The sequence below is a fragment of the Pithys albifrons genome, chromosome 4 (assembly GCF_047495875.1).
Source record: "Pithys albifrons albifrons isolate INPA30051 chromosome 4, PitAlb_v1, whole genome shotgun sequence".
In the NCBI taxonomy this organism is placed as follows: domain Eukaryota; kingdom Metazoa; phylum Chordata; class Aves; order Passeriformes; family Thamnophilidae; genus Pithys; species Pithys albifrons.
The window spans coordinates 53,756,672-53,900,850 of NC_092461.1; the positions used below are offsets into that span (position 1 = coordinate 53,756,672).

At 38.5% G+C, this 144,179-nt stretch overlaps 3 protein-coding genes across 3 annotated transcripts in view; 1 reads left to right on the forward strand and 2 right to left on the reverse strand.

Annotated features, from left to right (window-relative positions):
• Nucleotides 1-4,833: 4,833 nt before the first annotated feature.
• SLC26A7 (solute carrier family 26 member 7) lies at nucleotides 4,834-86,651 on the reverse strand. The gene is made up of 19 exons (XM_071554198.1): nucleotides 86,199-86,651; nucleotides 72,286-72,584; nucleotides 55,650-55,760; nucleotides 52,002-52,174; nucleotides 44,276-44,440; nucleotides 38,001-38,153; nucleotides 36,540-36,622; nucleotides 34,840-34,987; nucleotides 32,669-32,782; nucleotides 29,984-30,061; nucleotides 28,755-28,850; nucleotides 23,709-23,815; nucleotides 21,428-21,494; nucleotides 17,589-17,705; nucleotides 15,890-15,938; nucleotides 13,131-13,231; nucleotides 10,848-10,902; nucleotides 10,655-10,758; nucleotides 4,834-8,582 (listed from the first exon to the last, which is right to left on the reverse strand). Exons 2-19 carry the CDS (start codon nucleotides 72,476-72,478, stop codon nucleotides 8,547-8,549), a joined length of 1,950 nt encoding a protein of 649 aa, XP_071410299.1. The 5' UTR covers nucleotides 72,479-72,584; nucleotides 86,199-86,651; the 3' UTR covers nucleotides 4,834-8,546.
• Nucleotides 86,652-91,154: 4,503 nt separating this feature from the next.
• Nucleotides 91,155-109,947, reverse strand: OTUD6B (OTU deubiquitinase 6B). Its single transcript, XM_071554199.1, has 7 exons — nucleotides 109,658-109,947; nucleotides 107,133-107,287; nucleotides 104,789-104,884; nucleotides 95,969-96,281; nucleotides 94,498-94,559; nucleotides 93,754-93,860; nucleotides 91,155-93,236 (listed from the first exon to the last, which is right to left on the reverse strand). The coding sequence occupies exons 1-7, from the start codon at nucleotides 109,746-109,748 to the stop codon at nucleotides 93,152-93,154; spliced, it is 909 nt and encodes a 302-aa protein (XP_071410300.1). The 5' UTR covers nucleotides 109,749-109,947; the 3' UTR covers nucleotides 91,155-93,151.
• A 24,534-nt stretch (nucleotides 109,948-134,481) lies between these two features.
• The window catches only part of PIP4P2 (phosphatidylinositol-4,5-bisphosphate 4-phosphatase 2), a 23,517-nt gene continuing 13,819 nt past the window's right edge, over nucleotides 134,482-144,179 (forward strand). The window contains exons 1-4 of the mRNA XM_071554201.1: nucleotides 134,482-134,724; nucleotides 140,083-140,231; nucleotides 141,613-141,719; nucleotides 143,301-143,424. Coding sequence (XP_071410302.1) covers nucleotides 134,619-134,724; nucleotides 140,083-140,231; nucleotides 141,613-141,719; nucleotides 143,301-143,424 — 486 coding nt within the window. The 5' untranslated portion in view covers nucleotides 134,482-134,618. The remainder of the gene's footprint in view (nucleotides 134,725-140,082; nucleotides 140,232-141,612; nucleotides 141,720-143,300; nucleotides 143,425-144,179) is intronic.

The following is a 144,179-nucleotide window of genomic DNA, read 5'->3' on the forward strand; positions in this document are numbered from 1 at the left end:
GTTTCTATCAGGAAATATTTTTCATCAGATAGGAGTGTTCTGTACCATGGGGAAAGAAAACATTTTTGCTCTTAAAAAAAAAATATCCAAAGGTTTCACTGCAGAATGAGAAAGGGTCTGATGACATTTTCTAGCAGCCAGCAAATCATGCTGTCATGCATAGGGAAAAAGCCACTAAAATATCCCCAACTAAAATATCGCAAATTATGTAGAGCTCAATCCTAGGGAGCCATCTGCCATGTGAAAGCTCCACTGATTTCTAAAGGCGTTCATTGCAGGCAGGTTTGCAGGACTGGACGCATAATTTTTCCCACTTAGAAACCATAGCTGTTGAAAAGAAACTTTTGTCAAAAACACTTGAGTGGCAGGGCCTGCCTGAAAAAAAATCTGTACATTTGGGTAAAAAAAGCCTCCCACATACCTTCAAAAGGAGATTGTGTGTTGGTTGAAAACGGACCACACCTACAGGTACTGAAATGAGCCACCAGTGAAAGGTTCGATACTTCCATTATGTGTGCATGAAAATCTGACTGCTGTCAGAGTATTTTCTCTTCTGAAAGTGTTCAGATAAGAATCACCCTCAGTAACTGCCCTTTCCTGAATTATCAGCTCTGTAAAAACTAAAGCTAAGTAGTGCCAGCCAATAAGGAAGAATTTTTTACACATACTACATGTATATGAAGGGATGTGTATATGTATAAATGTATAATATTTTAGTATTGACTTCTATCTTGTTAAGAAATACCTTTTGGAAATTATTTGTGGGTCCTGCCTTGGGACAAGAAGATAGTGAAACAGCCTCTCAGGTATTTCTTCCAATTCTGTGTTTCTGGAAGCACTGAACCTTAAAGTGGAGGTAACAACATGCAGAGAGGCAGAAGGAGACGTGTTTTACAAATTGCAGCCTGATAAGCTCTTCAAAAACATTAAACACCCATGGACAATTACTTTAACACAAATAGTAGATGAAAAAGCTTTTATGGCAGTGATGAAAGTGTAGCCTTTGATATGTGTGTATATATATATATATATATATATATATATATATATATATATATATATACATATATATATAAAATAGATTAAATTCCATTAATTCTTAACTTGGGACAGATGTTATATTTGAATTTACAGACATGCCAAATGGTAATTTTGGCTTCCAGTCTTTGAGATGTGGCTGATCTATTATGGGTGATAACATCATATGCTACTTTCTGAGTCAATTTCTATTATGTCATGAGAAGCAAACCCAGCAGCAATGTAAGGCATTTTTACATTATCTAACATACTAAATGAGGTTCATAACATAGCAAATAGGTGGGTTCCAAGGGTAAATTTAATATTTGAGATGATTGTCAAATTCAATACTGACTAAATAAGTCAAGAAAAACAAATCTCACTTGAAAAATCAACATGGCATGTAGCTTGTTCAGGCTTTTTTTTTTCCCCACAATGTCAAAGGGTTGTGTATCTTGACAGCTTTCTTTAGCTGGTTATGCCTGGGAGAGTTGATGGAGACATTTGGCCTTTGTGAGTCTATGTCCAAATGTGTATGCCCCGGGAAGGTAAGTAGTTGCTTGAGATGCTGTGGAACAGTGGCGAACAGCCGAGAAATCAGAGCATCTGAGTGCAATTTGATGGAGCAGATGTTTCATCCTGGCACTCCATAGCTGCCCCAAGGCTTTGTATGGTGTCAGCCCTTTCTTAAATGAGTTTTCATAATGAATTTATCTGTTAATTGACACATAAAAATCTATGTTAATATAACATTAAGGACCTATCTTAAATTTACAGATGCCAGGAAATGGAAGGGAAAAAAAAAAGCCTAAACTTGACTGCCACCAAAACTTACCAGCTGTTTTTCATGGAGAAGAAACCACTGATGCAGATACACTTTTCATGCCACAGAGTTAAATATCACCTTTTTTTTCTTTCTTTTTTTTTTTTCTGGTATTAGCTAAATGAAATAGTATTTCTGTAGAATGTGCCTTTTTCACAACTGTATGGACAGAGGAAATACCTCCAACACCTCGTAAGAGGTTTTGGCGGTTGCTCAGGACATTAAGGGGGGCTTGCTATCTTTTATCCAGTGCCCAGACTTGTGGCTCTGGTGGCACCAGAGTTATGCCACAGCTGACCAGACCAAGCAATGAGGCATTTCCCTCACTCCCTGCAGAAATAGAAGGGTTCTTCTCATTGGTTTTTCCAATGTGTCAGCAGAGAGCTAACATATTGGTAATCCTAATTTCATGCATAAGCTGGGGCAGCTGCTTCAATAGAACAGTTTTTGTCATATGATTTGAGAAATTCAGAAACTACCTATTTCCCACACTGACAAAATTCACATCTACTGTTTTGCTTTCTGGTCAACAAGCTTCCTATTTATGGGTGAGGATATCTTCCAACAAAACCATATCAAGAAGCGTTTTAAGTACCATGGCTTCCACAACCCAGTATGTGTTTTATATTTGAGCACTATTCACATAAGACTGTCCAAACCCCATCTGCCTGTGTGCTTGTTTCCTAGCTGTTTGATAGCCAGTGTTTAAGAGCATAGAATCAGCTGCATCAGCATTTGTTGCCAGTCTGGAAAGGGTTGCCATGCAGGTCTCTGTACAAGAATTGGTGAGGGGTAGGCTGGCAGCCAGCACACAGAGCAGAAAGTCACACTTTAATTGGTCAAAGTCACTGTTGTCTCCCATGCACACAGACTCAGAGAGTCACTGATGAGATTGGGAGGTACTTCTGGAGGTCTCTTGTCCAACCTCTATGTTCAGAGCAGGGTTAAATACAGAAGGTTGCTCAGGGAAATGTTGATTTGGATTGAGTATCTTCAAGGATGGAGACTTCATGACCTCCCTGAGCAACCTGCTCCAGTGTTTGAACACCCTCACAGTAAGATTATATCCGAATGGAATTTCCTGTACTTCATTTTGTTCTTATTGCCTCTTTTCCTGTTCCTGGGCAGCACTGAGAATGGTCAGACCATACTCTTTCTCCCCATCAGGTACTCATATATACAGAGAAGATAACCCTAAACCTTATGTTCTCCAGCCCCAGCTCTGTTAGCCTGTCCTCCTGTGTCAGGCTTCATGGCTTTAGCTGGTCTAACTTCAATATGGCCACCTCTTCTACTGGTATGTCCAGACATGGGGACAGTAGATTTTGGTGATCTGGCAAGACTCATTTCAAGCTCTCAGACTACACAGGTAGGCAGGCAGGATGATGCCATGCTAAGCTGAGGACCATATAAAGACATATTCCAATCTAACAGCTGTCCAAACCTACACAGATATTTCTCTCCTGATTAAAGGTGCAATAGTGTCTCTGCCTACCCTAATGCCTGAGTTCCCTCTGCTAAGTGGGTCACACTGGTCCTCTGTGTAGTGCTCACACATCTCCAGGGCAGTGCATCTCAGCACAGTTCTGAAGGTGCACAGAGGATACTGAAGACATCTCTCTGCTGCACCACCTGGTTTGTCACTGTCTTGCATGGGGCAGAGTGGCAGCACACACCAAGGCTCAGGGTCCCTGGTCGCCATGAATCTCTATTGACATTGTCTGTAGCTAACTGTTGGCTAGTCCTAATTGACTGGTTATTCTAAAACTATTATCCTAGCTTTGAATTACTCTTTCAATTGGAAGTATTTCTCCTTTACCTTTCTTTCTTTCTTCTGGCTACACATTTCTAGTCCTATGCTAAATTTTGTTGATGCATGACATGAACACATCTGTGACTACCCCTGCTGGATTCTGATGAAGTATTTAAGTGGTGACATTGATGGAGAAATGACTGAAGTGCTTTGAGTGCAGTGTTTGCAATGGCTGCCCATAACATGGAGGTGGAAATACTCAGGGTACTCCTGCTCCTACTTATGGACCACCTGTCTCTCTGAAAAGGTGTAGTCTGTGAGGTTGAAAAGAGGCAGATGTGAGCTTGATGATACATGTACTTCATTTTCATATGGATGAAACACCTATAAATGTTGCATTTTGTTAGAAAAAGAAGTTTTTCTCCAGAAAGAAAAATGAAAAAAACTCTTATTGATACAAAGTAATTCAAATGCTGCTTAAACTCATTAGCAGGGTTAATGGCAGTGTGAAGAAACTATCCTTGTGTGAGGCAAACTGTGCTTCTGAAGAAAATGACCTTGTGTGCTGATCAAGGGCCTGCCAATAGGAATTGCTTCAAATTTTTTTTATCTGTCTCCCCTTCATCTAGCACCTCTATGCAGCCTGACATTCCAGCTGCACCTTTACTCTTCAGCATTTTTTATCCATGTCCAATATCACAGTCTTGTTCCCTTGAGTTTTCTTCCCGTATATAGCTCTTCCCATATCCTGCTGTGCACCGCAGTGCCCTTCTCCCAATCCCATGCACCACAGCCTCACAGCCCACCAGCATCTTAGTCCTGGTCTCCAGCTCCACATCTGCACCATCTTGTAGTTCAATCTGTGCTGCAGCCACAAGACTTTGTGCTATGCAGTCTGTAGAACAGACTGCCTCCTGATGGGAGAGACAGGCAGAAAGAGGGAGCAAAGTAAGCAATTCCTTGGTCTGTGGAGCATCATGGGTCACCTACATCATAAAACATATGGAAACATACAGATTAGGTGATCTTTACTAAAAGTCTGTGTTAATGATGAAAGCACTGTTTAGCATGTACTCTGGAACTGCACTCTTTCTTTTATTTATGACACCCTAGTTTCTGTAGACAAAGAAATTGTCTTCCAAAATTAGGAGCACCATATTTTCAAGGCATACCGTATATTTATTTTATTTTTGTAACTAGTAAATGTCAAACAGTATTCATACACGGTATTGATGCATTAATGTTTTTTATTCAACAGTGAAGATACCTTTCCTTGTTACATTATATATTTATGACACACAGAGCTGTCAAATAAATTATGTCAAAGGAGCTACAACCAGACCTTGTGACACCTGTATCATAGAATCAGGGCAAATAACCTTTAAGATGAAAGACATATGATGAGAATTAGAAACATTTAATTTGCATAAATATAATGTTAACAGTCTCGTCCTTATTACATATTTTATGCCTAATTTTTAATTGCCACTATATTCATTTCTTAACATCAGTTTGCGCTCTATTTTTTCCTCATTGCTTGCTTTGTTTTGGAATGTGTGAAACACAAATTCTCTAAGAATCATATGATCGAATCCTCATTTTAATATATTCTGATTGGCAAATCTTAAATACTGCAGAAAACTTCTCACTAACATGGTGCAATATGTAAAATTTAGAATGAATTACTAAAAATAGCTTTAAAAATCCTAAATAAATCTGATAACATTGGGGTATCTCTGGAAAACAATCTTGTACTAAAGTTGCCCTGTGAAGTGCAAAATACACCAAATGTGCAAAATTGAAGCATGGATTTCCATAAGTTAGGTGATTCATACAGTTTGGATTTGGGAATGTAATATCTAAGCATCTAAGTATACATTTAGGAATCAGAGCAAACGGTTAGATTTTCAGAGTTCCTCACTACTCAGAGTAGTAAACTCATGGGCTTCACTAGTTGAAATTTGTTCATAAATGAGAGACTTCCTCAAGCCCCTGCTGTGGGGGTGCAGCCTCTCCTGCACCTTTAGAAATCAATAAGAGCAGAGAGAGCTCCACACTGTGCTCTTATTGCTAACACTGTATAAGTTCACTTAGATAAGCACAGTTAAGAAACTTTGCATTATTCTGAAAACTCCCTAGGGATGTTCAAGTAAATAAGGCTGAAAGTACAAAGATGAATGTTTGCCTTAGAAGGGCACAATAACTAAACCCCTTATTGTTATTTACTAATTCTGCTTTGTCTGGATAGTAAGGCCAAGGCCTGCATCACCATAAGGAGGCACAGGTTTTGTGCTCTATCCTACAGGGTGAGTTTAGCTCACTTTGCCCTTATGGAATAGAAGAACAAATATGGTTTATTCTATTCATAATATTCTATCACTTTATAATAATGGCAGTTGGACTACATGATCACTGATGGTTTCTTTCAAATGTTACTACATTTTATTTTATTCCATTTCATTCTGTTCTGGTGAAGCTAATTATGATGTTTTGGGTTAGGCTTTTATATATTTACACTATAATTCCTGAGAGCCAGAGGGAAGCCCTTAGTGGACAGTCTATGCAAAGAAGCATTAAGAGAAGGGTTGAAATTGATAGGTGAAATTGCCTCCAAAATTTAATCTAGATGATTTAGGGTGTTTCCTTAAATCTTCACCAAAGAATTAAGCAGTTGTTTGTCAGTTGACTTTTAAGGGGCACAAACACACCATCATCAGAGATTTGCAGAGAGCAGCTCAGGGATGACATAAAGCAACTTCTATCCCACCAGCAGAGCAACTGGTGATCTGGCAGTCCATGAGGTGCATAAGGTCTTGGCATGTCATCCTGGTCATTTGAAGACAGGATCTGTGCAAGCACATAATTTAGTAAACCGTAATAGCTCAGAGGGCTGGGTTGTGGGAAAATGGAAACTGTATCAGTAGTAAAGTAATTTGCCCTTTAAGATCAATAGGAAAAAAGAAATGACCCTTCCTCACCCTCTGCCCATAGTTCTGTAGAGCAGTTCTGGTTTTAAAGAGCTTAAGCTCAGTACAGGTGCTTTAGAAGAAATGAAAGGGCAACTGTCTTCATGAGTCTCTGTTCAGCTGAGAAACAACTACCCCAAGTGAAGCCACTTGCCAGAAAGGGAATCTAATTAACAATGTATATTCTCAGAAACTTATTTGGGCTAATTATTGCAGAATTATTACAAGTATACAAAAGCCCAGTGTTGGAAGGTTAAGAAATTCAGAGTTATGTTTAAATGTTTTAAAGGAAGAAGAATATTTCATCCCTGATTCTGCCCTGTGGGAAAATCAAGCAGTAATCACAGTAATAAGACATTTTCAAGTCTTACACTGGTGAAACACATTTCAGAATGACACTAGAAGTTCTTTGAGCTAATGGAAGATAAATGTCCATATGCCAAAACAGCCATTTAACTGTGGACAATTTATTCCTATTGAAAGCAGTAGAAATTGGAAGTAATTTTGATAAGCACTACAAAATTGATCATTTGATGCAGAGGGTTTCATCAAGGACTAACACTACAAGGCATTTTAAAAGTATCTCTGTTGTTCAATTTAAAAGATCATTCAGAACAAAACTGAAAGTCTCCTGGTAGCTGTTGTCTTTGCTAAGGACCTATTTTTAAACATTTCATTAATCAACTTATCTGTGCATTTGCAGAAAAACCCCAAACATTTACCCACCAAAGAATAAATGCTGAACTTAGTAGAAATGAGACCATTTATTCAAATTGCATAAATTGTGACATAAAATTTATGCTTCTACATTTAAAGTACATTGTAAATAGTTTCTAAAGTGTTAATAAATTACTAAAACTGTTTGAGTAAATTATTAATCAAATGTTATAGCCCGTTATTAAGTCCAATGATGTAATGAGTCATTTGCAATCAACTACAGCATTTGAAATTAACGCGCTTGGGACAATATACAGAATTTATTTCTCCTGTGTATAATGAGCTTCTCACTGTACTTATCAATCTTTTACATAGTAATTATGAAAGCAGTTTCAGAGAAATATGTACAGAACATTTCGGGTCATCTGTGAGACAATGTAGGGAAGAACTCCAAGTCACTCATAACTGAAAGGGCCAAAACCCCCATGTAATTCTCCCATTGTCATCTAGCAGTGTGGAATTACAAAGACTAGACAATATGCTTGTTGATGTCTTAACACAACTATGCAGAGATGCAAAAGTCACTCCATGAGCCTCCTCATCTCTTTCAGGCAGCAGCTTTGGGCAAACAGAGCAAGGACGGTCCAGACAAGACTACATATGTAACTTCTGATGAAAACAGAACACATAGCACTGATTTCTAAGGGGCACTGGACATGCATCTGCCTTCTCTGCATATACAGTTTTCTTGTAGACCTGGGTAGGTGTTAAAAAGCATACAAAGCCAAGAATGAAAAATGGAAGAATATGATATCAGTGATATGATGCGGTTACTGAAAATGGCTGTCTTGAGCAGAAGAAAGAGTAAGTAAAGCCATTAGAAGGAGTATGCATTGGTATATGGCTTTCTACATATACTGTATCAATTATAACATACTCTTTTAAGAATTCACAATGTCTCTATTCCATATATAAAACTATAGATGCATATTACAACTAATGGTACAATAGAAGATATGTGAAAGAATACATCTTACAGGTAAACACAGCCAGTACCTCATGTCTGATTTCTAATAATTTGTATCTAAATGTATATAAAAATATTTCATAAACACTCTATAGAACAATTGCATGAAGATTCTCCAAGTGATTGCAACTGAAAAATTTTCTTTCTGAATGGCAGATTTGTCATTATGGAATGTACTAAATGTATATATGGCATACAAAAATCATCTATGAGATCCACTGGAGAAAAAAGCTAAGGAAAAACAATGATGTAGTTCATTCTGAATACAGGCAGATGAAACTAGCCATACTCAATGGGTGGGCATCACACTTCACTCTGTTCACTGTACTTGCTGTAATTCTAAATTGAGAGAAACAGAAAAAAAAAAAGTATTACAAAGTTTTCCTAGAATATAATGTAAAATTAGCAGATGAAGGAGTGCTACCTTGGAAATGCCACCATTATAAAGATTTATAGTTCAAAAATTTATTTATGATTAGGGTGAACTGCAGAAAGCAACAGGCAAGTTTCTTATCAATTTATAAACATACAAAAGAGAATAATACAATAGTGTCATTGGAGTAGGTAGGTAAGAAAGCCTCTTTGCATTTCTGAACAGCAGCAGAGTTGAAAATGAACTGCAAAGCTATCGTCTCTGCCTTTCCGGCAGTGAAAGACTTTTTCCTGCTGGGTGGGGGGAAGCTGAAATGTAAATTGGAATGAATCACTTTCTATTAGTCTCTAACTTCTTCCTCCTATTTTTTTTTCTATCCTGCCTACTCCTTCATGTAAACATTGAAAAGTCCTACTGACCTCAGCATCTTAAAAAGGTGCAGGAAGAATACATAGACTGGTAGTTACAAGGTAGTGCTACTACTGCAGTCACTCTGCCTTTTCACTCCTGTCCATCTTATCTTCAAGTGTTAAACACAATGAACACAAAAAATCCCCTGAAGCTGATATTTTGAATACTTTGAAGAAACATTAGCAGCATGTATACTGCTCATAGTTACTGTTCATAATTACATTTAAAATATGAGGCTGTATGTAAGCCTTTTAGACTAAGCTGCTAAGCCACTATACACAGGTTTGATTTGCCTAGCAGCTTTGGTAGAAACATGTGAGCAGTTCCTAGAAAAGTGGGCTTCTGAGCTTTAACTCCCTCTTCTCATTTTGAACATTTGCCATGGTCTATCCATGTCGCATTTCCATAAAATGAGAATGCTAGTACATAATTATCTTACAAGAATCTTTGGAAGGTTAATTAATGTCAATAAAAATGCAGACATTTTATAACACAACAATCATTCTAATTCACCTAATCAGACCCAGACAAAATATACAATAGCTATCCCCATTATTTTTGCCCTACGGTTATTATTTCAGTAAATTATTTCTTGCAGGGCAAAATAATAAAAATGTTGCAAAGCTCTGAAGAGAACATGTTTTTCTCGTCAATCCATTTGACCAACTGTGCCAACTCACCTTAACCTGGGTAAATCAATGGAAAGTGGTTTTTTTTTTCCATAGGCAACTCAAACTTAATTAGTAAAATAAGATGTGAACAAAAAACCCAAACAACCAAACCACAGACCCTGATGAATTTAATGTCTCTTGGAGAAGGCTCTGAGCCAAGCTCTAGCCATGTTTGGAATCCTAAATATAAAACCATGGGAAAGCACTACTTGTACTGCACAGTCCATTACACTGGCGTTAGAGTGGGAAAGAATCAGATAGTTTATGAGGAAAGCCCAGGTTTACAATCTTTTTAACAAGGAATGCAAGAATCATTGGGCAAGAAAATACATGCTCAAATAAATGCATGTTCAAGCCTCAAGCCTCAGTTTCTGAGCCAAGCATTTCTTCTCCCTGTAGCTCTTTCTTCCACCTCATGCAATTCCTCTTCCCACTTTCCACCAGAGAGCCAACACAGTATACTTCAGTGCAGAGCAGAGACAAGCTTGCTAGTTCAGACTAAACTTGCTAGGGATCTAGAAGTATTTCAGTCAGACCAGAATGGTGCTATGGGAAGTATCTTCAAGCAAACCAGGAGGGATTGTAGTTTCAGTAATGCAGAACTGGGTGTGAATTAATTTGCCTCACCAGGAGGCTGTGTTAGGTGTTTGTAAATGACATAAGGCTTTCCAGTGGAGAATGTGCCCGTGTTAAGGCACCACAACACTGCTCCTCTGGATCTAGCATAGAAAATCGAGAACGTGTTGCAAAAGGGCAGATGTTGGTGCTAGAGAGTGCTTTCAGCAAAGAACTGGGTAACTGCATTTCAGAGGTGGAGGACCTGTTGTAGATAATAGACAGATAAAAGATTTCTGCACGAAGATTCACTCGGTAAATAAGACTTTCACAGACTTTAACAAATTGCTGTGAGCATCCAGGAAGTCCTCAAGGCTTCACCTACCCTCTGCTTGTCTTACCCTGTGAATTTGAATGGCACCAACTGCTGAAGAAATAGATTCAAAAAATACAGGATTTTCAGATTCAAGGTTTCCACCATACTGCATTGCTTTTATCAAGGAAGCTGCAATAAAACAAACACATGAGCACTGATAAGATAGCAAGGATATATAAACCATCACAATAAAATTTTTGCTGTAAGATGATACTTGCCTTTGCAATGTGCTAGCAACACATCGATGTGTCTGTTTTTACAGTCCGTGTAAATCTAAATATGTGAAAACATCGAATTAAAAAAAGAACCTGTTCAAATAGAGAATAAAATACAAAAAAAAAAAGAAAACCCATTTTCAAGGCAGGCAGAGCGCCTGGAATGCTGCTGTAGCAGCTGTACTGACAGCAGCCACCAGAGTGAGCCCTTCTATAATGCAAACGTCACCAACCCACACTAATTTCCTACCCCCTCCTCACAGTACTATACAGCTCTGCCGAGAATTGAAACAGTTCAATTAACAATTTTTCAAACTAAAACTTTTGGGGGGGGTATTTCTAGTTCTCCTGTTACAGCGTGTTTCCCCATGTCCTTGCCATATGCTTAGCTACCAATCCACACAGATAGAAATTAGACCTAGAAAACTTTTGACACTTCAGCAGTTTCTCAGAAAAGCACCACAACCACCACACCACACTACACTCTGCAGCGAGTTGTTCTTTATTCTTTCTTTGAAAATGGTCAGTGAAAATAAAAAATAGAAAAGTGAAAACAACTTCAAAACCAGAGCAAGGTCTTTTTATGCCAGATGAGGAATTTCCAAAGCAATTCTGGCTTCAAAAATTTTCTAAACAATCCATGTAAAGGGGGGAAATTCTGAGAGAAAAGATTCAAAGAGAAGCCCATCAGACTACCATATTTTTAAAAATAAATGAAAAGCCATACTCGGTCCATAAATCCCTTCATCTCTGGCATCAGTGATGATATTTTGGGAAGCAGTGTAACAACAAAGACATGTTGAGTGTGTTCCTCTCTGAGTAACTCAGTTCTGGACCAGCTATTCATTCAGAGGCTTCACTCCCAACCTGTGCACTTCACACCAGACTTACCTCTCACAAATTTATCAAACACCTCTTTGACATAATTTATAGTTCAGAGGTCTCTAAGATGTTTTAGAAATAAGTTTCACCTTTTTTTTAATTAATATTTTATTTTATTGAATGCCCTATATTTTGAATGGATGCATACTAAAGAGTAACACTCAGTAACTAAACTTATTTTTCCAGTTTTCTTTTTTTATTATATCCCTACCTATATGTGTAGTTTTAATTTAAAGTCTTCTAAGGCAACACTTACTTCACCTCACAATCACTGTAGTAAATTGAAAAAAATGGTTTGGATAAGAAAAGGCCTGGGCTGAGACCCAAGTTCAAATCTAGCCTTCTATCTTACTCAGAAAAAGTATGTAAACCAAACCTAAACTCTGTACTCACTATACGACTTTTAAACTCCAGATCTGATGAAAATGTAAGGAACAGCTTTTGAACATAATTTTTCATTCACTGTATAGAACTGCTTATTATGCAGAACCATAGAACCATAGAATTGTTTACATTGGAAAGGACCCTTAAGACCATTGAGTCCAACCATTAACCTGGTCCTGCCAAGTTCACTGCTAAAATGTGTCTTTCCAACCACTCTGCCCCTACCCTGCAGCACTGCCTGGGATTGTTGTGATCAAGTCCAGAACTCAGCACTTGGCCTTGCTGAACCTTATATTGTTGGCCCAGGTCCATCAGTCCAGCCTGTCCAGGCCCCTCTGCAGAGCCTTCCTACCCTCCAGGATATCAACACTCCCACCTGACTTAGTGTCCTCTGCAAACTTCCTCTCAGCCAAATCATCAATAAAGATGTTAAACAGGGCTGGGAACAGTACTGGCCCTAGAGAATACCAGTTGTGGCCCGCCACTACCTGGAGTTAGTGGCATTCACCACAGTAACCAGTTATTATTGGTGTTTATCTTCTGGGAGCATCTTGGAGCTCCTGCAATGCCTGCACCCAGTTCCGCTAGGCATGCCGCCCACAGGAGAAAACATGGAGATCATTTGTTGACCTCCAGCTTAGCAGAAAGCAGGACATACAGATAAAATTACAGAATTAAACATGAAATTTTAAAAGGGTAAATCTACACATGACTCCACTGTAACTGACATGACAGGGCCAAATTTGACCTAAAACAACCTTAAAATTAAAAAAAAAAGTTCAGAAACTCATCATCGTTACATACAGATATGTACATTTGCACTATTACCCAGAATATTTAGAAAAACATTAATGTAATTTTATATTTAAACACAGTGTAGTTTAATACCAAATCTGTGTTAATATTTTCCATGAGTAATGTGTTTGTCTATTGATATAGGTGAAGTGATTAGTAGTTGCCCCCAATAACTGATATGCAGTTATATAGTTATATACAGAATTTGTCTGATGTCATGAATACCTGAAGAAGCATTGAGACTCCAGTGTAGTCAAAGAAATTCAATCCACTGCAGTCTAATATCAAAACACCTCGCTCACTGTGACATGACTGCACCAACTCACCTACATATTTGATAAATGAAAAACTAATTAAAAGGGAGAATAGTCAAGAAGTGGGTATAAGAATAATAATAGCTCAGCAAAGTAAGCCCAAACTAACACAATAAAATTTTACTATTATGTACTGGGGTATCAGGAAGGCAAATGGCACATTTTAGAAGCACAAATGAAGGACATTTAGAGCAATGGGATGAAGTGATGACAGGCAGAACATAATGAGATGTTTTAGACGGCATAGTGTCTCAAGAATTAAACAATTCTTTCTTCAAATTTGAATTTCTAATTGAGTCATGATAATAACTTGGCTTCTTGGGAAAATTTTTCATGGAATACACAGAAAATATAACTCTCCCCTAAATTCTAACACAACACTGATTTCAATATTACCTGAATGCCTGTCTATGGCTTAACTTAATATTCACCCATAAGGAAGAAAAATATCTAAAGTGAAGTGTTTAATTTTCCTAAGGTTTTACTATGCTGGGTTTTGTTTGGTTATTTTTTTAATATACTATCACATATTGATGCTGCATAAAAAATTACATTGGTAAGATTTGCAACGATCTTATTCTTCAACCTCAGGCAACCTTGTGTTTAATCTAAACACGCTCTGTTCTAAATACATTCCAAGCTAGCACATAGATAAATGATTTCTGGCTTTCATAAAGGGAAAACTAGAAAATAATGCACATCTTATTTACATTGATCTGTGAAAAAATATTTGTTATTATAATGCACGTAACTAAAAAAAAAAAAGATGAAGGAAAGGAATTCTGAATGTACAAATGAGTTAAGCTAAATGCCATTGGTAGAGTAGATAGATTGGTAGATTTTAAAATATTGAGGGGACTTAGAATTTCCCCATGATACAAATTTATAATGGTCATAATTCCTTTGTGTCAGTAGTCTGAGAGCCAGAGCTCTTTGGACTTGTATCTCGAGAGATTTACTGTCTTTGTACTGTTCAAAGTACATAATAGATACATACCAAACAAAAATACAGAATTTTAGAGGGAGCTTCCTGTCTGAATTACTGTGATGGAAATCCAGAAAGGATTTATGAGCTCTGCTAGGCTGCTCAGTGTAATAATTCCCTGGTACTTCCTGCATTGCACTAGAGGTTGCCTGGCTTCTAAATGGGGGGATAGGTACAGGCTTGCTCCCTCTTTGGGCCAGTGGCAAGAGCAAGAGCAGCTGTTTCATTTGGTGCTGATACAGACAGTACTCCCCAAAAGGAGAAAGGTTCTTTCTTTATGACAAAGATGTAAGTTGCCATGCTTCCCAGGGCAACTGCCATAAGGATTAAGGATTGTGTCCTCCTGTTCCCTTCCTTCCTGAAAATTTAAATTCCACATTTTGCTTTTCTCTTCATGGGGATTTTTTTTCTCTCTGCTTTTTATTTTTAAGACCCCATGAAGATCCCCATAGACTTGGTACAAGTAACAACAGAGCATTTAAGTGTTCAAGGCAGGCTTTCAGAAAAGAGGTTTTGTGCTGTCTATCAGTGCTGTAATGTGAGAAACCAGTTCATATTAAGACAACTGAAATATGTACCGGCAAGATCTTCTCACACATAGTATTTTACAGTATAGTCAATACAATGCACTATAGTCTTCAGTAGTCATTATCACAGGTTGCTATGCTACAGTAAAGCAGTCTGTCAGCCCCAGGTAAACTAAACACTGTAGTATGATAAAAATCTCATGAGTCTAGTTAATAAATGCAAACATTCAGACTACAGCCTCCAAATCAAATTCTCTATTGCAGCCCTAATGCTTATAAGCATTTTAAATAAGCACAGTGTTTTAATTCAATCCACAAAGAAGTCATCTGTATAAAGTATCTTCTGCAAAAGGTTGCTGCAGCTCTCCCATGGGAATGCAAGTGCTTTGATTTGATTTAAGTGTTATAAAATGTGGGAAGAGTGGAATTATCCAGCTTAATCCTTAATTGAAAGCAAACTCCTAGGGTTTTTTTTCTTTTTTCTGTACTGTACCAATATACTGTACAGTATTGTTGGTCATTGTGTCACTGATAATTCAGTTGACATTTTCTGAGATTTTCTCCTGTGTGGCTATAAAGATCCAGCAGATTTAACACAGTTCTAATCTTATCTTATTTTTACTTTTGCATACTAGTATCCAGCTCGGTAAATGGAAGAAAACAAGACCAGAGCTTAGTGAAACAGCCTTTTCAGCCTGGGCTGAAGATCAGTGCATGCAGCAATGTGGACAGGGTTTCCCTACACTGCCTACCTGTCTCATTATGCACACAGTCATTCCTGTGAAGTGAGCAGGGACTCATAGAAACATAGAAAGGTTTGGGTTGTCAAGGACCTTAAAGATCATCTAGTTCCAACCCCCCTGCCACAGGCAGTGAGTGTTCAACTATAACCTTCCACTCTTGTAGAAAAAGTATTTTCATGGGTTCCCTGCTTTTGAAATCTTAAAAAGTCAGTCAAAAACAGCATGAAAAATAGAACCACAGTTAACATAGTTCAATACTGTTTGGCATTGATGCTTTCTTGAGTGTTTGGTCTAATCGAAAATATTTATTTCCATACAACTTGAGTTCACCTAGAAACATACAGAAAAACATGGAGCCATTTTACACACTTACATCCATCTTGATTTTAATATCATTTGTAGGTAATAAACTCACCATGACAACTTCCATTGGAAAATGAACAGAGCAATGTGTTCTGCTCACACTGAAATAAAAGCAACAAACTAGTAACATACCAAGGGAAACTAGTTCAATGCACAGTAACCAGAGAAAATCAACGTGATATATAAGAATTCTGTTTCTCCATATTAAAGTTAACTAATTCTTTCCAAAATCATGATCTATGCACCAATCTATTGGATATATAATATTTTTAGTAAAACTTTAGAATACTGAGATACATACTGAAATTGAGATTTTGCTTTTCTCTCAAAAGGTGGAAAAAAGTTCTTGAGAAGATAAGTGATTTTAAAAGATTAACTTTTGATTAATTTTCTACTTGCTGTAATCTCATCTGCTACACTAATATTTTAGTAAGAACATTTTCCAAATGTAAATTTATTAAAAGCGATCTTTATCTGAAGAATTTTTGTAATAATTTTTTCAATATGCATGCTAAGTTCTCAGTAGAAATATAACCTGAAACCAGAAAAAGAGGACAGAAACAAAATCCCAACTGCAAATTTGTCACACCCTTGTGCTACAGAAAGACATTTATTCCACAAAACGAAAATTAGAAAAAAATTTATGCACGGTATTTCAGGCAGCTGTACTGCCAAATACCTTACAGAAGAGACAAAGGATAAAATCTCCCTCCTAAGTAACATATAAATTAAGTTATTAAATTAAGTTATCACTCTTACTAAATTAACTCATAAATTAATTCTGTGCAAATCCTAAGTGATTTCTCTCTCTTTGGAGGTTTGTTATCATACTAATCCAAATCAGTTAGCTTAGCAGAACTAAGAAAAAAAAAAATCATCACATTTTCTAAACTGAATTTCCACCCACTAAATGCACACAGTTAGCATAACTGTTTGTCAAGGGACAGCAGATGTGGTAGACACGTGTTGCTGTCTTAACAACCCATCTTAGCCTGTGAGTTTTTCAACCCAGTTTGCCAAACTGGATGAAATTGCCCACAGTAAGCATCCTATAGTATGGAACTGTCTTCATTGTACTGATAGAAAAATAATACTTTTTTTTTTCACTTTTAGGAAGTGTTGCAGGAAGTTTCAGTAGTTATGTGCAAACAAACTTGGAAAATGCTATACTTATGGGGATTTCCTCCAAAACTGTGTTATACACAATTTGTATACTGTTTATTTTTCCAATGCAATCAATGCAAGAAATGAAAAAGAAACACTGACTTTGAGAAAAAAATTACCCACTTTATACCATCTTGCTAATTCTACAGATATTGCTTTTAGTTAGAAATGAACTGTCTATCTCTTATGGACTCAAGTCCAGAAAAAAAAAATCACCTTTTATTCAAGCAAATTTGTAGCTACCCGTTGTCTTTGTAAAATCCCAATCTCAAATCAGCTGAGGTTATTTAAATTCTTCCAGAAATTTTAGAGTTTTGCATCAGTGTGTTAATGTCTCTTACATGTTCATATACAGAAAGAATAGAGATATTATTTTCAAGTAATAATAAGAAAATAATCCATATTGAATCTGATTAAGATTAGGATTAATTTTATTCTGAATGAATAATTTGCAATATTACCTTTTTATGTTTATTTCAGTATCTGATTGTATTCTCTAAGAAATGCAAGGAAAGCAAGCACAATCTTCAACACGGTCACCGTGATTACTGAAGCATACAGCACATCCTTGTTTACATTTCACATACCTGGATGTTCATAATATCCTTCTGGATTATCTTTATCAGGTCAGCATGAAATTTCCTGGCATTCAGACAGACTAATGGATTGTTGACTGAAATTATCTTTACCTGTTTCAATGATTCCTGTTGAATGCAATAAACATAATGTTGAAAAGTTCGTCTTGCATTTGGAGGCCCAAACTCAAACTCATTAATCTAAAAATCCTTAAAATACCTGTAAATTAACAGAGAGGGAACTTTGGACTGTGAGAGTAGTTTAACAGATAAATCTCTTGACCAGCCTTCACACACTACTGAAGTAAGAATGGAAATATAAGTAGTGTGCCATGAAAATTACCTTTAATTCTTGTTATGATGAAAAAAATCATAGTCCTTGCGATGCCTAATACTAACTACTATCTGACAAATAATAATAGCACTGTTTCAGTTGATGCGATCTCCAAACAGACAAGACAACATTTGCAGACAGGGAATATATTTTATTAGACAAACACATGTCTTGAAAAAAGTACACAAGTTTTGGGGCAAACACTGCAGGTGGTTTGGGGAAAACAAGCAATATTCATTGCAGTCATCTGAAAATTACTTTAGTATGGATATATTTGTCCATGCAAATACTTGGTGGACCTACAGTAACCTTGAGTGGCACATTTAAAGCTTGATACCTACACATATCTACAATCAACTCAATAATCTACACAAGAACCATCAGTCAGCCTTTATCATGTCTCTGCACTTCACTAAGTTACAACCAGTTTACCAGTACCTTCAGCCAGACTGTGCAGCTTGAAACATAGATGTTGCAAAGCAGATTGATTCTGGACATCAGATAAAGATCAGAAACCCCCAGGTACAACTGGGGAACATTTTGCACAAAAGAAGTGCTATTTCTCTAACTCTCAAGGTGAACCCTTAAAAAACCTTAAAGCCAGAAAGAAAATAAAAATTTATATATAAATATATTGGATATCACTAATACATGCTTAAATACTGGTTTTGTAGAAGATAGAATTAAGTTAATTATACTGAACTCTAAATTTTCCACATGTTGTGTGATAATGGAAGTAAACCCAAAGAATTTTGCAAGACGATACAGGTCAAAAAAGTCATTTTTCTTCCTAACAAAAGTCATGTAGCATGGTCATGCTCAAACAACAGAAAGTGGAGCTGACACAGACCATTTTTTAAGTAGTTAATAATTTTGGAGGATTGCATTGAAGATTTGTAGTTTTCCCAACAGACTTTTATGCAAAACAGGAATGAAAATCTTCACCACAAACCACATAATCTATTTCCTTATTGTAGACTGCTGTTCAGACTTCTGGGAACCAGAAAATCTCTCAGACACCACCACAGTTACCATCATAAAAAGAAAACATTTCAAACATCCCAAAGTGAAGCAAAGAACACCCAACTATGTATAGGGACTTTGCACAATTTACCTAGGAATGTGACTGTGGTAAATATCACAACACCAACATACATCACCCAGACAAGTGGCAAAGCCTAACTGCCAGTTAAAATGGCTCAGTTTGTATGCAAGAAAGTTCTAATATAAGGGCAAAGCAGGGGGCAATATATGTTTGAATGGAGAAATACTCTGACATCCCACAGATTCCCATAAAAATGATGCTATACACAGCTTGGTGTGAAGATAAACGAACACTTCAGTGCCTTAGCAGCACTGGCAAAGTAGAAGATGAAAACTAAGCAAAAAGGAAAGCTGATGTGCAAATATCAAAGCCTGTGATGATCAAGAGGCTCATAAGCTTCCAAAAGCACAAGGTGAAAACCTAGAAAGGCTCAAGTCATAAGGCCAAATCAAAACAATGGCAGACTAGGCATAATTTTTTTGTCCAGAATGTGAAAGATCAAATGTGCCCATTTTGACTTAGTTGTTCCTGTTTCTGGTTTGGTTCTTTCTTAATAAGAACCGTTGTGAGAAAAATGAACTTCCTCATTGTTGTGTCCTTGCTAAGAAAGCAGGAAAGTTACCTCAGGTGGCCGGTTCCCATCACCCATTAGGAGGACACAGGCAATTGCCCCATGAACTCTGAACAACACCACCTATGCTCGGGTAAGGATTCAGTTCAAGTGAACTCCCATGGTGCAATGTGTTTCACATAAGCTTCTAAATACCCTTTGATTTTTTTCCCACATTAAAGCATCTTTTCTCTTACTGATGAAATAACTTCTATAAATTCACAGACAGAGTAGATCATTAAGCTTGGATATTTTTATGTTTAAAAGTCCTGTTGTTTATGTCTGAGCTGTTATTTACCAGGGAAACTTGGATCAGTCTAACATTTATACATTAAAAATTACCCTAAATGCCTGCTGCAATCCAGTGACTCCAAATTCAATTAAAGGCATTTTTCTCAATCTTAAAAATATTTTCCTTCTTTGTTTTTTGTAATAAGGTCTTGAGCAATTTGCTTCCTTAAGAAAATATTTTTCTCCACTGTTTGCAGACACTAGTTTGTTATTACCAGGTTACTGGCATTAATCTTAATGATTAAGGTGGGAAAAAAGCAGGGGATAAGTAAACTTATAAAATGTATAGGGATTTGTACAAAATATTTTATGAACTAATAAGAAAATCAGGCAAATAAAATTTTGGTTACCCACCTCTGGCAAAGTTACTCCAATGTTTTCAATGTTTTTCTTAAGAATGAAAAGTGATATAATAATTGGCAGCTGGACCAGCCTCAACAACAAAGTTTCTAATTCGCAGTTCAGTCCTCCAGATTCTTATGTACCTTTCAAATTCCAACATTGCTCAGCATGCCAAAACAGTAAATACCCCTGAGCCCCTGGAAGTTCAGATTGTGAGCCCAAGATAGCTCTGATGGATGACATTTGCTTGAAATAATAAATTCTTTAAAGAAAAACTTCTTAATGGTGAGGCATATAACTGCTGAGCATGTGGCTTACTGATACATAAGACCCTTCATAAACATTAGGAAAGGAAAAAGGACATAGAAACTGCCATGGTGGAGAAGGCAGGGTGTCCCAATGATGGGGCTCTGCGCTGAAAGGACACATGTTTCTACTTCTCTCTTGGCAGCTGACCTACCATTTAATCTCAGAGGAGGGAGTTCACCTCTCCAGGTCATTACCCTTCTCTTCTTACTGTAGGCCTGACCACAAGCAACTGTGATGATAATTGCAATGAAAATAACCAAAAGAATATGACTAGTTGGTTTAAGTTTGTAAGAAGCCAAATTTTAAAACCACCAGGTTTTGGAAGATATTTTTCCATCCATTTTTTTATGTGAGGGTGCCCTTTTTTCAGCATAGAGTGATGAGATGTGTGAAGCACTCCATGAAAACTTCATGGTGCTGTCCCTCCTTGACCAGCCACTGTTCTCGGGGAAAGTCCAGTCACAAGGGACTGCTGGCAGAAATGGGGTCAGAAAAGAGGTTGCAGATTATGAGAATACCAAAGGACTTTTAGGAAATGAGGAAATCTGGTAAGAATTCAGACACTGCTATTGTCTGCTCAGATTGCCCTTGTCAGTCCTGGCAAGAGATTTCCTGAAAATTAGGAATTAGGAAACTTTTACAAAGTGCAATTCCTAACTTAAAATGACAAATAAACTAAGATAGATCTAAGAGGACTTGCCTAACTTCACTTTACAGACTAGCAGCATGGCCATGAAGGTATTTTGATTTCTGATGGCCAATTAGTTTTGTTTTTACTATATCATACTAGCTTTAGATTTCAAGCGGTCATATCATAAAAAAGTTCCCTTGACTCCCTGATTGCAATCTGATAGCCAGCTAGAGAAAATAAATCTGAATTAGTGAAACATACACTAATAAAAAAAGTTAAAAAAACTTACACAATTATCTTCTGCTTTGTATTTGTATTCAACTTCTTTCACATTTTTCAAATTCAGTGTCTTTGCTCTATAATCAATACACAGACAAAATCTGTAAGGCAAGGTCTTAGTCTTGAACTGAAACAGGAAGAGACAGCAAACTACAGCAAAAAAGTTTAAAGTTGCAACAATGCAATTTGTCCATAGTTTTGTGCATATAGATTTTATCTTTTTGGATAATGAGTTAAAGAGTATAAAGCTCATTTTAGAATTATGATATAGCACTTTGAAAATATGAATAATAAATATTTCTGATTAATAAAATTTTAATTTTAATTTTCTTAATTTTAATTTCCATTAAACTTCTGTAGCTGGCCAGAGAGCTATTCTCAGGGTAGCTTATATATATTCTGTAGCTTCAAAGGTAAGGAAGTTTAATTATTATGTTTTACCTGCAACATCATATTGTAAGGAAAGGGAAAATAAATACGTCGAATAGCTGTGGGTCATGAAAAATAAAGATGTTTTGTCTTTGAAATTTACACATCTTTGTATGATGAAGCAGAACAGTGCACTCTAGCTATTAAAATGAGGGACTTAACTGAAAAGTATCCCTATGCCCCCTATGAAGTCTGTGAAAAGAGAAAGCTGCCTTGGAAAGACAGCTCAGTGTAGGTGGGTGTAGGTTGTACTTTGATCTTCAGTGTAGGTTGACCTCCTGCTTCAAAGCATCATTTGCAGGGACAAAATTAATTGAAGAAGACTATGAAACTAGCTATTATCTGAGCTCTGTGCCTAAATCTAGACAATGGAAGTAATCCCAGAATATAAACATTTAATAGGTGCATCAATGTGCAAGGAGTATTTGCAGATATTGGGGTTGGCTAAATGAGCCTTGCAAAAGTCAGCTGTTCTCTCATCTTTGCATAAATTAAACTGTAGCTGCTGCTGGTTTTAATACAGGTGATACGTGACATGTATCACATGCAATACTTTGGCATCTGAACAGAAACTTCTTAATAAAAATTCTATGATATTTTTCTAGCTTCACTACCCCTAACTTTTGCTCATCGCTGCACGGCTTACTACATGCTATCAGCACAGGAGAAATTTTTCAGGCTGCTACCTTGTTCAGTACTGTGAGATTATGTGGACAATCACGTCCAGCTTGACTGGAGAACACAAAAATCACTGGAAAGAATCTTATTTACTTTAATTAGCGCAGGTTCAGACTGAGGTCTCTGTTAGATCGGGCAACAGAGGATGATGCTTTTTTGTGTTAGATTTCCCTCCCTTTCTGCTGTTGGTAAACCTCAAACATCCAGGCCCAGGGTAAAAACAACACACAAACTTGCCCTCTGCTTTACTTGCAGAATTTACCAAAATTTTAGCTTCTTGAGTAGCAGAAGGCTACCACAAAGGTACTGACTAATTCAAGGAGAAACCATCTTCCATAATTTTTAACTGCCTTGCAATTTTGTACTACTTTCATGCTGGTTCTGCGACTTACTCCAAGAGAATAGAGCTGTGCACTGTTAACTTGAAGAAACATTTAATCGAGTTGTCTACACTATGCTTAATTTCAGTGGGTTTCAGTGTTCATGCAAACAACTCCATGAAAGCAGCAAATCATTTTCAGGTCTTGTGAGCTCTGCATAATTCTGTAGCACAAATAAATGAGGAACCTCAGCTAATATATTCTCTTTACTCATGATACAAAGTAGCGACTATAATATATTCAAAATAATATATGACCTTCTGATAGCTCCTGTTTATTTGTTCTGGCTTTTCTAATTCATACACAGAACTTACACTTTTCATTAGACATTAGAATAGTTGTGTAGTTATGTTTCATTAACCTATATTAGCAGTGCAAATGTCAACTATCAACTCCTGTGCAACATAATACCTAGGAGTTTATAAAGGTGCTTAGTTACTAAGGCTTGCCTGATATAATCTCTCGTTAAGGACCAAATAAATATCTAATGGAAAAAAATGTGTTATTAATCTTTCTGTTGATTTTATGCTACCTTCACATAATGAATCATACAGATGTGTAATAATAACAGAAATCACAAAATAATGCCATTTCATAAAATGTTTTAGAGATCCTTAGTCTACAATAAATGCACAGGTGTGAGTTTTCCTTTTGAATTGTCCTATCTTGTAATTTTCTGCAACTAAAATCTGAAGTTTAGTTGTTAAATTTAGTATACCGCATGTCTATTCTGTCTGTGAAGCAGTTTGTGGAAAGAATGCATAGTGATGTGCTCATAGAACATCTCAATAAATTGATTCTTACCTGGGAAAGCGGAAAATCACAATTACTATGGTGCAGACAACGCCATACAACAGTCCCACATTAGCAGCAAAGCATATTGTAAACACGTAGGTACTAACCCATATGCTCTTTAAGGAGGGAAGCAAAAAGAGGTGATTAGGTTTAAATTTTATAGCAATGTGCATTTTATGAATCAGAAAAAAAAGATTTTTAAAACTAATATAGTTTATCAGATGTGAACATTTGGATCTTTGAATTGGCAAACACTGAAGACTGAATTAGCAATTAAAATAATGCCTCCCCATGGGAGACCACGTACAACATGGCACTGCTTATCCCAGTGATCATAGAGGTTCCTTCCAGAGTTACTTAAAATAGCATATGTATTTGTGCTAACAGCATAATTCAGAGTGAACTGTTCTGTTGTAAAGCCTGTATTTTATTTTTCACACTGCAGGTTCTTGTCACCTTCTTCACTGCACAGATTTTAAATCCTCCTTTCCTTTCACACAATGAGGATGCACCCTAATGAAGGCACATGCAGAGAGCTCTTCTCCCACTAATCATGTCAGTGGGAATTATAATTTGCAAAGAGGCTAATTAGAAGTGGTGCTTATCCAAGTAGAGCTGACTAAAAAAACTCTATAACAAATAAAAAATATGGATTCCTGTTCAATACAATTCAAAAAATACATAAAAGCATATATGAAAATAAAGTCACTTTGAAGAGAAATTGAAAATATTTTAAAAAACCATAAAAAATTTAACATTTCATTTTTTCCATTATTTTCCTATGAGAAATTATCATTTTTAGTTCCATACTACAATGATATGTATAACTGAGAAATATCCAGATTTTACAATTAAAAGAAGAAAAGTACAAATTACTTAATTTCTTACACCAAGCTAATTGGTATAATAAAGCACATATCTCTTGCCTTGAGGGAGCCTTAAGCAAAGACTGCCACCTAATCTTTATTTTAAAAGTGTTAAAGAAGTATGGGAAGTATTTCCACTCCTCTATATACTTATACCCACAGGTGCCTGTTCCAATAATTGCTTCTTGTAGTGCTTCTTGTTCATGATTGCAGAATAACACCTCACATTACAATGGCACAATCAATGTTAAGATTACACTTTCTGATGCTTTCACTTAACTCACAAAAGCCAGAGACAATAGAATACTTTCGGCCTAACCATAGAAATTTTTCTTGAGCAGATATCAGAACTATTATTTTATGAATTATAAAATGTAAGTCATACAGTGCTAATCTGTGCTTCACAGAGGACAGTGTTATATGATTCTTTCAAGAAAGCTTTTCAAGATTCCTAACTGCTGCAAAAGGTTTTGCAGTCTCTTCAATGGCACAGCTGCTAGATGAAGAGGAACTTCATTCTCTGAGACTGTCCTCAATCACCAGTTGTATTTTAACATGACATCTTAGACAAATTGTTCTGTCTATATTTGCAAAGAATACCTTTATAAGCAACAGGTATGAATTCTAATTAACCAGTGAGAAAATAATGCTCAGATTCACAAATTCATTATTTATTTATTTATAAAGATGCTCACTGGACATGAAAGGGCTAACAGAAATACCACAAACCTAAAATTCAGTTTGGATAAAATATTAGCCTATCCTTATCAGGATAGCCTTGATAACACCTGAATCCACTTCAGTGCAATCCTCTTCAGCTGCAGACCTGCACCGAATCACATCTAACTAAAGTACTGCTGCAAGACCTGCAAAATTCTTGTGTCTCAGAAGAAAACAGAAATCATGAAAAAACAATAAAAAGTCTGCAAAGGAAGAATAAAAGCCAAAAATATTTAAGGACTACTGAGTATTGAGAAAGTTAGTTGAGTGCCTCTCTAGCAGACTAGTATCTTATATCTTAACTGTAATCAGAGACTGCCATTGTTGTAGAGGTTGAGCCAAAACAATCATATTCTCATTAGTCAATCACCCTTTCAGTACCTTGTATTGGCCTGGAGTCAGTGCTTCTTTAGTTAGGGTAGCATTAGACTTGTAGAAAGAAGTTACATTGATCTGATAGCCTTATTTTTTTTTTAATTTATGGGTTATTGCAAGGTTCAGCAAAGAAATCATAAAAATATTAAAGTTTTCTTTGGCAACTTACTTCAAGACAGTTTTTACATAGTCCATGACAGATAGAACCTAGATACTCTTCAAATCTTAGCAATAGTGTGTTACAAGCACATATTATCCTCAAAAGTCAAAACAAAATCCACCTTCAAAGTATCCTTGTATTTTATTAATTTAAAGAAAAATTCTGAAGAGGGAGAAAAGAAACAAGCAGAAGAAATGGACTTATGTTGACTCCTGTATATATGAGAAAGTATCAGAAGCACTGATAGGTACAGTGGCTGTGTATATAGCAGTTGCCTCCATCTAGACTTTTCCTTCTTATTGATTCTAGGGAAGTGCACTGTCAAGCTGGAGAATAAAAAAGGCAAGGTAGTCAAGTAGGTCTGCACAAGAAATTGAGCTTACAGGAATGATATGGAAATCAGCTTTTGACCTGAGAACATGTGAAGTGAGATATATTCACAGAGAAAGGCCAGATTAGCTTCCTGTTAGTTCAAAGGAAAAAAAAAAAAAAAGGAAAGAAATCAAGACTAATCACTCATAGTTATGTATATAACATATACAGTGGAATAGCGAAATTATTAATTAGAGATTGTTGAAGTCATCCAACCAAGAAGGTGTAGGGACTCACAGAAGACCTTAACTGAAGCAAGAGACATTTGAAGTTCATATGGATGCAGTGAATGGCAGGAAACAGATCTCTGGAATAAGGACAGTGAGGTATTAGCTGGAAAGCAACTGAATGTGATTTGAGAGGCAGAATGAAAAAACAGGATATGCCTGAGGGCTGATAAAAAAAAACAACCCAACAAATCAAAAGAAAACTGAAACAAATATATGGAATAATATTCAGCTGATAATATTTGGTATTGGCTACTAAAGTCTGTCAGCCTAGCTGCTCATTCAAACTCATCTGATCCTAAACATTAAATCTGAAAGAAAAAGCCATCCATGGCTGAAAGAAGAGATTTCATAGACACAGAACATCCTGTAATGGAAGGAACCAATGAAGATCCTCAAGTCCAGGTCCTAAACAGTGCCTTTCAAGCTGTACCTCTTACATTTAAAAGGATTGTGTTTATAGAGAATTCATCAACAAGCAAATATTGTTCATCCTATTTGTGCTCAATGAGAAGGTTAAAGAAGTGTCAAGGAGCAAGGTAACAAACCCCATAAATATTTTGTTTCCATGCACTACCATTTGCCAGACTTACAAGCATAACAAACCTGACTTCAGTACTACATGACACACACCCTTCAAAAAATCAGTTCCAGAAAGGACAACTGCTAATTATTTCCAAATGTTTTGTTAGAGTTTCTATCTTCAAAACACTTTGGATAACCTGGGTGATGGAATGATTAGTTTCCAGTGTTCTGTCAATTTCTGGGGTGAATCTTTCCAGGCCAAAATAACACTATTGTAGTTCTACAAATCACTGGGCTTGGTGGGGCTCCTCAGAATGGGCAGTAATGCAAGATCAATGTTTATAGCCTTACTTTAAACTATTCCATTTAAAGCAAAAATGATTTACTCTGTCAAGCTAAAGACTGATGGTACAAATACTTGAAGTAAATCTTTGTTCAAGTATGTTTAGTCAAAAAGATGAATCCAGCAAACTCCCTCTTTATATAACCTCTCTTAGAAATTATGACAGCTAATCTGAGATTTAATAACTACTCTCTCAGCCTTTTCTGCCAAAACCAAATGAGCAAAAACCAATCAATCTAGTCTATCTGTGAAGATGCATCAAATCTAGTGAGATTCCAGAATATCCTGCTGGAAAACTTAACAACTTATTACCTCAATGCATCGATAGAGAAGATATATTTCTCTCCCAGAACTACCAAATTTTTAAGTCCACTGTTTTAAAAATAATTCTTGATCCACATTATCCATCTTTTCTGTCATGGAAATATGTGTAAGCTGAAGATCAAATAGAGTAAAATTGATAGAAAATGTGTTCAGAATTTTACTGCCTGAGGAACAAAAGATTTCATTAAAGACAGAGCTTTTCTTCTGGATAGTACAAAAACCACACCAAAACAACACAGCTATAATTTTCTGTGACTAAATGTGAAAAATCTCACATAGCAAAACCTGTTTAGCCAGCTCTATTTCCCATACTGAAGTCCAGTACTCTAATTTAAAAAAAAATTGACTCAGTCTAGACTTAACCATTACTGCTGTAAGTCACTGGTAAGTCCAATATTAACTCCAGTAACCTGTATCTCCCACCACAGAGAAGGAAAATGTGGTCAAAATATCTTTCTGAATATTTGTTACCTGAAACATATGGGATGTCAGTGTATATGTAATTGCTTAGAAGTTTTGGTTTCACTAATCGGTTCCCAGAGAAGAGAAACCCAGGAGTCTTCTCACTCAGGGATTTATCTTAAATATTGGCTAGGAATTCTGTGCAAATTCTGTCAGACTATTCAGACTTTACATTAAACTTGATTTCCGATGTATTCTTGCTCTCGTAGTGCAGAATCTTTCATTACTATCAAATAATAAATATTCTGTTTTGGAAAATCTGAAAGAGTTAAGGCAATTTCCCTACAGCAACCCCTCAACATGTGCCTTCTGTATCTCCAGTGTTTCCAGTTCTGTTTGTCCCAGAGGACAAAAATACCAAAATCACTTCAATAATACTACAATAACAAAAGTATATGTCAACCAGATAGAAAAGGCATAAAAATTAAACACATATTTGCTCACAGTAACCTGATTGGTCTGTATACACATCTCTAGCATTAAATTAGGTTTGATTCTTTATCATATGATAAAAGACCATTTTTTAATACAAGTGATACCACAGATGCCATTGTTCTGAGCCAATAGTACTACTAATTATGCTTGCACTTATCTCTTCCAGGGCAACAGAACTATTAAAGTTTGTTTAGCAGGTTTGTTTAAAAGCCTCAGGAAAACCTCCTTAGATTAAGTTTTACTTACCCAGTCTATTTTATCCACATTCCAATATTTTTTTAAGTCACGGAACTGCATTAGCATCCCCTTCAAGCCCACAACAATAATGCTTGCTAAGACACACTGCAAAGGCATAAAAACAAAAGCCATTTGCAGAATTGTTAGTGAAAACACATGCTTTTTCTTTAAATTAGCCATCAGTATTATAATGAAACTATAATTTGTCATTTTCTGAATCAGAAAGGAGGAGCAGATGGATGAAGAAATCATCTAGAGCCAGAAAGTATGGAGTACAAACTGATGGACTTGCAGTGCATAGGTGGGAATGGCTGAAAAAGCATATTAGAAGAGAAATAAAATATCAAGAAAGCAACAATAAAAAAGAATTTTTTAAAATGGGGGGGAAAGCCTACAGGAAACTAGTCAAAAATTGCATGTAATCCATATTAAAAAATGAAAGTAGGAAAGCAGTATAGTAAAAAAAAGGACATATTGTGCACCCTTCTTCATGTGTCCTTACTTTGCATGGTTAAAATAAGCTATAAAAGGACTTGTGTTTGAAAAGTGAGAACTTCCGTGACATCATGTAAACAATAGCACAAAGTGAATTTAAAACATGGTTGAGTTAAAACTTCATGTAGAAACATGGCAGAAATGTGGATAATTTTGGAGCTGTATTTTGCAGTTTTGACATATCTTTAATTAAAATTAATAGATAATTTATAACACCAAAAGCTAGATAGAGTTTATGTTGAAAGATGCCACACTATATAGTCTTAGGATTGAAGATGTATTCTATGACAGATACAAGAGTACTCCATAATCTTTCTGTAATTAAGCTTAGATCACTATCTAATATAATTTTAGTCAAATTTATTTGAAAAACAAAGTCATGTATCATATGCATATCTGGAGAAGTATCAGGAATCTTTAATAATTTTTACCAGTGTCAATTTACAAATCCACAGCAACCTGGCTCTATATTTTTCATAAATTACAGCCAGAAGTAAGTAGAAGAGAAATGCATTTTCATATAGTCTTGTGATAGCCTATATATGCAACTACATATGTGTAAAATCTGTGTCTTATGATGTGACTTCTGTATTTTATGATTTTGAGACTTACTGTGCCCTTACTATTCTTTCTCCCAATGAAATTAAATAGAGCTGTTTTAGAAGTAGCACTATCTTTCCCTGAAAGAAATTGTCATTAGAAAATATTTGACATCTTAATCTTAAAAAAGATAAGTACCATACCATAGGAAGCCAGTACAGCATAGGTCCAATTGCATAGATCACCACAAGAATTAATACACAGGAGGTAAGGCAAGCCACCTAAAACAATAAACAAGAAATGTAGATCATTCATTCATCAACAATAACAAAAAAATTGCAAAAAAAATTTTATAGACAAAGTCAAGAATCAGATATTGAAGATGTTAGCTGTTAACATATTTGTGGATTGCAGATGCATGCAATTTCCATTTTAATATCTAGTAATTTCCTTCAGCCAACTACAGTGAAAACGTAGTGAGAGATATTGACATCTGTGCTTGACCCAGCTGCCAGCACACAGGTTAGGGCATCACTTATGCACTTGGTTATTAAATGGAGCACGTGTGTGTAAGATCTCATCCCAGAAGTTTCTCAGCACCCACTGTCATTCTGTAACATATTTATAGCCATGAACCCTATGTAGCACTACATAGCAGATCTGTCATAGCACTAAGCAAAAGTTATGTATGTTGTTATTTTTGCACAAGAGAAGACTTCTAACTCCTTTTGCTGGGATTAACACTAAAAGAAAACTAATGTATTAAGTCATAAACCACTAATGATTTCATGTTAATATCAGTGGACTTTACTTCAGAAAAAGTAGGCACACTTTTTAAAAAATATTAAAAATAATAATTAATGCAGATAAAATTAATCTAGAAAAAGATATGGTCTAATAAATATATGTTTCTTCATGGAATTTATTATGTTATTCTGATAGAAAGCTACAGTAGAACTGCACTGTCCTACTCCACTCTGAGTGCCGAGTACTTCTGCTCTTACACAGTTCAGATTCACAGAAGGTTTTTGATGATAAGTAGGCAGATGCTCATTTATTTTTATATCGATAATGTTTCTTTACTAAAATAATTAGGTTTCATTTTAAGAGACAAGTTGTTAAAAACAAAACCAGACAAGTTGCTAAAACACTAGAAAATTAAAGTCATGGTGTACTTAAAAATACCATCAAGAAGGATAGACAGAGTGTTTACAGTAAAAGGAAGAAAAAATCTGCTGGTAAAGTCACAAGGAACTTTTCCCTCTTTCTGCCTTCGCAAAGAGCAAGCAAAAAAAAGTGTTGATTCTATTTGAAGGATACTTCTAGCCCATGATAGAGTTCCTCACTTCTGTTTTCTCCCAGGAAAAGATATCACTGAAGAACAAATGATAAAACTGAGACTCAGGTATATCCATTTGAGAAAAAAGGGCTGCTCTGTGTCCTTGAAAGGCTCTTTGCATTATTTCCATGACCTATGCTAAACTGATTTCTTTCTATGTAATCAAAGCAACTCTTCACTCTTTTTGCCTATGACCTGGCCAACATTTATAAGTGATGTTCTTCTCATCTCTTCATTTTTCATAGACAGCTGCAAAGTAGAGGATCAAGTGGATCTGTTGCTTTCCAAAAAAAAGGCAAGAGAGAAATTGTTACATGTATTAAAGCACTCTCATAGCCATATTCTTTCAGATGCAGGCTCTGCTATACTATGAAACCAATGTATAAAACAAAGCAGATTTTTACCATGCATTTCCTACCTTGAAATCGAAATATGGTGGTTTCTTTTTCCATTTCATTTATTGAATAACTTTCTCTTAGGGCTTCTATCTACATATACCACAGCCAAAGTGCTCAAATACCCTTTAGACCTTCAGGTTAAAGGTCTTCAGGTTACTTTAAATCTTCCTTGGAACAGCCAGTATAATATGATGCAGTACAACTGCAAATTTTACAATCAATACTTTAACAGGTTACAGAAGAGGGTGTCTGTGAGGATGAGGGCAAATGACACTGAATCCAATGAAAATATATTGAATAATTAATAGCAAGTGGTAGCTAAATTATTTCCATATAAATGCTTTTCAAGATAATTATTTGTTAGATTATTCATTATGATTGAGTTTCAGAGTATTCTGTTGGCTAATTAGCAAGTAATTAACATGTAGATTTTTGAAGTAAAGCTCTGTATAATTCCTTAGTATTGTGACATTGCATGAGACATAATTGCATGACATGGCCAAGAAGAAACAGTACCTGTGGATTGTACTTAGCCTTGTCAGTTGTACCCTTGTCAGTTGAAAATACCCTTGTACCCTTGTCAGTTGAAAATACTATTTTCAAGCAGTCTTTCATCACATTACCATTTAATGGCCTTTTACAAGCAAGAGTAACAGTTGTAAAATGACAATAGAATCATAGAACTGTTTAGGTTAGAAAAGACCTTTAAGGGCATCAAGTCCAACTGACAACCTAGAACCACCACCATGTTTACTGTTCAACCTAAAACCCTCAGGTTAGCCTGTACCATTAAGTCCACTAAACACCATCAGAGGGCACTTTTGTTACAATGCTGACAAATTCACATAAACTGAAAGGGCTTGTTTTCTGCAGTCTGAAAACAGTACTCCTAACCACCTTGCTGCCACAGAACTGACAGTTTATATTGGATTAAGCAGGTAAAAATGAGTAAGTTGGAACCATTAGCTTTTCTAGGAAGACATTGCTGACCAGATGCAATTTCATGCAGGTTGTTAAAAATGACAGGGCAGAGTCATTCCCAGGAGAGAGGAGAAGGGATAATAGGAAAATACAATGCATAGATCAGTACAAGTTCCAGTGAGCAGTATCATAGCTGTAATTCTCAGACGTACTGCACTCTAACCCATTACCTGTGTTTTGGCACCTGTACTGTATAAAAGCGCCGTCCGTCCCATTGCTGCAGCACTTGGTATGCAAAAGAAAAATGAAGGAATCACGTTGCTGAGGCCATGAGCCAACAATTCCTGCAAAGTTGTTAAATAGAAGATGGTTTTTTCCTATTGTTCTGTCATTTCAGTGCCTCTTGCCAACAAAGGTGTCCCCTATGTAAATATTAACAATGAAAAAGGATGGGCATAATTTTGAGGGAGAAAAAATCAAACATGTTCATGAAAAAGGATTTCCCAACAGAATATATCTTCTCACAACTCAGAATTAATTGGAGTGACAGAGCTGCTGAACCAGAGTCATCAAAAGCAGGAGTCACATTTTGTTCACACAACAAATGCTAAGTTTTGAAGAGGAAGTTCAACTACAATATTTACATATTGATCCACATCTGCTTTTTAATTGGCCAGAGAGCCTCAGGTAGTGGTATTTGGAGAGTGTCCAGACCATTTCTGGCTTATGGATCTACTGGAAAAAGACAGCTACTGATTTTGTTTCTTTCAGAGCATGTTTTAGTGAATGTAGTATGGTAGCCATACTATTTTCAAGCAGTCTTTCATCACAAATGTATTTGGTGCTTGTTCACAGTCAAAATGCAGACATGTCTGAACAAAGATTTATAGAAGAAAAAGTTGCAAAGCCACTTTGTATATGCAGCCTAAACCAGACAGTGTTTTCTAAGGAAGTATTCCAACTTGACCACCCAGTATCCCCAGACTGTAAGAAGCATATTGGTCTGCTGAGGAAAATACGTAAGAAAAGACCTCAGAAGTGCTTAAAGCTCAGATGGTAGTGTATCCAGCTGGGAAAACCCCTGACCAAAGTTTGTCTCCACAGCACAGGACAGTACCCCATAAAAGTCCCCAGGCAGCCTCACACCCACATGCCACCTCACACACCTACATGGATATGCCACTATGCCCGGTCCCTGAATGCAGCACAGCCACACTACCCCACTGCTCTCTTCTCATGGAGGTTTTGCTCTTTATGTTCCATTATTCTGTGCAGACATACATATAGTTTCCAAGCCTTCAATAATTAGCTGCATAAGCTACAAGAAAGACATGCAGGTTGCTGTGATCCATTGAGAACACTTGTAATAAAGCATCATGTCACCCTGAAGTCTGGCCCGTGTTATGCTCAAAACATTTTCCCTCTGCTCCCTCTGTTCCCTAGAAAACATGGTTCTGAAGCATCAACCGAAATTCATGGCCCAATGTATTCATACTGAAAAGTATTTTAGAGACCCAAGTAGACAAGAACATTCCCACTACACATCCCAATGACATAAGGGTTGTGAAGGACAGGAACTGATGCAGCAAGACCAACATGTCTAGATAGGGTGTTCAAATAGAACTCCAGCTGCAAAACTGACTGTTCTTTATTCAACCCTATGTCATTTATCCCAAACCACTTAACAGAAGGGTGAAGGCAGAATTTTCACCACACAGTACGAATGCCAGTTATCTGAAATTGAGACTTTCTTACTACAGTGCTTGAATTGTTGTCTCCATGGATTTTCAGTTGGCTTGGAGTTACCCATGGCAAGCAATGTAGTAGTGTAGAATGTAATGGCTCACTTTTATTTAGGCATGTCCTCTCTAAAGTGGAAGTGTGAACAGAAAGCTCCTATGGCTGTGAATCTGGCAGCACTCTCTGAAACCACCCCACTTTTTTGTTTTGGATGAGACTTCTACTTTGTGTAAGTATAAATAACTTCCTATTATAATATCAGATGTGTCCTGGGGCTATAAATACCTAGTTTTGTTTTATAATTGCTTAGTTTCATTAATCAGTGGTTGATTTAACATAACCTATCTTTAAGAGCTCAACTGCTAGAGGAGAAGCTGTCTCACCTTAGAGCAGTGAAAAATGAATTAATACCCAAATGCTGCACCAAATGTAGCATTACAAAATTATCCTGGAGGACATGTTTCCCCAAAAGAAGCAGCTCAACCAACAAGGGCATTCTGCAGAGATGATTTGAACAAGATTTGGGTGCTATGTAATCACTAGAAAGCACCAGGATGCCATATGGAACATATCTTTTCCTACTGGGCATTCAGCTATAATACTTTTCCAAAATGATGAAGTGATTTCAAGACTTAGTGACAGGAAGGAGAGAGAGCTTTACCTGGTTGTCATCGACAGTGTATTTGAACTTTTTAGCAGAGTCTTGAGCAAGAGCTAATGAGGCTACATAACCAACCAGTGCTACTCCAAAAGCTTCAGTGACTACTTCAGGCAGGACATTCATGGGTGGTGTTTTTGGTGATGGCAATCTATACAAAATAAAGACATTTTTCCAAATTGTGGTACATCATCTCTATATACCTGTAATTCATGCATATACAAGGGAAACAATCTCTGCATGCACAGCTGATTTTTCTGTTACTTATAAGGTGACACTTATTCATTATTTTAGATTAACTGCAGGAGAGAATTTACAGAAAAAGATAAAACAGTTTCAGATGGAGTACTCCATTTGCAAACTCCAATGTGAGAAATTATGAAGAGATGCTGATAAATTAACTCCCTCACTGACAGACAAAGTCAGCAACCAATCATTAATTTTTTTAAAGTTCCGTAGAAGAGACTCCACTGTATATTTTCTTTTGTTGTTGTTGTTGTTGTTGTAGTTTGTTTTAATAGCCAGCTTTCCTGTAAGGTTTAATTTAAACCTTTAAACAATTTCATATCCTGTAGGTCATAGACTGTATGAACATTTATTCTATCTAATGGAGACCTTCTAATGGGGACTGCTATGAAACAACTCAGTAAAGAACTAAACCACTCCAGATTGCCTCTGTACTTCACAAAGTCTTTGATCTCTCCAGAAAACAAATCACACTGCCTAAGAAACAAATTGTGCTCCTAAGGTTTCTGATGCTCTCCACTGACAAGGCAGTTAGATATTTCAGGTAAATGCATAGAAATACACAGGTATAATCCAGGCTTCTGTTTTTTAACAGACTTGTGTGAGGTTAGACAGAAAAATAAATTCCTGATTAAATCTGCACAAATACAATTGACCTGTTCGTTACAAATTCAAGAGGCAAACTCTGCCCTATTTTAATCTCGGATTCATAGCATGCCCTAAATACTTAAAAACAATTTTTGTTCTCAGAAATGCCCCTTGTTTTATCTTTGCCGGTGCAAACTGTCACACATGCACTTATGATGTCTTGAAGTCATAATTTGTGAAATTTAGGGAAATCTTTCAAATGCAAGATTACACAAGAGCTGTGCTCTTCCATACCAACCTGTAGAGTATGATCATTTTTTCTGAAAACTAATGTAAGTTCTCTTTCCAACGAATTACATTGTGGGGTTTTTTTTCTCTTCTTTTCAGGGTCATGGAGAAAAGTATATCACTAACTGTAGTCAAAATGCTCTTTTCTAGATTAAGCATAAATAAGCACTTCACATTTCCTCAGAAATCACATTTTCTAAAATAACTATGAAAAATGAAGTGTAGTAATCTACAAATCTTATCTCATTGCAAGTCCTTTCTGCTAAAATAACCCAAGGAAACTCTCAAAAAGCAGTTGCAACAATCTTGTAGAGTGTTCTGGCCTTCTCTCATACATCTAGTACTCGGCCCATTTTTTATTCCATAAAGTAATAAAGTAGTAAAAGAATGCATTTTTGCAATGATATCTACACAGATAAAACTTGTTAACTTGGAGTTGAATTGTGAGAGTATTTAAGGAGACAGGAAATGGACAAAATAGATTTTTGCCATTTATTTCAGAAAACTACTTTGACCTCTTCAGAGACTGTTCTCAGAAATAAACATATTTTAAAACCACAAGCTAATAAAAAACACATTACCCTTCAGGAATATGTCCCACGACTTCTAGCCCATAGACGTATTCCATATCAGCATAGTAGCAAGCAATGGATGTAGCAATTATCTATTGATTCAACACAGAAAAAGACATTATATTTCTGTTTCTTTTACCTTCTGACATGGTCCCAATTATTGACACTCGTAAGCACATGACACTGTTCATAGATTTATCCTTAGATCAATCCAGTAAGATATGAAAGTGTTGTTATGAAATTTTTTCAAATGTGGAAGAGTCAAAAGTAACTAAGATCTGGACACAATAATGAATTTTAGAAAGATGGACGAAGAAGGATTATAGGGTAGTTTGTACATCCTGTGTTGATGAAAGAGATGTGTATGAGTCTCTGTAAGTCCTGGGGAACCTTATCAGTTTCCAAAGTCACACTATTCCACATGTGCCCTAAACCACTGCCACTCATGAGCAGCTTGAAGTAGTTCATAATTGAGATGTCCCTGATTGATCTGGTTCAGCTGATGTTCTCTGAGCACATCTAAGGCAGACTGGCATTGTTGACTTCAGCACAAAACACAGCAGAATATGTGTCTGCCTCTTATTTTTATGTTCCAGCATGTAGGAATCCTGTTGAGTGAGTGAAGTTTGACACCAAGGAGGATCAAACTCATTTTGTATACTTTTTATGAGATGAACACACAAATCTCAATAGAACAGGCATGGGTTCTAGTCCATGATCCTTAGTTTGGTGGTACATTTTATCCAGTAGTTTTAAAAATATAACACAGAAACAGATTTTAGACCAGGGACCAGAACCACATTACCTCCTTTTCCAGCATTTTGTCCAATAAAAATTACACTTTTGTAAATAACTTTTTCCAGAAAAAGAATAATTGTGATAATCCACTCTGAAGAGCACCTGTCCTTCATATTTTTATTTTGTTTTAGAGGTTAGAGAAAGCCAGAAAGCTTCTATTGTGGTGCTGATCATTTGACTAGATCTTCATCCTTAAGGCCAAGGTTTATAAGGCAATAGCTAATTTCAATTTAGTTTATGCCATGTTAAAGGGAAATTGTTAGTAAAATTATATAAAGCAACAGCATAGATTTTTATTGCAGATAAATAACAAGCAACATCCAAGCCACAGCTACCCAGCATAAGGCTTGCCTGGAGTTACAATGTGCCAGTTACTTTTCATCTTTCAAAGTTCTTACAGTTTCACATTCTAGGCTTCGTGTTCTTGTGATTATGTAAAAATAGTAAACATATGAGAAATATTATACAAATTGGGAGCGTATGTCACTTCTTTCTTAATTATTTAACCAAACTGTTTCCTGTTCTTACAATTAGCATACAGCCATGAAATTAGCTGTTCATTTAATAAGTGGCAGGTGTGGGTAACTATAGAAAGTACAGTAAACTTCAGTAAATTAGTTGAACCACTAAAAGCTTTCTAAGAAAAAGCCTGATACATAATTCTGTACTCACCAGAAGTAGATCGATGGGAAGAACAACTTTAATGTTTCTCTGAAATTTCTCATTCAGTTCTTTAACAAGAACAAGCACCACAATGCTCAGCAAGGAGAGAAGTAAAGCCTCCAACTGAACTGATCTAATATTCTCAAATACGTAGGCATAAATCTACAGTGAGGAGCAAATAACAATCACAGATCAAAAAATGTGTTCTGGAGCACATAGTATGGCATCTTCTACACAACTTCAGGTATCTTAAATAATCAGTGAGAGCTGAATCAATATCGCAGGACCTGAGTCACTGGATAAATTGGCCTATACTTTAGATTTTACATGGAAGAAAATCACCAATTTACTATTACTATGGACTTTGGAAAACTCAAAAAAAATGCAGTGAATATTTATATATATTAATATAGAGATTTCTGTTGGTAGAAGCAAGTGACAAAATTCCAATTAATGTGATATATTCCCTTTTCCTATTCAGTCTCATTAAATTCAGTGAGATAATGAACATTACATAAAGATGTTCAGAAAAGCTTTTTGCACAAAGATTTATTTGTAATGTCCATATCACATAACATCCACAAACTCTAGTAGTAAAAGATATTTCTGAGAAAAATTGTTGAAAGACAGAAAGGAGGGTAAAAGACAAGGAGAAAGATAAAGAAAGAAAAGGCAAATAAAATGCAGTAGTGGCTGGATGGGAAGAGATGCAACAAGAATCTTCCAAGATGAACATCCTCTTCAGGACACCCTCTGCAGCCTGTGAGGGTGTAGACCAATATCCAAATATTTTTTCAGAGTAACTGTATAACTCCAGCAGGGCATCCTCGGTCTTCCTATTGGAAGCTCTTGCCACTTACACAAACAGTGCTTCATGAAGCATCCTTTGGTCACGTTCAGGTGCTGTGCACACTAATTTGTTGCCAAGCTTGCGTACGTTTGTTTTTGATTATTTAATTAAGTAATGTTATCTACTAAGCCCTTTTCAGTTGACTGCAGAGTTAAAGGAGAAAGATGAGACTGGGGCAGAGCCATGAAGCTGTGAATGGAAGGTCTTCAGCTTTTCAGAAGTCAAAGTGTTCTGCAACACACCATAAAAAAGGATAGAAAAATGTAGTTGTATCTGTGATGAAAAAAGAAATATGGACTGAATATAAGAAACATGGGGAATAGAAGTATGGAACAGGATTAGAATGACTAACGGTGATGAGCAGCAGGGATGTCTGATGATGAACACAACGTTGTAAGTAACAAGAATGCAGTTGCCTTCGTACCTGCATAGAGGATGCAGTGAACTGTAATTTTGGCTCTACTCTGAATTTGTTGGTTCAGAAAAAGAGGCATAAATCAGTGTGATAACAGATTAACATAAAGTAATGAAAAAAATTAGGCACTTGCTGAAATGGTTAGAAGGCATGAAGAAAGGTAGAGGGAATGTCTATCCTGATAAATAAAGAAATAATGAAATCCCTATTACAGGCTTCATGAATGAAAGCAATATTTTGTTGTCTGGAGGAACAGCGAGCCATAAAAATGGACACAATACATATGCTTTAAGGGGAAGCTTTACACAAGCTGTAAGGGGAAAAAAAACAAGGTAGGCTCAGCCCCTTGAATCTTGCATTTATATTCTGGAAACCATTGTGTATTCTGAAATATAAACCCTAGAGAGAACAGAAGTTAAGATCTAGCATGTAGATTTAGGCATCATCACAAGTAACTTCTTTATAAAACACACATTAAGGATAATAAAATCAAGCAACTGAGGTTTGAAATAATAATGGGGAATAAAAGGTGTTTTCTCTGGTAATGACTAAGAAGACCACCAAAATAAATGTAAAGTGACACTTGCAGTTTTATCAAAATAAAGATTAATAATTTTCTGCCCCAGAGAACCTATTCTCAAATACATGTATAATGCTAACAAGGTTTGACAGTATGGAGCTTAAATACATATATTTATATTAGACAGGATAAAGTACTAGAACAATTATCTTAGGAAAGAACCCTGTTCCAGCAGAAAGGTGGTCAACATGATTATAAATTTTGTTTCACTGTTGTGATTTGGTCACTCCTTGAAGAGGTGATGCTCATTTTGAAGATTGAGTAAATTAAAATAACTTCTTTATTTTTCCTCACTCATAATTACTGAGAATGTTTTCATAATCTAGTAAGGCAAAAGCAACACCTAAAATGTAACCTTCCTCATAAAAAGGAAAAAGTAGTCCAATCCTTTGAAATTTAGCCCTTAGCCTTTCAATTAAAGATGCACAGGATAATACAGCACAAACATTTCTCAGAAAAAAGGAAAACATTTTAAAATCAACTTAAGTAATATGATCTACGTATGTCTTAAATTTGAAGAATGACAATTAAACCACTGTTTTTTACCACATATTGCCCCACTGTAATCAGACAATATGTGGATTGTGTCTTGAGTGTCTCGGGACTAGTCTCTGTACCAATTATTTTCCAACAAGGCATTTTCAAGAAAGCACAGCATTTGATTCAGTGCCCAATATAAGCTGTGATTAAATAAGACAAAAGGAGGCAATCTAGAGAACTGTGCCCACAAACTCACCAAAGACTGAGCTAGATCTAAGGTGAAGTGGTAAGAAAAGGGAAGAAATGGGTTGATTCCTACTCGCTGTAGTCAAAGAGATGTGGGCTTGTTATGAAATGGTGTCTATTAAAGCATCAGCGTTAGCTATCTGAGTGCATGGCGTTAAATCTAATTTTCCTAGACAAAGTGAGATATAAGATTGACTGAATAAATACAATTGTAATGTAAACAGAAACATGCATCAGCTTTAACAATTTCTGTCTTTCTTTCTAGTGGACTAAAACCAATGCATTTAATTCTAAAAATATAGAGCCAAATCTTCTAAACCTTTGTCATAGCTTTTTCAGACTTTGCAACAAAACCTTTGTCTGAGCAGCTTAGAATATTGTTTGGTGTTTGTTTTCAAGTCATATTCTTGAGCAAGTAGTTTACATCAGCCAATAATAAATGAAAAAGAATGGAACTACCAACACTTCATAGCTCATATGAATTCAGTAGCCCCAAAAGCCCTATCCCCAAAGTGTCAGTAGTACACCGAAGCAATTCTGGCAGTAATACATAAATAATTAGACTAAAGAGCTTCCACCAACTAGTCTGTTCCTGGGTAACATTTTCCGAAAACCTAAAAACTCTCAATTCATGATATCACCAATGAAGCCAGAAGAACTCTTCACAAAAAAGAAAGAGTATGTGGCTCTTCACACAAATGTAGTTGACATATACTATAGCCTTCTCTTCATATTACACATTTTACATGGTATTCTGTCCACTCAGTTACTGTGGACAGAATGCAATTCATCCAAAGTAAAACCGTATACCCTAAATGTAAGTACCTAAAGCTCAAGCTTGCAATAGCACCTGCATCTAATTCAAAAGAAATATTTACAAATGTTTTAACCATAAACATCATTACAAATTCAGTATTTCATATGTTTTGATAATGCACTTACTGAAATAATTTAGAAATTGCGCAGCAGAATTTTGCTTGATAATGCAATGTACAAAGCAATCTCAGTTATTATATAATTTAAAAAGTTTTTAAACTCAGTAATAATGAATTAATTGAGCTTTTTGCCTCTTTTGATCTTAGTTTTATTGCTAGTTTTGTGTAAAGATTCTTAATGGACCCTATCTGACAATATCGTGAGGAATCAGTGAACTTTTGGGTAAACAATTTAAATTTGCACCAAAGTGCAAAAAGCAGCATTCTAGCTTTGCACATATATACAGACACTAAACACCCCCCTTGTCATGGAAGACTAAGAGTTTTGAGTTCCACTATATATTCACATCCTTTCATAGGGTAATAGTGAATATTGCAATGATTTATATTCTGGAAAGGATGTGTATTCTGCTGTATTAATTAATTAAATGCTCTGAGTTTTGGTTGTTTTTTTTTTTTAAATGCATACATGAAAACTCAAAAGATTAGCTCTAAAATGGGTATAGAGGCTGAAGCAAACAAAAGAATTAAAGGAACGTTATTTAAAACACTTAATACATTTGAACAGTGGACAACTTCATTGCATTTTCAAAAATAGTGCATTTTGACATTTGTTAGACAAATACATCACCACTGGAGGAAAAATGTACAGACAATTGCTGTCAACTGTAGAGGGAACAAAGTGGGGGGGAAAGGACTTAAAAAAACCAAAGAATTGATAGAGGAAACATGAAGCAGGTTGTGGGGGTTTTTCAGATAATTGCCACAGAACCATGTGAGGGTTTTGCAACAAACTTGCAACACAGCGACAAAAGACACTGTTTTGCAAACTCACTCACATACTTGCAATTCATTTTGCAGTGCTGTATTTTCTCAGAAACATGTGGAAAGAGAAATATAGCTATACATAAATAAAGGGTAAATACAGATACATTCTTCTGTTTTCAGATGATAAGTAAAACTTGATGATACTTTCCTTCTTTATTGTAAAATTAGATCTGACATGTAGTATTCCCTCACCTTTTTTCTTCTTCACCTTCACCTTGACTTTTCCATTGCAAAATCCCAACTGATGCTGTGCTGTGCAGCTCAATTACAGTGTTACAAACCACGTTCAGGGAACATGCAATTATGTAAACCATGCACAAACACAAAAATACCATAGGCTCAAGGCCAGTGTACTAGATTTGTTCTCCATATGCAAAGTTCATTTCTACATATTTAATTATGACCTCATTTCCCTTTCACTGCCTCACTTTACTTGCAATTCTCCTATCACACTTTATTAAACATCCTTTTTCTTGTTTTGCCAACCCAAAGGCTGCCTGAGGCAAAGCAATCAGTTTTGTGAGTGTGAGATGTTTTGGAGCTGAGAAAGAAAAAAAATGTAAGCAAAAGTACTAGTCTTTGGGTTTTGAGAATGTGAAGTAAAGACCATGTCCAGAGAGACATGCCACATTTGCCTTTCATTTTCTAGTTACATGTGCACGCTAACTTATATCTAATTAGTATAATTTTCATATAAAACTACCACCACAGAAAAAATATAGTTAAAATCTAAATCTGGGGCTTCTGGCCGAGATATTGGACCTTCTTAAGGCAACTCATAAGTCTGAACAGATACCAGAAACCTTTTGAAATACTTCCATGGTAAAAATGCCTCATTTTTATTACTCTTTAAAGTTGCACAAAGTGGATTTTGTTCGCTCATTTGTTTTCACACAATTCTACAGAGCAATTCAAAACCTTAAAAAAATTTAGGAAAATTTTTCTTTGGAAAATGTTCAAAGGAGTTTGATTTCATGAGAAGTGAAGGGCAAAGAAGTTGTTTCAGAGACATTAAAAAATACAAGGGATAAGGGAATATATTTCTTCCAAAGCATTTGAATGACCTAATTTATGATATCATCAGCACATCAACATGGAAATACTTCTTCATATCACTGCTGTTCTTTATTATTGCTCATAGTGTATATTTTGATTATATTTTGGCTGTGATACTTAACACCAGTTGTCTCTACAAGATGACAATATTCCTATATGTAAGTATAGTTTCCATGGAAATGCCATGAAAAACAGGTTAGTCACATTTTATGCTAAGAATTATTTATGGAAAGGTTTTTAAAGAAATTTAAAAAATTTAATATATAATGAATCATTTGGAATAATCTGACAAGCCAAGTGACTACTCGTATAAACAGCTATGACACTTTAAGCTATGTCCCTACAAGATAAATTACTTTTGTCTATTCCAAGCCTCTAATTTTCATTAATAATTTGGTCCTGTGAAAAACTTACCAATGAATTATCCATGCAAATATTTATCAAGTTGATAAAATACTATGAAAAAAACATAGGGTAATTTTTGCATAGAAGATCCACAAATCATGGGTCAATTTCTTTTTATTACAATGACGGTCAGGTCTCATTCAGCAAAATATGAAGAAAATATGCTTAAATTTATATTTATATCCCTCCCACATGCTAATCCATAAAGAGTTAACACTCCCTGTATGAGTGTATAATGAATGGAATTAGTGATGCTTTAATGTATATATATTTTAAATTGACTACTGTATCTTTTTAAAATAAGACCCATTTCTTCATCAAGTTTTCAAAATCCATTCTTGCAAACAAGACAAATTAAAATGAATGTTCATCTTGAGTTTGTTTGCACATGTGCATAACAATTTCCTTACTCTTATATATGGGCAAATAGTGTAGTTATTTAATAAAATATTAGCTCATGAAGTAACCCATCTCTTTTACTGAACTCACATGAAAAAATCCCAGTGGTCCAGATATATATGGCATTTTCATTCCCAACAGATACTTCACTTGCGAAGTCACAACGTGTGTAGCTGCTCCTGTTGTCATCGCACTTATCACTGGTTCTGTTAACAAGAAGGTGGCACTGCCCAACTGCAGCATAAACATCGCAACCTGAAAGGCAAAGGCAGGAGTATCAGCAATTATAATACAATGCAGCTTCTTGATGATGGGACAATGAGCCAGGGTCCTTTTAATATTTGTAAGATAAATGAGCAAAAGATAAAAAGCAGAATTCTTTGAAGGACAAATACAGCTGAAAATCGAGCCCACTGAAGCTCTGTGGCTTTACCTGCACTGTTTTACATGCCTCACTATTTTACCAGATTCTAGCATCAGTTTAGTAACAAAATCTGACTCAGAGAAACACTTAGTGTTCTCTCCTGTTCAAATACATAAGCACAATAAACACCATGAAAACATCAACTCAAAATAGCAAAATGAAGTAACACAACTCAAAAAGTGAGGGTGGTGTTAATTTAAGGCTCATTCCTGCTCTACTGTCATCCAGTCTGCGTAGGCAAGGGGCCGTATCTTGGTCCAGCTTATTGATTGCCATCATGTCAATATCATGATTCCCAACATTAGTAATTTCAACAGCTACCAAATTTGTAAAGTGCTATGGAAAGTCTCATGGTGAGACCTCTAATCCTGGAATCTGAACTACAGCAGAATCTACAACTATTGTAGATACTTCAGAGGAATACAGGACAAACACACAAAGTACTGTTGTGTTCAACTCTTTCCCCCCCTCATCCCAGACTTCAAACGTTCTTTTCCATTAACGTGTGAGATTTGATAACTGTTAACTCTTTGAACAAAGTTATTGCATGCCTACAGCAGCTACTGTGCTTAATCCTTTTCTGGTCCATATTAAGTTACATTTACATTATCTCCCCTTACATTGAGTTTTGCAATTTCTTACTTCTATGATCTTTTGCATTTGCTGTTCTTCTGTCTGAAGTTATGTTTTCCCACAAAGTTACATGCTCTTGGCACAGAGTGGTTTGTTACAATACTTTCTAAGAGGATTATCTTATGTTTACCATACTGAATATCATCATTTTGGAAAATATCATGGTCTTCTTTGCTTTTTTTTCATTTATTCTGAAGCTGAGTATGGTTTCCAGATGTTATCCTTCCTTGTGGCTGAACATCATTTATTTTTTCACCATAAAACTCACCTGTATGCAGTGAGCTATGAGCATAGTACTAAAGAAGAAAAAAACCAACAAAGCAAGTGGATTTTAATTTACCACAAAAACGTCTAGTGAGCAATTTCCTCTTCCATCTGAGAAATTAAATCTGAGATTTTTTTGTATTTCCTACTAATAGCATGTAAATTGCTCTTTATTATGTGCAATTGGAACATCGATTGCCATTCAAGATTGGACTCCAGTAATGATAATTACTGTTATACCCTCAGTGAGTAGTAATTTAGTTAGTCAGGCCTAAAACTGATAATTACTAACTTCAGGTATTTTGTTTAGCTGTTTGTTCTAACAGTCTGCCTACTAACATATGTAAAACATTTTTCACAGTAGTGAAGTTCAATAAGAATTGAATTCTACATTCCCTATTGAATTTTTGTTTGTTTTCTAAGATCAGTTTCTATTGTATGAATGTGAAATTTCTAACTGTGTAATAGCTTATTTTCCAGAGAACTATATGGATGTTTATTTAGCCATGGAATCAAAAATGCAGAGACAATTGTGTGAACTGTATAATATCACAGAGAAATATTAGCTATTATTAGCAATTCAGAGAAAGTTATTATTGTGAATTACAGGAAAATGGTGTCATAAATGCTGAATTTAAAAACTTCAGCATCACTCTCAGATATATTTTTTTTGTTTTTTAGGTCTTTTTTTTTAATACACCATTTTAAGAGTATGTAACTTAAAGGTCACACGTCAAACATACTTTTTATCATTTGCTTATGACTGTGGGTTATGTAAAGTGCACCCGATTCATGCGTATGGTTTCTGTTACACAATCTCTGTAGGCACTTAGTTAAATGAGCAACAGCTTACACTTGGTCCCTCATGTCTTACTGCAGAAGGTAGCTCAGAACTTCGAGAAACAAAGGCAGAGTTTCATCAACATGTGCACTCTACTCCTATCTATATAGTATTTAATAATTATAATGTGCACCCATGTATCTTCCATGGTGAAGATGTAACAATGAAATAACCTGAATAGAAACCATCTGGGCCAGAGGGTGTAATTTTCATCATAACCTGATATATGAACTTCCTGCTGTCTTTGCAATATCAGTAACATACAGTAACTGCTTAGATCAAGAGGAGGCAAAAAGTTCTTTTGAAAAAAAGCCTCCCAAATCTAGTTGCATGTGAGTTTTCTTGACAGATGTACTTAATTTTTTTTAGCATTTATACAGGCCCAGATTGATTCTACAGTTAACCCTCCGTGCTTGGCATCAGCCATATAGCTTGGCTGCCACTGCTTTTTGAATAAACACCATGTGAAACTAAGCTGAGCTGACAGCACACAATTGTATCACATTGCATTATGTCATAAAATCTTTCACCCAGTAAACATAGAACAAAATCTAGAAAGTTCAATATTCTTAAAGAAGTTTCTAATAATCTACTTTATCCTGGCTGTAGTTGTGATGCCCATTTTTTGAGGGCATCTTATTTTCTGATGGATTGTATGATTTTATTCCTTTTTAATTCAGACAAATGACAAAGTGACAGGGAAGTGCCAGAACAGTGAAAAATTAAAAAAAAACAAACAACCAAGTGAAAATCAGTTTCTCTTTTCATTATTCGTACTAATAATGGGATTTTCTTAAACTGCAAAATAAACAAAGTTTTCACATGTTTTAGGATTCTATTTTAAAAAATTTACTTCCTAGAGGATAAAGGCATATTTCAAGGAAAGAACAAGAAGAGTATAAAAATGGTTTGAAAGGCACATGGCTCTAGTTTATGTGGCATTTTCAGTACATCCCACCATGTAAAGAAGCTCATCAGGAATAACTTTCTTGAAATTAATTTTGCTTTCACCAGGTATACATTCTTGATTAAATTCATGTAAACAAAATCAAGAACTGTCAGAGAAAAGAAAAAAAAAAACAACAGCAAAACAACCACAAGAGAAAGTGAGAGAAAGAAGCCTTAAATTAATGCACAGTGAAGGAAGAGAGTTCATGGAAACAAGCTATGCAATCACATAATTAGACAGTAGTGATGGATGGTGTGATTTCTTAAAAAAACCCCAATTATAGGAAAAGAAAGTAAATTTCAAAATGGAAGAAAGATAATACGAATGGAACCTTTCCTTGCAGCTGTCTTTACTGCTCCATAATTTTACTCTGGCAAGTAGAAAGAATGGAGATTTAGCCAGAAGAGAAATGGGTGATTGCAAAAGCAAAGCCCTCTACGTTCTTTAATTCAAGCCTTTTTAGTTCTTGTCCACTTTTAATGCTTTCTTCCCATGACAATGCACTCAGTTTATTATTATTATTAAAATTCCATTCAACGTGCAGTCAATTTAACTTCATAGCCAGTAAAAAATTTTATCCCTTAACAGCTCTTCGAAAATCACTAATGTCAAACTTTCTGCTGACAGTAATTGAAAGGCTGATATCATATTACCTGCTGCAGAAATTCAGTTTTGGAGAATGAATTTTAAACCCCTTAAAACTCCATTGTCCTGCAAGGGTTTTTTCATTGTTGTAGCAAATAAAAGTGGTGATACCCTTTCTGATAATTTGCTGTATGGGCTGAGAAGACAAGGTCAGGCATGGGAAACATCTCTTGGAGGGAGACGCTATTGGTTATCTCAAAATTAGAGGTTGCAAAAGTAAAGACATCTATGACCATGTGGAGAAAACAGTCAGACATGGACAGTGCAGCTTGACTTATTTATCGGTTTAAAACTCTTATCAGCCTGTTTCAACAGACATTTAAGTGGGAGCTTTTGGTCTTCTGAATTGCAACTCTTATGTTTATTATGGCTGTCTTCAAAGTGTCTGGTAGCTTCTGATGGTGTGCAAAGTGAACTTTCCGCACTCCAGGATTGGAAGAAGGCCTCTTTCTGTGGTCTTTCTGTAGTAACACATAGTATGCTGTACCATAATTGTGGAAACCAGAACTCCCACCTAGCCTACTTAAAGTTTTCAAGATACAGAATATGAGCCTGCAAGAAGTTATTGTCAATCTAAAAGAAAAAATAAGTCTTTTTCCTGATTATCACTGTGTAATAAACTCATGTCTTTATCTCATTAAAAACTATGTGTAGCATAGAATACTACAGCATAATATTCCCCACAGGGAAACAAAGCTTTGGACAAGAATATTAGCCCTATAAAAACACACTTCGTATTCAAATGTCCTCCTTTGTTATCAGAAAAATTATAATAGACAGTGTTTATTTGTTCTCCTGATAACTAGAAACAGTTTTATTTCCAGTACTGTATAGCAGCAACATGTAAGTTTTTAAATTACAGTAATTGCAAAATTCATGAGTAAAAATATAGAAGACTGAGAATGCAATATGGACCTATTTCTCATTTACAGAAGAGTAGCACAGCTGAAGCCTCTAACACTGTGGTCTTAGGAGAATAAAGCTTTTTTCCAAGGATAAAAATTATGTTTTTCTCATTTTGATCTGCAAGCATCCTTCCCCTATTTATTCAGCAAAACTTCCTGTCAAATTTCAGTTTAGTATGCTGAGATTTTTTTTATAGACACATATATTAATGGATGCATTCTTGCACATATAATATACTAATAGGAAAAAAGTCTTACCCAAAAGCTTTTTTTGAGGGTTTTGTAATGTTATAAAGGCATCATCCTATTTTAATTACAATTTTACTCCATAGGCATCTGTTATATTCTATCATTTTCTCTCCCCACCAGTACCTCTGAGGTATTTAATATCAGGGAAGAATTCTATTAACTTGATTCATTTTCCATGCCCTGTTCATCTTTATAGAGTAGCAGCTACGCAAACACAGAAAAAAAATCTTCATTATGCCTTCTATTCTGCTTTTAAAAATGAAATAGTGAATGCATTATACTAAATGTTTTCTGTAATTACAGTTTTTATATGATGTTTACTTATTTTCTATTTTAATACAATTTTATCTTCACCAGCATGCCTCTTAAGATTACTTAAATACCTTTCATATTTTATGAATACTCCCTCAAACATTAGATTTAAAAAGCGGTTTAGGACTTTGAAATTTATTACCTGAAAAAAATTAGGCAGCTAAGCACCAAATTTCAAATCTTAGAAGCTCCACCCATTCTTATCTGATGATCAAAACCGGTTCTACTTTATTCATATCTAGATGGCACTGAGATTCACAATGCCTGATCAGAGCTTGCCTCACACACGAATGCAGAATTATGGTCTGCACAAAATACAAAGCAACCAACAGCAGTTCACCTCAAAAACACATCTCTTCACTTTGCCTTCCCTCCATGACTCACTATTTTCCATGTTTTCTTTTTTTTTCCTTAACATGATTTGTTGAAGAGAGTACTTAGCCAGACTACTGGAAAAACAATATTAAATTTCTTTTTAGGCCAAGAATGTTTAGCTCTTTATCTACTCTTTCTTAGAAGGAAAAAGCTGCTTTGGATAGGTACTTTTCACCTTCCATAGGGAGGCTGCCCAAGATATGAAGTAGGCACAGCATCAATTGTTCTGGTGCATTAGTAGCTGATTAGACCACTGCATTTTGACTGTTTTTCAGAATATTGGGGTTTATAGCAGATTCCAAAGGTCAGGTCTGCTCCCTTCCCAGAGAAGTACTATCCCAAATACCACCTACACTAAAAATTCAACATCTCTTTTTATTTCAGGATGTCTTCAATGGAAAGCTGTTGCCTCAAAATGCACCACATTATTCTTCTTGTCCCAGAATATACATTTACTCCAGACCATTAATTAATTTCTAGTCTAATCTGATGAATAGAAGCACGTCACTAACTTAGCTCTCCATTAACATCAAGATGTGCCCTGTCACCTTATCTGGGAGTTGCAGCAACTGTCAGTCAGGAGACTGGAATCATGATGAGAAACACAGATTTCCACACTTAGCAGCACTGGGGAAGATGGCAAAGTTTAATCTCAGCCTTGATCCAGACTTCAACTGCATATCACATTATTAATAGCTTCAAGGCACTTCTCCAGGAAATAACTATTTTAATCTGGTCTCTAACCATTAAACTCACATGAAGGACTAGTGGCAGCACAAGCACCAGCTGTGTTAGTATGACTCTAATGCAAGTGTCATTACTGACCTGGGAGAGGAGCCCATGCACGTGGCATAGTTCCCTATCAGACATGCTTTGAAGATGCAGGCAGAGGATTTACTAGTTCCTATTCCAATCAGGCTTAGACAGGACATAGCCTGAGATAAGTCAGCTGATGCACTTGAAGGCATATGAAAAAGCAGAACTTTGCAAAATAAAAGAGTAAGAGGTCTAGAGGATTTAAACACCTAATGAGATTCTGCAGCCACTAAGCTAAAAATTTCTGCATTGGATTTTGAAGTTAGATCAAATGAATGCAGGCATCAACTTCCCGTTTGAGGCATTTTGGCCTCTTGGGGGATAATGTAAGAGATATCCAAACTGTGAGCAGGACTTCCACATGAAGAGCTCCATGCCTGCTCTGCTCTTGCAAGCAGCCTCCACAAGATGCAGTGCTGTGCTGCACATACTGGTGCAACAGGATAGCACGTGCATGCACAGCCAGGCACAATCAGCATCAGTTTTGCTTCAGATATTGTCTGTAGGCTTTCCCTCACACTGCTGCTCCAAATCCTAATCCTGTAACCAATAAAAGAATGATAAAAATGCAACAGAAATTATCATGCTTCTTGGTACTTTCTACTGACTAGCATAAGTATATGCCCCAGTTCTTGCCAACCGTGCAGGCCACTGGAGAACCCATTCTGGGCTCCTTTCCTCATCTTCTCTTGGTAGAGGGATCCAAAGCACCAAGTGCAGAGGTCTGAGATTCTTTCAGGAGGCCAGGTACCTAGGAGATGTTGCAATGCTGCATGCTGGAACATTTTGTCCATTCTAATATTTACAAGGAAAGAGAGAAGTGTTCTTGAAGACCTAAGCAAGTGGCAATGGGTAAAGGAACTCAGCACTAGTGTTCAGAATAAGAAAAAAGAAATTTAAGAGACCTCTGATCATTTGAATAAGCTTTGGAGAATAATATGAAGACATCTGTTTTACTATTTCACTTCAATGATGGGTGTGTGAACTCTAGAGAGAATTTAAAGATGTTTTCCCTACTGATTTTTATTATTGGATATTATTTCTCTTCAAGCGAAGAGCAACAGAAATCCTCAGGAATATGACTGTGCTTACCAGGAGCTGATTCATGTTTTGTTTCTGAAGGAAAGGAGGCACCAACAGCAAATGAGTATTGTATTAGAACTGATGGAAGAGTTTTCCTTCATTCGTAACACACAAGGAGCATGTAAACAAATTATTACTACATCTCAACAAAGGAGCAGCAAATCCTTAAACATATTAATTTCATTCACAAATGTTGGACCAGATGTTTTCACCCATTTTTCTCAGAGAACTGAAAAAAAAACCCCCACCATATTACAAATGTCACAGCTGTCACAGAGGCAGTGCATCAGTAGCATACAGAAAATGTGATCTCCACCAACCTGAATGATTCCTCCTAGAAATGAAACTGCTGCTGCAACTCCAATCCTCTGCAATTCAAATTCCGATAAACCCAAAATTCCTGAATTATTGTTTGCAGTGAAATTAGTGCTGACAGAAGGAACAAGACGCTCAACTGCATTGGCAGATATTAAGGAAGTTAAAGCAAAAGTTCCTATAAAAAAAGTCACACATTAGTCACAAATAATTATATATCTGTCTGTACTCATCACTCATGGCCTCTTTTCAAAACTTGGCCATTATTAGTAAAAGTGCCATTTTGTACAGTCCTGTCATGATAACAACAATTTTTAAGGTAATTTTTCTATGTAACACACACTTCTTCCTGTAAAATGCCATTTACACAGCTGAATTAAATGTAATTTTTTTGAGTACATTAATTTAGACACATTTACAAAAGAGATTCAAATACAACAATTTACAGCTATTTCAAGTTATCAGAAACTTGAGCTTTTAACTCACCTGGAACATGACCAAACAGCTATTTGTCTGAGAATCCCAAGTATTTGCCAATCAAATTGCTAGGGCAATTAATTCACACTATACATATAGCACCTAGCTCATTACACAGGACCTAGCATTCTAATAAATGGAGGCAGATTGTGAGAGAAACATTTATTAGCTGAGAGAGGTAAAGCAAGTTTAATGACAGATAAATCACAGAATCACAGAATACGCCAAGTTGGAAGGGATCCATCAAGGATCATTGGGTCCAACCCTTAGCCCTGTGCAGGGCCATTCTCAAGTTATGCCATGTACCTGAGAGTATTGTCCAAGTGCTTCTTGTACTCTGCCAGGCTTGGTGCTGTGGTCATTGCCCTGGGGAGCCTGTTCAGAGCCCAGCCACGCTCTGGGTGAAGAACCTTTTCTAATATCCAGCTTAAACCTCCCCTGACACAACTTCATGACATTCCCTTGGGTCCTGTCACTGGTCACCACAGAGAAGCAGATGGTGTCTGCCCCTGCTCTTCCTCCAAAGTTGAACTGTACAATAAGCACATAAGTAATGTCTTCCTATATCAGATCAACAGTCAATCTTCTCTGGCCCTTCTTGACTTTGTTTGTGGACTGGTTCATGAAATTGTGAAAGGTTTATTTGAACCTGCTTGTAATTTCTCCCTCCACAATGTCCTCTGAGAGCAGGTTTCAGAAGTTCACAATCTGCAGTACTGTTTTCTTTAATCTATACTTTAAAAGTCTTTGAAAGTGATTTCTCTTTGACTTTGAAAAGTGATTTCTTTTTTCTACTATTGCAGGACCCAGTGAACATCTTTCTACCTTCACTGAGGCCTTCATAGAGTAAATCTCCCAGTATAGACTCCTTGGGAACCTAGCAGGAACATCACTACCCTAAAAAATGGCCATGAATTCCTGCATTTTGCTTCTTATTCTTTAATATACAAATAATTAAGAAAAGGACTTTTCTTCTATTACAAGGACAACTTAGTTTCTTTAATAACCTTTAGTGTGGAACCTTATCAGTTTGTCCATTTTGATATCTTGTATTCAAAGTATTTCTTTTCTCCGTGTGCTTATTGACACTCATACTGTAATCTAGAAGGTTAATGAGGTAGGATATTTTTTTACAGAAGTCATATTAACTCCTTTCCAACAGATTCTGATTATATATATCTTTTTTGCCGTATCTCTGTAATTGTTCAAGGCCAGGTTGGATGGAGAACTGAGCAACGTGGTTTAGTGAAAGGTGTCCCTGCCCATGGCAGAAGTGTGCAAATAGTTGATCTTTAAGGTTCCTTCCAACCCAGGCAATAATGTGATTCTAAGACTCTATGATTCAGTATCTTTATTTTTATTATCAACAGGTCTGCCATTACCAGGATTCCATGCAGAGCCCTTATGACAATGAAATTACACTGGCAACTTGAAAATACTGTGGCCTTGGTACAGAATGTCCTAGGTACATCTCTGCCAGAAAGGAATCCCACCAGGTTACTTCTCATTGCTCTGATTTTGGTGTATTTAAAGAATATTTAGCTACCAGTTTGATCATACTCACCATGGAATTTTTCCAATTCTTCTTTTTAGCCCTTTATCTTCCTGCATATGTTTGACCTGTCACATTTCATTGCTTTTCTGCCCACCTCTTTTGGCCAAGCTTTCCATTTTTCAGGTGCCAAACTGTTTCTCATGACAGTCCCCTTAATTTTCCAATTGAACCATGAAGGGGTTTTTTTGACCACATTTTCTTTTTTCATTTGGGCAAAAATACCTTTTCCTCAAGCAATAGTATAGTTGTAAGTATCTTAATTTTCAGACTGGTGTGGTTTTTTTTTCCTTTTAAGCCTGTTCTCTCATTTTTATTTAAAAAAAAGTTCACCTAAAATTGAATTTCAAAACAGTTTACATAAAAGTCTATCTTAAATCAAAGATCTGTCTATAAGGGTTATTATCACAGATTAAGTTGTCTCAGAAGATGCTCCAGAACCAACTATATCAAAACCAGCTAAGATAAAGGTGTAGGTGTTTGTTGCTCAGGTGAGTGATCTTTTAAAGTAGATCAGCTATCTCAAAGAAGATAGTGAGTTTTAAAATGAGTTTTACTCTTGCTCTAAGATAATTTATAGTTGTTCAAAAATTTTATTTTTTGTAATTTAAATTAATATTTCTGATCAAAAAAGGTGTTCAAAAATATGTTGTTAACTGCTTACCAAAACATTGCATACACCTGAGCAATCAGATTCTGCAGAGTTCATTTTGTGTGTGATTGCTCTGAACCATCTTTCCTCCTTTCAGGACTTTTCTTCCTCCTTAAGGAAAACATACCTCCTTCCTGCTTAACCCTTCTGATAGCCACAGAAGCTGCTTCCCTTTATCCAGTAATGATGTGTGTAACTACTGGGCCTGTTCACTCTTGCAAACTTCAGAGGCCACCAAGTGCCCACTTCTGCACGGCAAAAAAATTGTGGATCAATCCAATGAGTACTATTTCCAGCTTCCATCTATAATTTGGTTTCTTTGGAGGCAGAATCAGAACCTATTAGGAGATGAAAGCCATTCAATGCTTGCAGCTGCTGTGACTCTGCTGAGGGTCAACAAGTATCTCGTAATTACCATCATAGTAGTCAGAGAGCACCTTTCACTACCTACCCAACCACTCTGCAGTGGGCAGGAGCCCTTACTGGGAGAGTCTCCAGCTTTAATAGAGTAGCTGGTAATAGGCACAAAAAGACTTTTTTTTTTTTGGCTTGTCTCCTGAGAAATGCAGGATTTGTGTTTTAGACAGTTGAGAAGTAATGTTTTTTCTATGGTTTAAGAGGCAGTCAGGCCTTTTTCATTTCCATTTACATGTATCTTGTTGGCAGAGCCCTTTGTTATAATCTTAGCCTGAAGCAGATTTCTGAAGCAGAGTTAAAATACAAAAGCTCTTAGTAAGCTACACTTACACAGGAGATGTCAATGCAATTTTAAATTATAATGTCAGAAATAACTCAAATATATTCTAAAAGAGGCTCTTTAAAGTGTTTAAATTGATAAAAAGTGGTTGTAAAAAGAAGAACAAAAACATCTTATTTCTATTTAGTCACAGATAATTTTCCTTCCATTAAAACAAAGACGTTCAGTTTCTAATTTCTTATTTTTGAAAATGATATTAGCAAATAGACACTTACCTGTTGCAACATGATGTCCCATTCCAAATATAGCATAAACAATGACAGGGAAGAAAGAGCCATATAAACCAAAAACTGGATGGACTGAAGACAGAGCAGCAAAGGCCAGCCCTATAGGAAGTTAAAGGGAATTACTTCACTATATGAAAATAAAACTGTTCTGTTTGGTTTGGTATGTTTAACAAGGAAATGCCTACAATTTTATTAAGAGCAGGAAACCCCCCACTTTCATTTACTAAAACCTAGAATATAAGTCAACTACTGTACAATTAGGAACAGGGAAAATTTTCCATTTCATCATCCAAATTCTCTCATTTTCTACTGAGTCTTGGTCACCAGCAGAAACAACTGGTTGACCAGCTACCATATTTCAAGGTTGTCTCCATCAGTGATTTCAAACTTTTTTTTAATGGCTAGGCCTTGAAGGAGGAGGCAGCATAGTTTCACCCCCACCCTCACAAACATGGGTTTGAGGCTGCCAGGGTGAGGTGAGATGGTTATTTCTTACAAACAGCTCAAACCCTGTAATTTTGGTTTGGATGGAGTCTACTTTCTTCTAATTGATTAAATAAAAAAAATGTTTCAGAGTTCATTCTCTTTAGGAGCCAGGGTGTTTTAAGCCTTTAGATATTAACATTATTTTCATTACGTAAAGCTGTCAGTTTGAGTTTCATGTTGAGACAGAGAATGAACTGACTTGGTTAGTGTTTAACTTTGTAGACTAGCTAGTTATCCTCATTGCTTAGCTACAGATGAGAGGATCCATCTTTTTCTTTGAAAGTCTCAGAATATGCCAAAGACTCACTTTCAATCTGAGCATATACACAAGCAGGTGAATATGTGTGTGTATTGCGAGAATGACTACATGTGGTCTGTGATGGAGGTGATCTGTGGAATGGACCTGCCTTCTGTGTACACTGAAAATCTCCAAAGAAGATTAAATGTGTAGGATTAATGTTCTCACAAGCTTTCCTGACTGCTCCAGAAAGCATTTTTTACCTGAAATGTTGGTGTATGGGTCATTAATATTATGGAGAGTGCCAAAGATTATCTTCGATTTTGGGCTTTTGTTTATGTGTTAATTCTGAACATTTTGATTCTTGAATTTTCATTTCAGTTAGTAATGAAGAGCACATGGTGGGAGGAGGCAAGAAAATGCCAAAAGATCAGAAGTGTCAAGTTCCCTATGAATCAGAGAAGGTCTAGCGAATCATCTGTTCTTAGAAAAACATGACAGAAATTTTGCTGAGATGGGTCTTGCATGGATATCTTCATCCACACTGTGCTCAGCAAAGTAGCACTATTAGTTATGGCTTCAGAGGAGAAGAAATACATTAAAATGTGTCTGGTTTAAACTACTTTTGAACAGAAATGGACTTTGTTATTCTTTAGCCTTTTAATTAGCTCATCTACTGATCATTACTTCTGCCTTTTTCTCCTAGAATATCATTACCACAAACCAGAAAGATCTTTGAAATTGTAGTGGGGCATCCATGTTCATATGATCAACAGATGTAAAAGAAGATTCTGACCCAAAAGCTACATGGAATAGTGTTCCCGAGGAGAATAAAAACAACAGAGGAGAAAACTGCATGACCCTATCTAGAAAAAAATGAGTGTGGATCGAATGGGAGGGAAATAGTGAAGAGGAGAAAGACATTTGTAAGATTTGTTTAACACTGAAAAGCTCTTCCATTATAACCATTTTATGAACAAAACCAAAAGCAGACAAAAATTTGCAATCAATTAATTAGTAGAATACTATTCATGTAGATATTCCAGTATTGCCATAAAGCATTATGCGAGGAGAATTTCTTTTACTGTCCAAAACGTAAGGCAAACAGAAGTACAACTTCAGTCTCACTTTAATTATAACAACATAATTGAAATGAAGGGACCTATCTGTGTGGACAAGCATAAGGAAAATCCACAAGATTCAGTACTGGATGCTGAGCCAGCTGTTTTGGGAAGAGGTCTAAAAATCCTGATTAAGATGATCTGCAAAACTTTCTATACTCATTAAATGAAAGAAATGCCTAACACTAAACCAGATAATTACAAATATAGAACATTTTCATGTGAAAAAAAATGCTATTTCAAAAAATTCCTATTCAGATAATGCAGAACATCTATTTACACCATGTACAGACATGCCCTCCACCTTGCATTCTTTCTTCCATTTGTCTGGACTCCTATTACAATGGAAGCACATAAGCTCCCTCTGCACTGGGAAAGGTTAACAATTTTAAGAGATATGTTTTAAAATATCCAGTTAATTTTGCAGAAAATACATTATGTTCATAAAATTTTCAAGTTTGCACTTCGATTGTGTTAATTTTGAACCTTGAAATTTTCCTTATACATCTACATGGTTCACTTTAAGTAACTTTATCACACAGGTCAAGAGAAAATTAGCTCAGAAGTGGCAGAAAACAAAACCCAAGGGCACGTACTACACCATAGCCTAAGCTAACATAGTTTCAGAAGAGGGACTACTAGCTCTTTTATTATTCAATGGAAATCAATTAATCCAGGGCTAAGAACAGCATACTTTGGTCTTTCCTCCTCTCCTCATTTAGAAGGAAAACAAGGATTCAGCTACAACAAAATATTCTGTCACTATCTGGCTGTAAAAGCCAATTCTCACTTTTCTACATGTTTACTTTGTTTTTATGTTTCCTAACATCTTCTGAATCTGAAACATTTGACAATTATGGCCAGGCTGTGTTTGGTCCTGCATAAACCGTACATGTTGTGGGTCAATCACAAGAAGCTCAATGAAGCCCTAAGTCACATGCACAGACAACATCCCAATTTGTCTCTCTGAACAGGGCTGAGAGGAACAGAGAGGCACGAGCTGAATGAACCCTTACAGTCAAAAGAACTGGCTAACAGAATTCTGGCATTGTTACAAATATATTTGTAAATCTAACTGTGGAAGTAGTTATGCTAAGGTTTACGGGGTTTAACTGGGCCTGTGGTGAGGTAACTTGAAACAGTAGTGGGGGCCCAGAAACTATTGGGAACTTGCTAGGAACAGCAGGACAATAATTAAAGCGATTAGTGAAGTAAATAGAACCTGAGGAAGAAAACAAACTGTTGCTTAAAGATAAGATTAGAATCAACATATGTAAAAGGTTTGGTGATGGGGGCCTAATTAACCAGAATCCTGTGTTAGACGAGTGTGGTAGATTTTTAACCCTTGGAGACGGACATCAATTGTATACATATAACCTATGTAACTGATTTATGAACGAGACCGTGTGTCTTTGTGCACGTACAACGCTGTAGAAAAAGTATAAAAGCTGTCTTCATGAATGGCTCGTTGGAATCCTGGCTTAGGACAATAGTCCCCAGGTTTCCCGGGCCCAGCAAATAAAGCACCGCATAAACTGATACTCTGTCGGTTTGTGTTTCTGTGAACGGGCAACAGCATGAGTCCTATAAAAGTGTGGAAAAGGGATTATCCTGCTCAGCAGACCCCTAGCATCCAAAAGGAATTTTGATTTTTACTCACAGATGCTGCTGAAAATATCACTTGTTTACAGGTGGAATTTGGTCCTTTTTTTTTTCATTCAGTGCACATTTTCTATTACTTTGGTATTAAGTTTCCAGAAGTAGTGTGTCATTTGTGTCATGATGAGATCACTAGAGTCAGGACAGAGCTAAAATTACCAGCCTTTGACTCAAGTCCTGGCTCTGTTTTTAGGTTTTTATCCCATTACTGAAGCATGTCAGTTGTGTGTAAGAGCAGAGAGGCTTTATAGAACAGAATTAGTAAAGACTTCAGACTTTCTGATTAGGTATGAAATGTTCTAAAGGTTCAAATACTTTTCAAGATATAATCAGTAGCATGTTTCACCTTATTTCGTTAATTTTCTTATTAAACTTCTTTACAATGCATTCCATATGCTCAAGAAGTAGTCAAAAGACAGGAAACATTATTTTCATTTTTTCATTCCAAACAGTAATAATGCTCAAAAGAAATAGATCATAAAATAAGGATCTCACATAATCTTCACTGGTAATATGGAGAAACCCCTCTGCCAGTGACATTAAGATTTTCATGTAGGAATATAAATTCCATGAAGAGAAATGCAAACACATAATGAACAGTAAGTTCAGATACAGTACGTTAACATTTTTTGGTTTAACTACCTCCTTATCATAAGATAACATTGTGGGACACACTTTCACTGAAAACCATGCTCCCTGACTAGCACCAGGTGCACAACAATACTCTGGCACATCACGCTGAAAAGGAGGAGTTCACCACTGTTGACCAGTGCAAAATGTAAGTTACTACAAAAAAATAAACGATGCAAATAGAAACAAGGCACCTTCCTAACACAGGAGAAAGGTCTCAGTTTAAGTTGATCATTTCTGCTAACTCTGTTAGTTCCAAAACTACAGCAATAAAAAAATATTTTCCATAGGAAGAGCTATGAATCATCAGAGTATGGTCAGTTAACAATTTTCTGCATCTGGAAGTACACTCATGATACATACATCTGTTCTGAGGAAAGCTCTATCACGTTTTTTGGAAATAAGATACTCAAACCAATAATTAAATTAAGAAGCAGGAAAAGTAGTAAGACTATGATTAATTTGAGGAGTATAAAAATTGTATAATTTACTTTGAAATGCTATACATGTAAAGTTTTTCCTGATAAAGTGTCTATTCAGACAATTTTTGTTATTGTAACCTTTTACTTTTAAATGTGACTATACTAAGATGGTCAGACCCCAAGCTTATGGAACCCAAAATGACACTAATGCATCTTATCCCACTCAAAAATGCTACCTACAGAGTTGTAGTCACTCTCTGATGCTTTAGAAAAACACAATTTCTCCCTTTGTTCACAAAGCTGAACTATGTAGTGAGAAAGGTTTTTCCTGTGGATGCCCTAAAATGTAGAATTAACACATATTTAATGAGTCTGCTATCAATCCTTCTTGTAGAACTAACAAATCAGACACCCAGTGACTCATATCACAGGCTTTAATTTATAACTCCAGGACAGCTAAGTTTTATTGAAGAAAACCCTTCTAATATTATGTTGTATAACAACTTTTCTATACAAACCTACAGTTCTGAAAGATTCTTTGTCAATTACTTGCTTAAAAGCTATTAACACAAAGTGATCCCTTGGAAATAATGTCCTTTACCTCCAAAAACTGGGAAGCTCTCTAGCAGTTCTCTCAATGCATATTCACCTCATGCTTGCAAGATCTGTTTCCTAATGGCCCCATTTGCTTGTGCTACAAGTGTGAATTGTACCTTCTGTCTCAGTTATTTAATGACAAAATATCAAGTGCTTAAAATCATTCCTTGGTTCTTCTGTCATTCAAAGCCTGAGGCAAATGAAGAATATAAAGGCAAGATGGAACGATCTGAAAAGTGAACCATAAATTATTCAGAGACCACACGACAACGAGTTAGCAACCATCCTCCCTTTTCTGAAGGATGCTTCAGTGCATTTCCGTCTGGTGAGAATTAAACATCTCAGCTGTGTTAGTCATAGTACCTGAATGCACAGTGTTTCACAGTCTTTGAAATGCAGCTTTCTGTTAAAGGTTCAAACACAGGAAGGTGGTGTTTGGGAGAAGCCCCCTCAGAGAATTTTTCTCGCTATACCAACACAAAGAGTTTAGGCTTGGAGTCTCAGGAGTGAAGACAAAAGATAGCTGATGGCTTTTAGATTCAAGCTTAATGGTTGGATGGGGTGAGAAAACAGAACCCCAGCACCTGGAGGTGGGGAGAAGTTTTTCTTTCTTTGTTCTCTGTATGCTGTTTTGACTTTTTGGGGGGTTTTCTTTGGGCAGCAGCAGAAAAGGAGCCACTGCTTACTAGTGACCATTTTTAGCTGGTTCTGCTCTTTGCTTTTCCCTCTCCATCTCTGGGCAGCCTGAGCTTCAGAGAGAGAAAGGAGAAGGGAGAGACACAGCTGCTTTCAGGACCCTGCAGACCTTTTTTCCCTCTTCCTGGGGACCGATTTGGACTGCAAAGATATTCCTGAGAACTCCATAAATTCCATTTTTCCTTCTTCGTTTGGAACAGAGGACAAAGACAGAGAAAGAGAGAGAGAGAGTCCACAGGAGTTCATCCTTTATCTCTGCCTCTCTGGGGAAAGACTGAAAATTCACTTCACAGACAACCAGGGTGTGACACTGACCCTGTCCATAAATATAACTGCTCCAAGAGGAATCTACCGGTTTGGAGGTTGTTCTCTTTTGGTTTTTTTTCTTTACCTTTGGTGCTGAGGGTGTAGTTTGCTCTGGTCTATTTACAGTTATGTGTATACATAAAGTAGTTAAGAACAGTTATCCTTCTTATATCCATTTTCTAATTAAAGTTCTTTTTCTTAAATTTAATGAAGAGTGAAGTGATTATTGTGGAGGAATCATCTCCTCTGCTTTTTGGTAAACATTTTGATTTTTTCCTCAAACCAAGACACTCTCCCAGCATACCATTTGACAACTACATCAACAGTAGGTTTGAGAAAGCACTATTCTATTCTACCACTTTGCAGATTTCCAGATACTGACATTTGTATCTAAATGTTCAAAAAAAGATCTGCAAGTGTTTTGGTAGAAGTGATGCCTTGGATTGCGTATCCCTGTGGAAAGAGACACACTGAAGACAAGTTAACGGAGAAAGATATAGGGTTTTATTAGAAGAAGTCTCCATGTTCAAACCCAGGGGGTTTGACCCAGAGGTCAGGAAGTCTTGGGGTTATATACCCCTCACAGACATCCAATCAGAAGTTCCCATTTCTCTCTAATGTCCACCCAAAAGTCCTGCCAATCTACCCCTTTCATCATGGGGGATGGGGGGGGCAGTTGGACCTTCTCCTGTTGTTTGACTTTTGTTATCTTGCAGGTGTCCTGTTCAAAACAGCTCAGCCTTGACAAGGCCTGCCAGCTCATGAGAAGGGCACTTTAATATTCAGACTTAAGATCAGGGCAACTTAGCAGAGACTATATGATTCTAAAACCTTCTAAAATTACATTAAATCACATTCTTAGGCATCATTAGAAACAAGTGGACTGTGAGACCCACTAACAATTTCTCTATTCAAGAAATCCTGACCCTTCTGTATATGTATATATATATATATATATATATATATATATATATATATATATAAAGTTTAGATTCACATTAAAATAGATAAAATTTTTAAAAAAACCCACTATTTTCTTTTAATAGAGTGCCTGGATAAAACCTATGCCTCTTGACGGACAATCTGAGATGAAGTATTAAGACCTCTTTAGGATAAATTTGACACAATATCTGAACACAACATCGATTATATAAAATGTTATACAGAGAATTCAATGAGCTATAGTCATTAGTTAGCCATAATACCTGAAGAATTTGGCCACCTCCAAAATAAAAGAATAACTTTGAAAGTGGATTAGAGGTAAATTTCTCTATATTTCACTAACAATATTCAGAGAATGAAGCATAATAAGTTTCTGATATGCAGGTGACTAAAATGAAGTCTTTTGATAAGCATCAATGCTGTGGAGAAACCAAATTCTACCATGAGTGACAACAGGCCTTAATGAAGATAAACTGCACTTTTTGAAATCCATGAAAAGGGCATCCATTTTAGCAAATTAGTGGCCAAGGATCTGAACACTGACAATTTTTCTGATCTCTCTGATCTGGAAAATTACACGTGGTGTCATTTCTTCTTCCTTTAGGAATCAACATTTCCTGGATTTCTCAGTCTCTGTCCATGGTGCTCACGCAATCACAGCACAGGGATGGGACATCCACACAGCTCATCTGGTCATAGAAAGATGAGTGTACCTGGACATGAGGCTCCAAAAGAGTTGAAGGTTGTTCAGAAGCTGAATTCACAACTGTCAGACAGGTCTGTGTTAGCACATATGTAACTTGGAAGAATTTTTATGGGCACTAGAAATGCAATATTGCATGCACAGCAGCATAAGCGCCTTTCACCTCTGCTGGAAAGTTGTAAAATATGAAACATTGTCCCACATTTACTCACTAACATGTTACATTTCATATTCAGCTTACATCATCATTCTTTGCATGGGAGAACTATAACAGAGTTCAATTGGACACTCTTTTCCACAATTCATTTATGAACTGCATGGATTCTCCAATGCACTCTGTAGCAGATTTTTCTGGCTGTGTTTCCAAATGTGCTTATTCAGTTTCATCTACACATGCAATTTATATTCCAGATGTATACTTACAAGACAGCTTTACCCCTTAATAAAATTATTAGCTCCAGTTAGTCAGCTCAGAATATATTTATGTCTTCATTTATGGGCAGAGCCTGAAATAAACCTCCAGCAACTATCACCCTTGAAAAGACACAGCTGGGGTTCCTCCATGAAAAGCTAAGAAAAAAAAAAGTATAAGTATTTGGCATCATGCCTTCTAAAACACTGGGCACCAGTTCTGGAATGCATGAAGGCAGTATAGTTCATTTTTTTAATGGCAAGGTCTCCAGCCAGTGTTAAGGAATTAGTTGTTCAGCAATAAATCCAGCTCCAGATTAAATTAACTTTAATTAAAACATACAAACCACACCAAGACTCAGTGAGTTATTATTGGGCTTGCTGAATGAAAGGAAAAAAAAGTTGGGAGGAATAACAATACTGATTTCATCAGATGCCATCTACATATTTAACTTTTAGAGGAAATATGTCTCAAGGGCCCTCCACCCTCCAAAAAAACAGCCCACCAAACCCCACTTGAGCCAAAGTATTTCTTGTTCATGATAGGTCATAGGAAAGGCAGCAATTGTATAACACTACATATAAATTCTATATGAAGTATATCCATGTGATAGTTGACTACAAAAAAAAAATCCACACATTTTGTTTTAAACTACCAACACTGACATAGCTGCAAATCTGATAAATTTGAAAGTCCAAATCTTATACCATCATGCTTCCAATGGGCAGCTTTTGAGTATATGCAATGTAGCACATGAACAGATGTTTATTTCAAAACAAACAGCATCATGTTTATTAATCCAGCCTAATACCAGAAACTTACCAAGAAAATATTGAATCCAGAAATACAGTGACATTTTAGTCGTTAAAACCCCACAAATTTCTCTTAAGTTTTTAATAGATACACCTCAGTTCAAAACTTCACAATTTTTTTGAGTAGCAGCAGATGTTGAAAGGGAACATAAACTTGTGAAAGAACCACCTTGTGCCCTGTGTTCTGTTGCCCTTGTGACAATCAAACATGTACTTTAGCACATCTCTGAATGGATTTATGTGAGAAGATCTGTCTTTTTATCCCAATATTTAAGTGGAATATTTTTAGAACTACTTCCAATTTTAAGACTAAACATTGTCATGCTATTTTACTTTCATTTCTCCACGTGCTGCAATTGCCTTTTACTTTAAAAGCCTTTCCTGATTAGGAAAAAACCTTCCCAAGTTTTAATTAACCTGTCTGAGCCTTTTCTTTCAAATACAATCTCTTTTTCCCTGATCCTTCTCCTAGCTTTTTTTTTTCTACTGAAATCATCTTACAGAAACAAAGGCAACAAAAATTACAGACTATATTTCAGATAATGGATCAACAGACAGGACTATCAGTGGTCATCAGCTTCTCTGCAGCTCAACTATCACAGAAACCCATTTTTTCCAAATAGGCTGATTATTTTCCCACAGATCATTAAAATTACCCCTAACTGAGAATGGCAGCAGATTTATCGTTAGAATACATACATTAATCTGAAGCAGAACCCACCAGCTGTCCTAAAGCCTTGTTTCAGAATTGCAGAGCAGAATCTATCAGTCTGGTATCCTTTATTGCTCTATATGTAATCATTATTTCGTTATTATTACAGCTTAAGGGAAATACACCTCTATTCCTTGCATCTACTCCAGTCCATCATCTGCAATACAGAGTTGTAACTGGGATACAAAATTATACTCATTATCAATCACAGAATATCATTTAGAATTTGACAGAATCATCTATGGTAACTGTTACCAGATCTGCAATGTCACTTAATTTTTCAGAATTCCGAGATAACAATTACCCATCTCAGCTATCAGTCTGAATGTGTTCTATTTTCTGTGCTTAATCTTAGTTACATATTCACATGTTTGACCCACATAAGGAAAGTCATCATCCTTCAGGAAAACTGAGTTAAAGTTCTAATTTTGTACTGAGGCTTCAGTTCAGACCCAATATTTAAGCAGAAAGCAGCCTGTCTTTGTTTTGTAAGGCTTTATAACTAATTTTTTTTTTCTTTTCAGGGCTGAAAAAATATTTGTGGATTTGCAGTTTTTTGGAGGGGTCTAACTTATTTGCAATATTGGACATTCATATTAGTAGCAAACAACTGGAACCTGAATTCTTTGCACCACCAACTTTCAATGGAGTATTTCATGAGTCATTTCTCTGTTTAAAGCAAAGCACTTTTGTGTGTCTTATTTCCCACTCTCTCCCCCCACCATAAACTTTTCTACTACTGGACAGCATAAAGAACTCTAAGTTGCTATAATGAAAAGTGCAGGGTACAAGTATTATCATCACCCAGGAAATTACAAAAAAAGAAATTAAATCTATTTTTGTCTAAGCAGGAGTCTCTCTGGTCATTAATGGCTTGCAGAAGAGGATTCTAACTATCAAAACCTCAGGTGAGATCTTGGAAGAAGTTTGGGGGAAGCGTTGACATTTTCTGAAGTACCTAGATTAGGAATTTACATCCAGAAAGAGCAAGGCAGCTTCAGGTGTCAAGTAGAGCACTTAATTTTCACAGTATGTCCTAACCAAAATACTTGAGACACATTTGTGTCCCCTACCTATATAGAGAACATTAACAAATTATGTACACTAAGATACATATTCAAGCAGATTAACTTAGGGAATAAGTCTTCTGGTGATGAACTCAGCTGTACAACAGGGGGTCTATTTTACAGACATTTTAGACAAATCAGCTTTACTTTTTTTACATTCAGGGAAGCTTGCAGATGGGTTGCAGAATTATCTTCTTGGCTTCTAGATGCCAGTCCTTGTGGACAGTATTCATAGTTCTACCCAGGCAAAAACCAAACAGCAAAACAAACAAACAAGGCACAAAGAAACACATTCTAAATAGCAATCCAAAAGCAAATACTGAAGCATGATGTGCCAACCAATATACATTTTATAATTGAAATCCTGAGAAATGGCACAAAGCTATTTGTTTGAAAAGACAAGATTGGATGAAGAAGGCTAACAAAATGGATTAGAAAGAGATGGATCAAGAGCTTGATAATGAATAAATTATGTCAGGAAGGATCACCTATGAAAGGCCTTGAAAGTAAAGATGAATAATTTGCTTGGTGCAGTGAAAGTTACCACCATGAAAATGAACCAAGCTGCTGCAGTCGAAAAGATATAGTGGGACTATAGCATGTGTTCAGAAGGCTACATAAAAATCATGATGAAAGTTTTATGAAATTTACCTAGATGGAAAGACTCCATCATAATGCATCTTAATATCACCATGTAAGGAAACTGAGAAAAATTCAGATGCAACTTGATCAAAGTATCCTTCTCATATTGGCAGGAGGTGCTGAAGTCACAGGAAAAAGCCACAAATAATTATTATTGTGACAAGCCAATGGATGAATTACAGAAAAGAAAACAGTAAGACGTTTAACCATGGCCTTTAACCATGTTGAACGCAAACTGTTTATTTCCCACAATGCCACAGATACAATAGCTGAAACATATCTCACCTAAACTTTGATTTCTGTCTCATCAGTGTCTACACTTGAGGCAAAGCCTTGTTACACTCAAAGGAAATCTTATTAATATAATCAATCAATCTTAACAAAGCAGATGTTTGGATTTAGTCAAATGAATCATACCTGTGGTGGGTTGATTCTAGCCAATAGTTAAGCACACACCCAGCCACTCACTTCCTTGCTCCTCCTCAAAGGATGAGACAGAGAATCAGAAAAGCAAAAGCAAGAAAACTTGTCAGTCAAGACAGACAGTTTAATAAGTGAAAGCAAGAAAAAAGAAAAGCGTTGTAAAGGCAGTCATTCACCACCTCTCACAAGCACAGAATCACAGAATATGCTGAGTTGGAAGGGACCAATCAGGATAATCGAGTCCAACTCCTGGGCCTTCTCAGGACACCACAAGAATCACACCATATGTCTGAGAGTGTTGTTCAGATGCTTCTTGAACTCTGTCAGGCTTGGTGCTGTGACCACTTCTCTGGAGAGCCAGTTCCAGTGCCCAACTATCCTCTGGGTGAAACACTTTTTTTGATATCCAAGCTAAATCTCCCCTGACTCAGCTTCATGTAACTTTCTTGAGTCCTGTCACTGATCATGATAGTGAAGAGATCAGTGCCTGCCCTTCTGCTTCCTGTCATGAGGATGTTGAAGATCACAATGAGGTCCCTCCTCAGTCTCCTCTTCTCCAGGCTGAACAGACCAAGTGACCCCAGTCACTCCTCACACAGCTTCCCCTTCATGGCCCTTTAACATCTTCACTGCCCTCCTTTGGATGCTCTCTAATAGCTTAATGTCCACTAACTCTTACTAACTAGATCTTCATTGGCTAGTAAGGAACACAAAACTGGATTGCTTACAACAAGCTACCACAGACCCTTTGCTTTATTAACACAATTTCAGTTTGGATACAAAAAAAGAAAATAGGCACTCGTGAGACATCTGTGTGGACCTAGCAATTGAATTTGTTACCAAGGGTGAGGAATATAGATTGAAATGGAAAGAAAAATCCTCATAGAATGACTGTTGATGGGGTATCAATAAGTTTTAAAGCAAAAGGGAAGAGAGCAATGAATACGAGTCCAATAAGAAAATTAAGGATTTCTTTTGTTAATTTAGAGGTATCTTGGTCTAGTCTATCAATAACAGATTTTTGAGAAAAATGTAAGACAATTTAGGTAGTGATTAACAAAACATGAAATCTCATATTTCTTAACTGCCTGTGAAAGTATATAGCAAACTTCAAGACTGGACGACAATGTCTATTTTAGATTCAAAGGTTATTTTTTCAATGTTAGGTATCAGAGTAAGATTAAGGATTTTATGTCTGAATGCTGAGCTCTGTATTATTAAATGATAGTTGGAACTAATATTAAATAGCTGGAACTGATGAAGCCTGATTTCCTTAACTGATTTTGACTTGTGGCTGACTGACTTTGCAGTCTGAGACCGTGCAAGTCCAACTGAATCTTTCCAGCAATTGGTGTGTTTAAAAAGGCTTTTTTTTTTTTTTTTTGTTAGAACTTGTTCCTACTGAATATATTCATTAAAATTTTAGAAACACATTTATATTTGACACTTCTTTCTCCATATTCTGTGGAATTAGATAACAGACTCTAAAATAAGAGGATATACACACAGACAATACAAGTATTGCCTCAATAGGTAAAGAGGACATGAGAGTTCAGCAGTGTATTTTGAGACTCATGAATTAATATTTATTTGGTATTTTTGGAAGGCAGTGAAATAACCAAAGGAACATTTAAAAAATGACTGCTTGGTTTCAGATCACAAATGACAATCAGTACATCATGATAATCTCATGCCTTTCCATCTCCCTACACACCTTGGTTTTCTCCCTCATCCCAGTACTGTAAGTTGTATTCAGTGCTATTGATCAATGGATTCCCTCTGAAGGGTCAAATAGGACTTGGCCATGTTTTAAACAGCTTTCAAAAGCATTTAAAAAGTAGCATCAGAAGATCACTCTCTGCAAAAATTTTTATAAATTATTACTGATTATTTTATAATAATTATATTTTTTTATTTAATAATATTGTGGGAGAGAGTTAGGATAACACACTAGGCACAGAGGTATATAGTATCTCCTTATTTTGGTGTTAGGCAATGTAACACCTTACTTTCTAAAGATCTATTTCTTCCACACTGTATGTGAAAGTAAATACAATTACTCAGGTGGAATGTCTTCCTTACACCATTCCTAGACTCTCTCACCACAGGACATAGTTTCTAGTTAATGCATATCATTATGGAAGGCTTTTAAATATAAACTGTTACATGAGCTCAAGTGTTTCGTTTTTCAAGTAGCAGACTGGATGGTATCTTACAGAAGTTTGAAGGCTTAAGACGTTTATAAAATAATAATCTTGGCACTGAAAATCACAAGTGAATGATAGTAGCTCCTTAAAACTTTGCCCAAAATAAAAGATATGAGCTTCTCTGAACTATCCTATACCTTTATCAAAGACTGTTTGAGAGCAAATATTATGTGTGTAGATCGATTGCTGATATTTCTGTTAAGTTGCTGGGGTTTTTTTCTCTTTTACGAGGCAAATACCAAAAGCTGCTGCTACATATGAATTCTCCAGAAGCAATTTCTGAAAATGCTGCAAAGAGCAGTGATAAGTATTATCTTTGTTGCTTTCACTATGACACGGTAAGGACAGTGACTTTCATCTTTCCTTCCTTACTTTGCAAAGGGAAGTCAGCAATTTTACCTAAAATTTAGTTTAGAAGCTGAAACACAGAGACATTACACCAGATCCAAGCAGCTGACAACCTGAATAGTCTGAACATGACCAATGCCAGATGAGTAAGAAATCCTACAGTAGGAAATTGTGAAAAAGACATCTCAGTTAGAAGGCCTTTCTTAATTATTCTTGGGCTACTGGACCACTCTCTACCCTGGAGTTTGCAGCTTTCATCATTCAGAAAACTGTTGCATATGAATATGGTTTTCCATATACTTCCATAACTCAAGTTTATTTCCGTGTATTTGAATTTGCTTAAACCTGTTGCTGCAACACCAAATGACACTGTGCACTACAAGTCAACTATCACTGGTTACTTTTTTCTTACTTTTATTAGATTTTCTGCCTTTCATTTCATTACAAAATTTCTTGTTTTATCTTGTGGGTGGAAGGAAACAGTCCCAAAAGGACCTCTCAAAATTTGGGGGTTTTCACTTTGTGCTATATAACAAATGAGATTTTTTTCACATATAAGCCTGTCTGTGAAAGTATTCAGATAGTCCTGGTGACTGGAATGCTTAAAACACTAGAGAAAGAGCTAATGATCCAAATTTATATGTTGTGTACAAATTAAAGCACTACAAACATAATAAAATGCTTTTGTATCTAACTCTCTTCCTATTTCATCTGCTTAAATCATTCTGAAATCTTGAGAAACTGCAAGCAAAGAAAGGAAAAACAGATCAACAGCAAGGGTCTCAATATATCTCTTTTTAAACAGCATAAAATAAGGATAAACTTATTTTTTGAGTACTTAAAAATAATCTAGAAAACACAAATCAGTGTTTTCTGTTTTCACTGGATCTTCTTAAATTTATCTGTTACATTAAACAACTTCTTAGTACAAGGTCAAACAAGAAAATCCTGGCTGAAACTACTAGTAGTGCAGAAATGCTGTTTAATTTTTTTGTTTAATTTGTTTGCTGTTTAGCATTTTTGATGAAGTTCAACATACTGTTATTAGCAGCATTTTAATTACAAATGTTGTATACATACAAGTGAAATTATATACTTTGCACTGTTACAATATTAAAGTTCTTAAACCATGCCAATGCAGACGTTCTTAATTATTTTAAAAGAACAAATACACAAATCAGTTGTTTCCAGCTCCAGCATAATTCAATAAAAGGAGCATTTATAATTTAACACCATGAATGATAGTTAAGCATAGATAATATGGACACTGTTAAGAAAAAATATATCATTTACATAAAGACAGAAGTTAAAGTACATCTGAGGCAGATAAGAAGTTGGGATTTGCCTTAGACGAGTGTAAGATATGGCCATAAGAAGGTGGCATTATAAAAGACACAGCAAAAACTCACAAAAGTTTTTATTTCCCACTAGCAATTACTTTACTAACTAACATTACTGGGCCTTAAGGTTTCTGCAGGTCATTGTGCAGGCTTTTGGTTTGGGGAGTTTTTCCTTTTCCTTCACTGTTTTGTTGGGGTATTTTAAGCTGCCAAGTGGCCTCTAGCTCCACCCCTACTTTGTATTGCAGCTTGACAAGAGATGTGGTAGGTAATGCAATACAGCATTAAAACAACAGACAAGTCACAGATGCCAGCGATCCTCTCCATAGTTAATGTCTCTGGCAGGAGCACCCTTTAAGCCCAGAAAGTTGCTAAGTTTTTTTGCTGTGTTTTGGAGCTTCACAGGGAATAGCATCCTGCAAATGTTTCTTTCAGAATAGCATATCTTACAGTACAATTATCATTTAGATGTATTTTGTTTTGCATATGAAATAGAGAAAAAGGTGGTCATTTAACTGACAAAACATTGTATATAACCATATTCTGTGTCAATAGAGTTACTGCTCTCCTATCTTTTATATAAAGTCTTTGAAAAATTGTCAGAGGAATGGAATATACAGTAACGTTTCACAGAAATTAACCACAATAACACAACGTATTTCTATCCACATTTGCACATCCACTCTATAAACATTAAGACCATACATTTTTTCTTATATTTTTATTTAGATTAAATCAACATTAGCTGTAAGCATGTCATTGTTTTAACCAAAGCTTTATGATAATGCTGAAAGAAAAGAAAGCAAACAAACCAATTCAGCAAGATAATATTGAATATTAACCTGAAATGAGTTAACATACCTTGAGTCACCTGTTGGATGGCTAGCATCATCCCAGAAACTGTATCAGGAACCAAACTTTCCTTCCAGTTGTAGATGGGCACCCATTGCAAGATGGGCAGCCTTCTCATACACCAAGCTTTGATATCTTCAAATTGAACAGCCTGGATTTTCATCCAGACTGTTCTTCTTTTCCTTTTTGCCCCTGTCATCATTTCCACCCCTCAAAATCAGTGCCTCTGTCAGAAAAGTGCACAGCTGAGGAATCACCCTGGTCTGTGTCAGTCTCCAGTTTTCTTCAGAGATTTTTCATTTCCAAAACTACAAAGAAAAAAAAATGAACAGAAGCACTTAAGAATTCTGCAGCTGTTCTGTAACTATACTCTATGAAAATACTTATCAAAAGCTTCAATCATATAAACAGCTACATGAAATGCAAGAAGTGCCTACAGCAAAGATTGCATTTTCTGCTCTTTGAAAAAAATTTGGTCTAGTCTCACATTAGTTTGCGATTCTTTCCAATAACCTTCTGCTTTATATCCCTGTAATGCTTGTGCTTTTGGCCTCATTCCAGTGGCAAAATGAGGTATTACTGGGGGTGTGTGCAATATAGGCTGGGCTATGCTAATCCAAGCGGGAAGTGCCCAGTGAAGCCGGCATCTCCCTGCCAAGCCTGGGAGAGCAGAGCAGCCTTATTGGGCACAGGCAGAAGGCATTAAGTCCTCAGTAAGGCTCATGCTAGAAAATTGTTTTTACTCCATGAACATTTTGTCTTTCAAAAGACAGTAAAATGCTTATTTATGTGGTAACTGCAGAACATTAGGTAGCAATAAGTCTTGCTGAAAACATACTCACTCTCTGTAGGTTGAAGCCCCAAACTTAAGAGTAACAAGCTCAAAGCAGAGTGAAGGACTGCAAACTACCAGCTTTATGTGAGAGGTGCCAAAACCACTTGTGACAACCAATTCTTCTTTAAATCTACTCCTTTCTGCTCCTCATTGTCTGTCCAGCAAAGGTTTTCTCAGCAAAGACAATTCACCAAGTAATTTCTGGTTTTGTAATAATGTCATGCACCTTGTGCCTGATACAAAGTGCTCAGACACAAAGTGGTAAAAGCATGAAAGAGCTTTAAATGTTAAGACAGTTAAATGCCTTGACTGATATGGAGCAAGGACACAGTGGGCTCTCCTCTAAGTTAACTATATTTCTGGATGGCAAAGAAATTTAAGTTAAAATGCAAGATCCATGATACGGTTTGTGCTTTTGGTTTTCTGTGTATGCGCCACTCTGCTTTTAATTTGAAAGTGCAGTTCAAGGACTTTATAATCAAGGGTATTTATGTTTGCCAAGTGTTTAACGAAACAGATATTTCCCTACTTTCAGTGGTCAGAAGTGGACAGGAATCTTTCTAGCTACACTGAGAGTTACTCAGCAGTCAGGTACTTCTTAGTTTTGATTAAATGTTCAGTACCTCCAACTATAACAGTTTTACCAGGAAATAAAAATCAAAATACATTTCCACACATAGATATGCATGTGCAAAAATGTACCCAAATATAGATACTTATGTAAAAGACACAAGGTGTAGGGTTTTTTGCTTGTTTGTTTTTTAAAACATGGTTTGCAAGAAGCTCTGAATATACTCTAATGGGCTAAAAAAAAAAACAACCAAAAATGAGAAAACAAAAGAACCATCTCTAAACACACAAGAACATATTCTCCATTCTTCAAACATCTTTCAGCAAAATGCTGAATTCATTTTTGGATGTCTGTAATTTAGATTTTCCCACCTCTCAGTTGCACAGTCAGTAAATCTGGAAAGTTTTGATCGATCCCAGATTAGTATTAGAACTCTTAGGATTAGCAATATCAACAGACTTTTGTCTCTCAACAAGGGATGGTATCTCTCTATGGGTGTGTGCACGTATGAGTGCAAACATCTTACAACTGATGTGGAATGAGTGTGGAGACTTTGTTTTATTCCAACAATTATTTTGATAAGTAAAAAAACTGCATTATCAATAAATCTGACATTGATAACATCATCGCTATTGAAAAACACTATTCTTGTAACTCTGAAATTAATATATTAAGTCATCTTAGCAATTACAGAAAGCAACATTTTACCTACAAACCCCCAAAGAAATCAAAATTTTTATGGGAAAACAGATGTACAGGTATATATAACAACAAGTCTATACCTCACTAAACAACATTCCAACATTTGAATCTTAGAGAAACGTAACACCCCATCCCCTCACTCCCCCCCTCCCATTTTACTAAAACTTGTCAGTATCCTGACTGAAACACATATTGTGTCACACACATGTGAAATTTAAACTTTTTCTCATTGACTGGCTTTCATTAGCTATTAACCTATAATCCATACACTCTCAGATTATAGAGGCCTTCATACTTTGACCTGTGTCATGATGTACCTGAGCTATCAGGACTGAGAGATCCTCTTCTGCTCTGGAACAGGCATATAAAACTTAGTTTTCTAGAACACCCAAAGGATAAGCATGAGGAACCCTTGGTTTAATACACATTAGTCAGTGTGTTCACACACACTGTTGTAATGTTAGATGTTTTACAACTAGCTTTTTGGTGCTCTTATATAAGTAAAGCCTATTTTCAAGTGATTAGATAGCTTTTTGTTTGAGATTTTTTTCTGGAAATGTACAAAAGTATAATTCTAGTAGTGCACTTATGCACAATGCTAAAAAGATAATTACCATTAGTCTAAAAGTAGAATAGTGATAGCATATAGAAGGACAAACTTATTGTATCGTAGGTCAGATCTGGTGGGCTTTTGAAACCTGATTTATAACAGGTTCAAAAAAAATGGAACAACGTCTGTGGGGGGAGTCTGTATTTTTATCAGCTCCTCTACCGTTTGCATATATGAGACATTCACATACACGGTGGATATGTGAAGACAGGAGGTTTGATTCTCTAACCTCATGTCCACTTCATATAGCAGCAGATTTTGTAGGAAATCATTGGGCTATTGCATAAGAACTGCTTTTAGACTTTACATAAACTGGCAGGAAACTTCAAAAACTGTATTTTTGTTTATACATGCTCACAGAAGTTAAATTCACACCTATGACAGGCATAGATTCCATGACAGAAATCACTGAACCACTTTCCCAGGGAAACTGTTGAGTCTCTCTCACTGGAGACATTCAGAAACCATCTGGATGCAATCCTCTGCCATGTGCTCTAGAGTGACCCTGCTTGAGCAGGGAGGTTGGACCAGTTGACCAATTGTGATCCCTTCCAGCCTCACCCACTCCGTGATTCTGTGATCCTGTAGTGCAACTTGCTCTTTGTAAGTTTTCTCAGGAAGACAGATCACTTAACCAAATATCTGCAAATATCCAATGTTAATCCAAATTGGGATAACTGAACATATTTCTGCTAACATACATCATTTTTCCACAAAAACATCCGGTGCATCCAATTCCCTTCTCAATGTTCTCCCATCTACCATCACTGGGTTAAGGAAGGTATATACTCTCATTGTTCCAAAGCTACATGCACATTTCTGGCTGACCACTGACAAAATATATATAAGATTTAGATCTGAATATAAATTGAATATATAATGATGGAGTTTTGCCCATCTTTTTAATGTGGAGAAACTAATTTCCATTCATCCTTGTCCTCTCTCCTGACCAACAATTTCTATGAACTCAGTTTTGATACTGCTATATTTCTGTCAAATATGGTTAAGAATGGCTAAAGGATTAAGAGGATACTGGATGAAAGATTTTTTTGAAAAAAGGGGCAAAAATCTTGGTCACATAAAGCTTGTGTCTTTAGGAAAGATGGCTAAAATTCCAAGAGAAATCCTAGGACAAATTCCAAGTATGTTTGACAAAACCCTGCTGAATGTGAAAGGAAGTCAGATTTTGAAAAAGGGGTGAAAGGAACTAGTTCAAAGAGACCAAATTATGCAGTTCATACCTCACAGAACACAGCAAAAAAGAAAAATATATAAGCTAACTGTAATTACAGGTGAGTGTTGAGAAACTGAACAACACAAAAACAGTGAAAAAAATCCACACCTTCAAAAAAGCATTCCTGAGAATTTCTAAAACAATAAGGTATCAATCACATGTATTACAGAAACCTCTCTAGGGTTAAACCACAACATTAAGCCATAGAAGAAGCACACATTTTAGTATGCAAATTATTTGTTACTGATATTTAAGTAATTCCTCCCTCTGAAGTTCCAGGGCATCAAAATGAGAGATAATTCACTAACTGCAAAGCTTGCCAGTTTATCTTCCAGAGCTGGATGCAATGCATTTATTTTCAATAATACCTAACTTCAGAAGTACTCCTGATTTCAGCCATCAAATACTTAAAGCGGACCTAAACTGAAATAGAGAAGATTCTTGCCCTTCACAAAAGAGGTTAAGCTTAAATCTCCATCCCTTCATCATACAGGATGTTTAGGAGACAATGTGGTGACAGTAACACCACTGAGTAATCAGAATTATCACAAGATAAAGGTGAGCATCCTGATATAACAGAAGCTGGACCTGGCTCAAGTGGCCTAGACTCGACTTTAACATCTCTGTCAACGTCGGTGATGCCGTGCTACGCAAAACTCAGTGAAGCAACACTGACATCAAGTGGCTTTGCTTGGTATTTTCATTTGGTTATTGCAGGGCCCAAGAACACTGTCTAGATTTGATGCTGCCTCATAGTTTGATGGGTTTTCAACTGGATAATATTAATTACATAGTTTAATAACAAAGTTAGTTGCAAATCAATATCTGTAGAAACAATAAAATGTTTACTCACTACATTTTAAGTATGTTTACTGTTTGGAAATTTAAGACAGGAGGTCAACTGATAGATTAGCAAGATCCTGAACCATGGATGCTCCTAATGCTCAGTCACAGTCTACTCTAAAGTCACCTAATGAATGAGAAATAGAAAGGCAAAACAGGCAAAAAAAAATCTGATAATGCAACCATCCTCTTAAACTCTGTTCCTGATGAGATCCTTACAGCCATCTGCCAATAAAATTCCATATAGGTGCTAATGAATTGTTTAAGAATAAAATTATTAGGAAGTTATAGCAGATAATTTTAGAACATCTAAAATGAGCATAAGTAACCTGATAGAGCCCATCCTTTATGGAAGACACCTGTAAAGAAAACTTCATTTTTAATTTCCTTTTAAGGTTGTTTCTAGCAGCTGTTTGAAGGTTACTTTCAAATTTGCCCTCAAATTAGAAAAAATAGCCTAATTATTTTTCTTTTTAAACTGGGTTAAGTGTCACAGAATGGACTGAAAACAGATTTAAGAACTCTTGCATTTGAGAACACATCTTGATAGCCAAAATACATATATCTGCATATATATACATTGTTATTAAATAGAAACATTTTGTGACAACCTCTAGCCTTGATACAGATTCTTATGTGCAAGAGAGATGCTGTTTAAGATCACAGCATCAAAAACGCCTGTTGAAAAAATATTTAAATCACAAACATAAGTTTCTTTGTATTATTTAACTTAACCAAATGTTAAAACGGGATTATTGAGGGCGCAAAAAAGGAGAACATTTTATCTTAGAAAACCAACAAATCCAAATTCAAGTGACCTCCTTTCCCTGCATATCTTATCGGTGGGTGGGTGTGTGCTTAGCAGTCTGTGGAATAGACCAATTACACCACAGAAGCAAATCTTCACTGGTTTCAATTCTAGCCTTTATTGATGGAGAAAGAGATTCAAAACCTCACTCACTCCAGATTTCATTTTATTTCAAATCAATGGGTACTGAGCATTTAAATACATCTTGAAGAATATCCATTCTTGTGTCTGAGACTTAATGTGTAAGGGATGGTTCTGAGACCTGGCCCACCAAAGGCTGTGGGACACTGAGGCATTGACACAACTGGGAAGACCAAACCTGAACTCCTGTGGAAGAATACATTTAGTGCCAGACTGAGCTCTGGGTGGGGGATTCTGGGACAAGAGGACTTGAACTGGCACCAACACTTGGCACAACAAAGGGCCTGGAGACCTGTAGCACCAGCCAGATGACTGGGCACTCAGAGACATGGCAGGAACTGATGGCCCAGTAAGAGCCCAGCCTATCACATACCTAGACTGTAAGGATCTAAACACCCAGGTAGTCTTCTTTTTGGGGCCCCTCCTCAGAGACATGCAGCTCAAAATTTTATTCTATTGTTGTGCCATGATTAAAATATTTTAAGGGTCCAGAGGTCTAAGACTTTGATGTGGAAATCTGGGATTGAGCTGGTAAGAAAACTTGACTGAGTGTGGGGTGTATAGGGAGCCAAGTGCATCATCCATCGGGTCACTGGTACCACCCTCCGTGAAGGGGTCTCGGTGCCAGCTCAGGGAATGGGAGTGGGACTGCTGGACTGGCTCCTGTGGGTCAGACAGGAAAGTTTCCTTAACACCTCCCATGACAGGGCTCCATTCTCCCTGGAATTCAGGTGAAACAGTCTTGGGAGTTACACAAAAGCAGATAGGTCTAAAATGTAACTATGTTCAAGAAGTGCAACCTACCAGTGGGTTCATATATCAAGTTACCTTTTTCATCAATGAATATAATGCTGTCATCAACCACAGAACATTTCAGTGCTCACTTACTATGGTTTGTCTTGTAAAGAACTATTTGGAAACAACTATCATGAAAAAAAGCATTCCTGAAGGACTTTATCTCCAGATAACTCTAGGAGCATAGAATAATTTAAGAGGGGAGGGACCTCTGAAGGTCATCTCATCCAAATACTTCTTCAAAGAATGGATAACTTCAAAGCCAGATCAAGTTGCTCTGACCTTGCTCAGGAGTATTTTTCAAATCTCCAGGGATGGAGAATCCACAAGTTCAAGGGACAAATTGTTCTTGTGCTTAACTGCCCTCACTGCATTCCTCTCTCTTGAGTGTTACATCATGTTACAGCAGAGGAATGAATACTAAATCACAGATTATCCCAGTTTACATAACCTTTCTTCATAGAGAAGCTACCACTATCTGAATAATCAGCAATTTTTTGCCTCCAGACCCTTCAGCAAATGAAATCCTTTTTTGTCACATGATAATCTTATCACACTTTTTTTCCTCCGTGTAAAAGTCTCAAAACGCCTTATTTCTACCAACTCTTACAGCACACTGTGGTACTGATAAGTATTTTGCAGAAGCACATCAGTCGATGAAAGTGTTAATCAGAAAAACCTACAATTTTAGAGTGTCCATATACTTCACTCATAAGCTTAATTTCAGCCAGCTGAAACAGATACTTAATTACTTCACTGAGGAAACCAAGTTAGCAATGTATTTATAAGGTAGCATATTAATCCAGATCTGTAGGCTATCATAATATAAATCACAGTGATAATAGATTTTACAATATACAACAAAAAATACAACCATTCAAAAAGAAGATCCTATGAAGTATAATAATTGGAATTTAGCTTTTAAGTAGTTAATATCTTGCTGCCCTCAGAGACAGCAAAATGACAGAAATCCAGGATCACAGCAGAGCAAATTCCATGCAGCCTGTGAGACAGTTCTTGAATAAAACAATGTAAAAGCACTAACACATTCTCACAGTCCTTTCTTTCCTCATTTTAATTTAAAATATCTGAAAGGTATTCTACAAGACTACTATCTTGTAGTCTGCACACTTAACAGAAAGTTTCACATGAAGAGTGCACAGTGGATACTGAATTTAAAATGGGTTACTTTTCAAACTTGAGACCAAAAAGACTTTAATGCTTTTTCTCCCCAAAGTTGTTTTTTGCCAAACTGACTTAATAATCATCAGCATGTAACAGAAGACAAAAATATCTGTGCTAATAATAATCTGAATTGTAACATCAACTTTTTCTAGTTCCAGAAATAAGCATGAAAGTCATATAGAGGCATAAGAATATGAATTTTCTAAACAATTTTACTAATACAGGACTGTAACCTCAGAAAACTTACACAACAAACAGTTGCACTGAACTGTCTTGCTCACTTCAATAAAATGTCTCATCCTTGCTTGCGAATTAGTGACTAGACACACAAAATACTTAAGTTTGAGAGTTAAGTTTTTAACTCCCCCATACATGCATTCATAAGTTATAAAAATAATAATTTCAAATTCTGAAAGTTTAGAATTAATTGAAAATAAATGTCATAGTATACTTGACAAATGCTCTGAAATCAGGAACCTTGCTACTTCTTCAGCAATTTCTTCCAAAGTGTATGAACAAAATCAACTCAATCTGTGTACAGTAACTCAGAACACAGTGACTCGCATGCCAGGTCCTTAAGCATCCATTAAAACATACTTAAAAAAAGAGATTGCTCATTCAAATATGCCATTTAGACTAGTCCATATTTTACTCAAAGTTCCCAATATACAGATGAATATTGCCCAAATCCCAAAACACAGTCCATTTTAATTTGCAGAAAAATTACAGAATAATTGAGAAGACAACACAACCAAATGCAGCTGCTTGCACATTTTAAACAACTATGTACATTTAATACAACTGATTATATAAAAATGTAATTCCATGTACAATCAGACTTGCCCTGGACTCTGATTTGGATAATTTGCCCTAATTGTTACCGATCTTTATTCACAGCAAAAAAATCTTTTCCAGGTGACCTTGAATGCATTCTGAATGCATTCTGTCTCTACCTCTTCCTACCTCTGCTTCATATGCTAATTAAGATGTGCTTTTGTTCTCTTCTGTGATTGCTAATGACCTCATTGATGAAAAGGCAGTAGTTTTGCAGCTTTCTTAATTATCAGTTGTTACTTAGATTAGACAATTTAACATTAGATAATAGTAAATTAGGTAGTCTCAGTAAACATCTTATGGCTGTGAACATGATCCATTTCCTGGGATTATAGACAATCACCTATATTACAAAACACAGTATGTCTTGCTTTTCCTGAAAATCTGAAAATGACACCAATGGGTGTAGAACAGCTGTAAAGATGACTGGAGTACACTGTTCTGCCCTGCTTGAGGGAGCAGGATAAGACTCTTGGCCATGGTCCATGAAAAGGAAATGGCTAATTCATTATCATGACTGAATTGTGTGCTCTTTAATTCACATTTTAAAGATGTTTGAAAAGGTTGCTTGAAACATGCTCATCAGAGCAAGAGAAATAAACCACTGCTGACCACTGTTGCAGACCATCAGTGTTTTCCCAAATAACCAACATTTGCCCTAGATAGCTCCAAATCTTACCAAATTGCCACACTTCATTCTCATGGAGAGGGAGTACAAACAACTGAGGTCACTCCATGCCAATGCTTTCTCTTAAATACTTTGAAACTTGTATTTTAAAGATGTATTTCAAAAACAGAAAACCAATGATTGATGCAAATTTTTCAAATACATTTTGGAAATTAGTCAGGAAAACTGTGCTTTTCATAGATACACATTTAAAGTTTGACATAGAAATTATAAAAATCTTTATCATTGTCTTAGCCTCATTTTGCCTAATCCAATAAACAATAAGAACACTACAAAAGAAAAAAGAAAAAAGTTCAAGATATTAAACTGATTCTCATAGCTGTTATGGAAGGATTCCTCCTGACCTCAGTGATTGCTTAATTGACTGTGGAGTGCTTTGTTAAGTAAAAATGCACTTGAGCATATGGCTGGATAGTTCGCTGAGTCAGGTGCTTAGCAGTTACTTTTGTTTAGTTCCTGATTTTTGCAAATGACACAATTTTTTTTTTGTTTTTCCCCCTCATATTTCCTTTTCTATTGCTACATTTGAAATTTAGACTTTTTATCTCTTGTGTTGCCTTTGCCTTCTCACTGGCTTACAAATAATTTTTCTATTCTTATGCAAGATTGCTGTGTTCTGACTCCCATATTCCACACAGACATTTCCCTTCCACCCCATTAAAATCTGTTCCATGTGCTCAAATGTACTGATGCGATTATTCACTGATTTTTTTTAATCACAGAAATAAGTTTCACAGTTTCACAGTTTGGAATAACTTCCCTCAAATTAACCATACATTCAGAAATTTGCAATATTTGTAACCTAGACATTGGGCAGAACAGTGCATAAAATAAAGCATTATTGCATAGATTTGTTGTTTGAAAGTGCAATTAATTTGAGTTAATTTTGCCAAAGCTGAAATTGTAATAAAATGTTACTAGAGAGAGGGGAAGATTTCTCCAGAATACAGTCATTTAAAAAACAAACAAACAAACAAAAAACCAACAAAAACAACCAAACAAAAAAAAACAAACAAAAAAAACCAAAACAAACAAACAAACAAAAAAAAACAAAACCAAACCCAAACAGGAAAAAAACAAACCACCAAACAAACAAACTAAAAAAACCCAACACCCACACACCATTGCTTCAAAACACATCTTGGGAAAATTTGTACAGCAAACTTAGTTACCAGAATGAAAGGGAGAAATTTCAATTAATTCAGAAAGACTTTTCAGTCTTCAAAGAAATCTGATGTCCTTATATGCATTTTGAATGGAAGCAAGACTGATTCCACCTGCATGTACTGACACCAGTTTGTCACATTCAGCTACCATTTTGGCCTCCATGGACAGAACAGCCCTGTGCATGATCCTCTCTTCCATTTCAGACACTCTCTGTCCATCCATAAATGATAGGAGGAGATGTTACTGACAGTTCATGAGAAAGTAAAGCAGTGAGATGCCTCATGACCATCCTCTACACAAACTGCAAAGAACTATAAAAGAGTAAGGAGAACCTGCACTGGGAGCCCAAAGGCTTGGGCAGCTGTCAGAGCCAGAAGTCACTTTGCCACACCGTGACTTCATTTTCCTATCGTTCTTTTATCTTCTGCTGCCTCAAGTCTTCTTATATACAGAATCACAGACTATTCTGAGTTGGAAGGGACCCACAAGGATCATCAATGAGTCCAACTCTTAAGTCAATGACCCACATAGGGGATTAAACCCATGATCTTGGCATTATTACAACCAAGTTTTAACCAACTGAGATAATCCCCCAGTGGCCGATAAATAAGGCCCCTGTCTGCCATCAAAAACTTATTTTATCTACACGTATAATTAATATCTACCACTTTGATGTGGCCTTACTCATTTGTACATTTATTTGTGAAGCGTTTTATTTAAAAAGCCAACAACTAAACCAAGGTCAATATAACACCAAACAAGAAACACTGTGGAACTTCACACTGTAATGGAACTGCTTTTGAAAAAGAAATCAGGACAAATATTTCAGTGTGAACTAGAACATCTACATTTTGATTTATCCCTTACCCAAAGGAAAAGCACTATATATGTTACATAAATTAGTTGAATGTAAAAAATAAAACCTGCACAAGCTCTCTTTACATTTTTAAAATATCTGACGTTTTATCATGCTTGATGTTATATCTTAGACTAGATAGCTACAAAAAATAGTCTGATCTTCTTTTATTTGAAAGTACAATCTGATTGCACATAAAACATTACTTTCAAAAGATATTTAAAGGGAAAGCACAACTAAGGTCCCCTACCAGCTGTCATTTTGTCACCTCCATACATTTGGGCACCTACCACTGCCTTCTTAACATCTTATTAATGTGATAATGATATGAATTTATTATGTCATATTAAAATTTTTATTCTACCTAAAAATCAAAAAGAATTAAGTGCTTTTAAAACACCCTCTTACTGAAATGCTCAGATTCAGGAAGGTGATGGAATATTTGGAGCAGTACCAAGATATCCCTCACAGTTTGCACAGCAATGAAAACGCACCATCTTTCAACCAGTCTCATTGTTCAAAGTGAAAAGATGAAGCCCAAAGCCCCCATTGGCTCTATTACAGATCCAAAAGTCTCTAAAAATGTTTGCATTCTAGCAATCCCTTATTCTAAACACAAAACCTATAGAAAAAAAAATCTGCACCTGTTTATGAAACTTTTACTTGCCCTTAAGCCTTACAATTATCTGCTGTTGGAGTAGTAGACATACTACAATTATTTCAAAATAAGTAAATTTGGACTAATTGAAGAAGCTTACTAAACACATCCTTAAATTCAAGTAGATCAAGTCTCACACTGAAATTGCTGTCTAATTACATACTTAGGAATATGTTTCCTGAAACAGTTTTGTCTTTGTAAAAACATGATCATCTCAAAAGGTTAGAAATAACAAAACCCACCAATTTCAGGGGAGAGAGAAATTACATGAAGGATCATACTCTTAACATAAAGGAAACAATAATCTTGCTTCCAAATGAAATAATCTATAGGAAAAAAAAACACAGGCAGACTATAAATATAGCATTCATGCTTTCTCACTATTTTCCATGATGTCTAAGATCCTCTTTAAGTTTAAAGTTGTTGCAGAAAAAAAACCAACAAAACAAACAACAAAACAAACAAAAAAACCCCCAACATCAAAACTGCCAAACATTTCACACCCGGTCTTTTATCTTCATTTTTAAGAATGTATCTGTTTCTACGTTAAGAAATCTACACATCACATTTTAAAAGCAAATCTCAAGACTGAGCAAAAATAGGACATAGGAAAAAATGCTGTAACACTTTATGAACATCCAAACATTTTCTGCAACTTTAAAATTTGAACTCAAAGTCTCTAAATTAAAAAATATTAATCACAATATCAAATTAAAACACAAGAAAGAAGTCAGTCAAAAAGCAATCATATATCAACTGTTTATGGTTTACCCAGTAAAACCCTGAATAATGTTTAAGCAATGTCACCTGCTTGATCTATCTGTTGCTGGAGTTTAAACAGCCTGAACCCCCACCATTACTGAGTTACAAGGAATAATTATGTATATGAATAGATTACTGCTTCAGAATTCATTTCCTCTCCATCTGGTGTACATTTTATTTTGACCGCAAATGAGGTAATATCCTAGGAAACTAATTAACACTTATTGTAAACAATACCAAAGAGAGCAATCTGATTGATCTAGTGAGTGCGTTCCCTGCTCGCTCCATGGCACAGCAACAGCAACTGATCCATGACTACGCTGGGTAGAAGCACAGCGTCAACCCTATACTAGCAGGTGTACATTTCAGCTTATTTACCTTTTCTTCTGAAAATAAGAGGTGATGAGGGTTTTTTTGGAGAAAATCTGTTAACACCAAAGTTTCATAATCAATTTCCTCAAATCTGTACCACAAGCACTGATGAATTCTTATTGTCAAATATTCTGTACAGTCTTTTCAAAGGGCACAATTTACACTCAGATTTTGTCTTCAAGATTAATATTTAAATGTAGAGATCCTTAGGATAGGTTTGGTTCCCTGTTATCTGCAATGTCATAAGTAACCCTGAGGGAGGAGTGCAAAGTAATATTGCTGAAGACAACATAACTTTTCTGAGATCAAAAAAGCAACTTAGATTATTTTTAATTTAGGAAGAAGGAATTAATTTATTACTTAATCTATTATTTATACTGCAGTATAAATAATATTCTAACTAGGATTGGACTTCGTGGAAAATATCCACAGTGATAAGTAACTGAGGGTCAGAAAACAAATTTGTGCTTCAGACCTTTCAGTGTCCATGCTGCTTCATTTTTTGCTCACTCCCTGCATTTTTTGGGCTGCTCCAGGCAACCAAGCAAAGTTTGGAGGAGGTTTCACTTCAAAAAAGAGCCAAAAGTCGGTAAGGATAAGGTTACATCTGTTCTTTTTTTTTTTTGCATACTCAGGCCTTCAGTGCTATATCCCAGAACTTTTTCAATCCCCACAGAGAAAGACCACCCTGACACCAGGGCCTTCTGCCCTGCTTTCCCTATCAAGGTCTAGCAGTGTGATGCATCCAGATTAGTAACTCCTCGCATCAAAATTCAAGACACTGTTAATATCACTTTCTATTCGACATTCAGTTTAACGTCTTTAAAAACCTAACTTAATTTCTATCCGTAGCTAACATACCAAGAGATTTAAATTGCCTGAGCGGGGGCTTATGCTAGATGATCTCAGGAGATCCCTTCCAACCATGACGATTCCGTGACTCTCAACTCCATGAAATGGATGACTTGACAATAATAACAATTACACTATACAGATGCTGTAAACAGATCCTCAAGTTTCTCACTCTTTTTTCACAATGTTAACTGTGTCTAAGGAAATGGAAGTTTAAGCAATATCCAGCTGGAAAGTTATTTAAGCTTGTGAAATCCAGCTGTTACTCTTGGCTGGGAGTAGTTCCACTTTCAAATAGCTCTTAAGAGATTTGGTTCTCCAAGGTGTTGACCATACTCAATCTTCTTTTCCATTACCTACACTGGAACCCAAAATGCATTCATATTTGATATCTTTAAGATGCTTTATAAACCTATAAAATATAAAACAGAACAAAGCCTTTGGTTAAGATCATCCAGAAGCACAAAAACAACAGAGTTTTAAAATCCAAATACTTTGTTAATTTTAAAATTCATTCACTTCCATAGATATTTATGCTCATGCTGAACAGTCCATGCTCAGGATTTCCTGTTTCTCAATACTACACATCCAAATGCCTTCTAAAGATTTACAATTCCATCTCAAGTTCTCATCCCACATCTTTGTGTAATGTAATTCTCTTTCTGTTGTGCAATTCATCATATTACAGACAAGCCATTTAACCTCTATGATCTTATCTACCACAGCAAATCGGTGGCCTGTATAACAAGCACAAAGATGCACCTGTGTTCAACTGATAGCATAGAAAAGGGACCCATTAATTCACACCACCCCATCAAAATTAGGCTGGCATAGGAGCATATCCTTTATAACTCAGTCATAGACAAAAACTAGGAGTAACCACAAACAGCTTATTAAATCAGCCCTTTCTTTTGAAGACATTTGTTTTCCTATGTTCCAATGTTCACTGGCATACAGAAGTGCCAGTGGCCTTAAGCAACCATGTAGCCATGACTAAAAAGCCAACTATGTTCTGTTCAAAATCTTGGACTACTGTATTGCTCCTTGTTTTTACAAAATTACAAATAAAAATGACAAAAAATTTAAAACCTTATGGAGTTTCTTTTCTTCCAAATTTTAGGTTTTAACTACTGCCTTCATATATATTTATTTGTAGTGAAATTGCTAATATGATTTCCATTATGAAATACTTAAAAAATATATCAAACTTACAAGCCCATTTGCACAACGATGCTACAAAAACTGCCCCGAAGGCCAAATTTAAAAGAAGGATATTACTGGCCACTGAAATGTGATTATCTCGCTTTATGCTAAATTGCTTGAAAATATCCCAATAAATACAAATGCTGTACATTCTATCAAAAGAATAATCATGTTCAAATGGAAAAGGCAGATGAACACGGTTTGATTTTCTGTTAGTACAAAGATTCCCAGTTCCTGTTACCACCAGACTGACTTCTCTCACGTGAGAAAACACAGCAAGAAATACAACCAGACAAAAAAGTCCTCTCTCAAGCAGTACAGACAGATATCCATTCACACATCCAATAGTGAAGTTCTCTTGTTAGTTGCTTTGCATCCATCATTTATCAGAAGCATGTCAAGGCTGGAAGTACTTCTTAACCTAAAATCTTAGCACATTCAAATGCAGTTCTCCAAACGAAATAAAAACATTTTTATTTACTGTTATGAAATATCTGAAATATCTTTTTTTTTTAACACATCCACAGCAAGACCAATTATGGCTAAAATAAAGGAATTTCACATTATCTTTTGGTATTTAAATAATTTATATTTTAAGCAGTGAAAAACCTTCTTGTCACCTCTTCTAGGTTAATTATTAAGCTTAGATTCTTTTCACTGACTTCATTCTATCTAACGTGGTAATTTCAGCTTGCGTGGTATAAATTATTGGCAAAATTAACATTATATATTAAGATGATGTATGTTTTGTTGCTGCTCAGCTAAACATGCCAGCTAAAGTAATTATGACTATGAACCTCCATTTATTTTTCCATAATGGTCCCATTAAGTTCCTTTAAGTCACCCACATTTGGAATGAGGCACTTCCACCTCAGCCTCTTTCAAGAGCAGTTTTTAACTGCATTACTTCATTTAATATGGGGTTAAAAGTTCATTATCCAACAGACAAATCTTTTGCTCCAAAACCTGTAACTTTAAGAGGATCTAGGGAAAAATTAGGAATATCAGCGCTTCAGAAATAAATGCAAGTGTGACTTGAGGGAGATGGCCATAGAACTTAGGACATTCTATTTCCAAGTCACTTTTCATTACGTCCTCTATGAGTTATAATAGAGAGTTCCTACTACAAACTATTTGATATTAGGTCCTTGGCCTGCATCCACATATTCATGGATCAAGTCCAGATTTTGAGGAAAATCATCAAATGGTTGGAACTCTTACTGGCAGTTGCAGCAGAAGCAGTAAGAACTGCACATGCAAAGAAATCATTACGTATTCTGATATGGAGACGTCTTTTCAAAAGGGGTGAAAGGCCTATGAAATGAGCAATGTCTGTGTAATAACTTGTGTCACTTATGTCCAACTAAGAAAGTATTTTGTGCCACATAACAGTCTGTCAGAAACACTCCATGCTTGTTGGGACTGGTATTACACAATGTAGGTAGGTTCAGGGAGAATTATAAAAGTTCAAGGCATCCACTGAGCAAGATAACCAATGCTGTGTGACAAAATCTGTTAGTCATGTCCAGTCCAGTCTTGTAATGCCTTCATTAACGAGGTGCAAGAACTAGAAACTGCTTTAATGAGATGCACAGCTGCTGCTAAACTGAAGGGAGGTGTGATAATGAAAAGATCCTTGGAACTATCAACAAAAAATGACAAGCTGAAATTCAAGCAGAAAACCAAGTGTGACTTGCTCACTTTGACTGTGCCCAAATGTGGTAAGCACATTTCTTGGCATGGGATGTGCTCACAACCACCCTGATACACAGCTGGGGAGCTCCAGGAGTCTCGAACAATGACAGATCCAATGGGTAAAATTCTTCAGTAACTTCAACAGCCCCCAGCCCCAGCAGAAAGAGACAAGTCCATCACTGCAACTGTTCAGCTGTTTTCCAGTTAAATGATTTATCCAAAAAACATTAAGTATGATAGCTAATATGAGAAAGGCAGAGTTAAGGATAAGAATGGAAGACTTTTCTAAAGGAATAAGTATCAGATGAGTTAATCCTACTGAGTATAACCCAGCAGCACTGTAAATAGGCTGAATAACCAGAAATACCTTCACAGCTGTTCTAGTCTGCCAGCTGGCTCTATCAATCCACGTGATCAGAAACCCCCAAACAAACATCTCCCTATGACCTAGGAAGCTGAGCCTGAAGAAGCATCTCTATCTGGACAATTGCTCAGCAAAAGAATTTCTGAGAAGTGTGATCCCTTTGACCAGCATTGACACAATAAAAAGGGATGTGCAGCCTGAAGCAAACACACAGACCCCATGTTTCTCTTCTGACATGCCTACTAAATTCTTAGTAGCTTTCCCTCCTGTCCTGGATTTTGGCCAGGACAGAGCTGATTTTTTCACAGTAGCAATGAGGGGGCAAAGCCTGGAACCCTCTGGGTGTGCCTGGACTGTTGGTTTATACCACCTCCCGTCACCATAGGGGATGAAAGTCAGGGATTCTTGCTCCCAGAAAAAAGTGGGCATGGCTTGCAGTCAGGGAAAAAGAGTTGGTGCAAAGGCTCTGTCTGACATTGTTTTTCATTGTCCTGGGCCTGGTGAGCATTTTTGCACGTAAATCACCCTCTCTTTTGTATACTGTTATTATTACTATTGCTGCTGTTATTGTTCATTTTCTTATTGCACTACTGTTTCCAGTAAATTGTTCTTATCTCAAGCATAATCTCTGCCTTTTGTACCTCCCACTGGAGGAGCCAGGGGAGCTAGGGCATCTGGTTTGGGAGAGTCTTGGGGTAGCGCAGGGCACTAAATCAGGAAGTGCTGTTCCTAAACTACAACACTTAGCCACCCTCAACATAAAGTTCCATTTTAGCTTTGGTGCAATATTTAAACTTACATGAAACACAGAAAGTTATGAGAATTGTACAAGGGACATTACAACCTCATTGCATTCTATATTATTTATTTTTAAAAATCCTTGAAATAATGGACTACTAAAATAATTTATGACAGCACTCCCTCCCACTTCTACCCACCTGCCCCCTGCTCTCTGGGGCTGACTGCAGCCCACGCAACTGGGCACGCACAGGAGAGCAGAGATCAGTGCAGAGTAAGTGAAAGGGACAGGGAAGAGCATCAAATGCCACATGGGCCTCCAAGAGAAGGCCAGTTCTTTTGTTCCCCAATTTGCCTAACTGTATCCATTGCTTTCAACAACAAATTGGTTTTGCTCTTTCAGAATGTTGTACATGATTTATTGTGGGGCACTAGGCAGTTTCCCTCTTGTTCATGTGAGCATTGCTAGTGTAAACTAACCTCAAGTAATCTCACAAAAAAAATACCTAATGGTCCTTAAAAGATACCATGGCTGAAGAAACTGATGTCAATGAATAGAAAAAAGCAAGAAAAGCTACAGAAATACATACTAACTCAAAGTAGCGCTACTCTGCAGAGAAAATGTAATCTGACAAAGAAGTTAAAAGTTACATTTTGAAAAAAACTCCAACCTCTCCGTTTTACTGAATCATTTTTATGCATGGGGAACTTCAACAGTATTTTCAAATACAGCTTTTCCGAAGAGTTCAAGTTAAACTGCTAAAATGCTGGGGATAAATTTTGTTTAGAAACACTTGAATTTTACAGTGAGTAAAACTTTTTCTGGTTGCATACAGTCAGTTGTTTGAGACTTCATACTACTGCAGGACCCTAAAGTCATAAGGGGTAAATGGATACGCTTATTCTTACTAAGAAATAAGAAATACCTGAGTACAAAATAAAAAGTGACGACAACAAGATTTGCCACAAATAAACCAATTTATTACTTTTTGGCAAGTCCCATATAGCATCAGCAAGGATCTTTTACTCACTGTATTAAAACATTATTTAACTTTATACAAACTGTAAACATCTTCAACATGACAAACTGTTGGTACAGGCATTCCCCAATTCCAGCATCTTTTCTCTCTTAATCAACAAAACTGAGACCCAAATAAATAGTTTTTCACTGAGTATCTATAAAATGCAGCATGTGCATTTTGTATCACATCAATTCTAAGCAATGCAGAGAAGAGTATTTCTGATTATTTTTAGTGAAATTATTACAAATAGAAACACTTTTTCCATGCTATTTTGTTCTACTTTTTGTTTGAAATTAAAACCATCATTTTATACAATCAAGGTAGTAAACCAAATTCTATAGCAAACCAGCTGGGTTGGTATATAAACCAACTATATTAGCTATACTGTAACAGATAAATAAGGATGTAAAAACTTCTGATCTGGTTAATACTTTGTCTTCCTGACAGGCACCAGTCTAAACAATTGCTTGCCCAAAACACCCTGCTATACTTCTCTGATTTTCTTCCCTCTCTCTCAAAGTGCTTTAAATCAGACATAATCTGATCCATAAAGGGAACACTTATCTCCTTCTTATGTAAGAGTAGATTTTTCTTTCTAATTTGTAAGTTCCCAGGAATGTCAATCTGCTGGCTAGCTTTACTGAATGACTACAAGATGTGTACTGTTAGGTCATAATCCTCAAACCAGGGCAAAGGTGTTTAAATCTTGACATGAACCACTTTTCTCCAAACCAACTCAGCAGCAATATAATACAGACAATCATGTTATTAACTACAGCTTTAAACCAAAAACTAATTTGAAAATCACTTCTCAAAAACATTTGAATTACAACTTTTGTTTCAGTATGCTCCTAATTCTGAAGTCACATTTACAGTGACTTAAAGACAACAATATACATTTCTAATGTAAAAGGTCAAGCCATACTAAAAATCTCACCTTTCAAGTCTCTGTGCATCATAAGAAGCAATTAAACTTAATTCTTTCTTCTCCAGATCACCTTTAAATTTATTGACAAAACCCAAAGTGGTTGTTTCTACACCTGCATGCAATCAGCTCTTTTAAGCATTATAAAACATCACACTTTTGATGACAAAGTGCTTAGATCAGCAGACCATGAATGATAAGTTTCACTACCTGAAGTGAGGACTTTGAGGAGCTTTTTGGAAGATTCCTTTATCATTGAAATGCACAGATGAAAGACTATGAAGAATGAACAGTGCAGTAAACGTGCATCAACATTATGATGTACAGTCATAAACAGCAATGCTCTTCCTGCACAAGCAGTTCCTACTGGACTGCAAAAAAAACCCCACCTCAAAACTTGGCAAAAATCTTCAATGAAAGCCTTTTAAAAATGGTGCAATTCTTTCAGCCAAGCAAGGCATTCTGCTCCTGGATTTGCCTGCAGTAAAGATGGGGATCCTTACTACAGTCTTAAAACTAGATCCTGATAAAACTACAGAAACACTGTAGAGGATATTCCACCAACTGAAATACAATAAATTATTTCAAATGCCTTACCTCTTCCATTATCAGCAGAATTTAAAAGGAAAAATGGAACAGGAACCTTCAAGTAACGTTAATTCTTCAGCAGAAATGTAGATTAACCAAAACATTTACTACTTGGTATTTTCACTGCAGCATGGGAAGAAGTTCTATTGAAAAAAAATCTGATCTACACAGGCACCATTTTAGAGAAGATCTTCTAAACATGATTAATACCAGCAAGTTCAAAATATTGTTATGTGTGATTGATTTGGTTTTCTTTTAAATCAAGAGCTATGTCAGATTTATACTCAAACCCTGCATGTCTTGTTTTTTCCCCCCTCATTTATAATCCATTCCATTTAGTTTTACTTTCCAGTCTGTCTGGGATTGCCTGGAGCCCAACACATCATGATGCAAACTGTTATCCACACAAATGTGTGACTTCTGTATGCTAGCTGCTGCTTTCTCTAGCACTGTCTGTTAGAAGTTTTACAGAATTGTAATGTTCTCCTAATCCATAGGCATGCCTCATATACCTAAAAAACAAAGTTACAGAATTAGTGTTTGGTTTAAATAACAGTGTACATCCAATAGTAAAAACACTGGAAGACAACTCAAATAAAGGCGTTTCATCACAGAGAATATACAGAAAACATTCAATAGAAGAGCATTAATAAAGACAATTTTTTATTCTGGTGACTTCCAGGCACAAATTGACATACTTTGAAGAAGGAAAAAAGTTTCCTCCTGCATTTTATGTCAATTTCACTATTATATTGCAATTATATAACAGGTAAAATGATCTTCCAGCATTCTATAAAGCAGTGACTGATATACATCAGACATTGCCAGCATTTTAAGTACACCAATTACAGTTTCTTCAAACTGAGTGTGTCAATCACAAGCAATTTCTGACCTGTATGATCATTATTCAAGCAGTGTTTCAGGTGTCTGATATATAATAGAAAGGAAAAGAGCAGGTGAAAATCAAAGTTGAGTCCTATGTTATAGAAATAAATGCACGAATTTTAAGGGATAAAATTACATACTTACACAAGTGTTATTGGCTTGCCTGAATATTCTTCACCAACAATAATGGGAGGGGAATCCATCTGCACTACTTCAATAGGTGTTTGCAAAATGTGCGACAAAGCCCTCAGCTTTAAGGCATAAAAACAATTTAGTAATAGGATTAAATCCAATGTAGGGAAGAGACAGGAAGACTAGGCATTTAATTTTAGCAGACAGTTCAGATAAATACAACTATTTTCAGAAAATAAACTTCATTAAAACAAGAAAAATTATTTAAACTTTTTAAACTTTAATTGAAAACAGATTGCCTTAAATTATTAATTGTTTTGAGGATACAACATTGAGCTAGTTCAGTAACTGAGTAACTACTCTTTCATAAAACAGTAAGACAAACTAAAATAAATACCTACTTTCTAAAGTTCAAATTCTTGTTTACCTGATAAAAACCTAATCTTACTCTGATCTAGGCATCTTTGCTACCATCTAAGTCTTTCCCCATTCACAGTGTCAGTTTTTCTAATTATATTTAGACCTACTGAATTCATTAACTTGCATGTTGTCCAACACATCAGAATAGCAGTGCACCATCAGAAAATCTACTGCTTTGGGAAAACAACTCATAGCCATAGAGGCAGTTCTTAATAAACTATTCATGACTATCATTCCCTTACGCCTTCAGGTATTTTTTCTTAAGAAGCCCTTTTTTTAAGGTATATTCACCCATTTTAGAATTTCACACATAAAAATTATCAGTACAATACTTACTTCCAGTTGACCACCCCATGCAGCTGTATTTGCTATATCATCACAGTATTTCTCAAATTCCTCTGCAGGGAAAAAGACAACTTTTAGTACTTTTCTTATTTGAGAACAAGCAACTGAGAAAAAATACTGATTGTACAATGAAGAACTAGAACCAGAAAAGTACAAGTATATTATACAGGAAAACATGTATTCCACTGAAGAGAAAGAAAGAAAAACAAAACCACTGGAAACCACCGAAACCCCAAACTCCCAATTGTTTCTAAAAGAAAATTTAAGGCTGAAGACAGGAACGAAACAAGTATAACAAACGCAGTTTACAAGTTAAACTTTTTATTCAGGGAACTGATAACCACAAACATGAAACTGCATACAGTTTTCCTCCTGTTAAGTTTCAGAGGATGTTTAGACTCTAGAAAACAAGCTGACAGCAAGTAGTGCACTCAGTTCTTACATTTGCCATCTGTCAGGTATGTTTCAAAAGTCTTGTAACTGTATGTAGTGCAACTGTTGGGTTTTTTCAATTTCCAAATTAGCTGCCTTGTTTTTAAACTCCAAAGCATTTATTCCAAATAGTTCTTTCGTAAATAGGTAAATAAACTCTTTTCAGATCATGTTCTACAAAAACTGAGTTTAAAAGTTATAAATTCCAAGCCCTCAAGCTTCTGAACCCTAAGAACAGATTTTGAGAAAGAAGAATCTCCAGATTTTCTCAAGACTGCTCAGAGTTATTTTTCATACATTTTCCTTATAACAGAAAACCACAACTCTCTGCTGTTCTGCAGAACTTCATTCAGTATTCTCTTGGGACACATTTATCCTGTGACAATAATCTCTGCCAACATGGGAATGACAGCCCCCAGTGACCAAATGAAACCCACAGCAATACCTATTAAATCAATGTAGCATTAAGTTAAAATAAATCCATGCAGTTATTTGCATTGTATTCCAGGCATAATGAGTAAGTCATATATTGTTCAGATAGGAGATACATAAACTCCATTAACTGCATTTACTGAGCCATTGCTCCACACTGGAGTTCTTCGTATTTTTCAGTTTAGTCTGTTTGTAAGAAAGGGTGCCTTGTGTCAATAGTGAAAATAGAGTAAACTAAAAAAATGCATCCAGGCAAACTATTATAAAATTACAAAATAGATTTTCTCGAGTTTCACACCCATTTTTAACAGCTTTCCTACCTACATTGCAAACACCAATTTAAAACTTGATAAAAAGATTATCCCTACCCTAGTAGACAAGCTGTTTATAATAACAACTTAAATCACATCCCAGACACAACTGCCATCTAGTAATGAGCAAGCTGTGATGTTTTTAAGGGGAATAATGTTTGCCAGATTACTTTAAAAATAACAGTTCAAGAACAAACACCATGAAGGTCCCAATTCATCTGTAACTCAGATTGAGATTTATCAGAAACAGTTATAGTTTCTAAAATCTCTTATGCCACAAGTCTTACCTCTGCTATACATGTCTCCAGTATTAGGGTTTGTAAGAAAGGGCAGGAAGTCATCAAGGTGACTCTGCATATACTTTGCTGTTTGGTTCCTCAGAGTTGCAACAGTCCAGGAATTTTGGCGATTCTGGAGCTGATCTTCAATCGCTTTGTACATGCAATGGCCATCTGAAGGGATCTGTTTAATCTCTAAGTGCCTTGCTGCCAAAAGGGAGGCAAGTTTCTGACTTTCAAGATGTCTAGCACCTGTTAAATTTTCTATCTCAGCTTCAGCTATCCTTTCTTCTCTTTCTTTCTCCAAGGCAGCTTTTTTCTCCTTATATTAAAAACACATAAAAATTACATCACATGTTAAAATTTAGAATATCCCTGTATAGTTCTTGACTTGCTGCTTGCTTCTAACTCTTCAAATGTTTTCTCAGTACATTCATATCTGTGAAATATTTGCTTGAATTGGTACTAGCAATAAGGAACCTCCTAAACTCAAACTTCAGCAAATGGTAAGTGATCAATATACCCAAATTGCCTTCAACACAAATTATGTGACAGAAATCATAATCATATCAGCATGAAAAATAACACTTTACAAGACTCATACAAAGGCTATTAATTGGAGCTATTTCTTCAGGATCACCTATTTCATCACTTAAATAGGGAAATTCTAATTAATTGTCAGAAAATACTGCTCTTTCATAATAAGTGTGAGATCTACCATTTAAGCACACGATTGCATAACAGTGCTCATGTAATGAAATTCAAACTCCCTCAGGGTTGGTACTATACATCATGAAAGACTGCTCCTAACCTAAGGGATGGATAGGAATGCATACAGAGAATACTAGAAGGGATGTAATACTTGATGCCGAAAGGGTTTTTGTTCTGATTTTCACATTTTGTAGATTTTAGGAACACAGTAGTTGTAGATTTTTAGAGGGTTAATATTTCTAACAGTTTAAGTTTAATGCCTTTCTATCACTGCCCCTGTCCCAGAACAGGGAGCTCAAATTCCTTTAGTTAATTAATCTTGTTTAGACTCCTTTCCAAGGTAAAGAGCTGAAGGATATCAGAAGGCCTACAGAATGAAACATAAACATAGGTCAGAGTGACCCAAAAGCCAGAATTGGATGAACTCCAAGAGACCTTTGTATGCCTGAGGAAGAAGAGCTGATGAAGACAGAGGGTCTTGACGACCCCAGACCCAATTCCAGGGGGTTGGACCAGGGGTGGGACTGGGGCTGGACTGAGAAATGTCTAAAGCAATGATTGGAGGGATCTTATTATAAAAGCCATGGAAACAAGAACTAAGACACATGCATGTCATCCTGTATTCCTGTGAGCTGTAGGCCCTGTGTTATTAAAGGACCTTTACTTTTTATCTTACCCTACACTAACGTGGCTCGAAGTCCTGTTTTTGGGGGGAAGGGTCATTCACGGCATCAGTTTGGCGAGCGAAAGGTGGAATCAGAGAATCCAGCACCCTGGAACCACGAGGGACTCCAGAGCAAGAAGTTTCATCCTGCGGGAATTCTCTACTGCCGGCACATTTTGGAGGGTTCCTTCAGTGACCTTTGAAACTCCTAACAACCAGGTAGGATAAAAGGAGCAGTTCCTTTGGGTATTTTTGCTAGCAAACTAAGGGAAGGTTTTTCCCTGGAACTGGGAATACGTTGGGCTGGGAGGTATAGCTGATCTGGCCAGTCAGTTTCTCAGCCTGGTGGGCAAAAGGGTGTTTTGCCTGGGTGAGGGACGGTTTGGTCCCTTGTTGCTTCGGGAAGGGCAAAGCAGAGTGCTCAGGGGTTTCATGTTAGCTGAATGCAGCTGGAAAGGAGAGGAATATCTCTCTGGGATTACATCGCTCTGTCTTAGCCTGAAGCGGTAACATAGCACTTGGAGGAGTGAGCTTGCTTGGTATTCCTGAGGCCAGCAGTTCAAATCTGGGTGCTGAAAAGTTTTTTTCCCTTGCCTGTAACTTGTCAGCATGGGTTGTACACAATCTATGGAAGAGGAGACTCCAGTGGAGTCCCCTCTAGCTTTGGTTTTGCGGAAATGGAAGCATCTAAAAGCCCTGAAACATCTTTGAGAAGGCAAGTGTTACGAAAAGAGAAACGGTGGGAAGAGATCAAATATACAGAGCAGGGAGGCACCGGTAGCTTTCCTGAGGTTGCTCTGGCAAGCACAGTCACTGATAAGGCAGCCCTGGAAAGGGGGGCCAGAAGGAATGTTGCAGGGACTGCAGAGAGCAGCGTGGGGCGGGAAGCAGCAGGCTCATTTCCGTCTTCCCATCAGTCGGCCCGAGCTGTACAGGGGGAGGCAGCACCCTCCCTTCCCCCTTTCCCCACCTCTGGCGTTTCCAGCTATGCAGAGGCAGAGACAAGCGAGGGAAGAGCAGCAGACACTGCCGTTGCTCGGCAGCCAGCTTGTCCGGTACAGAATAACAGGGAGACCAAAGCAGTGGATAACACCAGGGTTGTAGAGAACAATCTCCTTCCTGCCTTCCCTTCCCCTGTTCATAGCTGTGTGAGAGAGCTGTCAGTTTCATGTTTTAATGAAGCAGTGGTTTGCATCTTGTCTGTTGTTGAAAAAAAGAATTTGTATCAGCACCTCTGTAGTGAAGAAAGAAAAGCAAAGATAAGCTGGAGCCAGCCTGGTGAAAAGGCTAAGGCAAAGCTGAGTTTCTGGGATGGAGCGGCTGTCTCTGAGCTCAGGGAGCTGGGCTGGGAGAAGCCAAGACAAGCGTGGCTGTGGCACAGCTGCATGGATTCAAGGCTAGTCTTAGCCTGGGAGATTAACAAAAACAATAATCTCAACTTTCTAACTTACTTTTCTTTTAAAGACCACGAAAGGTCTGTGTTCCCAAAGGGAGAGAGAGGGAGTGTTTCCGTTCCCTTGAGAAAGAAAGTACCTTTGCCACCTTCTGAGGAGACAAAGAGGAAGGTGTTTTCTCTGCGTTCCCCTATCGGAGAGGGAGCAGGGAGAGTTGCCATAGAGACCCCCTGTAAACAAATGAGTAACCAGAAGTCCAGCAGCTCCTGGGAAGGAGGAAACTTCGGAAACGGGCCGGGACCCCCAGAGCCCCCCAGGAGGCTGTCCCGGCGGATACAGGGATGCACTGAGGTTGTCCCGCAGGTGCGGGGATACACTGAGGCTGCTCCCAGTGACACCGAGACAAGCACATATGCAGTGCAAGCAGAACCCCCTGGAGAAGGAAAGCTTGGCATAATAGCTGTCCCAGGACAGCCAGGAGCAGGTTCCACCAGAGCCGTGAAATTGACCTCTGCCAGCATCGCTCCACCTGGAGTGGCGAGCAGAGCCAGCAGAGAGGGGCCAGGCACAGCAGGGTTGGCTTTGGAAATCGGCAGAGCCAGCAGCTGTGAGAGTGCCTGCAGAAGGGCGGTAGCCAAGCACGCAGATAGAGCGAGTGCGGGAGAGGCAGCACATACATTCCTGGGACCGGGAGATGAACAAGCAGGGCTTGCTGGCCAGGCAAACGCAGCTTTTCCTTGGGCAGCTAGAGCAGCAAAAGGTCCTGAGGGTATCAGCGGAAAAAAGGTGCTTGTAACTGAGAGTCAGCTGCAGCAAGAGCAGGATCAGTCTCGCTCGGCCATTGGCTGCAACTCCTTGCTGGGCTCTCCCGCTGCTGAGAACAGAGCAGGCACTGGCTTTGCTGCCCCTTCAGCAGCTGCGGTGGCAGAAAGGAGGGCAAAGGGGGCTTTAGCAGAGACCGCAGGGAAAAGCGGGAAGTGGGAGCCAGCACCGTCCCTTCCTCCATCTCTCGCCTCTGCCGTTCATGACCATGCAAAGGCAGGGACAGGCGACGTGGCCAGCTCTGCCCCTGTCCGGCAGCCAGTGTGTGCTGTGCAGAGAGGCAGGGTGGAGAGAGCCGCTTCTGACACCAAGATTGCAAAAGGCACAGGAGCAGAGAGACATGGTCTCCTTCCTGCTTTCCCTTCCCTTGTTCGTGGTGGAGAGAGAGAAAAATCAGTGCTAGTTTGCCTTTTGTCTGCGGTTGGAGAGGAGGCTTTGTGTCATCTTTATAATGGAGAGTTAAGAGCAAAGCTGAGCCAAAGTGGACCTGGAGGGAGGAAGGCATCTTCATCTTTGCCTTCTCCTGGGAAAGCAAGGAAAGGAAAGTTTTCCTTGTGCTCCCTCACTAGAGATAGAGCAGAGAATGTTGCTATTGAAACTCCTTGTAAACAAAGCATGAGTAGCTTTTGGGGAAGAAAAGGACTAGAACACTGTCCAGGACCCCCGATCCCGGGCAGTTCCACCCCCAGGACCGTAGAACTAACTCCTGGCAGCGTTGCTTCCCTTGGAGCAGCGAGTGAAGCCGGCAAAGAGCCGGGTGGGCGGCACTGCACGGCAGGCCCAGAGCCAGGGGCAACACCGGCAGCGGCTCCAGACGCCACGGTCTCTAAAGCAACAGAGGCCAGCCCAAGGGCCATCAGGGACGGGACCGTTCCCTTAAGAGCCAGCATGGCCCCGACAAAAAGGACCAAAGAAGCTGTGCTCAAAGCCAGTGCTACAGCAATAGCAGATGCCAGCATAGACCCAGGGTCAATACCTACAGCTGAGACCTTGCCCAGACCGACAGCGGGAGGGCCGTGGGCGACCCTTTCCTTTCTATCCCTGTCGCTAACAATCCCTACCTGCCTCGGCGAGCAAGAAGAGAATTTAAACACCTTGTCCTGGAATACAGGACTCCCCAGCAAGCAGGCAGGCAGCCTGATCATCTCAACTGCCTTGCCCAAGTGTGCAAAATTTCTAATTGCAGGAAAATGGGGGGCGAGTTCCTCTACCCCCGAGAGCATTTCCAGCATTTTCCCTCTACCCCTGCCACCGAGACCGAAAAGGGGGGAGCAAAAGAGTGAAAGTGTCACTGTGTTACAAGCTGCCTGAACAAACTCAGTTCTTTCCAACTGAGATGAATGTTAAAGCACCAATTTAAGTTTAAGGAATCTCTATCTTAAGCTTAAAAATTCTGTCTGTGTTTGCAATTTTCTCATTTCCAATTTTAGAGAAGCCTCAACACCTGATACACCGAGACAGATTGGCAAAGCAAAACCACAGCTTTCTGTGGTAGTCTCTGTGTTCTGAGTTTGCTCTGAGCTGCTCCAGCTTGTAGCATGTCTGTCTCAGCATAGCTCTGAGGCTGCTAAAAACTAGGACCAGTATCATGCTGGTGCAAAATCAATCAATAGTTGCCACCTATGTATTTTTGTCTTTATTGTGAACTAACCATCTGCTATTAGAATATGATTATTTGCAGACAACCAAGAAGTCTGTCACCACCAGACCTGAAGGACATGCCTCTCAAGAATCCAATCTGAGAGCAAAGTTGATGAAAACATCATTGTGCAAGCTTTGTGTAGAACAACTGTGTCTTCTCTTTAATTGCTGTTACACGTAAGAGAAATTTCTCTAAACCTGATTTGAAAGTTCTACACGGAGGTTGTATGATTGTAACTTCAAATTTGTTTATTTTGAGTTTGTCTCTAACGTCTTATCATCTAGTGTCTGTTACAGTGTGTGAAGCACTGAGCCTCGCAAAAGAAAAGCGAAACAAGTTCTGTGTGTCCTGTGTTACAAGACAAGAAAGCAAGCAGCTAGTCACAACGGTGCAGCTGAAGAATTAAAAAAACTGATTTAGTAGACTGTCTCATGAACATTGAGTTACATCTAAGCCTGCAATTTTTGAAATGAACTGGTAACATCCTAGCTGAATAGCTTGTTTAAGCCATCTAAGTGATGCTTGTACCCTATTTTAGCTTAATCAAGTGAATTTCAGTCCTGTCCTGAAAACTTTTTCATGCTCTTATGTCTCTTGGATTTCTTTCAGCAAAACGATCTTTTAGAAACCTGCATTATGGCTCACAATATGTGAAGATGCCATTGTTATTAAACATGCTAACATATACAATTTAGCAGTGAAAATGCTTTTATACACGGAGGCAAGAAGCTCCTGCACAGCTACTCCGTGAGGTGGAGAGGACTGACTGTGGTCAAGGCAGGCTGTGGCAGGATGGTCTGACCTCGATAGGGCCTGAAATACACTCAGAGAATGCAAGGACGCTGTGAGGAGCAATTAGTAGTGCCAAGATGATGTTTGGTGTTGCAGAAACTCCAGACACAGCTTGGTAGTGGAAAGCTCCTGATGGGCCCGTGCATTCATGGCTAGCAGTCAACCCCTTCATGTTATAAAAGCTGAATCTGCTTTTTGTATTGTCAAAATGTGAGAATTCTGAAATTCGAGATCCCTTTAAAATTGCCTGGGATTTGCAAAATTGCACACTTCTAAAACTCAAATTAGGAAAATTTGTGAAGAGATACGAGAGACATAAGACACCTTACATACCCAAGCCTTGCCTATAGCTAAGGCAGAGAAACAACTGTTTCATTGATTCCTCATATACACATTAGAAAATGTAGTTTACAAGGTTATTAAATGGTCTAGATTTCCTTTTACTTTGCAGAAACTCCAGAAGCCCATGAAATTGGACATTCCTGTTCCAGACTGAGAACTGTTGAAAGATGGGACACTGACATCTGCATGCTGACTAGAGTCATCTCAAGTACTGTCAACTAATTACACCACAGTGAAAGACAGAACTGTACCCCTGTGATACAGACTCCAGGACCACTTCAAAGATTAACAACCTGATGTCATCCTAAAAGACAAAATAGACTGCTTTCTTTGCATAGCAGGTTTCCTGGACTTACTGCAGGACAGAAGTCCTCTGCCCCTAGAACAAGGGCAACAGAGACTACTACTTTCTTAAATTACTTTTTGTATGTATTGTTTGCATTGCTACTAACCACGAATTAGGTTAAGAACTAAAATTTGTAATTGCATTTGGCTTTAGCCAAAACACCAAAAGATTGCTAAATTTGCATTATGAATTTAGCTGAAATTTGAAATCAAAACTTGCATGTGACCCTAGTCACATATATAAAATCCTTCAAAAACTGACTGCTGTATTTGTATTCAAATACCAGCAATTGATGAGAAAAGCAATTAGCCCTAATTGGCATTTTGATGAATGAAACAAACTTTGGAAAGTCCTATGAAATTCCAGAGACCTGGAGATTCCCTCTCTAAAAGTAAGTCAATGGAAAAACACCATCATAGAAATTATCCAAAATCAGATCTCAGATGCTATTGCAACTTCAGAAAAGTCCAGAGTTTGTCTCATGTAGTACTACAAATCAAGTAACTCTTGCAAAGTTTCCACAAACCAACTTCATGGTTACTGAACCTAACCAACTCTTTAGTTATGTTTATCATTAGTGTTTTGCATTATAGCTAGCTGTAAGATTTAATACTATAGTTTTTGTTTATCTTTTAGTGTAAGGCTAAGTTTAAGTAGTAGAACCCAGACAAAATTTTTGAGTTTTGTCTGTTTCTAAAGGGGGGACTTGATGCCGAAAGGGTTTTTGTTCTGATTTTCACATTTTGTAGATTTTAGGAACACAGTAGTTGTAGATTTTTAGAGGGTTAATATTTCTAACAGTTTAAGTTTAATGCCTTTCTATCACTACCCCTGTCCCAGAACAGGGAGCTCAAATTCCTTTAGTTAATTAATCTTGTTTAGACTCCTTTCCAAGGTAAAGAGCTGAAGGATATCAGAAGGCCTACAGAATGAAACATAAACATAGGTCAGAGTGACCCAAAAGCCAGAATTGGATGAACTCCAAGAGACCTTTGTGTGCCTGAGGAAGAAGAGCTGATGAAGACAGAGGGTCTTGACGACCCCAGACCCAATTCCAGGGGGTTGGACCAGGGGTGGGACTGGGGCTGGACTGAGAAATGTCTAAAGCAATGATTGGAGGGATCTTATTATAAAAGCCATGGAAACAAGAACTAAGGCACATGCATGTCACCCTGTATTCCTGTGGGCTGTAGGCCCTGTGTTATTAAAGGACCTTTACTTTTTATCTTACCCTACACTAACGTGGCTCGAAGTCCTGTTTTTGGGGGGAAGGGTCATTCACGGCATCAAATACATAAAAATTACTTTTATAGAATGTTCATGCCTAAGTTAATAAGAGAGCAAGGGCTAAAGTAAATGAGCAAATAAAAAAGGAAGTAGTACAACAGAGAATGATCTTTTCACTTCCATACTTTAAATTCACCACAAATCAAGACCAGACTGGTTTAGGCAATCACAATATAGGAAAACTAGACCAGAACTCCCAGTTTGCCTGGACATGGTGCCATGAATTATGAACACCCTTTTATCCTGTTTACAGTGATCATGTAACAGGGGATGGATGGACTATGCAACGAAGCAGCACTACTGGCTGTGAACTAATACTCATGTAGGTACAATGAGAATGTTCAACCAGCACAACATCTGAGGCTTAACCAGATTTAGGCATAACAGCCAGGACACCAGGTAGTGTTTCTTAACAACTCAAAAATTTAAAAGAATTTCAGTATTAATTTTCTTTTGTTAAATGTGTAAAGTTCTACTACTTGCATATTTTCTACATAGTATTTTCCATTATTTTAATTCAATTACTTTACTTCTTCAATAAATTTTTAGTGAAATTCTTTCCAAAATCATTTATCTTATATAATTTAGGTTTTTTCTGGCTCCCATTTCCTATTCTTGTTTCCCAACTCATGGCTGATGGTAGAACAACTATTTATAAAATGCTAACATATCTCTAGGTAGCAGTTTTACAGATTTTCAAAGCACGCATTAGGTACAGCATCAATACTGAATTAGCCAGTCCCCTGCAAAATTGTTTAACTTTGGCCATTACAAGTAATGAATGTAATGTCAATCAATTATTTGTAAAATGTTTAATGTGAAGTCATACCCGCCTCTTCTGTGCTTTTGATATTCGAGGATGCTGAATCTGTCGCTCTACTCCTTGAAGCTCTAAATTTGCAACCCCATCAGCTACAGAATCTGTCTAAAAAGAAAAAAGTTAGATGCTCTTATTAGTATAAAGATATCCATCCTCTGAAACAGTTTTAAGTTCTGTTCCACAGTGTATTTATGAATTTCAGTCACAAAGATCTGTGTATAGCACAGTACCAATCAAAGCCAAAAGTAAAGCACTTCACATCCCAAACCATGGTCATGCATTTCATTATTTTTTCTGTAGTCTCAACAAAGAGACAGTTATGAAGAAAGCATCTCAAGCTGTTCTCTTTCATACTTCCATATGTTTTCTTCAGTCTGTTCTCTTGCATACTGAAGTGTGAACACTGCTTACTGGTTGAAAGAAGTCTTCCTTACCATAGCAGCCACTGGTACCCAAACAGCCATTATCAAGTACTGTGACAACTAAGCAGAAGACTGCACCTTCCATCCCAAAGCACAACCAGCAGTTGGAAAAGACAAGGAGTTGACACTTCTCAAGGAAAGTAACAAAGCTAACCCTGTAACTGTAGGACTAAGGTGTCACCTTTGGAAACATGGACATGTTTCAATCAAAATAAAAAGCTGGGTAGGGAAAGAAACCAGTACACCTCAAAACAAGATCCTCTCAGGCAAAGCTGAGTCCAGGGTGAGGGTTTTAGCTTGAAAGGTCCTCCATCTCCATCAGATGATTTCTTCAGCTCATGGTAGCAGGATGTTCTGCCTAACTGAGGGTAAAACATCTCCAACAATACCCTTTCTGCAAAAGTTACCAGTGCAGGAGAAAGGGGGTGGTGACACTGCTTTTGGTATTGAAGAGTACTGAGGCCAGTCTGACTCATCAATCCCAAAGTTAAATACCCTGAGGAAGAACAATGTTTCCTGACAGAAACTGGCACCAGTGACAGTGTGGCAAAGTCCCAGATAAAGGAACCAACAATATACTAGCAGTTATAGCTACCTATATTGTGTAACAAATAATTCTGATTAGGGTCTTGAATCATTACCATTATCATCATCGCCAATTTAGAAAAATAATTTATTCTAATAATAAAAACATACTAGGTTTGCCATCCTTAACCCTGGGGAACAAAGCTGTATAAAGCATCAATTACACATATAATGCTTTTAACATAAACTGTTGACTAAGTCTGAGGCTAAGGCTGGATCTAGGTGCACCTAGACTCCTCTCTGAGAAAGAGTGTCACCCCTTAGCCTTGCAATATCATCCACCTGAATCATAACTGGAGTGGAATATTACCATTGTTACTGGACTTTTGAATCATTTCAGTAATTATCCATGTGGGTTACTGCCAGTATGGGAACTGATTAATGACTACAGCTGATTATCCTGTGACCATAAACACAGTGGTCCTAAGTGAGACCCTAAATGCTCTGCTGGGCCACAGTGGGCTTTGCCAGCAGCTCCTCCTGAGAGGGGCTCCTCTCAGAGCTCATGAACCCTTGAGTCTGGAGATATTCAGAGGACCATTGTCAGCTGACAATGGGGCTGGGACAATATCCTCCACTCCTTGAGACTCAGCCCTCACGAAGTGAGAAATACCAAGGAATTCAGTATGTTTCGCTGACACTCAAGGGGAATTTTTAACTGGTATACCTTTGTACATTTAGAGATATGTCTTTGTGTTGATGCGTGTGTGTGAATTGATTTAAACACTCTACACCAAGTATAACATAATGTTGCTGTCTTGGAACTATACGTAATTGAGTTATTGTTGTGATTACAGTTAATCCTATTGAATCACCTTGTAAATGTTAAATTAGTCGATGATTAAGTGCTGGTAAAATCCTTTGGATGTAAACAGTCAATGAAGTCTAAGACTAAGCTTGGATTCAGCTGCACCTAGGCTCCATCAGCAGTTTAGAAACCAGGATGTCCACTGAATCTTGTGACTCCATGCTAGGGTCTCACCTTTTTGCATCACCAGTCTCCGTGTAAATCATTCTAAATCTACTCTAACTTGATTTTCCTTGTACGCCTCATACATAGATTAAGTAAGAGAGTAAACCCTGCCATTGAATTTTGACACACTTTTGCAAATTATATTAAACCTGCTTTTGACAATAACTTTGATAGTGATTCTTTAGGCAACCAAACCACTCCTTCTCAACAGTGCTCAAAAACAACAAAAAACCCCACTGTTAAACACCCCTTCTAGAAATACCCACTCATTGCAACAGCAGAATCTTTCCATAGTTGAAAAGAGTTACTAACACTGTGAAGAAAAACGTGTTTTGAAGTGTTATTGTGTATCAGCTGAAGTTATGGCACCTACCTTATTCTGTTCAGGTAAAGCTTCCTTCAGCTGCTTTAATTCCTCCTTGTGCTTCTGTTCAAGTTCTGCCTCTAGTTTGGCAACTTCATCAACTAGCTGTTTTCGTCTCTTTTTATCATTTTTGGGAACAGCATTTTTCATGCCTTGAATTTTTGCTGTTAGAGAAATAGTGAAATAAAACATTAGTTCTAAATATAGAGACTCTGTGGCCATTGTAGAAATGATAACTGCAAATCACACATAAAAAAATAAATTTACAAACATGAGCATATCAGTATAACAGTTTGGCTGTAAGGGTGCCTGTTCTAATTATCACCTTTTTTCAAAGTGGCTGTATTTTTGCTTAAAAGATTCAAACTGCCTTTTCCTTCCTTCCTTCCTTCCTTCCTTGATGAGGAAAACGTTTGCCAGGTTGCTCATATAAACACTTATGAACTTCATCAATGCAGCAGACCTTAGCCACTTGCCTTCAGAAAGATTATTCAGGCACTGAAATCTCAAGCCTCACAGGAAAGATGTCTAAGTTTTAAATCACACAAGCAGCAGATTAAGAGTAAAAACAGAGCTTACCTGTTCTTAAAATAAACTTCCTAAAAACAAAACGTGTATTAAAAAAAAAGGAAAAAAAAACGTGCCTAAATTCCATAAGTATTTTTAGGCTGCAAGTCAATGCCCCATTTCTCAAACCATAGTAGAATAGTTTGGTTAGAAAGGATGTCCAGAGTTCAACCTCCTGTTCAAAGTGGGGATGAATTCAAAGATGTATCAGGTTATGTTCATTCAAATGGACCTGGAATATATCCAGATGACTGTGCAAAGTCTCCAGGGACAGACATTCTGCAACCTTTCTGGGCATCATTTTTCTGACTATTTAATGATTCTTGCTATGAAAATATTTTCCCCTTTTCTCTACACTGGCTCCATCCATTGCACAGTGGAAACTACAATCAGATCCCTTATAGCCTTCTCTTTTTCTCCAGGCTGAATACAGCTTCCATAGCCCGTGTTCTTACATGAACACTCCCTACTAGCTGTCACTTATGTATTCACCATTTTAGAGTTACAGCATCAACTACTTAACACCCTGCTTGCTGTTCATCACCTGTACATTTTCCTGTCCTTTGTTCTGGACTGACACAATCAAGCTGGATGATGGTGACAATAATGAAACTTTCCAAGGGAAGGCAGAAAGAAAGTTCACACGGAAAAATTTATTTAAGCATTCGGCCTCAAAGATAAATAGGCGGCGTATGACAGAAAATCAGCTTTGTTCATAAAAATTAACATAATAGGTTAACATAATAGGGGAGAAGGGAATCCAGAACTTAAAAGGCATAAACAAATTCATGGGAGTATGCGAGGGCTGGAGGTTGGATTTTCAGAGGTTGAGATGCACCTTATGTTAATTTTTATGAACAAACTGATTTGCTCTCTGTTAAACAGTTAATAATTGCACATACCAGGAATGTATCTTTCAAGTAGGCCTATACGTCACCTGTCTCTCCTAACTCAGAAGACTGGGGCTCTGCCGTCTATACACCTCTTCCGCACTTTCACTAGGGGAGGACTACAGTTATCACCTTCTGTAGGTGGAAAAACCCTCTGTTCCTCAGCCTCTCCCAATCTAAGCTAACCACAAAGCTTGATTCCTACCCCTCTTTTCAATTTCAACCAAATCTGAGGGAAGACAAGGCATCTCAAAAGAGTAAATTTCTATAGATTTAATGATACTATGCAGTCCCTCTCCTTTCTCCTTTAACCCTGTTATAAAAGGCTGAAGATGAGCGTATTTCATTACATACCAAAAATGCCAAACAAGGAAAAGGCCGTATCTACATATCAGCAATGACAAAGGCTTAACAAAAATGTTGTAACTATAAAAATCAACAGAATAAAGCTGAAAGACAGACATACTTAATCTATATTAATCTACAGTAATAGCAAGGTAAAATGACATAAAATGTTACAAGTTCATATGAAGCACTGTAAGATCGCACAAGTCTTCTACTAGGGATACTTTCTTGTGGCTGGACACGACATGGGAGTTCATTTCAGATCAACTGCACTTTGAATGAAGAAACAAACGTAGCTGCCTGGGCAGCAAAAGTCCCCACGCAGGCTTTTCAATCTAAAATGCCTAATAAAAACACGCCTTAGCTTAATAAGCAGAGTAACAAAACGCCAAAAACAGGCCGATGGCCCAGCCTCACGCCCCAGCGCCCGGCCCGGCCCCGCTACCAGGCCTGGGGCTCGGTAGGCCCGCCCGGCCCGCCCCAAAGCCGGGGCACAGCGCGGCTCCCACACCGCTGCCCGGGACACCCTGCCAACACCGACGAGCTCGGTCCCTTGCGAGGGCACTGGAATGGCTGCTCCCCTTTCCACAGCCGCCACCGCCGCCCCTCTGCGCAGCCCAGCGGGGCTCCGCGGAGCATCCGCGGAGCGAAGAGAGCGAGACGCCGAGCCCAGCCGGCCCCGCGTTCCCGGGGCTGAGACTCTCCCCGCTCCTGAGCCACAGCTCCCCTCACCCTGGAGCTCCCGCTTCTCCTTGCGCTGCCGCTTCACCAGCTGCTGCAACGGCCCCTCGGACCCCGAATCCTCATCGCCCGAGCCCTCCATGGGCGCCCTAGGCCGGCGGGGCGCGCCTGACCCCCGACCCCGCGGGAGGCGGAGCTGCCGCGCTCCGCCCGCCCGGCACCGCCTCGGCTGGGGTGGAGCGGCCCCGCCAGCACCGCCAGCACCACCCTCCCGACACCGCTTCGGCCGAGGTGGAGCCTCCCCGCCAGCACTGCCCGTCCGGCACCGCCTCAGCCGGGGAAGAGCGGCCCCATGAACACCGCCCGCCGGGACCGCCCCAGCCGGGGAGGAGACACCTCGCCAGCACCGCCTCGGCCGGGGAAGGAGCCGCCCCGCCAGCACCGCCTCGGCCGGGGTGGAGCAGCCCCGCCAGCACCGCCCGGCACTGCCTCGGCCGGGGTGGAGCTGCCGCGCTCCGCCCGCCCAGGACCGCCCCAGCCGGGGAGGAGCGGTCCCGCCCCGCTCCTGAGCTCGGGTCGTGGAAGGAAAAGGGGAGGTTGTTCCGCCGAGGGCTGTGAGAGCGCGGCAGCGGCTGCTGCGCCCTCAGTCTCTGTCCGCGGCAGCTGCGGCGCTGCGCGCTTCTCGCTCCTGCCCGGCAAAGCGGAGCCAGAAAAATGATACTTGTATCTCGACTAGAGGAAAATCTATTTAAAGGAGGAGGCTAGAGGTGAGAAAGGATTAGAGTTTTTACGTGATTTATCACATTAAGAAAAAAAAATAACCTGTTCACCTCTCTGCAAAATACACAGTGCGCTGTGTATATCAGTTTTTTACCCCAAGCTACTTAAACGTAAAAAATACCCTGAAAGGCTCACTGTTTTCTAAGTTGCGTGTTTGTGTTTCGTCACCCACGTGTAACTACCCTTCATGAAGTATCACATTTTTGTTAAAGTAAAATCCAAACTTCCTGGTTGGTGTCAAATCCCCACCTCCAAGTGGGAACTACAGATTCTTGTGAGATGCTTTTCTTTTCGGCGCTGTCACCAACACTATTTTGTGGAACAAACAAAAACTGGTAATGGAACAGTGTGTTTGTGCATAACTGTTAAAGTCATTGCTCTTATTTTTTTACATTTTTATGAATAGAACCTCTACAAGAATTCCATCCTGGAAGTATTTAAAAACAGTGGATGTGTTGCTTAGGGAAATGGGCTTGGCAGTGCCAGGTCAACAGATTCGATGATCATTTTAAACATCTTTCCCAGCCTAAACAATTCTGAGATACTCTGGAATACACTCTCAAGTGCAAAGAAAGGACACAAGTCTAAAGCAGAATCATAATATGATGGATCAAACCCTCTTGCTGTATAGAACCACTCAGGTTTTTTAGATCTCCTTTACCATTGATGCCATGAATGCCTCCAAAAACAGGACTCCAAGCCAAGTTAATGTGGGATAAGATAAAAAGGTACATTCTTTAATGTCCAGGCTTAGGGCTTTTAGGAATACATCTTCGTGCCCCCTCCCCCCAGAACACTGATTTCCATGTTTTTTATAGTATTGCCCACCCAATCCCCAGTTTACACATTTCTCAGTCCAGCTCCAGTCCCACCCCTGTGCCATCCCCCCTGGAATTGAGGCTGGGGTCGTTGGACCCTCTGTTCTTCATTCTCTTCTTCCTAGGGCTTTGGAGTTTTTCCAATGTTCTTAGACTCAAGGTTGTTGGTTTATGTTTGGTCTTGTTCTGCAGACCTTTCTGATAGTCTTCAGCTCTTGTACCTTGAAGAGAGCCTAAATAGCTAAAAGAATTTGAGCTACTAATCTGTGGTAGGGCTTAGGATGTATAAACAATGAACTTAGGCTGTTACAAATATGAACACTACATTTGCTACTGTTACTGTGTTCCTAAAATCTATAAAATGAAAAATCAGAAACCCTTCGGCATCACCATTATGTTGAAATGTAAATAATTTTCAGATTTGTATGTCAATACCTGAAAATAAAATTTTCATTTCCCTCTGTTGTAGTTTGGGATTATTATGTAAATTCTCTCCCCTGCCACTTAACTGCCCAGGCCAGCGGTTGACAAAAGAAGTAGTTAACTGTGATCGCTGGGGTGGGGGCAGGTTTGTCTCTTTTGGTTTTTTTTTGGATATTCTCCTCAGTCTTGGCTCGGCGGAACGGGGGAGTGGGGGCTCCAAGGAGGCAGGCTGCCCTGCTGGTTACTGCTGGGGTTTTCCCTGGCTGTCTTGCCGCTGCCTACTTCGGATTACCTTTTCCTGCCGTGCTGCTACCTGCCTTGGATTTGCTGCTGGTCGCTCGTACCTTTTTCTGCTTCTTGGACGGGGAACACAAGGGAAAGAGACTGAGTCCATCTGAAAGCCCACTGCTCGTCTGTTTCGCTGGAGAGGGACTGAAACTCACTCTGCAGCCAGCCGAGCTGTGACAAGGACACTTAAGTATAACCTTTTCTCCCGGAGGAAAACCTGCTGGGTTTTGTTGTTGTTTTTTTTTTTTTTTTTTTCCTCTTATGGTGTTGGGGAAGTGGGTTGCACTAGTCTGTTTACATATATATATATATATATATAGCAGTTATCCTTCTTGTATTAAAATTCCTTTTCTTAAATTTGATAAAGAGTGGTGTGATTATTGAGGAGGAGGCCCCTCCCCTGCTTGTGGGTAAAACATTTTGGTTTTTCCCCTCAAACCGAGACATTTCTTGGCGCCCAACGTGTGGGGCTTGTAAACAAAGAAGGATAACTGCTATTTTGTGGCACCATGTGGGTCTTGAGCTTAGAGTTCATCAGGACCATCCTGTATAATATATTGGCTTTTTGTTGGTACAAATTCATGCCAAAAGGAGCGGCAGGTTTAAGTCTTATCAACAAATCAATGAGCAAAACTCAAATAGCCGCAATTATTATTGAGTTCTTACTCTGGATTTATGGTGCCATGAATTCGATGCCTTTGGATGTCATGTGGGTGGTGCTCTCCAGGCTGTTTTCCTGCCGCAACCTAAGCTGCTACCTCTGGGGATTCAGTGATAATAGTACGGACCCTTGGGAAGGAACAAAGGGGAATCTCTTCTCCCAACCCTTTGTCCATTCCCCATTCAAGTCTGCTACAACAGCTTTTGAGATGTTTAAATTCTCCCTGGATGCCAGAGATATCTTGCTCTTTATGGTTTTTCTGCAGGGTTGTATCCCTGCAGCTTACAGAATGTTTGAAGGTAGGGCCAGGGTTTTTCCAGAATGCATTCAGAAACCTAGCCCAGTGAAGGGGGAAAAGCGAGAGAATAAAACCCCTGATGCCACAGTGAAGGGGGAAAAGCAAGAGAATAAAACCCCTGATGCCACAGTGAAGGGAGAAAAGGATGAGGCTAAACCAGGAGGACAGGCCAAGCCTATGGAAGTTGCCCCTATTCAGAAAAGGAAATATAAGACCAAATTAGACCATCCAGCAGACGATGAGGGGGCTGCTGCACCTCCACAGCAAGCAGACCCAGAGCCTGAGATTATCACTGAGTCATTGTCATTTGATAATCTCCGTAGTTTGCGGAAAGACATTGCTCGACACCCGGGTGAGCCCATCCTGACTTGGTTGATCCGAGTTTGGGACCTTATGGGTGAAACCTTACAACTGGATGGTGCTGAAGCCAGGTTTTTGGGGGCTCTGGCCCAGGACGTGGCTATTGAACAGGTGTTCGTGAGGGAATCAAAGCCCCTTTCACTCTGGGCACGACTTCTAACGAGTGTAAGAGAGAAGTTTGTTTATAGAGAAATCCTGCAGGAACATCATATTAGGAAGACTTGGAAGACGATGGAAGAAGGAATTTTACGTCTGAGGGAGATGGCAATGATGGACGTGCTTTTTGGAAGAGGTGGGCAAGCCAATAATGACCCTGACAAGGTCAGATGCACACCACATATGTGGTGGGACCTTTCACGCTCGGGGCCAGCTGAATACACCGATTTCCTGGCATCCATGTACAGGGAAGAGAACCATGAAACAGTGGGCGCAGTAGCAAATAAGCTCCGGATATATGAAAGCATGACCCACAGCCCAATGCAGGCCCGTATTTCTGCTGTAGAGACATTGGTTGAGAGTCTCAAGACGCTGCCTGCAGAGGTAAAAGCGATCAGAGAGGAAATTAGGGAAAGTCTCCAAGTGGCACCAGTGCGAATGAGAACCTCTGAAGTCAGAGCCAGACGCCCCCCAGCCAGAGGAAGTGGACAGACCTCACGAACTGAGATGTGGTACTTCCTGGCCAAACATGGAGAAGACATGGGACGGTGGGATGGGAAACCCACCCGTGCCCTTGCAGCCCGAGTACAAGAACTGAAGGAGAATGGAAGAAGGTCAGTGAGAGTAAGTGCAGTCCCAGTTTCCCACGGGCAAGAATCTGACCCACAGGAGGGCACCTCCCAGGTGTACTCATCGAGAAAAGGTTCTGACCGCTATGACCAGGATCAGTGTTAGAGGGGCCCTGCCTCTAGCCAGGTAGAGGCACGGGACAACCGTGTCTATTGGACTGTGTGGATTCGATGGCCTGGTACATCAGACCCACAAAAGTATAAGGCTTTGGTTGATACTGGCGCTCAATGCACATTAATGCCATCAGGACATGTGGGCTCAGAAACTATTTCTATTTCTGGGGTGACAGGGGGATCTCAAGAGTTGACTGTGCTAGAAGCTGAAGTGAGCTTGACAGGGAGAGATTGGCAGAAACACCCCATTGTGACTGGTCCAGCCGCCCCATGTATCCTGGGCATTGACTACCTCAGGAATGGATATTTTAAGGACCCAAAGGGGCATAGATGGGCTTTTGGAATAGCCACTGTACAGACAGAAGGGATTGAACAATTGAACTCATTGCCAGGTCTCTCAGAAAGTCCTTCTGCTGTTGGACTGTTGAAAGTTGAGGAACAGCAAGTGCCAATTGCCACCACGACAGTGCACCGTCGGCAATACCGAACGAACCGTGATGCTGTGATCCCCATCCATAAGATGATCCGTGAACTGGAGAGCCAAGGGGTGGTCAGCAAAACCCACTCACCCTTCAACAGCCCCATCTGGCCTGTGCATAAGTCTGATGGAGAATGGAGATTGACTGTGGACTATCGTGGCTTGAATGAAGTTACCCCACCGCTGAGTGCCGCTGTGCCGGACATGCTGGAGCTCCAGTATGAACTGGAGTCCAGGGCAGCAAAGTGGTATGCCACTATTGACATTGCTAATGCGTTCTTCTCCATTCCTCTGGCACCAGAGTGCAGGCCACAGTTTGCTTTCACCTGGAGGGGCGTGCAGTACACCTGGAACCGACTACCCCAGGGGTGGAAACACAGTCCCACCATCTGTCATGGACTGATCCAGACTGCACTGGAGAAGGGTGAGGCTCCAGAACACCTGCAATACATTGATGACATCATTGTGTGGGGGGACACAGCAGAAGAGGTTTTTCAGAAAGGAGAGAAAATCATCCAGATCCTTTTGGGAGCTGGCTTTGCCATCAAACGGAGTAAGGTTAAGGGACCAGCCCAAGAGATCCAGTTCCTGGGAGTGAAGTGGCAGGATGGACGCCGTCAGATTCCAACAGAAGTCATCAATAAGATCACAGCAATGTCTCCACCTACCAGCAAAAAGGAAACACAAGCCTTCCTGGGTGCCATAGGGTTCTGGAGGATGCATATCCCAGCATACAGTCAGATCGTAAGCCCTCTCTACTTGGTAACCCGTAAGAAGAATGATTTCCACTGGGGCCCTGAGCAGCAACAAGCCTTTGACCAGATCAAGCATGAGATTGCTCAGGCTGTAGCCCTTGGACCAGTCAGGACAGGACCAGACGTACAGAACATGCTCTACTCCGCCGCCGGGAATAATGGCCTGTCTTGGAGCCTTTGGCAGAAGGTGCCTGGTGAGACTCGAGGCCGACCACTTGGATTCTGGAGCCGAGGCTACAGAGGATCTGAAGCCAACTATACCCCCACAGAGAAAGAGATCCTAGCCGCCTATGAAGGAGTCCAAGCCGCCTCAGAGGTGATTGGCACAGAAGCACAGCTGTTTCTGGCACCTCGACTACCAGTGCTGAAGTGGATGTTGTCAGGACAGGCTGCCTCTACACATCACGCCACTGATGCCACCTGGAGCAAGTGGATTGCCCTGATTACGCAGCGCGCCCGTATAGGAAAATCAAATCGCCCTGGGATCCTGGAAATCATCACAAACTGGCCTGAAGGTGAAAATTTTGGTCTAGCAGATGAAGAGGAAGAGCAGGTGACACGTGCGGAAGAAGCTCCACCATACAATCAATTGCCAAAAGAGGAAATACGCTACGCCCTCTTCACCGATGGCTCCTGTCGCATTGTAGGGACTAATCGCAAATGGAAAGCAGCTGTATGGAGTCCCACACGACAAGTTGCAGAAGCTACTGAAGGAGAAGGTGGGTCGAGTCAGTTTGCAGAGCTTAAAGCCGTGCAGTTGGCCCTGGACATTGCTGAACGAGAGAAATGGCCAAAGCTTTACCTCTACACCGACTCATGGATGGTGGCCAATGCTCTCTGGGGATGGTTAGACCGATGGAAGAAAACCAATTGGAAACGCAGAGGGAAACCCATCTGGGCTGCCGATATATGGCAAGATATTGCCACCCGAGTAGAGAAGCTGATTGTGAGAGTCCGCCACGTAGACGCACACGTGCCCAAAAATCGGGCCAATGAGGAACATCTCAACAACCAACAGGCAGACCGAGCTGCGCAAGTGAAAGTATCACAGACAGATCTGGACTGGCAGCACAAGGGAGAGCTGTTCTTGGCTCGATGGGCCCATGATGCCTCGGGCCATCAGGGCAGAGATGCCACTTATAAATGGGCACGAGACCGAGGGGTGGATTTAACCATGGACATTATCTCTCAGGTTATCCACGACTGTGAGACATGTGCTGCCATTAAGCAGGCTAAGAGAGTGAAGCCCCTGTGGTATGGTGGACGCTGGGATAAGTATAAGTACGGGGAGGCCTGGCAGGTTGACTACATCACACTGCCACAGACCCGCCAAGGCAAGCGCTATGTGCTCACCATGGTGGAAGCAACCACAGGGTGGCTGGAGACACACCCAGTGCCTCACGCCACTGCTCGGAACACCATCCTAGGCCTGGAAAAACAAGTGCTGTGGCGACATGGCACCCCAGAACGAATTGAGTCAGATAATGGAACTCATTTCAAAAACAGCTTAGTTGCTACCTGGGCGAGAGAACATGGCATTGAGTGGGTGTATCATATCCCCTACCATGCACCAGCTGCCGGGAAAGTTGAGCGGTGTAATGGACTGTTGAAAACCACTTTAAAGGCGTTGGGTGGAGGGACTTTCAAACACTGGGATCAACACTTAGCAAAGGCTACATGGCTAGTCAACACTAGAGGTTCTGTCAATCGAGCCGGCCCTGCCCAATCAGAACCCCTTCACACTGTAGATGGAGACAAAGTCCCTGTAATACACCTGAGAGGTATGCTAGGGAAAACAGTCTGGATCAACCCTGCCTCAGGCAAAGGCAAACCCATTCGTGGGGTTGTCTTTGCTCAAGGATCTGGTTCCACCTGGTGGGTGATGCAGGAAGATGGAGAGACACGATGTGTACCTCAAGGGGAACTTATCTCTGGGTAAACGACTCATATTACTGTATTTGTAAACACTTAATTATTTGAAAGAAAATTTAAGTTTAATGTAGAGTATCGGCATGGAAGAGAATTTAGGGGTGGATAATGTTGTAGTTTGGGATTATTATGTAAATTCTCTCCCCTGCCACTTAACTGCCCAGGCCAGCGGTTGACAAAAGAAGTAGTTAACTGTGATCGCTGGGGTGGGGGCAGGTTTGTCTCTTTTGGTTTTTTTTTGGATATTCTCCTCAGTCTTGGCTCGGCGGAACGGGGGAGTGGGGGCTCCAAGGAGGCAGGCTGCCCTGCTGGTTACTGCTGGGGTTTTCCCTGGCTGTCTTGCCGCTGCCTACTTCGGATTACCTTTTCCTGCCGTGCTGCTACCTGCCTTGGATTTGCTGCTGGTCGCTCGTACCTTTTTCTGCTTCTTGGACGGGGAACACAAGGGAAAGAGACTGAGTCCATCTGAAAGCCCACTGCTCGTCTGTTTCGCTGGAGAGGGACTGAAACTCACTCTGCAGCCAGCCGAGCTGTGACAAGGACACTTAAGTATAACCTTTTCTCCCGGAGGAAAACCTGCTGGGTTTTGTTGTTGTTTTTTTTTTTTTTTTTTTCCTCTTATGGTGTTGGGGAAGTGGGTTGCACTAGTCTGTTTACATATATATATATATATATATAGCAGTTATCCTTCTTGTATTAAAATTCCTTTTCTTAAATTTGATAAAGAGTGGTGTGATTATTGAGGAGGAGGCCCCTCCCCTGCTTGTGGGTAAAACATTTTGGTTTTTCCCCTCAAACCGAGACACCCTCCACCTGCTATTTCCAGCCTGTTAGACTAAAACAGATCACAGATCAGCTAGGAAAAGAAAGGGAGGGCGACTGGCGTTTAGCTAGGAAGTAGGTTAACACTGGAAATTACTAGGGTGGCCCAATAAATATTCTGCAAATCCAGAATAGGGACAAATCCGTGTTGGATTTGTCTTGACTACCATATATGTGCTCTGTATCAGTTTGTCTATGGCTTATATTTGTCTACACATGTCTGTGCACAAGAATATGCTGACATTTAATACATGTTCTTGAATATACTGTATATTTAAAAATAAAATGCTGGTTTATACTGTTGAAAAACACCTGCCTACTGCAGGTATCTCAAGTGTGCAGGCTGCAAATTGAGCCGTGGCTGGGGGGAAATGACTGGAGACCCACACAAAGGGCCTGGGGACCTGTAGCATCAGCTGGGAGATGTCCAGGCACTCTGAGGCTCTGCAGGACCCAGTGAACAATGAGGAGACCCCAGACCAAAACCTGCCATTGGACCAAGAGGTGTGTGAAGTGTAGGTGCACAGACTGAGAGGGTATAATAAAGCAGAACTGGCACAGCAGGCAGAAGGACACAGGAACCCCTGGCTAGTGATTGACCCAAACTGGGATGACAACACTGCAGAAGACAGGGCTGCAGTCAGACAGGACTTCAAAACCTGGTTGAAGCAATAGTAATATGTGGGGAACAAAGGGTTAACTGGACTAAAGTAATGGAATGTAGACAGAGAATGGATGAACATCCTAGAGATTTTTAGGGCTGTCTCTGGTGGGTTTTACTAGAATATGGGGAAATAACTTCACTAAACTTTAGTGATGCACTTGCAATTAGTGTTTTGTAGATCAGGCAGCCCCAGACATCCAAAAGTATTTTAAGGAACATATGGCAGGGTGACAGGGAGTAAACTATAGAAAATTTTACATGTAGTAAAATTTGCGTATAATGGGCAGAAATAAAAACGAAGGGCAGAGCAAGTAGAGGAGAAAAGGGAAATTGGAGAAACAGTGGAAAATCTGATGGTTGTTGCCTTGACAGGAAATCTCTGGGGGAGAAAAGGAAAAGAGGAAGACCAAATGCACTTTAGTGGACCTAAACCAGAAAGCAGAAAGAGACAGAGAAGAAGGAATGTGGAAATGGAGTTACTATTGTGGAAATTTAGGACATAGGCAAAGAGAGTATCGTCTCCAACCAACAGGGTGCATGAGTGGGAGAGATTAATTGTGCAAGGGTAGACAGTCATAATAACTAGAGACCAATGATTCTACCAAATATGAGTGGACAATAGAATTAGAAATACACAATTTGTGGAGAATGCCTAGATCAATGGGGACATATGGTATATGGGGTAGAGTCTCAGTGTTGAATTTCTGGTAGATACAGGAGTCACATTATCCCTTTACCCAGGAGGGTCAGAAACCACAAACAAAGTTTTCCTACATGGAGTTACTGGGCAGGGAAAAATGTTAATAAATAAACAAACCCTAATAACAACAATAAGAAATAAGAGCATATGGGGAAGATTTGTATTAGATGAATATTCCCCAGTGGGCTTGTTAGGAGACCTTCTACAGGCCTTAGATGCAGAATTGCATTTGTCACCAGTAGGAATGGATTTAATAATTGTGGGACTGAGTGGTTATAGAAAGCTCCGAAAGCGAACTGAAGATACGAGAAATATTGAAAGCTGTACTGTCAGAGTTCTGGGGTAAGACCAGTACAGATGGGGTGGTGTTGGTTTCAGCACAGCCTGTATGCATTAAAACCAAGGGAGGAGGGCCACCCATTGTGAGACAGTACCCTATTCCCCTCACAGCTGAGAAAAGAATCCAAAACCAAACAGAATGATACTTAGCCAGAGGGATTTTAAACTTGTGTGTGTCTGCATCCTTATATTGCTTGTAAAGAAGAATAGGTTAGATGAAGAGGGAGACCCCAGGTACTGCTCATGTGGGATTTGCAGGCAATTAACCAAATGTAGTGACCTCTCACCCAGTGGTGCCAGGCCCCTTGACTATACTTTTGCAAATAACACATGAAGATGGATATTTTATTGTAAATAATTTAACAGCTGCCTTTTTCAGCATCCCATTAGATGAAGAAAGTCAACCTTTGTTTGCCTTCAAACTATTGTTGACACAGTATGTTTTATGGATGCAAAAAGAGCGTATAAGAGCAGAAAAGAGTATGCTCAATGGTATCAACACGTGCCACCTGAAACAGAGGTATATAATATACAGCCCGGAGATTAAATTTTAATTAAGGTATTCACTAGGAAATCTTAATTAGAATCTAAATGGGAAGGCCATATACTGTCCTACTATGTTGTGATTTTGCTGTTTAAAATTTTGCTGGTAGAGTTTTAGTTAAGCAAAACTGGATACACCATTCTCACGTCAAATAAGGAGTGGATGATCAACCAGTTGATAAAGAAATGACTTCTGAGAATTCTTGGTGGTTTTCTATTGGTAGTCATTTAAGAGTTCGTGCACAGGAATCTATAATTTGTACTCTACCCCATGGCAATCTTGTTAGCCTTAATTCTGTTATTCCTGTTACTTGTAATAATGTTGTATGTAAGAGCAGTGGTTAAATGCCTTTGTAATAATGTTGTATGTAAGGGCAGTGGTTAAATGCCTCTAAAGTTTTTTCTTTTTTCTTTCAGTATGTTAGCAGGAATGGTCAATTAAAACAAAGGGGGACTGTTGAGGAGTACTCTTAGTTCAGGTTGCTTGGTGTGTGACATGCACATTGTGCCCTGTGTGTTTGGAACTGCAGGCACTGAGCCGTGAAGAAGCGCTGACCTTTGGACTAACAAGAGGGCAGGTGGGCCCATAGAATCATAGAATCATAGAATCGATTGGGTTGGAAAAGACCTCCAAGATCATCGAGTCCAACCCTTGGTCCAACTCTAGTTCATTTACTAGATCATGGCACCCAGCGCCACGTCCAATCTGCATTTAAAGATCTCTAGGGATGGTGAATCCACCACCTCTCCGGGCAGCCCATTCCAATGCCTGATTACTCTCTCTGTAAAGAATTTTTTTCTGATATCCAACTTAAATTTCCCCTGGCAGAGCTTAAGCCCGTGCCCCCTTGTCCTATTGCTGAGTGCCTGGGAGAAGAGACCAGCCCCCACCTGGCTATAACTTCCCTTCAGGTAGTTATAGACAGTGAAGAGGTCACCTCTGAGCCTCCTCTTCTCCAGGCTAAATAACCCCAGCTCCCTCAGCCTCTCCCCATAGGACTTGTGCTCCAGTCCCTTCACCAGCCTTGTTGGTCTTCTCTGGACCCGCTCCAGCATCTCAATATCCTTTCTGAACTGAGGGGCCCAGAACTGAACACAGTACTCAAGGTGTGGCCTCACCAATGCAGAGTACAGGGGAAGGATCACTTCCCTGGTCCTGCTAGCCACGCTATTTTTGATACAGGACAGGATCCCATTGGCCTTCTTGGCCACCTGGGCACACTGTTGACTCATGTTGAGCTTCCTGTCAATTAGTACTCCAAGGTCCTTTTCTGCCTGGCTGCTCTCTAGCCACTCTGTGCCCAACCTGTAGCTAACACCAGTCAGGAAAGGAGGTCAGTCACCCAGAGACTGCAGGACCTGATGAACAACTAGAAGACCCCAGACCAAAAACCACCATTGGACCAAGAGGTGTGTGAAGTGTGGGTGCACAAACTGTGAGGGTATAAAACCCCAGGGATCTCTTTGCTGGGGGTCCTCCCCTAGGGCCACTCACCTCAATAAGTCACTGCACCAGGATTAAATTACTTAAAGGAACAGGTCATTTGGGAATCTGCTATAGGAAACCTGGGGTTGATCTGGTGAGAGAAACTTGTGTGAGTGTGGAGTGTGCAGGGAGTCAAACAGGGAACCTGTCAGGTCACTGGAGCCACTTGCTGCAAAGGGGCCTCTGTCCTGGCAGGTAAAATCTGTAGTGGTGCAAGTGAGATTCACAGAGTGGCATCCAAATGGTCAGATGGGAAATTTCCTTAACATATAACTACCTATATTTCAGTTTCTTTTAGAACTTTAGAAATTACAGCAAAGTAAAAAACCATCCTCTTTTTACCATACAAGACACTGTAATTAGATGTTCAGACATGATACAGTCTGTCCTTTAAGCAGGCTAATCTCTCCAGTGGTTTTGGGGGACTACAGCCTTAAATCTTTCAGAAAAAAAAGGCTCCTTCCCTCCAACAGAACTATCCTCAGTCAAAGGGTAGTCACCAGTAGCGACTACTGGTTTTAGTCCAGGCTTCTGCCATATCTTTAGCAGTAATCCAAAAGCATATAGAATAAATACTACTGACCAAGTAACCTCAAGTCACCAAACGTGAAGTTCTAAGTGTTGATGAAGGTAAATTGAAGTGATTTTACAATATGCTAGCCTCATTTCTACAACACTTAATGTAGCTGGACTCAAACTTACAAAGGAGTGGAGATTTTAGGGCACACTAAGTATGAGAGAGTACATGTTCAAGAGCAGAGGGAAGGTCATGCTGCACAGCCAGCTAACAATGAATTTCCTCTGTTGCCATGAAACCTGGAATAAATGAAAGCTATTAAGACAGCACTTCCATTGCTAGCAGGAGGCCACAGGCTCTGTGCCCCAGTTCTAGCCTGCAGGGCTTGTTATCACCCTGGGTGAGAGCCTGCTGTGGGAACTGGAGCTTTGTGCCAAACGGCTGTTATGAACTGGAGTTTAACATGGGATAACAGCAAAGGCCTTGAAAATACTGAAAACAGGGGAGCCAGCATTATAAACTGACTGATGGCCAATTGTGGTTGGAAACAGACACATCACAAGTTATGGAAACAACAATTTTGAGCATACCAAAGGGAAGCAGCAGCTGAGCTAGAGAGAATCAACCCCGCAGCAGGAAGAGGCATTTGCTGAGGTTCGAGAAAATGACGCTCTCTGGTATTGCAACATGTGAGTTTTGCTTAGGGTATAGAGACTAAATGCTGCTGGCTGTTCAGAAATCCTCTTATAAAAGGAAAAAATTCTGAATGTGGGGAAACCATCACCATGGGCACTCACAGTCCACCAAAGTGGAATGGTGCCACCTGCTCTCCCTGCTTGTGCCAAGGGCCCCAGTGCTTCCTCTTGCACTGCCTGTTCCAGGGGTTCAGTTTGCTCTCTGCCTTCTTGCACCAGGATCGCTGATTCCTCAGGGACCTCTTGATCTGCTGGCTTGTCAGGACTATGTACACCAGGATTCTGTACACACATGTTTTTTTCCCCCACAAGTTCTGGTTTTCCTCTCTGATAATCCAACAGCACCTAGCTTGAACCTTCCTGCATATATGTTCATCTGGGCTAATTATGATTTCTGAGGAGAAGAGGTGGTTTAACAGATAAGGTCATAATGAAACATAATGGTTAGAAGTTGAAATGAAGAGAGAACTGAAATCTGAGGGAGCTAACTGTGAAGCACTTTATCTAGAATGCAATAGGCTCACTGTCAAATAAATCTTTAAACCAAGACTGAAAACCTTCCTATATATATATATATGTATGTTAGCTCAGATCTAAGTTACAGGCTTCATGCAAACAGCACTTACTGACTGTTTCTAAGAAGTCAAAGATGTCTGACTGAATTACTGTAGTGGTCCTTTCTGGTATTAAAAGTTATAATTCCATTAATCTGTTTTGTAGGAACTTGAACCTCCCATTGAAATTAATGATACTCTTGTATCAAGCACCATCTGTGCAGTCTGTCCACACATTGTCAAAATTGAAACTTGCAGAATTAAGAAGTACTTTTGCAACATGACTGAATACTGTTGAGTTAGTCACTGTAAGTCAGTAACTTGATACCTGTGATACCAGCTGACTTGGACAGTGAATTAAACAGCTGTGGTGCTTTCTTTCATAGTTGTTTTCTGGGGAGGACAGCAAGCTTGGCTATTTAAAGTACTGCACTTTGACATCTTTTCTGGTATCACTCTCCCAGTGGTTTCACAGTACTTAGTAAGCATGCTAAACATCAAGAAGGTTGTTTGTTCAGTGATATCTTTTAAGTAGGTCATGGTGGGACTCCTGGTACTTCTGTCACTCTCCAAAAATCTTGATTTTGTTTCTTCAATTAAAAACAACAATAAGCTAAACCTGTTTGGCAGACAGTTTTCATGACAGCAGTAAAGATTATCCAAATCTTACTCGGCTAAATTGTATTAAATAAACATTGGTCAAGCAAAGAAGCTGTCTTACTACTTTTAGGTCAGTGTGTATCTCTTTCCCCTCCATTATCTACAAGTTGTTTCTTGGTGAGCAATAAACTGAATTTTAGGCTGGTTACAGCCATACATGAAAGTATGTTGAAATGGCTTTGTTGTTTTCCTAAGATTTTATTGAGAGTTTTCTGATTTCTGTACTACATAATCCACCAATCTAGGTCACTTGAGATGAGATATTGAAGCAAAAGTAGCTAACCTTTCCTTTACTCTAGGCAATAAAATTGGTGGGTAGTAAGATTTGCAATTATTCTACATGAATTAACTATACATGACCTTGCAGTGAAGCCTTCACAGAACATAAAGATCAATATGGCACATTCTGTTAGGCTCCTAAAATCTGCTAGTGTGGTGTATGTACCATATATTGTCTGAAAGTTCACTTGTATCAGTAAATGAATAAACTAAGATCTTCCCGGTGTTCATTTATGTTTTCTGGAAACAGTGCTATCACATTTTCACAGCAGGACATTGCAGCTGCGATTCCTTGTATGTGAAACTGTTTTTTAATAAGTTTTCAACAAAAATCTGACAAGAGTCAGGACCATATCAAATCATGTAATCTGTAATGAGTAATATTTATCAATTAAACAAAATAGTGGGGCTAATTTCTAGATTTGACATTTTTGAGCTTACAAAGACCAATGTATTTACCTTTTCTAATTGCATCACCAGAAGGTATAAGAAGAATCTCAGGTCTCTGTTGATGCAAACGGATTCAGGGTCACTCATTATTCACAGCTGTCTTACAAATGCTGAGATGCAGAGAGACTGTGCTGTTACCTGGAGACGTCCTCGATTTCTATGAAGACCGCTATTGAGAAATGTGTCTGTTAGTGCTAGCACATTTTTGCCAATCTCAGCAAATATATTGTGAGCTTTGCAGTGTAGTGTAAATCCAGACTCATGGGTTTTTAGGAGGAAAGCTGCTTTGAGGCCTTAAATCTGTGGCAGAACTGAATTTTACACTTCCTTGGAAATCCTAAACCAATGACTTTGAATTCCCAACTCAATCTCCAATAGCACACTCTAAAAAATATGTTGAAGAATTGTATTCATTCTTGCTCTGTCATCTGTTAACAGTAATGTGCCCAGACATGTTAGATCAATGTTAGCTGACAAGGGCATATCAAAGAACATAGATATTATACATTTTTACAGAAGCTTTTGGGGTTTTTTGTGATCTATGACAGCATACTACAAACGTCAAATGTTATAGCAGGTCATCTGGGAGGGGTTGTGGAAGGAAGGCAGAGCTGGACTTGCAATAGCTGCCTGCAAGAAGTAAGAGAAGTAGAAGCTATCCACACTGCTATATGCAGATTACATAGGGTATTCCAGCTCTACAGGGAGAGAGCAAAATATTATCACTTAAGTGAGCAACCTGATAGCAAGATCACACACATAAAAAAGGTGTCATTGGCTCACAAAGCTGATGCATGTCAAAATAGCATTTGCAGATAGACACTGGAGGAACTAGGTTTCTTTTCCCTGAAGAAAAAGATCACAGGAATCCTGTTGCATGCACTATGTGCTTACAATGTGCAAAGACTCCATATTTATTAGCTCTTCATTAGGAGAACTACTTATAAAGATGCTGCAATGTCATCAAATACACTCATTTCACTGTACCTTTTTCAACTGTATGTATTTAGAAACTTGATTGTAGTAACGGTAGTGGGTTTTTTCCTACTCAGTCGCTACTTTAATTGTACTATTTTGCATTCTTTCTCCTGACAATCTTAAGATCGATCATTTGATAGAATAAGTAAATCCCAGCTCTGTTTTAACCTTTCTTAGAAGGATATCAGGATTTGTATCAAAAAGCTGTAATATTATTCGGCTGAAGTTTACAATAAATATTGGCATGATTTTTACATATTTTCCGTCAATAAGAGATAAATGTATGTTTCTACTTTTCCATTTTCAATCTGCACTGATAAGATCTAGATACAGACAAAAATTATTTCTATTATTTTATTCTTACAGCAGGAAATTCAGCTTTCTGGTAGCTGAAGTCCCTTCAGGCTTCTAATTTGTCTGGTTCCTTATCACTACCCTAAGCAGGGTCAGGCCTGGTTAGTACTTGGATGGGAGACCTCCTGGGAATACCGAGGGCTGTAGGTTCTAGTCCTGAGACTTCACTGGCACTGTCCAAGCTTGCTTGGCAGTGGCAGATGAACCTCAGGAGTTAAATGGTGGGGCCAGTTCTGCGCACGCTGTGCCTCACCTAAAAATCCACTGCGCAGGCTCGAAGGGCAAACCCATGTGGGTAAAGCCCTTCCCAAATCTTCGTTTGTGAAGTCTAGCCATACAATACAACATGCAATACATCACTACAATGTTTTGTGGTTAATTACAAATCCCTCTTTATTGGTGCCTGTGATTGGTCTAGTTGTTGCCACCCTTGCATCACATGCTGAGAAATACAGATTAGAACACCATATCTGTAAAACTAAACTATTTCTTTATGAAAACATCAATTTAAGACATTCTGCACAGGCAGCCAATATTTAACTGCAAACATACAAACAGTTTCATTTCTGAATATCTAGAGTAAGTTCATTCCCACTCAAACTCTTTTCTTTTCCAGCTGCTTATGTGGAGGTTTTCTAATTCACAGAAGTCTTGCAGAACCCCAAGCCATAGTGGAGATGACCTCAAGGCACTTGATGCACAATAAGAAATTCATTCAGTCAGATTTCCAAGATCTGCACATTCCTTCTGCAGCAAAATCTTTCTCAGCAACTCTCAGTAGAATAGCTTATCTTGGAGACAGGCCATCACCAGCATTTTCATTCCCCCAGTCTGACTTCAGATGTTTACTTCCAAAGCACTGGTGATTCAGAGATCGCCAGTTCAGTATGGCTGGTCTTGATTCTACTTCATAGAATCATAGAACCAAATACCCTGAGTTGGAAGAGACCCACAAGTCCAGCTTCTGGCATTGTATAAGACACCTCATGAATCTCACTATGTACCTGAGAGCGTTGTCCAAATGCTTATTGAACTCTGTCAGTCTTGGTGCTGGGACCACTGCCCTGGCAAGCCTGTTACAGTGCCCAAATACCCTCTGGCTGAAGAACTTCTTCCTAATATCTAACCTAAACCTCCCCTGACACAGCTTGATGTCGTTCCCTTGGGTTCTGTCCCTGGTCACCATAGAGAAGGGATCAGCACCTCCCGCCCTCTTCCCCTAATGAGGAAGTTGTAACTGTGAAGAGGTCTCCTCTCAGTCTCCTCCAGGCTGAAGAGATCAAATGGCTGTTGTGAGATTGCTTGCAAAAAGTGAATTTCTGAGCAATCCAAACTGCTTCAGCTCTGTGAGAATCATGCAGATATTTCAGTTTGCAAGGACACACACCTGCTGTTTGTCCATTAGGCAATGGTCACTCCTTGCAAATGTTTTCATGAGAACGTCTCAACTGCCTTCCTGATCTCCGGACATGGACCTCAAAACATCAGGATGAGATAATACAAACACTGGACTTGTGAGAGATAGGCTTTTAACCAATTAGAAGTTCTAGGGTGTTGGGGTGAGACCTTTTTAGCCAATAAGATGTACCTCTAACCCTATATAAACCGTGTGCTGTGTGAAATAAAATGTCTTCACTATAAACTTCATAAGCTTGTTGGTGAAGTCCTTTCTCTCCGCGAAAGTTTGTCTACTTAAATGGCCTCAGCCACTCCTTCTGTGGCTTCCACTCAAGGCCCTTCACCATCTTCATGTCCCTACCGTGAACACTTTATGCACTACATCAACAAACGCAGCTACCTTTAAAAAGGAGCACTGTGCCACTTCAAGCCACACCATCCAAATCTGTGTGGAACAGTCTTTGCAATACCATTTGCAATGTTGTCATAAATTCACTAAACATTAGACCATCAGCAAGGCTGCTAGTTACCTGAAATAGAGATTGGTGCTCACATAAAAATAACTAGTATTGTCCTAGAAAAACCATGAACTTCATGTTAATCACTGTCCATTGCTGAAATGGAGAACACTCCATTGAATATGTTTCATGAAACTAGTTCTAGATGAAACTGAAGAAATCTGATCATTGAGACTGAAATGGCAAAGGGAATTCAAGTGAGGCACTTAATTATCCAAACTGGACTTTGACCAAGATGATGCTATTCTTGTGATATGTGTAATGGGATAGCTCATGATCAAAAGCTACTGTAGCCTTGACATCAGTTCGAAGCTTCCTTCTTTATACTTAGTCTTCACCAGGTGCCAGGAGGGTACAGCAGCTCTGTCCTTCCTCAGAGCAAAAGGTGCTGTCTACGGAAGTACCAGAAGTAACTTTAGATCTTTACCTGTTTTTCTTGAATGTATCTTATCTAGGTCTTTAATAAGCCTGATATGGCTTGGATTCATGACTGAAGACTCAGAGGTGTTTCTGGCTAAAAAATAACTCCAACTGAAACTGAAAAAAATGCTCAAATAAAAGTGTAGGACAATTTTTTTCTTTGTTGTTCCCTTCAAACCCCCACCCTTAGGACTAAAAATCAGAGACCAAATTAAAATTGTCTATGATGCCAACATTTAGAAGTGTATGATAAATTTAGAACTAAATTATCTATGTAATATTAATTCATTCAATAATAGAAAAGAAAGTAGAAAAAATAATTAAAAGATAATTCAAAAGCTGCTAGTACAATACCATTTGACTGGCATTAGTAAACAAATGGAATGATTTTACAGAAGAGATCTAGATATTTAGATATAATATATTCATAATAATATAGCTATTTATTGAGTAGCAACCTCTGACAAACAACAAAGGAAGGAATCTTGAGTAGGTGTAATGCGATTAAGAGGAGATTAATATATTAAATATAGATTTTTTAAAGCAGCTCGTATCTTCAAGATGACCAAAAGAGTGCTTTACAGTTATGGTAACACACTGAGACAGAACTGGGCTGGAAAGGAATTTAAAACCCATAAACAATTTTCCTGTCAATAAAGATTGCATTTTCCAGTGTGAACTGCTTCTTAATTGAGGCTGGATATTCCTTAATTATTCTAAAAATAAGGTTAACTGGAAATAGCACCCATGCTGTAAAAAAAAATGACAGATGTACAACAAGGAAAAGATGATAACAAGAATAAGCTTTACTAAAACTGCAGTTCCAGTTAGAATTAATAGGAGACATCTCCCTTTGTGCAAATGAAGACGTCTTTATCATTATAATTTCTGTCTGTCATAGTCTACTGTAGTAAAATTAATGCAGTCAAGGAAATTGCAGCTTTGTAACAGCAGTCTTCATACATACATTTGCATGAGTGCTCTGTAGTGACAGGAATAGAATATATAGGATAAAAAGTTACTAAAAATAGACTTGTCTAGTCACTGGCCAAATGCTACTCGTTGCTTTTGGGAACAGAGCGTGTCGACAGGCAGAGGCAGTCAGTGCAGCAAGCATGACCCTTCCCACAGCCCTGGTGTTCTGTTCTCTTGCCTGTGTAGCTCTGCAGGTGGGAAGGAGTGGGTTGGAAGAACAACCTCTTTCTACAACATTTGCTGCTGTCAGCCTCCTAAGTCATTGCTGAATAACATAATGTTCTTTATCTGTGTTTTGCCAGTGGGAGAGTGACTTATCACACAACTATAGTGGGATGAGTGGTGTTGATGGAATGAGAGGTTAAATTTTTCTGCACAGAAGAGGTGCATATTTAATTCCTGTGCTCTGTAGATCTACTCTATAATTTCTGCAGTAAACAGCTTTTTCCCCAAGTACAAATATATATGGAATTTTATGACATTCCCATTTTCTTGGTGCTTGTATACTTTTGCATGTGAATAAATTACAGACACATACATTAAAAGGAAAAAAGAAAAAAAGTAAACACCCCTGCATACTAACCAGAGGTTATCAGAGGTTATCACACAGTTGTGCATATCAATGCCAAGTCACAATCCTATCTGGAGTCGGAACTCTGCGATAGGTTGCAGCATGGCACAAAGGACAGAACTGAGAAGTGTTTTCAAAAGCCTTGCCTATCTTTCAAAAAATGCTTTCAAATACAATCCTGGACATTGTATCATAGTTATTATATTAGTTTAAGTTGCATTACCTTACCTGAAGCCACATGAGCTAACCTATAGTTAGCTATTTTTTATGACTGGTGCAAATTATTATATTCTGCATCTCATACTATACACAGCAATGTCATTACAATTCTCAGACTATCTACAATATAAAATTTTATCTTGTCATAGACTTGATCTTGCAGCACAGAATACCTTTGCAAACGAAAATCCTGAGAGGATTTTGTGTGCATTGTATATGGTGTTTCTCCTGTTCTAAAAATTGTCAGGTCTTATGTTAGCTTACTGTGCTCCTTCTAATGTAATGGGTCTGGGAAAATGTAAGAATAAGCACTTTTCCTTCCATTTTCATTCAATATACTTGCCATTAAGAAGAAACTTCATTTAGCAAACAGTCTTTTGACTGGTTTTGAGAAAAACTATACTCCAATTATTACACTGTGAGTGAGAAATTATGTGAATTTGCATAACCCATATCATGTCTGGATTTTTATTCTTATCTTTCTTTTATTGTAATTGATCAGTGTATTCCTGTGTCTTCAAACAGCTCCTATCATAGTAAATTTAGACTTGCGACTCTAAGCATCATTATGAAAATAAAAATAATAGACAGATAAAGGGTTATTATTGAAGGTCATTTTTTCGTAAATATAACACAGAAAATTACAAAATTACCTGAAAAAAGTTTGCACAACTCAGGCTTCCTAATACTTGGTGGGGTTTTTTTACACTTTCTAAAGAAGCAGGATTAACAGAATTGTAGTTGTTTACACTGTTGATGCACAAATACTTTTGCACTTGACAATGAGCTTCAAAATTTTCAGTAGTTTGTCTCATGCTGAAGTAAATTGATTCTTTTATTTAGGAAAAATGAAAAAAAACAATAAAAAAACTAATGAGGATGATAATTTCAAAATGAACAAAATAAAACTGGAGCATTATCAACCTTCTCAAAAGGTTGCACTAAGCATGAGAAATCAATAAAAATAGTAGAAAATATATTATACCCTATTAATTTTATGTCTCTTCTTAATGTAAGCCTTGTTAGTAACCAATGTGCTGTCTTGCTCAGCTCTCATTTATTTGGTACAGAAGTTTATATGAAACTTCACAAGCATGGGGTAGGACAGAGTGATTCCATTCTGCGACAGAGATGAAGATACCTTGAGAAGCCTTCTGTAAGGCTGTTCTCAGAGATGTAGTTGGTTCATTTGCCTGTCATTTTCAAAGGTGTGTAGTAGCATGTTTTCAGTTCACCTGTACTTACAGAGGCATTTTCCATAGAGGCACATGCTTGGATACTTTGTCTCATACAGGCTTCAGTGTTGGGAACCTACGAGATGCCTTGGCAGCATAAAGTATTACAGTGCAAGGCTGAGGCATGCGCTGTCCTGTGACTCACCAGTCGAGGAGCCTGGGGGCAAAGAGAGAAGAAAACTGACGAGCCCTGTGCTGCGGGCTTGTGCTACAACACTGAACTCAAGGAGTCACCGGTCTTCTGGGTAGTTCACTCACAAGCAGGGCTGCTCAGAGCAGAGCATCCCACCCACCACAGAAGGCAGGATTTTCATGGAAGGAAAACTGCAGAGCAGTGTAATTAAACACGTATCATAAGGCATTTCTGTCCCCATGAAAAAGAGTAGGAAGAAAGCAGCAAGTTCTCGATGCCTAAATTATCTGCAGCCTGGTGTTTTCTGATATTTGTATTCTTCCCTTTAGAGCCCAAGAACATGTGAAGATTTGTTACCAGCCAAGTGCACCGCCTAGTTTACCAGTACAGCTTTTGGTACACTCTGGTGTTACTGGCTGCATCCGTCCAACTCCTCATGGATACTGCAGACAGCGTTAGCAGTTCTACATGTCGGGTTGCAATGTTTGAGTTGGAAAGTTCCATATACCTTTGACTACTTTAAATGCATGGATTCAAAGTACTGAAAAACAGAGGCAGATGACTGAACTATTACCTAATTTCTGCTATTTACACTTTATAGCAGCTCAGGTGACTAGGGTTTAAAGGACTCTGACAAGCCAAGTCAAGACGCTGGAGGAATGGTTATTTCTTTTTAATCCCGAATGGCTACTTATTTAAATGACTGTTATATTTCCCAGACTAGGTCAGTATGCTGGGATGCTTAAAAACAATCATTCTCAGCTGTATGCGTAGGTTTGAACTGGCAGATTGAGTTGGGACGTAGCTTTCCTTGCAGATCCCTAGGATTGAACTTGAGGGTTACAGTCTTTTTCAGAGGCTCAGAAGAGTAGTTCAGTGGAGAAGGAGGTCTCACTCAATTTGCTGTAGTTGCAGCAGGATGAATTCAGTGATGTCTAGTTGGCAGCTTTAACAATGTATAAAATCTTTTCAGTTCTTCACCAGATAAGAAAAATGGTACATAACCTGGTTGCAAATGCCAGTTCCTGCATTAGGACTCAAAAAGAAAGCCTGTGACTTGTTGAAAACTGGGCATGTGAAGTAAAATCATGGGCTGAAGATATAACCTGACTGGTAATATTTATGATTTACTTTTGACCTGCCAGGGTTGGCCTCACAATACCTTATCAAGAAGGAGCTGGGGGCACAAAACACCTTAAGCCTTAAAAATCCTCACAAACTCCTCTCCCCAAAACTGTTAAATATTGATATGAGCTTGAGAGCCATTTTGAAGCTGACTGAACACTGAATACTCATCTAATTTACACACACACACACAAAAATGTATCCCTCGGGTAGTTACTACATTTTCCGATGGAAACTGTAGCATTAATGTATTTCTTGCATGATGAAGGCAGTTGGTGTAACACAACCAGCTGCCTTATAGCACCTTATCACTTACATGATAACATCAGAGCTTGCTCAGATTCAGAGTTTCCTTCTGCCAGAAATAACAATGTTCAAACCCGCAATTTTGTCCCAAATGAGAAATAATTAATAATATTTCAAAATTTGCTTAAAAATATTTTTTCTTTTTTGGAAAACATTAAAATAATCTTTGACAGCATTGTGTTTTGCCATCACATTATCATAGACTATTAATTCCATATTATAGTTATTAAAGTAAAAATTAATAATTGGAATCTCACAAAAATAAAACATATCAGCATCCATTTAATTTAATATTTTGATTATTTCTTGTAGACTCTCAAATACATTAATCTGTTTTTGTAGAACATTTTGATTTCCTAGAGTCAAATGTGAAAAACATCTTCTGCAGAAAATTTTCAACATGATGCAAGAAATTGTATTAGGGAAGGAATATGACAAGCTTGTGAACTCTCAGGCCATGAACTCATATTTACCCCGTTCTTAGGAAAACATCTGCCTTCCATATAGTGAGTTTCAAGAAGTGGTTTGGTTCTGGGGAACCACAGCGTATGGAGGTGGGGTGGCTCTTGGCATCGTGTCCACTTGTGTACAAAGTTACTGCTTATTGTCTGCTGTTCCTGCAGCCTGGCAGTCTCTGACTGACAAACAGTAGGCACACACGATACACGGGTGATGAACATCTGTTTTATCTCAATACAGTCTGAAAAATGAGCCAGGAAGGCTGTTTTCCCTCTTTGCTGGAGACTTCCAGATGGTGCCCAAGTAGGCTGTCAAGCAGAAGGATATTAAGTCCTTCCATCCTGAGAGACCTCAGTGAAACCAGGGGATAGACTTTCCAGTTGAGCAGGTTTGATAACACGTCGATTTATGTCCAGTCGTTTAGATTGCCCTTAAAGGTTACCACCACTCTCACAGCTCGGTGAGTGCCGCCTGAGTCGGCCTGCATCCTCAGACTGCTGGAAAAGAACTGGTTCCACTGACATCAACTACAGCGCTTCCCTGCTACTGATGTCCATATACACAGAGAGCTGAAAAAAAACCCCAACCCAACCAACAAACCAGCCACCACCACCAAAAAAAAAAAAACCCAACAGAAAAAAACCCACATGCATTTTATTTTGGAAAAATTTAATTACGAAAGCAGGTCGTTCTGTTCCTCCTGCAGACACCGCCTCCGGCCCGCCCCGCTCATTACCCCGTGCCAGGGGGCGGTCCAGCCCCCGCCCCGCCGTCCCTCCTCCCCGCCCCGCTCTCATTCATTCCCAGCCCCTTCCTCTGCGCTCCTTCCCCTTCCCCGGCGCCGTCGGTCCGGCCGCCTCCCCTCCCTCCTTCCCTCCCCGCGCCGAGCGCCGGCAGCGGGCAGGGCCCTCCGCTCCGCAGCCATGGCCGCCGAGGGGGTGGACGAGCGCTCGCCGCTGCTCTCCGCGCCCGGCTCCGGCAATGTCACCCCGACCGCGCCGCCCTACCTGCCGGACAGCAGCCCCCGAGGTAAGGTGGCCGTGTCGGGCAGCGGGGTGGCTGCCGGCCCGGGCACGGCGGGGCCCTGGCGCTGGCGGGGGCTGCCCCGCCCGGGGCGGCGGGGCCGGCGCGGGGGCCACAACAGGTAACGCCGCGCATAGGCCGCGCTGCCCGGCCCCGGCTCCTCGGCAGGAAAAATAAAAGACAGTAAAATAATTGTTTGCAGGGTCAGAACAAGCCAAAACCGGTCTGCTTATTATAACTCGTTCGCAAGCCGCAGCTTGCAAGGTAATTGTTGGATTTGGGTTCCCCCATTAATTAGGCGCAGGATTAAGTGGCAGGTCTGAGCTGCGCCGGCACAGCAGCAGCTGCAGAGCTCGCAGCAGAGTCGGCACCGCAGGGCTCTGAGCTGCGCCCCCCACCGCGGTGCCTCAGCCCAGAGGTGCCCCGCTCGGTGCCCCGCTCGGTGCCGCCAGTCGCAGTGAGATAACCCAGGGACTCGGTGCAGTGTGGCAGCTGAAGTCCAAAACCACTAGAATGTCCTTGCAAACGCATTTCAAGGCCATAGCTGGTTTTGGCTTTATTTTTAAAGCAAGTTAGATACTGTAGTTCCAAATCTGTAATCACGGTATAATTATATGGTATTATCTTTCTTGCACCGACTTAGGAAAATCATCTTGTTGATCAATACTGAATATTTAATAAGCAGGTGAAAAGATTTTACTTTGAAAATCCAAATCAGGATGTTTATAAAGTATATGACTATTTTTTTGTTTTGTTTTAATTAAACGTTTTAGAGCAGAAGGTGATGTGTGGAGAAAGCTGAAGGAATGAAGGAACAATAAGATTAGAGTAGCCTTTAAAATGTAAGATTACAGTGCTTATCTATACATCTCCAGTGTGTCTGCCCTTTCTTAAGGATTTCTGTGTAATTGTATAGATTTATTAAATGTATGTAACCAGAATGAGTGAGCATCTGTCTGTTTTGAATAATATTTAAACTCATGGAAAACTAGTCCTCTTTGTCTTGATATGAAAATGTATTTCAGTTAGAGCTGTAGCTGGTATTGACTGTTTACTTTCATTTGAAGTGGACAAAGGAATATTGGCCTGAAAACCAGCAGAGGTTGGGGATTTTGTTTTGTTTATTTTTTGGGTTTTTTCCCAATCAATTTGTGTAGGATCGGCATCATTCTCTAAGTTAAAAAAATAAATCCAGAAATCCATCAGAGTTTAAATTTTGGTGTTTGATGTTTTTATTCTTAGTGGTCCTTATCCTGTAACTATTACTTTTGTATACATTTTAATTTGTTGGGTTTTTTTAAAAGTTTTTCTAGTTTTAAATGTAATTAAAATACATTAGATCAGTGACTCTCGTTTGAGTCCAGGGTAAAACTCCTGACCTGGTAAGGAGCTGCCCCAAAATGCTCATTTGAGTTGGTAGCTGTGTCCTGCTGTGCCTCCAGTGGGCATCTGTGACTCCTGGTAACTGGCTGGGCACCTGTGCTGGGGTGTGGTGCTTAAGTGGCTCCTTCCCAGAAGGGAGGAGGAACCAACCATGGACCTTTCTTAAATGTCAAAGACCTCTTGTCCAGTCAGTCCATGAGCATGCGTGCTAGGTGGCACTTCAAAATTCTCTACCACACTTAAAAAAAGATAGCTGCAGATCAAAATTTTGCAGAGCTGTGACATAGGCCCCATAGCTCTACTTCCCTTGCTCTGTTTTCCTTCGTGAAAGGATCTGTGCAAGGTAAACCGCCTTTCTAGCTAACAGGCAGCCTCTGTCTCTCTCCCTAGCACAGGTCAACATGTATGAGAAGGAAACATTCTTGTGGAAAGATAGGGTTTGCTTCCAAACCCCCTTCTGGAAGAGCTTCCTCGCTTAACATCACCTGCCTGGTGTAGAGTGGCAGAGCAAGGTGGAAGAAGCCCTTGGCACTCAAAACTATCACCTGAATGTACATTAATAAACTTATCCCTGTAATTAACTACTGTGCCCAACATGTCATCCTGAGCTTTAAGTTTGAGAGGTTTGAAAGTAACCTTCTCTTCCCTTGTTGGGCTGGAGCTGGGACCCAGCTGACCCTTCTTGGTATAACCTGGTGGTTGCTTAAATCCTGGTAATGGTTCAGTGTTTGTTCCTAATGATGAAAGCAAGAAAGAAAAATCTTTTTATGTGGATGCAGGCCACAGTATTTAAGACACTTCTCACATAGACAAAGGGTGGGACAGTCAGCTCTCCTCCCTATAGTAAGGTGGTTATTCAGTGCCTTATTTTTTTTTCATGTATCGTTCTCCTGTGGGGTTGAGGAGGGAGTCAGATGTACTGTGTGATAGGGCACTTTGCAAATCCTGCTGAACTAATTACTGTTCATTTTTTTTTAAAGAAAAATTGATACAGTTTTAAACTGGTATGTCAGCAGCAGGAAATTCAGTATCTCATTAAATGTCTCCTGGTATGTACATGAAATTTGGCTATAATCCAGTCATGTCCAGCATCATAGACCTTATGAAGTGGTTTTAGATCTTACAGTTAGCCTGAAATTCAAACTGTTGAAAAAAAAAAAGTCATACCAAAGTATGTTAATGTGCTTTGAAACGTTTTCATTAAGGGGAAATGAGCAGCAAACTTTGAGTCAATGCTTTTATTTTCCTTTTCACCCCCCCCCCCCTTCATTCTCTCCAAAATACTTTAATTAATTTTAGTGGCTTTTGCTGGTTTTGTTTTTTTGAGTTCTCCCAAATGCACGTTTTCTTTAAGCCTGCAGGTTGCAGTGCCAAGATACCTCCGGCTTTCTGCTTCATAGCAAACGTTATTTGCTGCAGCACCACTCTGAAAAGCAGCCATTATTCGCTTGCTATCTGATATTTGCTGAGCCAGCAGGACAGGAACAGCAAGGCTGCCTACCTGGAAGCCAAGGAGCTCCAGTGTGAGGCTGGAGTAGTGGCTGGCAGCGCACCTCAGTGAACCGGCTTTCAAACGCCTAAGAATTTTTGCTTAGAAATAGAGTACAGAAAATTATAAATGTCTAGAATGGTATAGTTGCCAGTTTTTAAAGTATTCCAAGATCCTGGAAAGCTGAAAGGCTGGGAGCTGTGTGTCTGTTTTTACTTTCTGTTACTGTTCAAGATACTGTTTGCTTTTCCTTAGTATTGCTGCCCTGATCCCAGCTGATAGAGTTAAGGAGTCACACTTTAAATGGAGAGAACAAAGTCAAGAAGTTCTGCAAGGCAATTGTTGCTTTTCAGAAAAGCACCTTTAAAGCTGGGAGTGAAGTTTAGGAGGGTGTCCTGCAGAGTTTGGCTTGTGGTCTGCTGAATGTGCCTGTTGTTTTATGGCTACCTTTTCCCCAAGCCAGAAAGTGTTAGCTGCTCTCAGTGGGAGCAGTTAAGCAGCTGCTGACTGCGAAAAACCCCTTGCAGCATCCTTGACTTAGCCACTCGGGCCTAAGACACTGCTGTTGCCATCATCCAAAACTCTCACCTGGTTTTGGCAATGATCTAGTAGGCTAAGGTTTTTTCTAATGTCACACTGTGTGTGGCTTGGGGGTTTGTCTTGTGTGTCTTTGTTTTGTTAATGCCTTGTAGTATCTCCTGTCCTGCATGGGGCAGTCTTATGTATCATAGTACAGCAAAATATTACTTAATTTTTTTTTTCTGAATGCTGCATTTTTTTCAGAATGTAATTCCTCAGAAGCAAAAGAAATCACAACACTATTACGTGATATTTCCTAAGAATGACGGTTTCTGTAACCGGTATATCAAAGCTGAAGATGTGAAGTTCACTTGCTCAAGTAACAGAGCATCAGTTTGTCATGACTTCAGAATTGCATTGCTGCATCTAAGTTTATTTTGTTTCCCATCTGAAATAGTTCAAGTAAGTTGGATGAGATTCTGAGACTTTCAAGGTATCCACCTTGCACCTGCTGCCTCTGTGAGTAAAATCAAGCACATATCTGGGTCATTTGTAGACCAAGTGGCAAAGAGAGAGAAAGAGAGAGAGAGAGCACACTAAGCAGCAATGCTGCTTCAAATGTGTGGTGACTTTTGGATCCAAAGGACAGACAGGGTTTCTTATATCCCTCCAGCTTATGACATTCACTTTAAGAGAGAGTGAAGGAGTGATGAGTGTTTTCTTACTTGCTTAAATTTAATACTTGGGCTTGTCAGCTTTGATAGCAGCCCTTGATTTCCCTCATCACCCTCCAACAGATACTCTTCTGCTCAGTGCTGTTGGTAAACTGAAAGTAAGCTCATCTCTCACTGCTGCTCTGAAGAATTTATTAGCTGCTTGGATGTAATTTTTAACAAACTTACTGAAGTTCAAGGCTGCAGAGCATTTCAAACTACTATTAAAACCAGCTAGCTATGAACTACAGAATATGCCTGTTTTGTATTTGCTTACCTGAGGAACCTGGAACTTCTTGATGAAATAGATGCCAGTGCTATTACATGCCAAATTATTGTTATAATAAGCTTGTGAGAGATTGGTGTGTTGAATTATTTTCATTCCATGGATTCTTAGACCTTGGAGGATCTTTAATGTTTCTTCCCTGTTTCATTGTGGGCTGAAGACTGGCAAAGCTGAATTCTGCTCTTCCACGGATACCTAAGGCCACTATATCCTTCTTTATGTTAGCCTGTCCTAATTGACTGAAGATCCTTTTATGCATCCATACTTTGGCTCTTGGACAAGAAAATTATCTGGAACCCTTAAAAGCAGAAACTCTTAAGACTTCAGTTCACCATTTTTTTTTTCTTCAAGATAACAGAAATTTGCCATGGTTGCACTCAAAAAGGAAGCACTTCATGCCACTTCCCATCCAAGACCTGTTTTCTTTACAGGACTGTTCTGTGTTTTTTACCTGTAGCATTTATTACTACATGATAAACACTTTTCTATGTTTCAGTCTTTTCAGTTTGTAAAGGCTGTTTATGACTCCTGCCTACCTATGTCTTATTTTCTGGTATTTTTTATCCAAAAGCCAGTCTCTGGTTGCTACTAATCTGTAGTAGGTTTGTGGTTTCTTTGAGTTTTTTCACCCCTGATTTCTAAAGACTCTGAAAAGTTGGTATGGAAATAAAGTTACATAGATGAGTATTTTGTTAGATCCTGGTTTCGGGGGTGGTTTACTGTGTTGCTGTGTTTGTGTTGCTGGTTTGCTTTACATACAACTATGAGTGATGTTTGTGCACACAGAAGCTTTGGAGAAGGGGATTGCAAACTTAGGTTCGTCTTTTGTTTACACTAACCATTAACTTCGAGTTGTTTGGGATTTTTTTTAATATTTTTTTTTCTTTTTTGAGGCTGTGACTTAGAGATAATATTTGCTGAAAGTGTTTTAGGATCCTCTGGTGTTTGAGCTGAGACTTCTTTATCTCTTGCAGCAGAACTTCCTCCTCCATACACTGCCATTGCAAGTCCAGATGCCAGCGGTGTTCCTGTAATAAACTGCCGCGTGTGCCAGTCACTAATCAATCTGGATGGCAAACTACACCAACACGTGGTTAAGTGCACAGTTTGCAATGAAGCTACGGTAAAATGGATTTTTAGCATTTTCTTTTTGCAGAGGGGACTGGGGGGAGGCTGATTTATGTGGTTGGTGGAATTTGTGTGCTCACCTACAAAGGGTGAGTCCCTTCCTGCCATCGCTGCAGAGAACCTGTCAGTCAGCCCAGCTGACTGCGAGTGTAGTTGGTGTGCAAGCTCAAGGGTTGCTGGCACAGGGATGGTCATAAGCAGTTTGAATAAATCTTGGTGCAAGATGTCTCCTGAGGAGGAAAAAAAGCAAAGATGTCATTTAAGTAATTACTCTTCTGTGAAGAGTGATGAAATTGGTTTTGATGGGATGAAGGAAAATGAATTGAGTTATTCCAAGAGTGGGAGAAAAAAAAGTAACTACCCCACACCTCTCCCTGGATGTGTGCCTTCCTCCTCCAGTACTGTTTAGTCAGTTGGTTAGCTTGCTAACAGGCCACAATACAACAGCTTTGAAATGCATAAGTCACAGGTTCTTCTCAAGTGATCCCAGACCTATTTGTTCTTCCTTCTCTTTTCTTAATTGAAGTCTTCACTATTTGGCTCCTGCTTCTATATTTTTCCTCCTACCAATTTTAGTTTTGTGCTCTGATATTGCAGTGCTCCACAGCTTCTGGAAGCACTTGTATGTAAAAAACCACAATTGGATTTATTATACGAAAAGAACTTTAAATTATGTCCAGAAGACAGGAAGCCTTAAAACTGCAGGAAGACTTGTTTTATTTCCACTTGAAAGAAAGAATAGGGAACTTGCCATGGATAGTAACTTTCCCTGCAGATATATAATGTTTCAGGACAAAGTATCTTGCAGCTTTTGATTTGCTGTATGAAAGGGACACTGCAACTTGACTCCCTGGTTGGAGAAAGATAATTTCAGTACAGTTTAAAGTAAGAGTTCAATGGTGTCTTCATGTTCTGAGAACCAGACTGTGATTCTTTCACTGTTGAATGAAGCCATTGTGCCAGGCAAGGTGCCTTGTTTGATGTTTTGACTGTTGGTTTTGTTTTTTTTTTAAATATACCACTCCTAAAGTTCACATTAAAAAAACTCCAAACACCAAAACTGAACCGAAGCCTTGAATTGTCATTAAAAATACGACTAAATATGACTAAAATGTGCATATTTTTTCCTATGAGTTTGCAGAATCTCGTTTGTTCTATTGAGGAAATTTTTACTTCTTTGTCCAGGAAGAGAGACAAAACTTTTAATTTTGTCTTGACTGTGAATTTTCCTCTGTAAGAGGAACTGTATTTATCTATTAGCAAGAACTTGTCACTGAAGTTGTTCTGCTTTGTCATACTGTTATGTGGAAGAAGATGTATTGCTATAACTTCTGATGTGTGTTCTCTGGTGGTTGTGTTGGTTTTTTTTTGTTTAGCCAATCAAAAACCCTCCTTCAGGGAAGAAGTATGTTAGATGTCAGTGTAACTGTCTCCTTATCTGTAAGGATACCTCTCGGAAAATAGGCTGTCCAAGACCAAACTGGTAAGAATAAAATACTCTAAGTGCCTTGTGATAGTTTTCTTTAAAGCAACAATTCTCTTTTGTCTTAAGTATTTAAGACTAAAAGAGGTTCAAGCCTAGGCCTCTGTACATGGACACTTGACAGAACATTACAGACACAAGTAGTGCTAATGTCAATTTTGAATATTTTTTTAAGATTAAAGAGCAAAAATGTTTCTTCTTTTTCTATTTAGTGTTAGTCTCAGATGTGTGTGTCATAAGGAAAAAATAAAGTACAACAGAAAAGAAAACCCACTTCTTGTTTCTGTGCCTTAACGTTCACAATTTCTTGCAGACTTAATCATTGTAAACACACAGGATATTCACTTTGTCTAGTTCAAAGTTGGGACTTTGGAATGAAATGGAAGAGGGAGCAGTAGGTTGGCTTCAGTCCTCTTCTCCTGTTTTTGCTGAGTTTTCATTCTCCTCTCAGCTCTCCATTGGTGTTAAAAATCCCACTGAGGCAGGAGTAGTTCAATTGTAAGCGGTGCAGCTCTAACAGGTGAAATGGAGATGAATAAGTCTGCAGATACATAAGTAGAAGGTCTACCACACCCAGTGCTCTAGTCACCTGTCTGTTGGCTGTTGTGATTTTGAAACAGTTTGAGATGTGGAATTTTTTTTTCATTAATGCATTCTTGGGGAGGACTGACTAAACTGAATCAGAATCCCTAATTTTATTAAAATTATCTCAAAAGCATATATCTCAGCAATTTCCCCAAGATAGTCCATGTATTTGTCTTGCTAGAAACTGAGCAAAATTGGTTTACTTTGAAGGACAGAGTGGGGAGTGTGCCCAAAATGGAAGACTCCAGGTTGAAGGGAGGCCATTGAGAATACTGTTTTGGTTGTATATGGAGAGACATGCGGTGCAAATTAAATAATGCTTTAATTCTCTTCTTCACTTTTGCATGCTAGGAAGTCTCTTCCTCATTCTGTTTTGAGTTGGTTAATTTAGGTACTGTCATTTTGGACTGACAAATTGTATAATTAATCTGGAAATATGTTAAACATAAAACCAAATACTTACAAACTGGTTTTTTAAAGTAAATTGATTGCATTGAGTCAAGTTTGGGTAGTTTTCTTTTTTTAGTTTACTCAATTTGAATGGAATTTTTACTGTACAAATGTGGATATGCTGCTTATATTGACATGTGTTTTTGGAGTGTGGGAAGGAGAAGTAGCTTTTGGAAGAGTCTGTTGTACTCTTTATGTGTTTCACATAGGTATGTTACATTTCAGTTCACAGGCTTACGCAGTCTGGGTATTAAGCTATCATTTTCCTGATGAGTGTTTCTGCTGTATGCTGGCAAGTCTTCAATCTCTACAGGGTTCAGGCTTGCATGGCTGATCTTGGGGTGAAAGAAAATGTTTTCAAAACCGAAAAGGAAAACACTTTGGAAAGAGACCAAAACTGAGCGCATCAGCTGTTTAACAAGCAGATTATTGTTTAAAAGTGTAAGAATATTTGGGAGCGAGTTGCTTAAATTGCTAATTGCTTAAATGCATCGTTCTTCTCTCTTGCTAGCTTAATTACATGTGCATCTAATGTTCTTAACACAGTAGACGCATCATTACTCTTGGTCCAGTAATGCTGATCCCAGAAGAGCAGCCAGCTCAGCCTGCCTTGCCAGTTCAACCAGATGGAACACGAGTGGTGTGTGGGCACTGTGGAAATACATTCCTTGTAAGTAAAGCACAGGATTCTCCTTCTCACCTCATTCTACCCTCAAGGTATTTGTTGTAAGCACTTTTAAGGAGTGTCTTTCCTGACTCTCTGGCATCAGTGAGGAACTAAAGCTTCTTCTGTCCTCCTATTGCTATGGATGTATGGTCTGTATTTGGCTATCTTTACAAGCATTTCAAGAAAACTTAACAGTCTTCCTGTGCATGGATGGATAAAGCCCAAAGTCTTAGTGCTTAGTGATGTGAGAGTGCACAGTGCTGGAGAAGGAGGTTATGCTTTCAGGTTCTGTTTAGTCTTGCAATGGTGGCTGTGTTCTGTAGTGGCTGACAGCAGTTCTGTCATTGCTGTATGGACCCCTGAAAGCTGTTTGTTATGACACTTGCCACTGGCATCTCTGTCAGTTGTTACAGAACTGGAGGTTTTGGTTGTTGTGTGAGGCTGGGAGTTGATCCCATTTTTGAAGTGGAAGGATGCAAGAATACCCTTCTGTTGTTGAACTGTTTGCAGCCTTCTAAATGGATCTTTAAAGAGGCTGCCATGCTTGAACTTGGACTGTAGTACTAGAGTAAGTTAGCTTTAGCTTCATTATTCAGCAGTGTTTGAATCTCTGACAGGCTTGTGAGTTACAGCAAATGGCTAAAGACTACATCTGAAGGAACCACATAGTCATGAGAGTGGTGTTACACTCCTGAAACAGGGGATTATAAGACCAGAGAATTCTCAAGGCAGAAAGAAGTTTGGGGACTGTCACTTCA

Excerpts from the sequence above, each read along its gene's own strand:
- SLC26A7 (XM_071554198.1), bottom strand. The coding sequence starts at position 72,478 with ATGATGACAGGGGCAAAAAGGAAAAGAAGAACAGTCTGGATGAAAATC. Across the intron at positions 21,495-23,708 it reads GTGATTTTCCGCTTTCCCAG|AGCAAAGACACTGAATTTGA; the intron begins GTAAGAATCAAT and ends TATTGATTATAG. Across the intron at positions 15,939-17,588 it reads AGGATATTATGAACATCCAG|TGTGAGCAGAACACATTGCT; the intron begins GTATGTGAAATG and ends CTTTTATTTCAG.
- OTUD6B (XM_071554199.1), bottom strand. The coding sequence starts at position 109,748 with ATGGAGGGCTCGGGCGATGAGGATTCGGGGTCCGAGGGGCCGTTGCAG. Across the intron at positions 107,288-109,657 it reads GGAGAAGCGGGAGCTCCAGG|CAAAAATTCAAGGCATGAAA; the intron begins GTGAGGGGAGCT and ends TTTCTCTAACAG. Across the intron at positions 104,885-107,132 it reads CTTTACCTGAACAGAATAAG|ACAGATTCTGTAGCTGATGG; the intron begins GTAGGTGCCATA and ends TTTTCTTTTTAG.